The following is a 143,621-nucleotide window of genomic DNA, read 5'->3' on the forward strand; positions in this document are numbered from 1 at the left end:
CTTTATTGTTTCAGTGTTCACAAAGACACTGCAAAAAGCAACACACCACTCTTTAAGCAAAATCCAGTGTCTTCCTTTTAAAAAGACAGTTTGATTCATATCCAATAGACCTAGTATTTGTTTCTAGCAAGTTACAAGGGAAATAAATACTATGGAGAAAGTGAAAATTTTGTAGCCCAAATGTTTATTCACTTTTTACTGCACATGCTGTACAGTTCTTCTCATTCATATATCTCAGAGCAACTCAGAACAGTTACATTAACAGTAAATATTAATATTCCTGTTTTATACCTGAGAAAATGACACAAAGGTGCAACTACTTAGGATCATACACAACAGAGCAGTGGTAAAGCCAGGAAGAAAACTAGGGTCTCTGAGCACCCATCAAGTAAATTGTTATGGGGTATTTGGAGGGTTTGTTTTGATAAACATGTTTCTTTAAAACAACCATTGAATGCAAGTTTTGCATAGCTGGGGGAGGATTCTTCACCCAAAGATGTTGAAGGGTTTTTCTGTCATCTTATGGCATTAGTGATTAATTGTACTGTGTAAAATGAAACAACCTAACAGTTTCTCAACCCTTATTTTTATATGAGATGTAACATGATGAAAATGTATTGGTATTCCTTAATAGTCTGTTAATAACCACAGGGTTAGTCCATACAGTTTATTTTTTGATACAATTTTTTTTTGCTTTTCATCTTGCAGTAGGTTTGCTTTGTAATACAGCAAGGGCTCATTCACATCAGCAAAGCAATGTGGTGCAGCAGTGATAGCACCAAAAAGTTTGCAAAGTATATTCCATGCTGTGAAGTGCAGGCTGCCGGGAAAAAAGTAATCTGACTGTTGGGATTTGGGGTGGGAGCTCTGCTGGGACAGACATCTGTGCTTGAAGTTAAAACAGAATTTTATTTTCTTTTCTAAGTGAGTCTATTGAAATTGACCTTATTTACAGACAGCAGTGATTCTAGCAAAGAATATGCTATCTCAAGATTCAAGGTGGCTGGCCCTGTGGTGGTGTTTCAGAGGAGATGGGGGCACTGAAAATAAGAGATGCTGGAAGGGCTCCTCTCTGTCCACCCACCCCCTGCAGATGTCCCAGAGGCAGCTGCAAGTGGGGCTGAGCCAGTGACGAGTCCAGAGCTGCTGGGTTTGGCACAGCACCAGAATGCACTGAGTCAGACTGAGGAAGCCAGGGCCTTGCTGTCTGGGCACCAGCAAATATCAGCAGGCTTGTGCAGAGGTAGTGCTGGTGCCTCTGTGTCGAGGCATACGGTAGGAGCATCCGTTTGCAGCCTTCTGTCGATGGAGCTGGGAAATGCTCCAGTCTGTCAGGCTGTCAGGCTGGCTGTCTCCTGTCACCCGGTGTGATTTTACAGATAACGCTAGGCATCTCGATGCACAGAACTGCAAAACTGTGCTTTGGCCTAGAATGTCCTAACGTAAGCCTGATGAATTTATGAATACTTGAGTACTCTGTTATTATATTTTGCATATTATGAGTCTGAAAAACACAACACACACTTTTGCCCTAGTGCTATTTGAATTTTCCATTTGGTGTCAAAACTGCATAGAAGAATCTTAACCTTCTCTTTGGCTGGATCTCTGTGTGTAGCAGCACTGGTCAGGGATGGGGGAAAGAGGTACCATTTGATTGCTACTTATGCACCAGTAAAGCTGCTTCTGTAGGTAAAATTATGCACACAGAGCTGCACTTTTCAGACTCCTCACAAGCCATGCTAACCATGATTAGGAACTGTGAATACCTCACAGCTGACTTCCTCACCAAGCTAGACCACTATTTCGCATTGAGTTTGCAGTGTGGTGGCCTCACTTGCTGTGTAACCACATCCAGCCTGCCCACAAATGGCATCCCGCAGGCTGGGGGGAAGTGCAGTGGCTGCAGCCTCGCACTGTGGCATCACGCTGGGCAGTGGGGTGTGCTCTCCTCCCAGGGGCTCAGCTGAGCCTCCCACCCAGGCAGGGCGCTGGGGGAGCCCCTTCCCCAGCACCCCACTCCGTGGCTGAGGCAAGGACCTCGGCAAATGATATCCACTGTATCACATGGGAGAAAAAGGGGGAAACTTTTAAGCTGGAGGGCGGCATCTTCCACAAGGGAGATGTTGAAACAGGTTGTAGCAGAAGAATCTCTCTTGCCAAAACACACCTTATTTAAAGATAATGTGTTCCTAGTGTAGGCCTGGCCTCTGTCTTTGCAGGCATTTCTAACTCTCCCCAGTATTTCAATAAATGTTTAAATTATTGGTTGTTGGAAACATGGAAATGCTAATCATAACCAGTATGAGCACACTGATATTGCACCTTTTCAGATGAATGATTCTGCAGTAACTGGGTACCTATGCTAATGCAGCTCCTCATCCTCAGTAGCACGGGGCTTTTCTGTCTTGCTGCCCCTGCCTTTGTGGTTATTTTGTCAAGCAGAGTAGTGAAGCACATGCCTGAGTTTCATTTCAGTCAGTGGAACTTTGGCACCTGAGAATTCTGTTGAATCACTGTCTAAATGAAAACTGACCACAGCTACTTTGTATTCTGACTCTGAGGTGTGGGGCTATTTATTAAGCAGGTTCATACTATCCCTTGCTTTGTTCTTTTTTGGAGTCTGACTTCCAAGTGTTGCTTATTCTCCCCATTTACAGCAGCTCCTGGGCCATGAGAGTTGTATTTTGAAAGTCTTGGTCCCAAAAACTCTTACCTCCTAGTTCAGTGCTGGCAAATGAGTTTTCAAATGCACTATATTCCCAGAAAATGTCCTCCAGTGTACTGACATATGGGACAGAGAAGGCCCATGCTTGCGGTGCTTGACTCTGCAACTGAACAGCATTCTGATCTTGCTTCTGTGTATTTAATTATAGGAAATTTTAGCTAATATATTCTTGAAAGTACTGTACAGTTGATGATGCTTCAACCCTAATTACTTGATTACTTATTTGCAAAACCTTGTTATTCTCTGTGAAGGATAGTACAGAGTACTATCTATAGTACTGTAGTACTGTAGTATCTATAGTACTGTACTATCTACTATAGAGTACTACTGTCTTAGTACAGAGACATATAATTTGACTACTGTTTGATTAATTTTATTGGAGAATCCATTTATAATTCTGTTTTTCTTTAATCTTTCAGGAGAGAGTGACTAAACTATCACCACGTCCCCAAACAGAAGAAGACTTATCTGCCCTCTTTGAGGCTTCCATGAAACTTTATTAGCTTAAACATTTTGTTCTGGAAAGTGTGGTCTATTCTAACACAGAGGTGGTTTCTCATAGATGTGGGATTGAATTTGTGTACCCAATGGAAGAATTTGGTTACCTTTGAATTCTGTTCCATTGTACACTGCCAAAAGGTCACGTAATTCACCTTTAACTAAATGGTGCTTTGAAGTGAGGACTTGACTGTGGTTTCTTTCATGCTGAATAGTCAGTGGTATTTACTTGCATAAAAGTTGGAGCAGATTTGTTGCATTACTGACGGCTTTTTTTATGCTTTAGAGGGGTCAAAGGTGGAAAAATGTTTTAAGGGATATTTCAAACCATTTTGCAAATTATGCTTCTATTCAAATTATCCATTATTTTATTTTAAAAAGTCATGCTAGTTAAGAAAAAATGAAGGTCATTTTTAATTAGGGAGGGGAAGACCCTTGCAGAAAATGTCAGCTTACTATGTTCTGTTCTGCTTCATCATCTTTTTACCATCTGGCTTTGCTAAGAAGGTTCTCAAACTGGGGCGCATTTTCATTGTTTGGTTAAGAAAAAATCTACACGCTTCATAGCTGTTTGGAAAAGGCTGCTTGAAAATTTTCTTTGGGTTAAAATTCTGACATATATTGTCATAGATTTATCTTTCCTCTTATAATCTCTGTGATTGTCATATATTTATCTTTCCTTTTATGATCTATATGAATCGTTCATCAGAGGAGCAAAACCAGAGTAAAGCATGGTCACATACTCAACAGAAACCATATAACAGTAAGACAGCATCCATCATGGTCATTGTCTCTCTGGAGGCAATATCTCCCTTTTCCTGCTGTGATCTGTGGAAGGAAGCTCTGAACTGTATCTCACTTTGCTGTGAATCAGTTGCTTTGCTGAGCTCCTGCAGGTGCTGTCCCTCAGAGTGCAGCCACCAGCTTAAGGAAGTGGCTGTGTTCTGTGGTTCAATATTAAAAAGTGGTGGTGAAGCATTTGGCTGCACAGTGGCCCCACGGGGAGCACTGGTTAAATGTGGGAATGAACATGCACCTTCAGAGCAGTTAACCAGCTGGTTGACTGTCAACTGAGAAAGGGAAGTGGGGAAGGGAGAAATGAAACTCAAATTTTAATACTATTTTCCTTTTTTTAACAAGTTCATGTGGTTGTGTGTACAGTTCATTTAAATCAGATTCTGTTTCATGTTGGACTCTTTCAGCCTCTGATTCATGCAGCTACCACAGCACAGGACAAATGAGAGAAGAACCCCACAACTTCCTGTGTGCTGGGAAGGGAGCACTCTTCAGTCACCCTGTTAAAGAAGAAGGCTCTATGCTTGCACCTTTGCATTTGTGTATTTGTCTGATCAAACTAGTGCTGTCCTAGAATCTGAGGACAGATGGGTACTGGATATTGATACTGGATCTGTTTCAGTGCTGTTAGAACAGGTGGATGGATACTGGTTGAGGACTGGTTGTTTTCAGCATCAAAACAGGTTTGGTGGCCATAGGACTGCACTGCCACTGTGTCTCAGCCTTTGCTGGGATACACATGTGATTTCCATCTCCCTCTGAATCTTTCTTTCTGCTGAAATTGCCCACAAGTACCTCTGTTATGAAGGCTGATGTTGTGTAAGCAAGGGATTCCCTTTATTGTAATGTGCAAAGCTGTCATGTTTAGGGAAAACAACTTTTTGTCAAAACTTTGTGTCAAGCCCTGTTGTTCAAAGTCAGGCTGGATGAGGCTCTGAGCAGCACAGTCTAGTGAAAGGTGTCCCTGCCCATGTGGCAGGTAGGTTAGAACTAGATGCTCTTTAAGGTACCTTCAGCCCAAACCATTCTGTGGTTCTGTGTAAACTTTCAGCCTGTTGAGACTTTCCACTCCTGTCTTTCTCCAGTGTGTGGTAGCAGTACAGATTCATGAAGAGACAATCTTTTTCTCCAGGAGCCTAATTCATGGCAGTCATCCTGTGTTTGGGGGGAATATACTTTCTGGGGAACTGAGGATCATATGATTCTATCACTGCAGCAGAGTATTTTGATGGGCTAGTTAGGGAGGTAGGATAACTTCTTCCAGCACACATTTTTATCTGCCTTTATGCCAGTGTGGCAGTAATTGGCAGGCTGCATTTTCAACTGTCAGAACCTCACACTTAACTTCCTATACCAGGTAACACACAGCTATTGTTAGTTATTAAAATAAACCTGATACCCCCTTCGAGGCCCATATTTTACAGATGAGACAAAGGGTTTTATGTAATACCTAACCTAACATAAGCAAATGGTGCTGTAAGAAGGGGCATTTCTGTTTTCCACACCCCTTTGGCAGCATCAAGGTCTTCAGCTGGTCTTTTGCTGGTTGTGAAATCTCTCTCACAGATATCAGTTTCCACCACCAATTATTAGTTACCAGTAGAGATTTTCTGAGGAAAAATTAAGGGACCTCAAGTTGCCCCAGAATACTCTCTTTCAAACAGTGATGATGTGACAGGTTGTCACATCCTGGCTCCTGGGCAATGATAGTTGTTTTCACAACTGAATAGTTACATGGGGTTTTTTATGTATTGTCTTACTAAATTACTCTGTGCTGGTGTTTCAGTGGGGAGCTGGGGTAACACTGGAATTGTGAGTGCCCAGCAGTGGTTTGGCATGTGTGTGAAATCTGGGAGGCTTGTTCTTGTGGCTCCTGTTACTGCTCTGTAACTCAAGCCCTCTGTGATGGATCTGTTACTTTAGATGATGCTGAAATGCAAATAACAAAAATAAACTCAAGCTTGTTTGAAAGTGTTTGAGAGCAGCATTTGACTCTGTATTCTCTGAGCTCTGTGCAGGTAAACACAACCCAAAACGTGGCCCATCTGATTACTCACTCAGTCCTTCTACATTGATTAGATTAGCTGTGGGGAGCAAGTATGAGCAAGTGCCTATATAGTGCTGGTGAAGATAGTTTACCAGCAGGTAGCTTTATCTGGAGTACCAAATGGAAAACCCACTCTCCTCGCAATGTAGAGCCTGCAGGATTGCTGATTTGGATTTATAGAAATGAGAGCAGCTGGTACTGTTTGTCCATCCCCTCATTTTCCTTGCCTCTTCCCCTACCAGTGCTGATTTTCTCAGCCATTAATAAGAGAACAAAGCAAAATCTATGTAACTAACATGCCTAAATCTTAAAAAACTCTCACCATCATACTGTGTGAATAAACCTGGAAGAAACTGCAGGCAGGTTAGTGTATATGCTCATTCCTATTGGACTGTCTTGTGCCATGGGTGTGGTCTTCTGTCTTGTGATTGGCTTTCTCTCTCCCTGAGACCTGAAAAAATGGATGAGAAAGAGCAATGGTTAAGGGACACAGCCGAGCTCCGTCTAGGCCCTTTCCATAACCCCTGAGTAAATCTGCTTAAGCATCACTGTGCTCCAGGACACGTGCAGTGTGCCTTGGATTCAACAGCTCCAACCAAATAAATCCATCGCTGCATTAAGCATGTCTGTGTAGAGGGGACAAGGGCAACATGATGCAATGCAGCAGAAGGCCCCGAGGCAGGGTCTCTGTTTTTCCTCAGACCATCACTGCATGCTTCATAAATAAAAATGAACTTAATTTAAATCCAAGCACCAGCTAGTGAATGCAGAAATTGATGCCACCATTTTTTTGATGTCTTCAGCAGCTGTAGTTCATGCAGCATTGTGCAAGCTGCTTGTCTGCTGCACTGTCAGCCCTGAGGAGTGAAAAGAGAGTCTTCCACACCTACCCACCTCTGCTAATCCTGCTTCGAGGTCTGATTTAATCTTTGACATCCTGCCCAGCCACCTGTAAAAGAAAAGTTGCCTCTGGGCAGTGGTGTTGCAAGACTGTCAGTGACCAAATTTGCAGAGGTTTCAGCTGTTTGCACATGCATGTTTTTCAACCTTTCTGTTTGCCTGCAGTGTACATTTGAGAAATCATGCAGGGTCAGTTTGTTATAAAATGTTTAGTGCATAATTTTTAGGTCCATGAGAAAAAGCAGAAGCTTCTACTGTTTGCTCTGAATTTCTCAATGAAAGTGAGACCGAAAAAAAGCCCCACGCCCGGGTTATGGTTAGGAAGGCTACATTTCCCTTAGACGTAACATTTCTGATTGCAGTTTTATGCTTTTCCAGTTCTAGTCTTCCATTAGCCCACTAAAATGCCATTCAGTTTCCTTTTTTTTCCCCATAGTACTGAAATAGCTGCCATGAGTGAGTTGGTTGAAAATGTTGTTCAGACAGATAATAATAGAAAGAGCCATTTGACACAGCTCAATGGACTGTTAATCAGGTTCTTAAGTTAATTGCTTTCCTAGTAATAGGAGAAGGGGATGTACTTTCCCTCTTTGGTTTCTATTGAAAAGTTACATGTACTTCATTTTCAGAGAACTCCAAGTACAACAAATGGCAACAGATATTTTCCGTATTTCTCTGAACATGGGAATTAAAGGGGAAAATTAATGTACACCCATGGGGTGCCTTAGTTAAGTGAAAGCAGAGGAAATGTGACTTATATCCTTTGGAGATAACTCATGTGTTAATTCGTGTCACCCTGTCACACTGGCTGCACACACACCACCAAAGCCAACTGAGCAGCAAAGCAATATTGGTTGTGCCGACACTGTAGTCTGACCTCCCATTAAATGTTTAATTTAAACTAATATTACTTTATCATGAAATACATCTCATAGCCCAAACTGGTTTACTGATGGGGAACTTTTCCTCTGTGTTCCCTGACTTGCAGTGACTTTGACCTACTTCAACAGTACCCTTGTGCTTTCTCTGGGGTACTCTGGGTGTTTGACCATACAGCCTTAAATTAGCAAGTTGACATTGAAATGCTGATTTACACCTGCAGTCAAATGGATAACACATGTTAAAGACTGATTGTCAGCGGCTCCAATACGTTATCGCTTCGTTCTCTGGCATTGTTGCTTGTCTTTATGGGATTTAAGGACAACATTGTGTGGCATTGTTTTTATGGCTATGGACACAGCTGTGGGGGGCTGACACTGTGTATTGTCTTTGTCATTTATCTAAAGGTGACATCACTTTCAAAAAATGACTGTGGAAATTTGGATGTTTAAGTGTTGCTGTATATTTTAAGACAGCATTGGGAATAAAGAAGTTTTTTTGCTGGCGTAAAAAAAGAACAGTTAACATTAAATAACTCGCTCTTCTGACCTTTTCACCTTAAGGAAGATTAATGGTGGTTTAGATCAGAACATCCCCCCTGATCAGGGTCCGAATGCTTCAGGGATTCAGAAAGACAAAGAAAGTCATTTCACCTCTAGGTCACCAGCACAGACCCATGGTGTCTCACTAGTGACCACTAGATGATTGCTCAGTAGATTATGTGCAAGAGTTGGTGATCATAATCCATTTTCCAATGGACAGGTCCCTGCCTCGTGAAAGTTGTCACCATGTGCTTATCCAAGCAGTGAGAAATGGGAATTAACATGAATGGCCTGAATTGCATTTGCCTTGCACAACTAAAATCTCAGAGCCTCTGTAACACATGTTTCAGTGGATCAGTCCCTCTCCAGGAAGGGTTGAAGCTGTGCCAGTGCTGTGCAGCTGACATACTTCCTACCTACTGTACTTGTATTTTATATGGAAGACCTAAAGTTAGGACTCCTCCACTGGTAAAACTGAGCACAGAGCTGGTGGGCAGATTTTGACAGTAAAGTAACTGATTTCTCATGTCAGAAATTATAATGTCATCAACCATAAAGCCCAATTTGGGGCTCTACCCAACAGAGCTGAGCTAAAACTGCAAACGTGCCAAACAAAGGCAGCACAGGGATGGCTGATGGGTGCTAAAGGTCTGAGCGTGTCCTTCAGCAGAGACATTGGCATGCACACAGCAAGCCAGGCACTGGGGAAAACTGGCATGTGTGCAGACATTTGAGTGCAGTTGCTCACAGCTGAGGTGTTGAGAGTATATAACATGGTTGCATGTTACAGAGAGAAAAAATTGGAGTGCTAGGATCTAGGAGTCTACTACTTATGGCTCACCAAGTTGAGAGGATATAGAAAAATCAGAATTCAGGGGGATATCTAAGATGAGAATATGCATTTTTAAAATATTGTAAATACCTGAAGAATGATGAATCTAGACTTAGGTAGTTATTAAGGACAATGTGCCATGTCCATAGCAAGACCCACAAAACCTCTTTCCTCTTCCCTTTTGGGTGTTTTTTTCTCCCAGGGTTAACTCTGTACAGTACTTTCCTAGTGGTGGACAGAGCAACTGATCAGATTACAAGTAGAACTGAACTAATAAAGGCAAATGCTTAACTGTAAAGCCTAACAGGAGAGAGGAAAAGGACAGGTAAAGATCATCAGTTCTGCGAAAATCAGAGATCTCGGAGGCTGCTGCGTGACTTGAAAAGTACTGACCTCTATGTAGCTTATAAGCTTGAAAATCCTCTCCTATGTATTTGCAGCATTAATTCCTCTTGTTATCTGAGGTGATCTACTTTAATCAGATTCCTACAAACAAGTCAAGTACTTACAGCAGAAGATCTTTGACACCCCTATGGGCAGCGTCAGTGGAGAGGACAGAGACTGAACCAGCAGGGAGATCAGATAAATGGCTTCATCTCTGCAAAAACTGTTTCAGGATTATTGGCATCCAAGTTTCCCCCCTGCAGACTCTTACCTGTATGCTCTATGGTCATTTGATGTACTGGTTGCACAAAAGATACCTCAAAATAATCACATTTCAAAGGCACAGCAATTCTGAAGCCTCCTCTGTCGCAGTGCCATCTCCTTGCTACCTTGCTTCTTCACACAGGCCCCATAACTTAGGTCTGGACCAAAAGGGGACTCATAAATTTGATCCTGCTTTTATGCCTTAAGTGCAGCTTTTACTTTCTGTTTTCTAAGTTGCTAGTCCCATGGTCTCTGTGTCCAAATAATTATGGTCCTTGTTTTAAATTTAATCTCATTTTCACACAGAGTTTAAGCCAGAGGAGGCAATGCCATCTGATACCCTCCAAAGACCTTTCATCCCCACAGAGCACATGTGTTGCATGTGGCAAAAGGAGCTTGATGGCTGTGTGAGGACACACTAGAGACATGTAAGGTGACAGTTCAGGTGGCCTTATTATTTCAACTTATCCATTGGAGAAATCCTAAGTATTTTGTGCCTGGTTACCCAAGAGTAGATTTTACTGCATATAGTGTGAGATTCATTATGCAGTTGCAGCAAGAGGGCTACCACAGCCTAAATCCAGGAACCACAGAACAAGCTTTGATTAATGTGCTTGTTTGCCAAAAAATGGTTATGTTTATAGAAGGAGCCAGTAGTCAAAATAATCTTAAAATGTTTTAAAGGAAAAAAATGGCAGTGTAAAAATCCCTATCTAAAAATCATTGTGCTTTATCAGAGGAATAAAGACCTCACTGATCTATTTGCTTGGAAAATTAATAAATTAAGGACAAATGTAATTAAAGATTAGCATCTTAATAAACTATTGTTGTCACAGCCCAGTTTGGACATATCGCTCCTTTGTTGACATTTTTAATACTTTCTGTGGATTACCAGTACACGACCAGTATATGAAAGCTTGTTAAGCCTCCACGTGCTCAACCTGGCCCTAGCTTTAATACTGGCTTAGTGCAATCCCTGCTGTTGGCACAAGCTCTGTGGGACTTGAACCTTGTGGTGCTGGGCATTGTGTTTCTCCCCAGTCATCAGATGGACTTACTCAAGTGTGTTTTACAAGCTTAGGGCAAATTTGTGAATGTCCAATTATCTATATGTAACTTTTTTAAGAGAAGCCAACCAGACTTGTGGGTTTTTTTCTTTTTTTCAGAATCCTGCAATATCTTTCTGTAACTAGTGGGGGGGATGCTTTCAACCTGTGCTCCAGATCTGGCTGGTGTTTGCTTTCCCAATTAGCAGAGAAGCCTGCACACTCAACTTTTCAAACTGTACAGCTCTTGCATCTTTCTCTCTTGGTTCCCTCTTGTGAATTTAAAGTTCAAAATGTTTTTTGAAAGCCTCAATCTTATTCCCATTCAGGAAAAAGTCTGTTGCAGCAGCTTTTAGACAGATGCAAATTTAAATGTTACTTTTGAAAATTCTTCACTAATTCACAGACCTTTAAACTGTGTGGTGCTACTTCAATTTTGCACTGGTGTTGCTGTCTGCTATGAGTGTGAGTTGAAGTTACTGATAGTGTATCTGTGTCTCTATTCCTTTCATTCAGAGAAAAATAACAGATTATGTATGAGAAACTCACTTTATAGTTTGCTTTTTTGGTTGGTTTTCCTTTCCAGTTATTTGCAGTTGCAATTCTGTGGCCCTGAACTGAAACAAAGCAATTTTCCTTCCACAAAAAGTGCTGCTGGCATTGCATCATGCAGAAGTGGTTTAGAGTAGATGCCTGCAGTATGCATGTGCAGTTTTATCCCATCTTATTTTTAAATGGTTATCTGCACATCCCTCTGTTTCACAATCCTATTCCAAAAATACCTGGGGTTTATCCTTATCATATAGCCCAGCTAACAGTAAGAAATAGGCTCAAGTGGCTCAGTAAAGATTAGATTTGCCTCTTATGCAACAAGGTACAAGATCCAGGGAGAAGCCAGTGGCCTGCCTTGGGAAGAGCTCTGTCCTCTGTGGGCCAGGGAATCCCTTAGCAATACATCTTGGATATGATGAGAGTACCAGTTTGCTTCCCACCAACTTCACTGAAAGAATGCTGCCCTGAAAAAGGATTCATTTGTTCACAGAGGCCAGGATAAATAAGGGCTAGAGGTTTCTGACGTTTATCTTAAATCACTCAAAGTTTTAATTACAGTTTTTGTAACCATATTTTTTTTTATTTGATTCCTCTTAAGTTTACCAGCTCTGCTATACTTGGTAAACAGGACAAGCATCTACACTAGTTTCTTCCAAGTATGTCCTAACAGATTCAGGCTTTGGAAAAAACACCCTTGTCAGCTCCCCGGAGGGACATTTCTCCAGTTTATATGATTTTCTGCTATTTTCACAAGGTTTTCTGAGCCTTCTGCTGCAGTTATTTTCTTTCAGCTTCAACAAACATCTCTTCTCTTTCACCTTTCCTTCTTTTCTACCCACATTCTCAAGAATCTAATACCTTCCTCATCCCAGACCTGCAGATAAGTTTAGATGCGTGTTTTGTCAGATACCATATGTCTATTCTCATGTCCTGAGTTCTCCTCATCCTTCCCATCCTGGTTGTCCCCATTCACCTTTGATAACCTTGTTCTGGCACCAGGAAAGGTTTTGATCCTTTGCTATCGACACTGAGAGTGGGTATTTGGTAAGCTGCTATATCACAGCCCACAGGGAGGAACTTGGATCCCACTTGGGAGTCTTTGGTCAAAGATACACCCCAGTGCAAAAACTTCTTTGGGTATTCTCATGGCTGCATGTTAATTAAGTTAATAGCTTATTCCTCACTTTAGCAGAGAGCAAAAAATTTGAGCCTGGTTTCTAGATGTTTTATGTGGTTTGGGGAACAAAAAATAAGATTTTAACATCAAAAACTGTTTGGTTTTCTGCTCCCACCACAGATTGGACTCTTGTTAGGTGAGAAGGGAGCTGGAGGGAGATACCATGTGAGATTGTCTGATGTGGCTCTGCAAGTTCCTAGGTTAGACATTGCGGAAAGTTTCTCCTCCAAGTCTAAAATTACTGCCTACTTTTCTTCATCAGGTAGCATGCAGTCAAGCTTTGTAGTACACTTCCTTGGCAGGTATAATTACACCATTTCGTAGCTAAACCCAACATTGGAGATTTACCCAAAATATCTCCCAGACAATTAGAAAAAAGTGGCCCAATATGGCAGTCCTTCTCTTGAAGCCATGCTAAGATTTTGTGTAAAACTCAGAGCATTCATAGTGCTCAACTACTCTGTGAGATCTGGACAAAATGGAGAAGCAAACTCCCTTTCATCAAGAGGGGAGAATTCATTCCCAGATGAGGATTCCAGATGAGTTACATTATATTTGTCCTCCTGAGCCCTATTTTTCTGTCTGGAAGTGATGTGAGTGCCTTTCATCAGCTCTCTGTACAGTGATTGATCCCCAGAGTGTCCTGTGCCTTGTGGAGATGTGTCCAAAGCCTACCTGCCTTGTAATGCAGTGACTGCCAGCTGGTAACCAGCTCTAGAGTCTCACTTCAGTTTCCACATCCCACCAGCCCTCAAAGGATGAAGCACCCAATACTTGTTCTAATGTTAAGCCTATATATGATTTAAAAATATCCATAGGTCGTACCTAGAATTAGGAAAACAATGACTTAGATCCAAAAGTGCCCCTCTTCTCATAGGACTCTGCATCTCTGAAGGTGAAATAAAGGGTGGGTTAGATTTGTTATAGCTTTTTTTTCCCTAATCGACTATTCAGTGTTGGTCTTCATTATTTTTTTTTTATCCTTTTGAAAGCTTTTAAAGCCTCCTGCATAACCGCCTCTGCCCCATTCAGTGCTGAATGGACGGTGCGCTGATCTTTTTCTCGGTGGGTAATGGATTTGGGTTGATTGCTTGACACAGGGACAATAGGGGGGTAAACAATTGCCTTCGCACCCGTGCAGCTCCCCATCTGTTGAGTGTGTGAGCCTTCAGAGGCAGCCGGGCAGGGACAGATGAATGCACCAGCCCAGCCTGATGTTAATGACATCAGTCATACAAGCAGAACATGTGGCGCAATAAATCAAAAACTAATTGAACTTTTGGTTGATTATATTGCCATCCCACTGCCTGCTTCCAGCACGGCACGGTTTCCTGGGACAATGCCCCCGGCCCAGCAAAGGCTCTGCTGCCCCTGGACAGCAGGAGCCTGCCCTGGGAGGTGACAAGTGACAACAGCTTCTCTTCACTCACTGCTGTCTTGAAACAGTGACACCTTCCACTCGACCAAAATGCTTCCAGGCTCGGGATGTCTATTTGACCAATATTTATTATTTCAAACAAGAAACATTCATCAATATGACAGAGGCAACCCATGTTCACCAGCACTTTCCATCTGGGACTGTTGGTGGCAGACATCTATAGGAGAAGACAGCACTTGTTTTTGTGTTAATTAGACACACACGTGGTAGCAATGAAGGCTATTCATTAGACTGATATAATTTAATATCATTATTCACACTTGAAAGTGCTCCAACTACATCAGTTGCTGGAGCCTGCAAGCCAAAATTTTCTGTCTTGGGTGTCCATGGCAGCATTAAGTCACCAGAAGTTGAGGGGGCTGATATTCATAGAGGTGGAAAAGAACAATTTCTGATGGGAGTATTAATAAATTAAAAGCTTTGGCAAGAAGACCCTTTATTGAAATGCATAAATATGGGATTAGGCCTCAGAGCCATCAAATCAGGAACCCATTTATCAGGAACCATCAAACCCATTTATGACTGAACCACTTTGCCTCCCTTTGCAACCACAGAAATGTAGGGGACATGGAGACTTATGCACATCTACTTGATGTGCCCTTTCTTAGACATCTGCTTTTGAAATTTTACTTTGAAATGCCCAGGATTCCAGTGTTTGTGAAATGAAAAGGTAAAGCACAAAATGCTTTTCTTAATATACCTAGAATCATATCATCATTATATGTAAGGAGACCAGATTTTTATGGCAAATGTGTTAAAGTGCACACTTACTTTTAAAAATCCTTACAGTACTTCTGTAAACATTTGTTTGCCTATAGATTAGACTTTAATTATTAGCTATTTATTGCAGAGGATTCTCCACACTGCTAAAGGAGATGTAAAATAAAATGCTCCTATCTGAGCAGAGGCTTAAGTAACAGCTAAATTAAATCTTTGTGTTAATATTATTCATAGAAAGGCAGATGGGAGCAGAAAATGTTGCAATGAAGAATATGGAATGAGATGAGATCACAGCATCAGTCTGTCCTTTGTAGATCTGGACAATGATCACAGAGCCAGATTGGATTAGTGAAACCTATTTACCAGAAGTTCAGAGCGGTTGCATGAAGCTGAAAGGCAGTCAGTAGGGAGACGTGGAAAATGCACCAGATTTACAGCTGCAGCGATGAAAATTTAGAAGTTTTCACCGTGATTTCATCTAAATGTGAGTACATAAAATCTAACAACTGCTACGGTGTTGTCTTTTAGAGGGATGGGATGTTTAGCAAGGGGGAAATGTTTGAAGTGAGCAGCTCATCCGTTCTGCCGTGCCGTGCTCTGCCTGCAGCCCAGCACTCACTGCTGCTTTCTCAAGCTAATCCGTGCAGGTGCTTCGATATTGTGGCTCTATAAAATCTTTGCTCTGGCAAAATTGGGAGATCTGGAATCGGTGTTGCTATACCTATGAGGTAACTGCTAAAGTGACAGCTTGCAACTGTGTGGTTATTCTGTGTAATAGAAAAGAGAATGAAGTTCTGCGAGCAGTTAGAAGTGGGTGAAGTGCATGAATGTTGAATTTAAGTCTGCTGGCTCAATAAATGGAACATTTCCAAAGCCATGCCCTGGAAATGAATGCATGATTAACATTAATTGCTTCTAATGAAGAGTAAGAACCGGACAAAGCCCAGCCTGCATTTGATTGAACAAATTAGTTTAAACTCAATGGCGGCATATTTCAGCAACAAGAAAGCAGGGGAAAGCAGGGAAAACAAATTGTGGGGCCAGATCAGATCTTTACTTGAAGCTGTGAGCATGAGCTCTCAGCTGCTTAATTTTGGAATATAAGTGGAAATGACAAAGTGAACCATCACTGTAATTGTATTTGTTGCCTGAAAGCCGAGCTGCACATACAAACCTCCTTTTGCAGGCAAATCCACATACATTATCTGCAAGGATTCATTCTTCCTTCTCCAACTCTCTGCAGAAATTCGTGTTTGCAGGGACAGCCTTGCAGCCCCACTGTTTGCACTGCTGCCATTGTATTCCCACACAAGTGGGTCACTTCTGGCTACCTCTGTGATTCACCCTTCTTTCAATGCCTATTCAAGTAATTGCATGTTTGCTGGTGCTGTGACTTCCCTTTCATGCCTTGCCTTTCTTCAGCCCCTGTAAGCCTTTTGCCACTCTCTGGTGGACACCAGGCACTGAGTTGGACTGTGGAGCATATGTACTCTGAAAGTATACAAATTTATTAGTGCTAGGCATAATTATGTGTTGTTCATTGTGCACCAGCCTGGGTAGCAGCTATAAAAGCACAACAGCACTTGCTTCTGGTAGAAATCTCTATAAACTGTACTCCTTACACTCTCTGGTAAAATACCTAAAATATCAGAGACAAGTAGATAATTCCTTGCATCGCTAAACTTTTCTGCACTTGAGTGTTTTCCTAGTGAGCAATTAGTTTAGTCCTCACACAATGAAACTCCAAAAGTAAAGGTGATGGAAGCAGCTTCAAAAACAATTTACAGCATAATCCTAGGTTAAAAAAAAACCAAATCACCATCCTTATGTTTGTCTGGCTTTCATCCCACAGTCACCATGGTTTAAAATATAAAATGTGTCCTGCAGGAGAAGACAGTAAGGATCCCTGAGGATATCACACCGTGCAGAACAGACTGTAATCATACTGACAGCTTAGCACACACTAGGCAGGCAGATAACTTACTTGTGACGAGTTCAGCATGGAAGTGCCCTGTGCTGCAATGAGCTGCTCACAGGAACCCTCCCATGTTCCTGTCCTGTCTCACTACAGGCACAGCACAGGCCAAAATTTTCATTCCAGTGGGGTCCTAATGCTCAGTACTTGTATCCTCACTGGGATGTGGAGGGGTGGCTGTTAGACGTGCATGAGCTGTCTAGGAAGAGTGACTTTGGTCTCAGTGCCAGCTCGCCTTGTACCAGAGCCCTGGAAAGCCCAGTCACTTGTTATTCCTGCCATCTGAGGAGAGGAGTTTGGCTGCAGCAACGAGCAGCCTTGGATGACCTCCAGCAGCTTCCACAGCTCCAAAACTCTGCCAACTGTAATGCATAGCAGCGATAAGCACTCCAACTCCTGGAGTTAAATGTATGCCAAACACGTAAAGGAAAGCTCACCTGGAGAGCAGGAGTCACCCATCATCCTGTAGCAAACCTTCCTGGCTCTTCAAAGCCTTTGAATTACACACAGAGTCTGAATAGGAAACCCCCATTCACGTGCCTTGCCCTCAGGGTCAGCCTTTAGAATTGGAGTTAATTCTCCACATTTGGCAGCTTTCTGCAGGCCTCTTTCTGTCACTGGCTGCTAAATCCTGTAGCTCCTGTAGCCTGAACACAAGGCAGAGGAAGATATAATGAGAGGGAGTGCTGGGAGTATCACAGGGTGTTTCAGGCCAGTTTCAAGTCTAACTCCAACAACAAGAGTTTAAAGAGCCTTCACTTAGTCCAATAAAACCATCACCCAAAATCAATCGCTTCAATCCAGACAAAAATTTGGCTTAGGGACCTGGCATCCTGTGTGTCTGTTGGCTAGTGGTTTTATGTTTTTGGTGTCTTCATGGGTCTAGGAAATAAAATTGAGAAATAGGCTTTAGCCAAAATGTCCCAAGCTAAAGAACCAAATGAGTCATTTTGAGGATTGAAAAAGAAAATATTAGGCTTAGTGCAAATGCTGTGCTTTGGACATCATGCAGTAAAAGTGAAATGAAGTTATGAGGGAGTTTGAGCTTATTGATAAAGTCTGTAACTACATAAAATCATAGGAGTCTCCAAGTTAATGTAGACACTACTCACCTCCTACTGAAATACTGGCAGGTGGGAGGCTGGATCAAAACTGAGAAAGGAGTGTTCCTCTGGGAAGCCTATGGGAGAGGTGCAGAAACTTGGGATATGCTGTTGCCCCATGCTCACGGATGTCTGCATTGTATAGCTAGAGCATGGTCTCTGACATGGCCTCAAAAAGGACTTCCTTTTGGATTGTTTCAGCTGGAATCCTCCTTACACCCTTTCTTCTTCCCCCTCTCCCCACCATGCCCCCAGTGTACTCTTACAGAAGACTTTTAGAGGCACTTGTCCACCTCCATGGGCTCCTGACCATGTTCTTGTTCTTCTTTTCGCAGCATGTAGTCCTGCCCGGAGACGAGCCAAATCTACGCAGCACATCCTAACAAAGAGTGTAAGAAAAAGCTCCTTTTCCACTCCTTTCTTCTCCTTTTTGTTTTTTTTTTTTTTTAATTCTAGTTACCTACGCTTACCTTTGAAAGTGCTGTGGATAAATGGGACACAGATCTTTCAGGGTAAAGAGGTGTATTAGTGTCTGATGAAGGGAGTGGGGTGGGAAACAGAAAGGGGAGTTTCTGTAAAGCTGCAGTTTATTTATAGAAGTGCTTTGAAAAAAAAATACAGTCTTGCCATGCAGAGCTAGTCAAATTGAACATAGTGGCTTATCAACATGGGCCATTTGCGGGAATCATAAACTTAATTCTTATCCATAGAGCCTTCACAATAATTCCAGAGAGACATGCAGGAACGAAAAGTAAACAAATCATATCAATACATATACATGTTAATCAAGTAGCCAGCATCCTAGGGAATTTGGGAGAAAAACAGGAAGCAATGGACTGTAACTTTGACCCTAAAGGATGGCACTGAGAGACCCAAGGAGGATGATTTCCTTGGTCCCAGCAGTGCTTGCCTGCCCTTTCCTCAGCCCCTGTGCAGAGGGCACAGCAGGAGCTTTACCCACTCCCTGCAGGCAAGGTACGCCCCAAATTAGAATTAACAAATTCTAATTAAAATAACTGAACGTTTTTCATGCTCTGAGTAAAAATCTGCAGGTTCAGGTGCTGTCACACATGGGTGTGAGGTTTCTTGTCTTCAGAGACAGTTTTCCCTCCTTAAATCTACTTGACCCATTCACAGCTCCTCCCACAATCCTTTTAGCTGATTTGCAGGAATGGCAGTCTCTTTCTCTCTGCCGTATCAAAGTACTTCTTACAAGTTCGAGATTCTTCTGCCAAAACATTTCTTCTCATCACAGACCTATCTCTTCTCTAGCACTTTGTTGAAGCATTTTGCTCCATGGCCTTTCCTTTTTCCATGCCCTTTCCCACTTCCCAGATCCATGCTCATTTTTAGAGAGCTTTTTCTTTGTATTCCTGATTCCCTGATCTCCCCATCCCCACAGAACTGTAGGTCCTCCTGCTTACCACACTTAATCTGTGAACTGCAAAAAAAAACCTCACCACAGTGACTCCCATCTCCTCTTTTTGTTATTGAAGCAGATCAGAGGATCCCAGTACATCACAGGACACCTGAAGTGGTCCCCAGAAAGAGTCAGTCACATGTCTGTCATTTTTTGGGTAGGAACTATGCATGTATATGTTTTCCCAAATTGTGACAGTCTTGTTGGTTTTGTCCCATAGCTCAGGCTGAGATCTCAAAATTACTCTTCATTTCAAATGAGGAGGAGTCAGACTGCTGGAGTGTTACTTCAAAATAAGCCATTTTGAGATACCCCACTTTTATATATTTAACCTTTGGTATATTTTGTTTTCCATGCAATATAAAAACAGCAGAAAAGTCCAGACTGAAAGTGAACTATTCTGACTTGATGAAACAGAATGCTCAGTTTTTGTTGGGTTTTTTTTTTGACAAAATTTCTCATAGAACTATTCAGCTGAAAATTTTCAGCTGGCTTTCATCAAAATCAAGGGCAATTCTATGTCTGTTATCATGTTCCAAATCTCACTAGATAGTTGTTTCTACTAAATGGAAGCATCTAATATTTAATTTGGATTGGATCAGCTGCTGTGGCAGTACTGTACTCATAAAGGCCTAAGAAAATTAGATAAGAAAGTCCCTATTTTGTTGCTGTATTTTAAGAGGATTGGTTTTTTTCCTTTGGGGCTTTCCTGACCCCAATTAAAGATGTCCTTGGATTGGCTCTTAGTCATGATGAAGGCAGCATCATATTAGCAGTGGAAGCACCGAGCCTGAGGAATGGTCTGCAGCTCCAGCTACAAAAACAAGGATGGCTCTCAAACCAAAGTGAACTCAGTCAACTCTTAGACATTCCCCTTCTTCAGTGGGATGCAGCTGCTTATGGCTCATAAGAAAGCATTGAAATAAATTGTACATACTGGAATAGACGTGCCTGTGAGGAAGCTGTGATTGCCAATTTCTAGACCCACAGAAAAGTCACAGAATGATTATTTATTTTTCACTTTTACATCTGCACCTGCAGTCAGAGTTGTAAAAATGCCTCAGCTAACATAAAATCTTCTGCTCTGGTGATTGCACTGGATGCACAACTTTAATCCTCAGCAAGGACAAAAATAGCAACCAATGTGGACATCTGCCAGACCTTTTTTTTCTGCAGCAGAAATACTCAAGCAGTGTAGCATTAAGTGATTTAACATTCAAATTACTGACTGTGGGAGGTAACTTCCACCACATTCAAGAAGCCATCCCAAAAGCATGATAATGACTGTGGAAGGGTGACAGAAAGGGGGAAGCGCCTCTTTTTTTAGCTGTGTGTTTCACCAATATGTGTATTTGCAGTTCCTATTGCCCTATTAAGAGTTATTTCTGGTGATAGTAATCCTTCCATTCTCTTCCCTTCTTCTAGCCCCAAAAACCCTTGAGTAGAACTGTCTGGACACCAGTACCTGGCTACTTTGCAAGAAAGTAGAAAATACCCCTGTGTATGCTAGAGCTGCCACATTAAAAATTAGCTCAGCATTAGGCCATCAAAAAGAACTTAACTTTACAAATCTGGAATTTTCTCCACTAACAAGCACTTTGTTGTTCAGACTCTAACTTTCAAAGTTTTATCTAAAGCCAGATATTTAATTTCACCTTTTCTGGGTGGTTGTTGGTTGGCAGAAGAACTTTAAGTCCAGGATCAGGATGGTTGGAACAGCCTCTCTGCAACCATCCTGTGTTCTCTGTGCCCCTTCCCTCTTAATACAGCTAATTCCAACAGTGGGTATGCCAGGCCTCAGTGCTCTCATGTGCATGGCAAAGTCCATAAACAGAGAATTTGCTGAGCTCTGATTTCAGAGTCGATGTCCTGCAAACACACTGAACCAGTCAAAGGATTTACAGGTTCTAAAGTAAGTAGGTTTTTAGAGAGCAGTTTGCTAATTCTGCATAGTTTGGCTGACTCTGCCATTTGCACAGATTTAAATTCCCTGGTATGTCTAGAAAAGAAAAGTGACTCCCAGCTGATCCTTCTGCCTTACCCTAGGTACCCTAGAGAAATGTCAGCTCCACTCTAGATCAAAACTGAGCTCCAGCAGGTTTAGTTTCCTGACCTAGATAAGTCTTTACATATTACAGTAATGGGTGAGGTAGCCAAAGTCACAGTGAAATCTTGAATTAGGAGATAAGGAACTCCAAAGTGTGCTACAACCAAATGCTGCAAAGATGTTCACTGAAGATATGTTATAGAGATTGCTCTGTTGTCTCCAGCTGTAATGGAAAATGGCACTGTAACTTATTTATACAGATTCTGCTGCTTGAAGGCATTTTGGCATTACAAACATCACGTGTAACAAGGAATCTCAAAACCACAGACAATGTGCCTGAATAATCCTTGCTATTAATCAAGACAAAAATCCTGCTTCTTTTCCCCAAACCATATTTCATCCTGTGCAACACGTAGGTAGAATGTTAAGTTTCAAGTCCATGGTGGCTTACACTGATCGAATAAGCCACTTTCAGGATTAGAGGTGCAGCCAGCATCCTACTTACCAAAAATGCTCTTTCCATGACAATGCAAAGTAAGTGACCTCATGTGTCTCAGTAGCAGAGGGTTGATTTCATTTTCAATCACACACCAGCAAAGACTGGGTGTGACCAAGAGCATTGGGCATTTTTCCAGAGATGCTGGGAAAAGCTGAGCTTTGTGGCATTCCTTGAAAGCTGGAAGAGCTCAGTTCACTTGAGGCAGACTCCAAGGACTGTCATTAGAGACCCCTGCCAGCCACAGTCTCATCATATTAGTGCTGAAGACAGGTGTCTCCCCTGGTGTCCCTGTGGTGAAGGGGGTGATGCCCTGATAAGCAGCTTGCAAGGTTTGTGTGGTCAGGGTATGTGTGGACACAGGAGCCTGCAAGGAGCTGCTGCACAGGGATGCACAGGGCAGCTGGGAGGGAGCCAATGCCAACAGCTTCAGCAGCAACAGGAGGCCTCTCACAACCAGCATCACCCTCATTTCTGAAACATCAGAGCAATGCTGAAGCTCAGCTCTGTTGGCAGCTCCAGGTTTGTGATCAGTGGAGCTGGGAAGCAGCTGCAGCCTCCTTCAGCATGTGCTTGTCTTCAACGACATCAGTTGTCCCTTTAACTGTAACTTAACACTGGGCATGACCTTAAGTAGCTTACAGCACACAGACTGTGTTAGGCTGTGTGTTGAAATCCACAGAAATAGGAGAAAACCCACATTCAGACTTGGATTAGGCTTTGGTTGCCTTATATGCCTTTTCCAGGAGAATTTTTGCCTGTAGTTGGGCAGTTTTTACTCCTCATCCTACTAGTCAGTAGGATTTAAGTCCTGTGGCCTTCTCCAGACTCCTGAGGGTACACTGAGACAAAAGAGTTAAAAGTGGGCAGGTTGGGATTTTTCTTCTTTCCTGTTTTGGTAAACATGGGTTTGCATGTGTTTTTATGTCTGTGTAAAAAATCACATACACAGAATATTGCACATTAATGGAAAACTGAATTAAAGCTTAATTAGAGGAAATGGACAATTTGGCATGAGGGGACCTGCTTGAATTTCATCCTGAGTGTGTGTTAGAAGGCAGAGCAATAGATAGAATTAAGGATTTCTCTATGTCAGTAGTGGGCTGGTCAGTTGTTGGTCTCAGTCTTGAGACAAAATAACTATATTTATATCTAAAACATGGAGACAGCAGCTACCAGTCATCAGTTAGAGGTAATGAACTGCTTTTCTCATGATCTTCCAACGTAAGTAAGTCTAATAGGAAGCAGCCTGAAGAGTTGCCATGTGTCTTGTTTCCTTGCTGGTTTGGATCTTTACCCTGTTTAAGTGGTTCTCTGTGTGACAGCAGCAAGTCTTTAGGGAAGAATAAAAAAAACCAACAAAGTATGACACACTCTTTCCCTGCTGTTGGAACTTTGATCTTCTTGAGAAAACTCTTTCCAGATCATCCTGGATAACAGTCCTGATGAATCCACTTCCTGGAGGTGCATCCCTGTTTTTTCAAATTCACATTAGCTCTGGCCTCCTCAGCTGCCTGTGAGTGCCATGGCTTAGGCACAACTGATTAGAAAAGAACTTGATTTTGTTCACATTTGTTTTCAGGGACTGTTGGAGATACAAGGGGAGCTGATGCTCAAAGTTGCAGCTGTCAGTGAGTTTTATTTATGTGAGATAATGTTTGTGAAAATTAATCTCTAGGAGCACAATTCCTCAGTGCCTCATATTCTCCGTAGTCATTTACCAGGTACAAAATGTAAGTAAGTCCAAAAGACAGGAGAGACCATGAGGAAACTGCATTTGCAATGCACATTGCATAAGTTTGACTGACTGCCCAAGATGTGATGCAATAAGAGGTTAAATCTGAGCTGTCTCAGAGGTGTATCCTATTCAGTAGAACTTGGAAAGGAGCATGTTTCAGTCTCCTGAGGAGAATACAGAAAGGTACAACTAAGTAGCTGGGTCCCAGAAAGACCCGGCAGGATTTCCCCATAGTTCTATACACCTCACACACAGAAGCTGGACCCAAACAAAATCCCACAAACCTCACAGTCCCTTCCTAACAAAACCCCCTTTGGATGGCAGTAAAACAGTGGAAAGAACAAGCAGCCTTTCAGCTCCCCCACGACCTCAGCAGCCCACCTAACGCCCAGGGCTGGGTGTAACGGGATGGTTTTCCTCTCCCCTGCAGGTCGTGGCCATTTCGGACCGCCGGCCCCACCAGGGCGACCTGCTGCAGGTGCTGTACGAGGCGAGGGGCGAGGAGGATGCGCGGGGCGTGGGCTGCCTGCAGGGTGGGCAGCGAGGAGCCTGCCCTGCCAAGGGCTCTGCCCAGCACGGTGAGTCCAGGGAAAGGGCTTCGTTCCTCCGTGGCTTTGGAACATTTTTAGACATGGCAGTCTTGCAGTTTGCAGCGAAGCGGGCACTTTGTTATGTACCTGGAGGAGAATTCCATGCTTAAAATATCCAGTGGAATTAATGAGATAATGACCGTGGCATTGCTCAATTTATTCAGAGTCATAAACTCACTTTATTCAGAGTCATAAACACACCCTGACAACATTTTAGAGATGATAAACTGTAAATTACTGAGTTTGCCGTAGTCATCTTATTATATAAGATCCCTCTTCAGCTGCTTAGAATTAGACAGAACATAATCATTTGGGATGAAATTTCAAATTCTGGATGTCAGCCACAGACCTGATTTTTTTTCCAACCAAAACTTGTTCAGCATATTTGTGAGAAACCGTGGAGGAAAAATAGAGCTTGCCAATATAAAACCAAGGAGATGAGTAAACATAAACAGAATGGTCATTCAGCTCCTTCAACATTGGTGTATTGTGTTTGGAAGATTGAAACTGGAATGGGGCTGTGCAGTTTAACATGGGATGGCCTTTTAATCAAAAACACATCTTTTGCTCTCCTTTGAAAAATCACCCAGATGTAGTCAAGTCATATGACTTTAAAGAAATCCCACCTGGCAGGCTTTTTCAAAAGAAATTAGACATTTAGGTGTTAAAAGGTGCTAAATCTCTAAAGCAGGTCCATGAAGGTGGATGTTCCTCACATTGCTGGTCTGCAACCACACTGCACATAAGCCATCCCATTAGGAATACAGACCAGACAAGAGCAGGGTCTAGGAAACTGGGAAGGAAGAAACTGAGCCTGGGACCATAAGGAATGATCTCAAATCAGGACCAGAGCCAAGATGTGGCTGAACAAAGAACTGGAGCTTCAGGACTGGAGTGGGGAGAGCAGGAGTGGCTGGGACTGGCTGCAGGGTAAAGGGTGGCAGAGAGCCAGGGAGGGAGAAAGGAGGGACTGCTGGTCTCTGCTGCTAGGGGAGATGAGAGGTAAAGGATGACAGATAGGTGCAAACAAGAGAAGAGCTGTAGGAATCTAAAAAGAAGAGTAGAAAAGGGGGGAACAGGTCTCATAGGGGGAGAAAGGGAAGTGAGTAGGCAGAACTTAGAAAGTAAGTTTAAATTGGAACAAAAAACAAACAAACAAAAGAACACAGATGAGGCCATCAACATGTTTATTGCTGGCATCAGAAATACTGCGCAAATAGCAAAGCAGAAGGACAATCCGTTCCAGCATGTGAGAAGGCACTTCTGGAAATGGAATTCACACCACATGCAGCCACCACTGTCCTGAGGGGAGCAACTACAAACCTGAAGCCATGAGGACTTTCTTTCACTTAGATATTTTGCTAAAAGCTTGCAAGAACATTTTCTATATCTAATAAGAAGAGGGATGTGTTGAAGGGAAGAATCAGACAATGCAAGAGAAAACAAAACCAAATCAAACAAAAAAAAATGGGCATTGGCTGAAACACTGATGCCTGGATCCACTTGCTGAATACTGTTAGTACCTAATATGCAAGATGAGAGGAGGTAATTGCATTAACTTTGACGTGAGGGATACAGTAAGGTACCTAATGGAATTACTGGAGGGGGGTGGAAAGGGAAGTGAGAAGCAAGAAGCTGGTTAAGATATTTGTCATAGACAACTATTGCCCCCAGAAGGAGAAGACAGTTCTGATTCCTAAGTCAGGCTGGAGACAGCACTATAAGCAGCACCCTGGCTATTTCCATATTTGCTGTCATTATTTGTATTCCACTGGTCACAGAGGGAGAGAGGTCCACATTCCCACAGCCAAATAGGAGGATTTGGCTTCATGAAAAAATCTGGCATCCCTCACCCATTGTTTTGCTTGGCACAGTGAGCAGGAATGTCAGTGACCATTTATCCATGGATAAGTTATCAGATGAGCAATTACTTGAAAGTAAAGGGTAACCTTCAGAGTTGAGGACAGCAGAGAGAGATGTCACTCAGCCACAGGCAGAAAGGTGGAAATCCTTCCTTGTGACAGGGTAGACATAGCACACATCTCTGCCCAGGTTGAAATAACTTTCCAGGGAAATCCAGAAAGGAGAGGATGATCTCCTAGGCAGGACAAACATGCAGTAGGGGCTGAGGAGCAGCATTTGGGCTCTTTGCCTGTGAGTGTTTACAGAGGGGAAAGGGCTCCCACTTAGCTTGGTCTGCTAAGGGCAGTTCATCATCTCATTGGAAAAGCCCAGGAGCAAGCAATCGAGAGACTTTCCAGAATGACTTAAGCAATTCCACAATCACTTATTTTGACATCACAATAGATGATCATAGTGAAGGAAACTCTATGCTTTGGCTATAATCAAGTCTGGTGGGACTATAAGCTGTATCTGGGCTCTGTCCATATCTGGGTTTTACTGCATGAAAGGAGATTTTTGATACAAGTTATGCCAATGAGATAATTGCAGATAATATCATATTTCTTATGCTTTGCAGTGGGAATTACTGAACGAGAGTCATCCAATTCCTATAATCATCTGTTGGATAGAAAATCTTTGGTAAGCAGATAGAGCAAGACCAACTAACAATGCATCTTAAAACCTTGTACCTGTCAGCATATCGCACGGTAACAGCATGTCATCCTGTTCTGGATGCTCAGCCACCTACAAGAGCTGGGAGGAATCAGCTTCTTGTCTCTCAGGGAATTTCATAAATTGGGAAAAAATAATTTTGCCAGTGGAAAAAGCATCAAATAATTTGTATTCTCCAGAATGCCAACCTGACATGATAATCTCAAGAATCAGAAACCTCAATAAAGAATTGATGGGAAAATCATCATACAAACCCCCAAAATGTGTGCTCTAATGGACAGAAAAAATGTTCTGGTTAAAATTACTCACCTTTACTAAAATGTTCTCCCTCCCTTCCTGGTCTTACAATCCTCCCCCTTCACATTTTCAAATCTACACTTAATAAAAACTAATTTTTCAATGAGAAAAAATTATTTTGAATAGTTTCTGGCCAACACCAGACCACACTACAAAACTCTATGACTTCAAAGGCTCTTTTGGATGGCTGCAGCATACTTGCTATGTATGTATACTAGCTGGGCTACACTTAAGGAAAATGACAGTACAGAACTTAAGGATGGTTAAAACTAATGTTATTCAGTGTAATGAAACTAATTGAACCTACCAGTAATTAACACAGCAAAATTTCAAAGGATGCTTGCCAAGGTGATTTCAAACATCTCTAAGTCTTAAGATACTTGAAAAACACACTTAAATGTATCCAGTCTCAGATTACTGCTCGGAGAAATAGCCCTAGAAAGCTTAAGACCAGTTATGGTAGAGACAATAATACAAACAATTTTTTCAGGATTGCCAGTAAAATTAATAAGTGTGCTTATTGCCTGAAATAATGAGATCACCTCACAATTTTTGAGATTTTTTTCTATTTCTGGGCAGCTCACAATTTAGCTTACTGACTTGGAAGACATGCTATTCTCAGTGACTTGTTTATGGGAAAATGTGACTCAGTTCTGGCAGGCAACTTACAGTCAAATAAGACGAGGAGGAAGTGGATGATTAGGCACTTGTGGGGCCATGGCAGAAAAGGAGCCTAACCAGGGCCCCCCACACCACAGAGCAGCACCCAACAAAACAGGGAAACAGTTCTGAATGCTCAAGGAACTGTGATGGCTGAGACATCTGCTTCCCAGGCAGCTGTAGAGGTGGAGAGCTGCAAAAGGCAGGCTGCTCAGTCTGCAAAAAACCTCACTGCCTCGGGAAGCTAAACATAAAAACTAGGGAATAAAAAGTTCTTCAAGCCTCCCTTCTTAGATGGGAGGTGTAACTCTCTCATACAAGTCTTGTGCTGAGCTCAGTGAGAACATTCACGTGAGCAGCTGGTAATTGTGTGGGTGAGAGTTGGGCAGGCAAATCCTTAACCTGCTTTCTCTTGTTAAGAGATTTACAGTATTTATTGGTTTTCTTGAAACAGCCTCTTTCCTCAGATGAACCGGTGTCCCTGCTCACCAGTGGCATTTCCTAATGATGTGCTTTATCCTCCCTCAGATTCCTCCATCTCCAGTTGCCCACATCACAGTGAAAGCTGTGGCTGTCACAGGCTCGCCCACGCGTGACCGCACTTCTACGGAAGAGTAAGTCCTTTCCCACCCACCAGCCATGCCTCTTGTTTTCCAAATGCAGGGAGAGATTGGTAAAGGAGATGCTGATTTTATTATCAGCCATGGCTATTTATACAGCTACCTCAGTGCCCATTACAGCTCTACTTTAGAATTAGAAAAAAATCATATTAATTCAAAATATAAGTATTTTCCCCCTAAGTCTATAATATTTGCCCTAAAATGTAATTAGAAAATGTAATTAATTTTTTTAAATTATGTATTTAAATCTAATTAAAGAACAGCTTGACCATAGTACAAATGTACTCATCAGCAGGCAGTTAACCCAGACATGGATCCAGGTGGGATTTGAGATGCCACCATTGTCACCTGAGGGACAGTACCTAGTTCATTGTCACAGTGTCCTCACACTCGGTACACAGAGGTGTAAGTTCCCCTCAGCCAGTGGAGCTCACCACTCCTGAGCACAGCCACATGGTCCCTGGGACTTTGGTGGAAGGGCCCAGCTCTCTCCTTGGGCAATCCACCTGCTCCTTGCTAGAGAGGATGCACTTAGAGTGGCCCCACTTGTAGCCCATCCCCTTGTGTGAGTGTCCCCTCTGATAGCAAGGGAAAAAGGAGCCCAAGCTGAGCAGTGGCAGCAGCAGCATCCAGATCCCCAGAGCTCATTCCAGACCTGCCAGCCCCTGGGATGGGCCAGGCATGGACACATCTTTTCAGCCAGGCAGCTCTTGGCTCTGAGTGGCTGGTGGCTGTGAGCAGGGAAGAAGGGCCAGGGAGAAGCACTCTGTACACATCTGTGCTTTATTTGTTAGCCATAGGCAGCGCTGGAGGAAGACAGCAGAGTATGACCTGGCCCTGCCACCAGGAGCAGAAGCTTCCCTGCCACTGACAGGAGGCAACCTGTGCGGGACACCCAGCCTCCTGAGGAAGATGTGGATGAAGCACAAGAAGAAGTCAGAGTACCTGGGGGCTACAAACAGTGCCTTTGAGGCAGACTGATAAGGCTCAGCATCACTTGGAAAGGCAGAAGGTCCTTTAGCAGGACAAGGTGCTTTAGGATCAATGAGGGAACAGACACAGCACTGCTCATCCAGGAAAACTATATCCTTTTTGTTACTTGATGCCATTGCCTCAGAAGAGAGAGAGAAAGGCTAACTAAGGTAAAAATGGTGAACATGATGCAACTCAATGGCCTTTCCTTGTTGCATTACACTGAAGTCCCAGCTATCCCACTAGATTTACATCTTGACTTAATGATGCTGAGAATACTGCCGACCCATTCACCATTTTCTATGTCCTGTCCAAACAAACTCGGACTTGCAACAAGAAAAGCCTACCAAGAAGTTTGTGTATTCCTGCAAGGCAACAGATTGATTACAGAGTGCCATTAAATTCCAGGGACCTACTTGTTGCACACTTCTGCTTGTTGTCCTTCCCCCCTCAAATAATGAGGTAAAAACCACATCCTGTGATATGCTTGGCTGAATTACACATGCTAAACCTCTTTTTTCCTTCAGTTTTGATGTTTTGAGGCAGGAGTATAAGAGGCAAAAATTCTGAAACAATGGGGGAGAACTGAACAAGTTTACAAACATATGTACCAAACTTTGCTATGTGATAAGTGATTAGTGTTTTAAGGGGTCCTGTCAGATCAAACTATGAGCAACTGGATAACCTCAAGAGATACTTTCTGCCATAGAACCTGCTTATAAGTGAAGTGGTAGTCAGCAATTTACCCTCTAGCCATGTGGTAGAGGATATAACATTAAGTGCACAAAATACTAGGAAGAAGGAAAATATGTCAATGGTGCAGCTAGGTGACTAAGTATAAGATATTTGCATGTAAGAGACCATGAATGGATTTAATGGAATTTGCTTTTAATTTTTTTTTCCAATTTAGAAATTGCTGGTCAGGTCCCCTTCAGTTTTCCTCTCAAAAAAGAACAAAACAGTTTTACAAAAAAAGTTCTTGCCACTGTTACGGACAATATTATAGTCATGAGCAGTACTTGTCTTCTGTGAGTGCTCTCCCAGTTATTATAGACACTGATTTCCCTAAATAGAGAATTTTTTATTTAAAGTTGGAGGAGGCGTATCTCCTGTTGTTCATAGTAATGATGACCTCTAATCTAACTGCCAGTGCACCAAAGCGTAAATTTAACAAAAAGGCCTTACTCTGTGACAGCAGCAGAGGGAAGGAGCTCCCATCTAAAACTTGTTTGCCTGCAGCCAGTGCAGTGAAATGCGCTGAGATGCCATCACAGACAGTGCCATGGTAGTGAGGGACAGCTGGCCCTGGCCAGGGGTCACCAGCTCAGGAGTGCCAAGGTACCACCTGGCTGGGAAGGAGAGGCAGCCAGGTCTTCTGGCTTTGGGCTGAGAGGGGTGGAGCAGCACACAGGAAATGCTTGCAGCTTGACAGCCTAGCAACCAAAGTTCATGGGGTGGGAAAACAAATGGAGCAGACATAGCTTTCCAGAGCATATGTCCCTGATGGCTCCAAGGAGGGCAGCAGGGAAAACGTATCTAGTGCTGGACATGATGGACATGATGGAAATGGTAGGTACTTTAGAAGGTACTATGGCTTTTAATACTGCTAGAGCCAAGTCAGTCCAGAGTCTGCCAAGGAGAGAGAGATACTACACCTTCATGAAATACCTCTCTCAGCCCTCCTGTTCAGCTGTCCATCACTGCTTCAGTCACAGGCTCCTCCTTCAGAGGTGCTCAACTAGTCAGAGGACAATTTCGCACCTGGAAATCTCTCCCCTCATTACCAAAAGCTTCTCTGGCCTAGCAGCCTGACACAGGGATGATCTGCTCTCCTGCTATTATTTCTCACTCCTGGGAAAGAAGGAGAACACAATTTGAAGGCTGCACACCTGAACAACACCAGAGCAGGCTTCTCACAGGGATCCACACCACCTTTAAATTAGAGCCTGGCACACTGACCCTGTGCAATAGTCTGAGCCTCCTGACCCTGCCAACAGCATGTTCTCTGTGACTGAACCAAGCTGGAGCCATGGCCAAGAGCTTCCTGAAACACCTTTCACAAATATCACCAGCCACACTTCAGCCCCCTCCTCAGCCCATAGAAATCCTGCCAGGAACCCACATATGTGTTTTTACACGTACAGGTAAACCTGGTAAATTCAGTGGGACTACTCCCTTGCATAGCAATACATACATTCAAGGAATAGGGAGAACAGCAGTCACTGGTTCCCTTTCTTGGTCTCATTTCCTAAACAAAGCAAAAATAAGGATGATGGACAGACAGTGGGAAAAGTCCATTTGCTGAATTAGGTGTAATTAAGAGAGTGAGCATTTGTGGTACCTGCCCTTGTAGCTAACATGGCCCATAAAGCACCAAAACATAGTCCAGGGCAGCAAAAGTTTTGTCTGTTGAGAAAGTTGCATTGTAGTAGTAGTATTTAATTTGTAAATTAATAGCTCTAAACAGTATGAGGATGGAGGTGGAGATGATTAATATTTCTTCTTAATAATTGCTGTATCTTGACATGTGTATTTATGTTTTTCTTATTTATTTAATTTATAATTTGGATCTATGAGAAAAGGAGATATTTACAAGAAACATATTTAATTTCCTTGTATTCCAGGAACTGATGTGGAGATTTTTTTATTGTAGTAGATATTTATTTTATTGTTTAAAAAGTATGTTCTATTCTTAAAAAAAAAAAAAAACCAACTCAGCAAAATAAACAAGTAGCATGTGGTAACATACAGCGACTTAAGAGCTTTTGGGAAGCATTTAGTGGAAAGTAAAGGAGGGTGTATGGTACTGAAAAATGTTAACACCTGGTAGCAAAGAACACGATCTTTGTTCTCCACAGCCTGAAAGTGTGTTTGTGAGCAGCTCCAGTACTGTACAGGTGGTAGAACCATTGTTTGTCATCAGATATGCAGAGAAAAGCGCTGGCACCACCAGCAGTTAGACATCAGATACACCTTTACACACCTGACCTCAAGCACATTCCAGACACGGCATTTCCGTCACCTCCTTCCATCAAATTAGAGTGCCAACACAGAGACTCCTCAAAGGTAGTTAAGGCTCTGGTAGAGAATAAAACCAATTGCTCCCAGTCTTTATCCCACAAGTTGACAACAAAGTCACTGAACTTGCCTCAAACACAGCGCTGTCTTTGGAGGCGCCCTGCTGAGCCATGGCCCAGCCTGAGGTGGATGGCACAGGGCCATGGGAGCCCAGCCTAGGGGAGTTGACTCAGGACTGCAAGTGGAAAGACTTCAGGACACAAGGAAAGAAGACATGTGGTGTTGGCATGGTCCACCAACCCAGACTTCAAAGCTCTCCATTAGAGGATGATTTGTTCCCTGCCTGCAGTACTCCCCACACTCACACAGCTCCAGCGAAATGCTTCTGGCCCTTCCATTACAGATACCATCTGTGTTCAGTATGAGCAGCCAGAGAATGTCCTTTCGCTGAGTGTCCACACCACAGGACCTGGCACAGATTTTTTTTCCAGGACTTGGCTTCTGCTGGGAAATCCTCTGTGAATATCCACTCTTTAGCCATGCATTAAAAATACCAGCATGAGTATGGAAGAGGATGTGGACATGCAATATATTTTCCAGGTGAAACTGTACAGAAAGCTATGTGGGGTTGACTCCAGCACACTGTCAGAAAAATGTGAAATAGGGATTACAAAAATAAATTAACTGTACCATTTTTCCACCAAAGACAGAGGTTGTTAGCTGTGCAGCCAAAAGCATCACCTCTGGCACTACCAGACACAAGCCTGTTGCCATAATTTATAACATCTGTGAGAAGATGCATTTTTCAGACATGTTTCATGTTAATTTGTAATTTGGTGTTCCCTAGAACTAGAGACTGACTAGGGCACTGACCTGACAGAAAGAGACTGCATGATGATAGTCTGTCCCACTTACAGTCATTTATAGTTCATTTCCCCCCCAAAAAGGGTTTCTAATTTCTCTTCACCGTTTCAAAACCATCTTTGTGATAGAGCTACTCACTAAAATATGCATCATTACTTTGCATACCACTTTATTTACATAAACTGTAGTGAATTTAGGCTAGGATAATACATAAAATAATTCCTACTGATGCATGAAAAAACCCTTCAGATATGCCATGCCTGCCTTTCTTCCCCTTTTGCTCTCACTTTACATGTCCTGTAGCAGGCAGGGTTGCTGGAAGAGTCAATCACAGACACATCACTGTTTGAGTGAATACCACGCACTTTATACAGAAAATATTTAAACTCAAACATTGACATCAGTGGAATAATTTTACATCTGTAAGTTACCCAGTCAGAAAAGCTGCAATATCGGAACTTGCACACACAAAATTGAAACAAGTCAGGTTTCTCAGATGAGACCCCTGCTTAGAATCTCTACAATGTAAAATAGACACAATTATCTGTGTGAGGTTTTTTAAATCTCAGCATTAACTCCATAGATGATTCACGAGTGAGCAGCTCAACCCTAAACCTTCAAGGTGAGTAATGATGTTATTCTGGGTAGTCCCAACCTCCTCCTTATGATTACCTCCCATGAGTATATTATCAATGCACTGGTAAACTTTCACCCCCTCTTATACTGTTATCTTTTCTAATTCTTTTGCCAGAGCATGGTGGGCTGAGGTGAGTGAATGCTTGTACCCCTGAGGAAGCCCAGTAGAGGAATACTGTTGCCCCACCCCACATAAAGACAAACTGATCTCAATCCCTTGCTGCAATGGCATCATAAAAAACATGTCTTTAATACCAACTGTGGCCATGACCCTGTGTGCCTGTTCCTGGCTGGTGGCTGTGAGCTCAGCAATGTTTGGTACAGCTGCAGTTAAGGGGTCTATGTCAGCACTGAGGCAGTGATAGTCTATGGTTAATCTCCACTTGCCTTTTGTTTTCGCACTGGTCATACCAGAGAACTGAAAGCTGAGTGAGTGGGGATAATAATTTCCCATTTTTCCGAGTCCTCTAGAACTGGGGAAATTCCCTCCCAGGTCCCCAAGGGCAGTGGAGAGGGTTTGACACTTACTAGTTTTGAACGGGGAAGATGTGGGACCATGTGCAACAGTCTAATTTGGTGGTTGGTGGTTCCAAAGGACCACTGCCACCCCAGATTGTCATGTCAAGTCCTCCCCTTCAAAACATCCGGTCCCACTAAGCTTTAGGGAAGTCCCCTGTTGCCACGGTAACAGTTATGCTAGCTGCTTCTCCCAGTAACATTAGACTAAGTGCAGTGGTGTTCACTGGTCGTGACAGCCCAGCGTGTTCATTACGAGCAAGGGCTGTTTGGATGGGATATCTTGCTTAGCCAGGGCTGATATCTGAGCCCCAGCATCCACTAAAAATGTTAGTAATTGGTTTTTGGGGCCAGCAGCTACCATCAGTAGAGATCTCTATGTCCATCATCAGTGAGCTGTTCCAACAGTAATTGAGCCTCATCTCACCTGTGCACCTAAAGGGAGCAAAGCTTTTATTTTCCCTGTTTTGGCGTGTTTAGCAGACTTTCTTCCCTGCCTAGGTCAATAAAGGGGTGGCTCTCAGGCTCATATTACACTTCTCTGCATTTGGATTCTCGGACATTTTGTCCAGCCATTCTAATACCACCTCTTCTAATTTGCCCCTGGGGAGGCCATCCATTAGTTTTTCAAGATTCCCTTCCGCCAAGCTTGTGGCCAAATCGCCTGTCTCGTGAGTGGGCACTCCTGCCAAGCCTGATAGGTACAAGGAGGAATCCTGTGTGAAATCCTTGGAATAAATCAGGTGGTCCAGATCAGAAAGATGTAGGAGCAGCAATGTTAAGGCCCTGCTGGGATCACCTTGGCATGCTTTTTCCAGCCCCAGTGTTCCTGGAGATGTAGGCTCTTTGACTCTCTCAACGCTAACCCTAAACTATGTGGTATTCAAAACTCTTTTGAAGTGTCAGAACTCTTATTTAGATATATGGCCACATAGATCAGTATGATAAAAACTGAAGTGTTTAGAAGGAAAAAAAGGAGTTGAATATTTTATTCAGTTTGATGAAGGCCCAGAAGTTGAGTTGAGTTGAGTTCAAAGGGGGACAGTTTGGGATGAAATGGAAGCACATGTGAATGGTATGCCTCTTCTTAGCCATCAGGTTGGGAGAGACATCATATTTAACAGCCTTTAATTAATAAGGCCTGTGGAACAGTACAGGGCCTCAGAGCTGGCCCAAAGGTGGCAGACCAGTGCAGACTCTTGCTGGCAGCCCCCAGTCCCAGCCAGGTGTCTCACCACATCAGACCTCCTGTCCTGCAGAATCACCTGCCTAGCATTTGACTCTGCTTTATTTTAGACTGATATTTTCCTACTGAGCCATCATGTTTTGCATAGCAGTGAAACAGCAAGAGGTAGAACACAATCTATTTGTCTGATGCTCCCTTTTTGGGGAAGGATGGGCTTCACTGGACCATAAAGCAGAAGAGACATGCAAAGGCCCCTGCAGCATGCGGAGTTCTTCACTCCTGTGTCTGACGAGGCACTTTTGGGTGAAGTGAGCCCGGGGCACACCAGGAGCTGACACTGTGAAACCAGACACTGTGCCTGTGATGTGCCATTGCAAGTGAAGGTGGGGCTCAGGAAACAACAGTCTGCTCATCAAAGCTGTTGCCCAAGTAACAAAGACCACTGTACACATAGCAAAAACTTTGGAAATTACTGCCCACTCTGGCAGTGAAGACCTTTAAGACCATCTAGTTCCAAGCCCCTGTCAGGGTCAAGGACACCTTCCACTAGACCAGGTTGCTCAAAACCAGCATGATTTTGAACACTTGCGGGGATGGGGCATCCACAGCCTCTCAGGGCACCCTGTTGAATGCCTCACTACCCCCACAGGGAAGAATTTCTTCCTAATATCTAATCTAAACCTACCCTATTTCACTTCAAAGCCATTCCCCATTGTCCTATCTCCACATGTCCTTGTTGAAAGTCCTTCTCCAGCTCTCCTGGAGCTCACTTTAGCTACTGAAATGCTGCTCTAAGGTCTCCCAGGAGCCTTTGCTTCTCCAGGCTGAGCAGCCCCAACTCTCTCAGTCTCCATAGGAGAGGTGCTCCAGCCCTCTGAGCATCTTTATCAAGATGGACTCTTGATGAAGAGTCCATCTTGATGAAGATCTGGACTTGGTCCAGCACATTCAAATCTTTATGTTGCAGGGCCCCAGAACTGGACAAAATAGTCCAGATGTGATTTCACATTACTTATCTATAATAAACACTCATAAATTGTGTTCATCAACATTCAGACTCTTACCATGTCTATTTGTTTAATCTCAACTGTAATATATAAAAATTCAAGCTTGGCAAATAATTTTTTTTCAAGTAATTTACTTTAGAAACACCAAGTTATTTAGCTGACAACAATGTACTGGAATTGGGTCATCCCATTAGCTGAAGAGACACAAATATTCTAGGGTGGTAAAAAAAGGATAAGAAATAAGCCTCAAATAAATTACTTCCACGGACAAACCCTTTGACATGGAAATTCCCAGCGGCTGACACGCTTGCTCCTGTGCCTCAGTGCACCAGCCACATGCAGCAAAGGTTTGTGCAAAGCTGTTGTGCAGCAGGCAAGGCTGGGAATGGAGGTTGCTATCACCCAGCCTGGGGTTTGGCAAGGGGACCTGTATTTCGTGACTGTTGCACCCAGTTCAGCTGACACCTGACCAATGCACTCTGGCTGTGTGGCTGTTGTGGAGCCAGGCACAAGGCCCTCACCAGACACAGGGTGCCCATGTGGAAAGCAGAGATGTTCAGTGACTGTGCAGTGCCTCAGGTAATGCCCCTCCTTCCCTGACCTTCACCACCTAAAGAAATGAGACAGTGTGACAGAGGAGTTGTCACAACTGTGCAAAACAGCTACAGTCTGGTTGTCACCACCCCAGCACCTGTTTTGCCCATGTCAGTCCTCCCTGTGGGTAAGGAGGTGGAAACAGCCATGCAGTCCCTTTCCAGAGACCCCATGGAGCAGAAGGACTCAGCCCATTCTGCCTTCCTCTGTGGCATCACCCCTCAGAGAAACCCTTCAGAGATGTGGAAGGGTGCTGGATGCTCTTCCCAGAGGGTGGGAAAGCCCTGACCTTCTTTTCTGGGTATCCTCTAATGGAGAATAAAGAAAGGCAACCACCGAGGTGTGCAGAGGTAAATGCTGCTTTACCCAGACACAGGTTCCATTTTCACCTCTCTCCCTCTGTCACCAGCTAACCTGGCTGGCACCATCATCTTCTGACTCATAGGTGCTTGCATTTCGCTCAGGAGAGTGATGGTATTAACAAGCTTGCAAATTGCTGTTCTGCAAGACATTTAGAGGCTCAGTAAAAGCAGACTTCAACAAAATAAAAATCTACTCCAGCTAATCCAAGTGCCTAAAAATAGGGTAGAAAAACTGCTGTGATATACCATGTATTTATAAAGTCACAGAATTGCATCGCAGCCACTTAGCTGAAAACTTCAACAACGACTTAATAGAAGCCAGGGAGAAGTAAGGTTCAAAACTCAGGCAGAACAGGCATACAGTTAACACTCAGCTCCTGATGGCCCATGGGCTGCTCAGTTTTCAGTAGTTCAACTAGCATCATGCCAGACTGCTGCTGGGTATGAAGTCACAGCAAGGCATCCAGAGAAGGGGACAAGTCTGACTACTAACCCAGCAAATGAAGGTCACCACTATAAAGTAAAGCCATTGAGGTGTCTGAAGATCTTTCTTCCCTCCAAGATCTATGTTCCGCCTGCTTTGCAGCTGTCATATTGCTTAAGTAAATCAATAGCCAATAGCTTCATTCATGTTCAGTAAAGAGCCAAAAAGACTTTTTGTTCTGGCATTATGCACAGAAGAAAAACAGTGGTCCATAAGCATTATGCTACAATATGATCACTTTTATCCTGCCATCACACACTTTGCAAAAAAAAAAAAAAAAAAACCACAAAAAACCACAAAAAAACCCCCAAACTCTGCCTGAAAATATTCTGTCCACAGCCATTAGACATAAAAACTCACATCTCCCAAATTGCCTCTCAGAGTTTAATTTAAAAATAAAATAAAATTTTAAAAAGTTAAATGGAAAAAATAAAAATAAAGCCTAAGGGGGAAAAACGTTACCAGGGTACAATGGTGAGTGCTTTGGTCCAGCCAGAACCTGAACTTTAGAGGTGTGTGCATGTAGATTCAGCTCCAAACTTCATGATATCTAAGATCAGCACTCAATAGACACACAGAGGTGCTGGCACTCAAGATGGTCCTGCTCACTTAGCTCTACAGATTTTAACTAAATTAGCATTATCTTTTTCTCCCATTCTGTTGTATTCAGACCTTGCACAAACATGGTGATTTTTTTCAACATTTTTTAATTATTTGGACTTTTGACTGTTTAAGCAGAGCTGCCTCCAAACACCTTTGCAGAATGTGCCTTTGCTATAAATGCAAGCAGTCTATCAATAGAGGTGAAAGGACATAGAAGGATGAGGTAGACAAGGACTGTTGTTCACAGCCAGATCCAGTGCTTGTCAACCTGCAGAACTGAGCTGCTAAGGAGCAGGGAGGTAGTCTGAAACTGGAGTGTTCACACTGCCCTTGTCACAAAGCCTGGCACCAAACCATGGGAAGATGAACAGGATTAGAGTCTGCAGGTGCTTCTCCTCTGAAATTGCTCTTGCAACCACTAATTCTCTTCTTGGCAATATTTTTCTTCTCACCTGCTTGTTTAAAGCTGGAGAGGAGAGAAACATGCATGCTTATTCCTATCTTGCCCCAGGGCAAGGAACAAAATTGTAACTCATGCAGGGCCTGGCTGGGTTATAAACACAGTCCCTGATGACTCCTGGACAAACCTTTACCCGTAGGAAACATTACAGAGCCAGAGAATATGCTGAGTTGGAAGGGCCCCACAAGGATCATCAAGTCCAACTTCCAACCCTGCACAGGACCATCCATAAAATTGCTGACAGTGTGTGTTACAAGCTGAACTGAGACTCTGAACCTAAAAGCTCTAATGAACATGATTTCCAGAGGATTCAAATTCTGCAGCTATTTACAGACACATAGTTGAGGGTCATTCACTATATGCACGAGCTGGGAGCACCTCATGTGCAGAGAAATTCCCCCTGCCATGTGTTTATACCCATGTTTGCTCCTGAGCTGCTGCGGAGGGAGGGAGTGAGATGCCACACGTTTTCACCAAGTTCCTCAGGAGCTCAGCAGGGAGAGAGGCATCCGCTGCCAGCCAGCCCTGGCTCTCCCCTCTGGGGCCAGGACCAGTGGAGCCCCTGCGCCTACTTGGACTTTTGCCGCCTCCACCACCCCCTGAAAAGGGCGACCTCGGGTGACCCAGGCCATGTTTGCCATTTTCCCCCAGCAAGACAGACAAAAGCAATGGAAGATGTAATATGTTTTGCACATTTGCCCAATGCAATTAGCAACAGGCTCTTAGCCGAGGGGCTGCATTGTCACACTCAGCTGGAGCCAGCTAAGCTGATTTGTCCGTGTTCGCAAAACTCCCCTTTCACAGCCCAGTGACTATGGTCAAAGGACAAACCGATGAGGTCCCATGTTGGCCCCAGCTGCCAAAAGGTCCAGCCCCTCCACCTGGCCCTACAGGGAGGTGGGAGGTTTCTCTCTCTCACTGTTGGACAACCAGGTCCATGCTGCATGATCTTCCAGGCTACTTCATTCTCCTGCTCTGCGCTGGAAGTCTTCTGCCCCAGCCTGGCTGGCCAAGTGGCTGAAACACCCGTGCCAGCACTGAGGGCCAGTATTTGCAAACTACACGATGTACAAACACAAGCATAACCATCACTTACTGTTGGCCCAAGGCAAAATGCTTGTATTCCAGAGTGCTCACCCCAAGGCACAAAAGGAGTATCAGCTCAGCAAATACAGGATGCTCCATACCCAGTCACTGAAAGGTTGCTAAAGGAGATGCTGCATTAACAATACCAAAATTTAAAAAAAAAAAACAAAAAGAGAGAAAAAAAAAAGGGGGGTGGGGTGGGGGAAAGAAAAGAAAAAGCTCTCCTCTTCCCGCCAAAAATTATGCAGCAGCAGGTCCACAGAGTGTCTGCCAGATGACCCGCTTGTCACACTCATAATTGCTTCCCATCTGGTGTCTGGAGCACACAAAGCCTGGCCGTTTGCCAGCGCAGGACGACGCACAAACTGGCCTACTTCTGGTGACACGGGCCCTCCAGACACCGCTGATCCCCCGTTTCCGTATGGCTGAGGAGAACGTGGCATTCATTTGTAAATTGCCGGCGGCTGATTTATCCGGCTATTCGGCCCCGCTCAGGCGCTTCCCCTTCGCCGCGCCGCGCAGCCCCAGCCCCGGCGCTGGGCGAGTCCTCTCGGACACCGAGCTGGAGTTGCCACAAACACACGCTTGCCAGCACGAGAAGCAGGCGAACAAGGACGCTGTCCGCCCGCACGCCACTCAGCTTTGAGACGAGCACAAGCCAAGTCATCCCTACGTGTACATAGAAGAACATCCTCAACTGCTCTGATGTACGAAGCTGATCGCTTTTCCAAACTCTGCCTTTCCATCTAACGTGTCTGCATAGCTCGTGTCGTTCAGACATTTCCTACAAACACTTCTGTGATACTTTGTATCACTGCTTATGAGCAGTCTTTCGATAAGCACTTTTCTCTGAGTTTTCTTTGTCTGCTTTATGGGTATGTCCTAGTGATAATTTTTTAATTATTTTTTATTTAATGCCTATTGGTGTAAGAACTTGACACCCCTCAGAAAGCTGAGCAAATATTTCTCAACCGACGGGACAGGCTATTTCGAAGCAGAGTGCACAACACTCTAAGGGATGCACTGAAGCTCTGTTGGTTGTGCAACCACCGATCACTTTTAAAAAGGGTAACTGTGACCAAGTAACTGGCCAACAGTGGGCAAGGAAGTAAATGCTGAGTAAGCAGAATTCTCCCTCCCCAAAAGAGAGAAACATCCCTTCCCCTCAGACTACACAGGACAATCACACGTATCCATCACTGCCAGCCATTACACAACCCATTCCCAGCTTGCTTGCACTAAGGCGATTAATATCCATACTCTCTGTGATCAGAGGGTGCGATGACACAGGAAATCAGAGGTCAGGGAAATAATCCAGAGGACTCTAAATTAGAACCTAAAATTTCTGTAAAATGTAGTAGCAGGTAGACAGAACTCCCATTGCAACAGCAACTGCATCACTGGGGCGATACAGCCAATAGTGGGCACTGCCAGAGGACTCCTTTCAGTTCTGTACCTCACAAAAAACATGCACAGTAATGAAACACAAGAGAAAATGAAATTAAAAAAAAAAAACAACCACACCACCAACACAAGCTGAAACTGAAGAATGCCACATTGCACATATCTTACTCCAGATGCAAACAGAAGCTGCACTACTGCGGTTTCTTCATTAAGGTGATATAGTGGGTATGAGCATTTGGATTTTTTCTTTATACAAAAATGTAAGATTGTGTATAAATGTCCAAAGCTTACCTGTTCTTCCAACACATCATGCTAGCAGAACTACAAGGATCCCATTGTTCCCTTCAGCTGCAGGGCAAGAATCCAACCCACTTGAGGGATAAGCTGGCTGTCTCCAGGGGAAGCCACACAGACCAGTATGCTGCAGCTTCAAGAGGGACCAATCTTTTGGCACTGCTGGCACAGAAACAGTAATCCACAGCTTCCTCATGAAAGTAAGCATTTAAGCCTGTAAAGCTTGAGCTTATCCAATGTCAAGGAAACTTATAAAAAAATTAAACGAGGTCTAGCATTAGAAGACATCAGTACATTTTCTGCCTAGGCACTGAACTTTTATCAGAGTATTTGTCACAAAACCAAGTGCAAGATCAATTTCACTTTCAAATTTTTTGTTGTTGGCATTGTGTGTCTTGGTCACAGGTACGGTGCAACCTTGGTCCATTAATATTCAGTGTTAAAACCCTTATTTCACAAAGGTTGATTCATTCATGGCATTGGATCAGTTTTGGTTTGGGGCAAACCTAGTAGAGTTATTCTCATGTAAAATCTGAGTAACAGCCATAGGAACTGGGATTATTCTCACCAAACAATTCCTTAAAGACCATTTCTTCCAAGTAAAAGTCAGGCCCGTAAGAAAAGCTCCAAGAGTTTTCACATAACAAAACTTAGGATTGTAGTACCTGCCAAACCTGCCTGACTAGCTGTCCATCTGCTCTACTTTGTTTCACTGAGGAAAGTCAACACAGAAAAATGAACTTGCTGCATCATTAGGCTGCACTTTCCTCTACCTACACTTCATCCCCCCCTTTCAGACATCAGCAGCGAGCCACGACATGAACAAATGCTCTGCCAGTCCACCTCACTTGTCCCAAGCAATGGAAAACTTCACACATGCAAACAAACATGAGCAGGTCTGCAGGTTACTCATACAGTGGTCTGGCTATGACAGTCAAATTCCCAGCAAAGCCCCTGTAACAGTCAGAGTTTGCTTCCACAGCTTTAAGTTAGATGATACTAATTACCACAACCTATTTCTGAAGAACTGGTTTGTGTTAGTCCCTCTCATACTTCTCCTTCAACTGTTTCCTTCCCCAGTTTGAAACTGCGGAAGGAAATAGAAATTTTGTATTGAATGCCCATGTTTTTATCAGAATAAGAGTTTAACACTAACTCAGATTAATACATGTTAGTGAGAACTACTGGGCAGGAAGGGAGGGGAATAAAATCACACTGCACATCTTACACTTGCATTTATCTCCCAAGACTCAGGCACACATATTAAAATACTTCTACCCTACAAATAAAAGGAATGTAACAAAAGCTTTAGAGTAACAGCATTCATTCCTCAAATTGTATTCTGTGTTTTAAAAAATTGTGTTACAGCTTTGAGAGACAAATATAAACTGATAATCAGATACAAGCAGGCTTACATGCAGGTTGGATTGAAGTAGGTACTGCCAAGGGGCTCCACTGTGCAGTGTAACCCACTGATTCCCATGTCTGCTGTCTCTGCCCAGTCCAGAAAACACAGGTCTCTTGCAGTTCCACAGGCACACATACATACACACATAAAGTGTTTTAACAAGCACTGAGTGTTACAGTTTTCAAACAAAAGACACTAACAGTAACCTGGTACATAGATTCTTTATTTCTGACATTAACACGGTCTGTATTGTGAGATTCTCTTACATAAAAGAAAAGTTTGTAGTACAACAAAAACTAAGATAAACAAGGCATTTGTTGTACATTATGTCAAACCTTAGAACAAAAATATGGTGTAATATGTATTTAGGTTTCATGCAAGTTTGGCTGCTGCATGTACAATTTACCTATAAACTGAAAGAAATGCAAATGCACACAACATTAAAAAAGTAATAAGATGCCTGACATATGAAAGATTAAAACCTTCCTGCTAAAGCAACAAAGTAGGAGTTAACTAAACGATCCAACCAATACCAACACAAATTATTACTACTTACCATAAATCTATGCTTAAACTTGGTATAGGTAGTTTTGATGATACCATTTCTACTTCAATATACCATCTGCATTCTAGATAGTCATTCTGTCTTAATGTCTGATTTCATTTTTTGTGAATTAAATGCTGTCTCCAGCACTATATCTTGCTGTTAAATCCATTCTGGTAATGCACACCTAAATCTAGGACTGCCAAGAATTCCAATTGACTCCTCTAAATTTTCCCAGGTGAGGAGTAATCCTGGCATGATGGGCATTTTCTGATCCCTTGCTTATAATAGGGTTCCCGCCCCCCTTACAATTTTGATGTGAATTAAAAACTGCTAAAAATGTTTGTGCCTACTACTATTAGAGCCAATATCAAAAAGCTCGTAAAAACAAGGATTGTATAAGCTGAGATGCTTTAAAAAAGTTTAAGAACCCATTACCTTCCTTGTGCCACTCATCACATGTTAAAATGTTAAAATTCTCCATTAATTAATTCTTCTCTACCATCTTTGATATTAAAGTGTTAGGAACACTTTCCACACCCTGCATAGTACTGGTTGACCTCATAAAGTTAACTAGAGAACCTGACATCATGTAATTTTACATACAGTGCATATGATGCTCGCTCTTTCCATCTCTCATAGCAGCAAGCCGATTCTGCCACGATCTGTAGCAGCACACCCGGGAGTGGAGAGGAAGAGTGTTTGAATTATAAATAACTAAAACTACAGTGTTCAATTCTATTTACCTGTCAGTATCTGTTGAGAGCACTCCATTATAATTTGCTCGAAATTAACTACATAAAAATCTCTACAACAAAAGCAAACCAAAACATTCCTTCAAAACCAAAAATAAAGACATAAAATAAGTGCAAATACCTAAAATAGGCAACTAAAGCAAGTGTTGTGACCTGTATACCTTTAAATAAGGACAAAGGTTTTTCATAAATAAAAGAACGTTCTCTTTGCTCTTCAAACATTTAGTCAGTATAAATGGTCAAAGTTAAGTGCAGATACAATTGTTTTGAGATCCAAGGTGCCAAGTTTCTTTAAAAAAAATAGAATAAAATATATATATTGAAAATGCATTAGTTTTTAGTTCCTATGCAGGACAAAGTACTCCTCAGTCTCATATAAGACCCCACCATTTCTTTCTAAATATATTTAAACAAGGTACAGGAACAGCTGCTGTATGATACAGGAATACCTTGTAATTATGTTGTAGACCAACATGATTTTAGGGCTATAGTGCAATCCTTATGTAGATGTAACATACAGTATAGATTCTTACACTTCACCACTGTAATTCCTCTGCTATTTCATATATTTTAAACTTGTCCTTTTTTTTTTCATCTTAGCTGTTTTAACAGGAAACAACATTGGCCTCTAGACAACCTGCATACATATAAATATCTACATTTAAGCTTTGAAATGGAAATAAATTATAAAAACAGACTCCTTTCCAATTTACAAAATTCTCCTTGTTCCTACATACTGTACAATACATTCAACAATCATCTCATTTTGAGATTTATGAAGAAAATACTGATGCTTTACACTAAACTTAATTCACCCCCCTCTGCCTACTTCTAGTACCATTTGCAAATAAATATATTTAACACTGTAGTTAATTTCATTGTTTTGCAGCATACCAAAAAAATTAGTAGTGCAACTTCCTATCCTTCCTTTGTACTCCTTTCCATTGTGTTTCTTTATATACTAGAAAAATGCTACATAAGCAAAAGCACATTCAGTCACGTATGTTGCTCGTTTGGAAACCAGTAACAACCTATAAATCTACTCTATATTGAAAATGCTCTAACAGATAAAAAAAGCGATGCAAGTCAAAAGAATAAATATGAAAAATAGACCTAAAAACTGTATGTTGTCAGTACTGCAATGTATTTTACCCTTCTTTGTATTTTAGGGTGTTACTCTCTTAATATTTTAAAAAATTCATTGCAGAACTGTTGGCAGTATCCCTTCGTAAAGTATGCAAGAGTTTCATGTCTGTTCTTTGTCAGTCAAAAGAAGAAAGGAAGCTTTAAGGTAGCTTTAAGGTTTCCCTTGGCAGACTCTCTCAAAGTAAAGACTTAATTCCCAAGAATGGCAAGGCAATGGCCTCCAACATTGTTTCAGTTTCAATGGAAAGAGATGGTTGTCAGCTGCAGTGACCATCACAGTATCAGAGACCTTGAATTGCTGTTGGTAGCTGTGTATGTGCTCAGATACCTTCTTGCTTGCTCAGTCATGATAAGCTGGTCTTCTGTTTTTCCATAAACAACAGCTTCCCAGTCACGATTGGGCTGCATAAAATAAAATTCTGTTAAAAAGCTTCTTTTAACAAACTAAAATACTTAAGTAATTCTCATACAACATTTCATAATAATAATAAATTATCAAAGCCTAGTAATAGTATATTTTACTGAGAAAAATCCAGTTCTACAGTACAATACCTAAAACCTGTGACAGAGCTCCCCCTCCACTCCTTAATCCAGCTCCCCAGCAGTACATCTAGGTTATGCTTCAAGTTCTAACACACACAATGAAAAAGACTCTTCAATAGAGACTAACTAGTTCAACAATTAACACATAAAAGGGAAGCTAATTAGGTCAGCTTCCCTTTGAGTATCTTCCTCTTTAAAGGTACGAAGTTCAGCGAGGAGAAAAACACATCACTGACAGCTGTCTGGAGACACCAAGTAAGGCAAAATGATTTGGCAGCCGAAAATATTGTGAAGAACTTTACTGAACCAAGCGGTAGCTGTGGAAGAATGGCCAGACTTTTTTGGAATATATTAGCAATGGCAAAGGAATTGGGAATAAAAATGATGAATAGAAGAATAATTAAGCTACTTGTCCTGCTTCCTCCATGAAGCAAAGCCTACACCTTCACATGATGTTCGGAATCTCGAGCTGATTTGTTTCAGCTCCAAATTGGACCTGACACTGGATGATTGTAACACGATGAAGAATGCATGATCTTCTCCCTCCCACATCGAGCTAGAAACTGATCCAAAGGATCAGTTCTGCACATAGATTCACAAAGAAAATTAGCTGTTTGAGATTCTCTGTAAATTTAGCAGAACTTGATTCATGGAAGGGACTTGGGGTTAGAGAGGTCACAAAAATGAGAGGGAATTCCTCTGGGAAAAGAGAAAAAAGAAAAGATGGTTCAATGAAAATATTTGTGAGTATACTATGACTAAGCTCCCATTTTAAGTATTCTAAAGAGCATACTTCTGGGGCCAGATAGATACATTCCCCTTTGCTGCAATTCACAGCAAAAATAATTTTCTTATTTCTTTAAATTTTAGAATCACAATTAAAAATGAATTTTCTTCTTCCTTCTCATAAGAAAAGAACAGAAAGTAGTACTGTTGCCTCTGTACTTAAAAACAGCATTGTTAAAGCAATTAAGCAGAACATGGAAGATCAGGCTCCAGGTGTCCTGTCTTTTATTATTATTTTTTCATTAATACAGAGCTGTAGATATTCTGAGATGACAAAAAATCTTTATACATTAACTCCCTACGGGACAAACTGGAATTGGTACGAAGTCAGGTCAAAGAATCTCTTCTTAAAGCTGGTGGTCAGGACATACACGGAGGGAAAACTAGGTTCCATGGTTTTACCAGTATTGAAAATACATGGATGCACAAGAACAGGCCCATTACAAGAACAATTACCAAACAGAACCTGTGGATGAACTCTGCTTAATGAATCCCACTGGCCTTATTATGAAGTAAGTACCAGACAAATTTCAGAAACTAGAAAGTGCTGTAGAAGTTTAGTTTGCACCAGGTCAAGTTTTCTAACTCCTAGTTTTGGGCATCCAGACTTGTTCTGCAGGTCTACCCTACCCTGTTTTTTCTCCCCCACATCTAAATTTTAGTGAAAAATCAGGTTGTTTCACTGAAACAGTGTGAAACATCAGGGTTGTATTTAAAGAACTTAGCTACGAATAAATACTTTCTGGACAAATGACCAACTTACAAGGAATACGGATCATGGAAACACTGACTGAAACTGGATCACTGATTTCAACAATTCTAGACATTAGTGCAAGACAGAAACAAAACACAAAAATTCTTTTTTAACCCACTAACAGAACTAACAGAATTCTTTGCATCCAGACCTGAAGAGCTTTCTCCATTTTGACATTTTTTGTAGCACATGCATTCAGTTTCTTCTTAATTACTGCATTTGCTTTGTTTGCTGGATTTGTATCCTGTTTTTCTGATGTCAGGTTACATCTGTTGTCCTGTATTTCCAACAATGGTGTCATTAATAAAGATGTGGTATATGCATTTTTTGACTATTGACAAAAAAGAGGGTAGGGAACAGGAATAATAATTAGTATTTAATATAAAAAGACTTCAACTGCTGTGTTCAGAGAAGCCAAAATGTAAACAAAGCAAATACTATCAGAAAGACCCTAGGAAAGAATCTGAAAAGAAAATGTAATGAACAGTAGCCTGGTCCATACTGGGATCCATAGTCAACACTAAGTATAGTACAACAAGCAGCTGCTAGCATGGTTTAGGTATTACTGAGTAGGTAAGTTCTTTACTCCAAAGCCACGCTACTCTGATAACATTCTGCTAAGAACAAGATTTGATAAAGTGGTAACTACAGAACAGTTTTAAAGAAAAAAGCTTGTAATTTGCTTCTAGCACAACCCTTGTGAAAGTAAGGACAAGGAGACTGGAGTAAAAAAGTGAGATCACATAAGTTTCAGGGGGAGGAACTGCTTTAAGAGCTGAAATAAGCACTGGATGGATCATTCCAGAAGAGTTTTATATGTTGATAATGTTTAGAAATAAAAAGAAATTAATCCAGCTTCAGTATGCAAAAGTGGAAGACAGATATATGACAATTTTAAAGACCAAAAATTAAATGACAGTAACAGTGGCATACGTACTTGCTTGCTTACAAGAACACCCCATTAAACTGCATTAAACCACCTTTAAGTATTTATTTTACCTCAGACCTTATTCCCAAATCATGATCACATGGCTGCACAGTTTCTACTCAAGGACTGGTATATTTTTCACTTTTCAATAAGATACTACCACTATCTCTCTTGCTAAGAGTGAATGCTCCTGTTGCACCAGGATTCCTCATGAAAATGATGGAAAAATCAACTTTTCCCCAGTCCCCAGCCTGTAATAGACCACAACATCATGGTGTATCTCAATAACCTCAACATCAGTGATACAAAATATACCGTATCATAGCCAAACATTATTAAGAGAACACCATGCATTTTGGTTATGATTGGAATGGCTGCAGCACTGCTGCACCTCCCAAAAGATGTTTTTGGGGAAGCTGGCAATTCCCACTAGACGGCAGAGCACCCAACACCCAGCAGGCAGATACCAAGGCTTGGCACAGAGTCTAAGAGGCACTTTAGAAGGAAATTTAGAAAATCGGCAAGAAAGGAGTATGACTTAAGCACCTTATGCAGTCTTTTTAAGGACCTTGGCTCCTTCATCCTGAATATAGCCTTAAACCTAATCAAGAATCACAGACATTTACTCTTAAAGAATTTAACATATACAGACATTAAGAACCACATTAGAACACAAACACAGAAAACATAAAGTTTTCCTACACGACTAAAGAACAATCTATTCAATCACTCAACTGACAAAACATTGAGCTTCTTTTTAAAGCAAAGAGGGACCAAAATAGCCCCATATCTGATTTCTTCCTGTCTTGGTTGCTGAGGCAGAAGTATTCAAATTCCTTTAGGCAGAGGAAGCACACAAATTTCATCTTTTACATGCTTGATATTTTTTAAAGTATTCCCCTACTATGTGAAGCAGGAAAAACATGCTGCCTGTTAAGCAATTAAGTATTTTCAGAACACATCTGCCAAACTGTCAAGTGTGCAAAGCACAGGAGCAAATGTCATCCTCCTGGTATAGTGCAGAGAGCTTCAGCATGCTGTGTATGCTAAAGTTTATAGGTAACCAGCATGGAAACAGCAATAGCTGCAATAGCAAACCTGCAAAGCATTCACATTACTTTACCAATCCTACTCTGAAGGCCTGAAAGGAAAAATTCATGCATGAATTCAAGCCCAATGTTCACCTATTTCCTAAGTACTTAAAATAATATTTCAAACTGAAGATATTTTTCACTTTCTAGATACATGAATCTAGCTTGAATCAAAAAATTTATTTTAGTTGACAGAACAAAAGATATATAGTTCCATATTATTATTGCTGCCAGCAATGCTCTTCAGTTAGTTTAGTTTAATTCTTACCTGTACATCTAAACTATTATCTTCTGTCAAGCGCTGGGCACCAAGCTCTTCTTTTTCCTGTGAATCTAGGACCAGTGATTTTCTCACTTTTTTAGAAAAGTTGTGCTGAAATAAACATTTTGCAGAGAAAAAATGTAAAATATTCTTTAAAAGCAGTTATTTCTTGTTTGAAATTACTATTGTCATATTACCTCCTGCTTGCAGTTTTTATACAAAGTGTCATCTTCCTCCTTGGGAAATATATCTGTTCCAGTTTCCTCTTTCAAAACTTCCCTAATGTCTTCCTCCGAGAAGGCAAGTGGTTGTGACTAAAAGTTAATTAAAATTGAAGAGGAAAATACAGGAAGTCTATTAGTTCCAGTTCTTACCACATTCTACTTTCAGCTAATGCAGGCCAGAAAAGAGAACTTGCAAGATGTAGCAACAAAAGGATTTAAGCTACTGCAGTTGAAAACCACAGGGCTACATTTTAAGGCTATGAAGATTTCTGTAAGTTCATTTTACTCCACATTATTTCTAGCCAGATAAAACATATACATGCACACAGTGCCTCAAAAATGCAAGGTAGCATTGAAGAAGACAGACTACTCCTTTGCACTTATTAGTAATGGCTATCCACTGGTAAAAGGGATAAAAATAATTTATATATACTAAATACCTACTTAAACACATATGTATATATATGTGCATTAAAACATACTAGAAAACTGTACTAGAAATGTATGAATGTTGTTGTGAAAAGAATTTATACCAATTTGAACACAAATATTTGAATAAGACATTGATAGTCCTAAGTACAGCACAGAATTTCACAGAACCCATACAGATGGCTCCTTTGTGTACCAACAGGAGAAGAATTCCCTTAAGCCCTCAAAATTTGATTTTGAACAGGAGGTTAATAGTGGACAGAAACAGGAATGCCAAACCACTCCATTTGCATAGTGAGGGACTGTGAATCTATAGGGTAACACAGATGGTGCCAAGCCCTGTGGCAAAATCTGAGCTACCTTCTGTGTTTGCAGAAAAGAAGTAGTCAATATATATTGGCTGGAATTTTTTCAGAACTTGAAAAGCATATGTCTACTGAATTCCAAAAGTTATTATGCATTAACATACCTTAGCTAGGCTAGGAAGAGAACGAAAACTGAATGCATTTGGAACAAACTAACAAAAAAGGGCAACATTTTCCGTCATCAACAAAAACAAAACCAAAAAAAAAATCTGTGACAGCCAGAAGAATCAGAGGATCATGAACTGCTATACTATACTAAAATTTTGGGATTTAGGATGAAGACAACTGCAAACATTGCTTAAGATTATCACACAGTGGTAAACATCTAGTTTCAGTCCTAGTGCTCTAGAAGAACCAAAACCAGAGAACAACTCAGCTCTAACATAGTTCAGAGGATTCAAAGATAATGCAGTTTCTCAAGGGAAACATGAAAGTTGTTTAAAATAATAAGGTCAGTCATACTCATCTTCAGCAGCTTGCTCTTACTAGATTACCCAGCTGGAGAACCTACATCCATTCATTCTCTAACTTACAATTTTTCCTTTGTAAAAACAAAACCCTAAAGTATTAAAATCTCAGGCAATTGTGTAATTACTGGCTTGTAAGAGAAACAGTGTTAGAAAGGCTAGGCAAATTTAAAACAACTCACAAATATGAAACTGATGCATTTCAGATTACTGTGGATCAAATTATTATAAGGACCAAATTACTATTCAAGAAGACAGTGCCTCCATACTACCCTGAAGGATACAAGTCTCACAACCAAATCTGAAGCGTTTTTGCTTCACATTCTAGTTGTCCTCTAGGATAAGAAAATGCTTTCTAAGATCACACTGAGGCTTACAGTACCTCAAAACCAAGGGGGCATTTAGACTTCAACAAAGAAGAAAAGAAACAGTATCATCACATACCATAAGTCTGAGGGGACCATACTTTTTTTCCTGAGCAGCCAAAGCATTTTTAAAAGGAGTTGGTGTCCTTGGTGTTGAACCCAAAAGAGATCTTCTCATTGTGGGAGTCCTAAAACTATTCAAGCATAGAAAAGCGTTCATACTTGTACTTTAATATTTTATCATTAGTAATGTACTAAAATTAAGAACATTTTAAAATACCTTCATTTACACAACAGATATCACCACCATGAATCTGCAAGTACTGAGATCACCATAGTATTACCCCACATGTATTAAACATTAAACATTGGGTGGTGTTACTAAATTAATGCAATAAACCTACCCCACATTTTCCTTTTGATCTTGTGGTGTCATTTCCTTGTGTAGAGGAGTTGTAATAAGAACTTTCTGCCCACAGATTGGAGTCGATGTAAAAGAAGGATTTTCAAAGTTAAATTGTTCATTTCCAGAGCAAGTGTTGAAAAACTAAGCACAAGAGAGGGAAAAAAAAGGCAACCTTACAGGACAAAGTTTCACCATTGTGCTGAACAGCAAAAAACCCCAAAATTATACACATGCATCTGAAAGACTTTTACAGACAAACCCCAATACTCTATTCTTGACTTGGACTGATTGCTGAAACCTTGATTTACTGCCTAAAATCCCTACTACTTGAGTCACAGAGACAAAAGGTCTCTATCAACAATTATTTGCATAAGGAAGTGCGAGCTGAGACACAGTTTGTCACAGCTGCTGCCCTCCCCATCAGTATTCAAAACAGAGGTTATTTAATGATTTATTTTTAAGATATTTACCTTTACACAGATGTTTTAAGAAGTTTTTTGACATATTTATTTAGGCTACAGTGCACTACTAGGGAAGAAACTATTTTAAATTTATAACCTACCCACAATAGTCGTCATGTTTAGTCATATTTCAAAATACACTCACCTGTGATGGAGAAAATGGTAGTGTTTTCACTGGTGTCCGCTTTAGTGCAACATTGACGGCATCATTACACAAGCCATCGTTCAGATCAGTAACCGGGGATTGCCCAACGCGCAACCTCTTTTTCTTTCTCAGGATAGCAGGTGGATTGCTGAACTTAGTTAAGTTTGAGGTTGTTGAAAAGACTGTTTCCTCATCACCACTGATGCTACCGTGATTTTTGCCATCAAGCATAACGCTGACATTATACTGGCACTCTGCAGCCCCTTCGCTGTGTTGAAGCCGCATTAGTTTTACTGGAGCTGGCTTGACAGGAGATACAACAGCCTCTGAAAGCTCAAAACAGGTATCACTCCACGCTACCGGATCCTATGAGACAAGATGCAAAACACTAGCAGGCTTATCCAAGATTACTTCACAATCTATCAGCTCTCCAGCTCCACAAGCCATATACTGAATTACGCTCCCTGTTTTTCATATAAAACACAATTCTTTTAAAACAGGCAATAACAACACTTGCTAAGTCTGAAATTATAGACAAATACAAAATAAGGTAATTTTAAGAGTATTTCACACATATTGTCTAAGTTGACATTCCTAATTAAATTTTTTAGAAGGAATACAGACTTACAATTTCCATAAGATCTAGTGTCTCTGCAAATTCTGGAATGGTTTGTAGAGGTGTTAACATTCTATTTGCTTCCACACCCAAATACTTAGGTGGTGAATTCTGCTGAACAGGTGTGATGCGGGTCTCATCCATGCTGTAGAAATCACTTGTTTGTTCCTCAAGGCTACTCAGTGCATTAGGCATACAGTCCTCCATGATAAAATTTCCAGACCAACAGGACAAGCTTCCAGCTTGCTAAAAAGTTATGAAAAAACATGTTAATCGACTTAGAGGTTGAAAAGAGTCAATTATGTGACTGCAGGGCAGGAAAAAGAAGTGGAAATACTAAGCATAACTAATAATTTTGGCATTTTTAAATACTAATTATCTGTTTCAATAAATGCAGTTAATTTTCTCTTTACATTAACATACTCAGCATTCTCAAATTCTCATATTTTTGTCTTACCTCTCATTCATATCTTATACAGACTCATAACTTAAGTAATAATGGGCTGTATTGGAAGCCATTTCTGACGCAAGTTTCTTGCATACCTGAAGACCAGTATATTATGAAGCCATCTTCAATACAGAACACAGGTAGACTTTAAGATTAGGAAATGTTTCTAGAGTGTAAAATACTGCTTGTGTTATCTGGGGTTTTTTTAATGCAGGCTTTGCATTAATAGTTTAGTGAACTTCTATAAGGTTACCCCATTTCAGTAGATTGCTTAGGACCCAAGAAACAAAGTTTAATTTTGATTGGAAATCTTGAAGCAAACCAGATTCTACTAGATAAGTAGAACATTGTACTGTTTCAAAAGAATGCCAGGAATAGCTCCACCACATAAAACATGAAGTTCACCTATAATCTAAAATAGTAATCAATATGGTTGGGTTACTTGGGTGTCTGATATGCACAGCCTTCTGAGGAAATCAGTCATCTGCAAGTTACCCTACTTCTACAGATTTAGGGAAATTCCACACACAAATTGCATACAGTACATATTTATTTACTATTTGTCATGTCCAAATGTGGATATTAAGTAGTGCAAACACTCAGACTGAAGTTTGAGGAAAATATAATCTACAGGGCATTTCAAAATCAAATGGGGCAAAGCACAGGTATTTTTCACCTTTCTCTATTGAGCAGATGATCAACATTGCTGATCTATAAAACTGAATCGCAGTGACATCAAATGTGTTACCTCTTGAAGAGGATTAAAATACTGGGTCTTAGGTACTGCCAAATTGCTGGTCATACTTGTGCTGCCTTCACAGTTTAGAAAACTGCACTAAAAAGAAGTTGTCTCAGTTCTAATATATAGATTTTTGCTTTACAATGCAACAGCCATAGGTTTGATTTTAGAGGGTCAGGTGAAAAAAGCACCACACTAAACCAAAGAACCATTACTCAATTGCTGAGGATTAACCTCAGTAATGCACGTTCATATATTTAGAGAAATTTACAGTCCTTACAGAAGACATTTGTTTTCTTCTGATTTCATTCTCTGCTGACATAAGTAGCAACTCAAGTTCCTTTATTTTCTTTTCTTTATCAGGATCATCATCAATAAATGGCTGCTGAAAAATTTAAGAAAGAAGCCATTACTATTTTCCACTTCCACCACCCCTTCTATATTGTAACACAGCTGTATTTTTAACAGGAATCCACACACAGAGGGAATAGAACTCTTCAAGCTGTATCATATTTTGTAATACAGAAGTCACTTGGAAGCAAAACAACTCCAATTACCAGGAAATTGATCTCATGTTAAAGTGGTGTGTAAGGTGGTATTTTAACTGGATTCTAATATGGCCTGTAAGTGATCAGTGTGCTGTAAGACCTTCTGAACTAAAGTCACTACATGGTATCTTTAATAGAACCAACACTGTTGGCACACTGGTTTATGCATTTGTGTCTTCACACGCTTTCTAAAATTTTGTGTTATTTATCCTCACTAAGTGCACAACAAAGTGTTTCGAAGCAGCTTTTGCTGACACACTATCTATACAAGCAATGCCACCACTACTATCAGAAAAGAAAATTAACTCATTGGTTTCGATTGGTTTGTTTGTTCTTAAGCTCTTTAACACTTCCCATTATTGCTATAAATATAGGTGAGGATATATGCTATCCCCAGTTTAGAGGGTACTTCAAGGAGCAGAAAGTATCTTATACTTTTGTGTCGGGGGCAATCCAGAGCATCAAAAGCTATATGAGGCTTTGTTGTGACTTGTACTCTTACACCGAAACAGGGAACAAAATGCAACATGAAACAGATGACCTGCACAGGGAAACTTCAGGTTAGGTAGAGAATTCTATGGAAATGCTCTAACACAAACAAAACATGTATTATTCCCTGTGTCAAAATACTTTTTTTACTAATTCCAAATTCACAAAAATTCTTCCAAGTAGTCATATTAGAAACAAAGATGTATATTCATTCTGCACCACATGAGGAATTTCAGATATATTCCAAGCGAGCCCAAAGAAGTAAAAGGCAATAATATATCAAATTTTATTTGTTTTAAAGTTTCTTAATTCTTCAGCATTTAGAATGCTGCAAAAGAACATCTTCAACTGATTGATGTTTATCAGTGAGAAGGAAATAAAACCTAATGAGAACAAAAAAAGCACAGCCAGAAGTGGAAGTCACAGTAAGTTATTTGCTAGGGTAAGCTATTTTGGACAGGGTTATACTTATTATATATTTGTAAATAGTAAAGTCTTGTCTTTAGATCTCTCGTAAGATAGGTAATACTAATATAGGTCACGATTTAACCTCAAGCTTTAACAAGCTGCCTATATTTTAAGCTTTATTTCTATCAGAAATAAGCACAAACATCGTGTTTATGGGCTATATCAACACAGCTTTTTTTTTCCCACCTAGAACTACCAACTACACTAGCAAGCCTACTTATAGAGGAACTTCTACAAATTTAGGTGAATGATAAAGTCTAAAAGGCGTTTTGAAGATACACATCTTTTAACTCTTGATTTTACTATATGATATGCAATAAATTCTCTTTAATTTACAAAGGCTGTTAACAGTTTACCTGAACTATGTTGGAAGAAGATGGAGCATGTTCTAGACAGCTGCCTTCTGGTGAGGCATACTGATATGCTGGAATCTAAAAAGACATAAGACATTTTACAAACCTCAACAAAAGGAGACTATAAAATTATCTCGTTTATTTTACATAAACTATTTATGTTTTACAAAGCCTAAGTTGCCATAAAAATCACAAAAATACTCAACAGTCTTCAAGCTTTCAGATTTATTTCTCGTTTGAAACCAAATCTCTTATTTGAAACTGGAAAATATTTATTATTCTAAATTTTGAACTTACATGTGCCTGAACAGGTACATAAAATTGATTCTGAGTGTGCAAGTGTTCCATAGTCAGACAGGGTTGGGGCTGAAGTTCAGCAGAACTAGTGCTTTCAGACTTTATAACACTTTGCAAATATCCTTCCTGTTCCACCTTTCTTCGCATTGTTGAATTCCAGTGATTTTTAATTGAATTGTCAGTCCTAAAATGAAAGTATAAAACAGTGACTGGTATCTGTATCTCAAAATTTAATATATGGTACAATTTACAGGGCTTCTAGAGTACGTTCATCTGAAGTCACAAATCCAGAAGTCTCCAGCATCTTAGACTGAAAGTTCTATTATCAGTGGGGGTTTGGCATAATTATTAGAAAGCTACTCTTTTAAAAACTTCCTTCTACTAAACTTAAGTCTGCAGGAAATTAAGGGCAGAAAAAGAGAAGGCCTTGGTTCTGACTGTAATCATGAGGGAGAACCTGTTTTCTTAGATACTTGGAATAACATAGTGAACACATGGTTATTTACCCCTCTGCTATGAATTTGTAGTAAAAGTAGCTAAGACAATCACCCCACTGTCCCACAGCATAATAAAGGCACTCTGGCTGGTGTTTGCCACTGGAAGACATCTCTTCTAAAGCTGACAGCCTGCAACTCCCCCTCTACATTTTATGTGCAGCTTTATGGAAGAACACCCTACTACCTCTTCATCCGCTTGATCATGGATGGGGAAAAACAGGAATGGCATTTTGACAAACAGGCTGAAATCACTTTTAGGCAAGAGTAGACTCTAACTGTATTACAGTCTAAAATACTAGCATTATTATTCCTAGCCTTTGGTAGAGAAACAAAAATTGGTTAAAGCCCCATTCTTCACTTAAAGTCACCTCCAAGAAGTATTCCCCTTTTTCATTCCACTAGTGTTGGACTCTACAAGCATTCTAGGTCTATCATCTTTAGCAATCTTTAGCTAAGAGTCTCTGATTTATTGACAACAAACAAGTTAGTAAATTAGGAATTCCTCTGTCAAACTCATCTTCCCTCTCTGAAATTCTATTTATATGCAACCCATTCTCTTCTCATTCCTCCAAAGGATTTACTGTGAGCCGTGGATTGTGCACTTAAAGCACAAAATTTTTAAGCACACATCTCTCAATATGCCCAGATAACAAATGCTGACATTCCTTAGGCACTGCTAGACAGTCACCTCCTGAACAGACAAACTGAATTCAGAAAGGGACAGCTTAACACTGAATTTCAATTAACAGTACAAGGTAAAATAATGATTTCACTAAACTTTTCACACACTAAAATTTTGTTTCCCACAACCATAAAAATTGGCAAACTTGAAAGAAATATAAGAAGAACAATGCATACAATTATTTATTAACTTAGAGACTTCATGATAACCAACTAATTTTGCAATGCATGACTCCTAAGCCTGCACATTTGAAGGTTACTAAGATTTTCTGTTGCAAGTGTCCAGTTCAACAAGTGCTACAAAAAAAAGAATCTGATCTTAAACCAGGAAAGTCACCCTCAAATGCAAGTTAATGAAGGCACTTTGATATCAAATAATTTTTCTACTACTACATGAAGTTAATTCTCTTCAGCTCTATTACAGAGGGGTTTTAAGTGATTAGGAGAATTTTGAAGATACGTCCAGAGCATTAGAGGTGTCTTTATGGGGTTTATGGCTTTTTAAGAATACATAACAAGTGCAAAAGATTTTTAGCATCTATCAAGATAAACAGATTGTGATGTAAGTTTCAAAAGAGGCTCTCTAACTGACAAGTTATGATTTGAAAGGGTACTGTGATGACCACTTCTCGTATTCAAACATTTAACACAAATAGAGTTGAAAAGCACCTTCCAGGAAGAAGTTTTGCTATTTCAGCCCATCGGTTTCCCAAACGCTTGTGAGCTTCATAGATTATTCTGTCCTCTTCTTCTGTCCACGAAGACTTTTTTACCTCAGGATTGAGATGGTTATGCCATCTTTCTCTGCATTGCTTGCCTATTCTTCCTTTCAGGTGTTTTGCAATTAGAGACCAGCGCTTTGGACCATACTTCTGAACTAATTCGATAACCTGGAATACAGATGAAAGCACATAATTTCAAAACCTAACTTACCGAATCAAAGGCTGAGAACACTGATAAACTCACATTTTAGAAAAGCATTATAATAGTCAACTGATATTAGGCCTAAGGAGGCAGACAATGACTTGGGGGGTTAAAAATTATTTTTCAAGAAATCAAAAAATTACTAACTCCAAATTATCTGTTTAGAATGTAAGTGCATACTGATGAAAACATTCATTTGGAAGTTCCCTTTCTGTCACCCACTGTATAAGCTGACATTAGGACAGGCCAAAAAGAAACTGGTAAAGATGTTTCGTTTGACCTTTTTCAACAATATACATACAAGGAAAAACCCACACCTCTAAACCTAGAAATGGAATGGAGGTTGGGAGTTTTTACACATTAAATGCTTTTTCCTAAAAGATTAATGAGAACTGTAAAAAAATAATTAGGAAGACCATATTCATAAATTGACAAATAGTATTTTAAAGCATCTTACAAAAGTTTTAAACAGTAGGAACAAGAAACAAATTCCAAATATCATGTGAAAGCTATATTTGCACCTTCCTACAAGGCAGTCCAAATTTTGCAGGCAAAAGGCTGCAGTACAGATTAATAACAGTGGGGTAAAAGAGGAGTCTAAAACATTGATAGCTTCTTTATAGAAAGACATGGTTTCATAAAATATTCTGTGTTGGAAGGATCACAGTATTCTGTGTACCCAGAAGGATCATTTGAGTCCAATGGCCCATACACAAATCAAACTCACAACCTTGGCATTATTAGCACCATGCTCTAATTAACTGAGCTGATCTCAGGGTTGTAACAGTAGATTATGAAATAATTTCCCTTATTCCCAATCCTGTCAAGTCTGTAAACAACAGGTATAAACAAGACCTTTGATCTTTAGTGCTACCAAGAAACCCCCCCCTGCTTGATAAGCCAGAGTAATTCAGCCAGCAATCTCACTAATGGGAAATGAAACACTTGAGCAGACCAGACATTCCATCCACTTAAGAGAGAATTTTTTTCTTCTCATACATCATACTGTAATATAAGTATCCATGCCACAAGATGCATCAGACACCAACTATATGGGAATGAAACTTAAGAAGAAGAACACATTCTAAGCAGTCATATGCCAATTTTATTAAAGAGCAGAGTATCAATTAGATTTTATTACCCTCTGATCTTCTTCTTTAGTCCAGGGACCTTTAATCAATTCTGGGTTTAGTACCTTCTGCCATCGATGCTGGCACTGAAAATCTGAACGATTCTGAAACAGTTTTAGAAGACCAGTGTAGCTGTTAAACTCTCAAATACATAAAGCTGTAAGTACTTTCTAGCATGAATTATTAGATTATTTCAAATTAAAATTCTTATTTAGAACTTTGTTCTAAGTATAATAGTTAAATTCTCCCTTACTACTTCTTATTCCAGTTGCTTACAAAAACTCTTCTCCAGAAAAAAGACACCTTGCATGAAGCTCTAATCTAATTACTTCAACATACTAAGTTGATAATCAAATTCAGAACTTACTAACCTACTCTTCTTTAAAGAAAAATTTTTTTTTCCTCATTACTCCACACTTTCTCTGAACTTTGTGGCTGATATACTTTTGACATTATCTATAACTCAAATAAGGAGAGAATCTTTTTAAGGAAATAGTTTTTCTTTCAAATAAAAGAAAACACATTTCCTAAGTCCCAGATGAATGTATTCTCAGCTCTTTACTGGAGTGTTAAGGAAAACAAATTTATATCAAATTTAGTTAACACATACTAATTAAACATCATGGCTTTTGCTGGTCAGGACAGATGGTGCTTTTCTGTAGCTTCACTGAGGATCTTTTGAAATATTTTCCCCAGTTATGAAAGAGAACTTTCACTTGGCCTCCTATAAACTGTCTATATGAAGAGGTTGGTCCAATCCTTAGAAATACGCAGGTAAGAGCCTGCCCTAGGATAACATACTTTTTTAACACCAGGACATGATTATTTATTTGCTTCAGTGCAAGCTGTGGGATAGCAAATACCAGTTTTGCAAGGTTTTGCTGGGTTTGCCTACCAAGTAAAGGTGTTGCCATACTAAGATCAAGTTAACAAAGCAGCAGTCTGCAAGACCAGAAAAAACACCCAGAACACTAACACTTGAAATTACATTGTTCTTGGTATCTTCAAGCTAATCACAAATAGTAATTGTATGATTAAAAGCACACTACAGTTTGTTACAAAACATCATCATTTCCTGTTGAAAACAAGCTGTAAAAGACAGACTCAATACAGGATAGCTGTTTGCATTTTGATGAAAGAAAATAATTTTGAATTGTGGCCTTTTAGTGCTTTTATCTTCCAGACATTTCTGAAATAATAATATAATTTGGAGAGAAGAGCAAAGCAAATGATAGAATCAAACAATATAATTGTTTCAGTCTGCCTTAACCACAAAAAAACCTGAAAGTGATTACAACCTACATTCCCTCTCTTGAGGGTCACCTTGAAGCCATCTTCACTTTTGTGGGGCAGAATGGAGGGAAGGTTTACCTATGTCCAGTCCAGTAACAAAATGAGGGTTTGAAAACACAGCAATTTGAGGGCCTTTACAATTCAGGATACACTTGTTTTACCTGGCAAAAGACCGTCAGTAACAAGGTATGTGCAAATTATGCCAGTCTCTATTATTTGGCTGTTGCAATGGGTTTCCTAAAGAGGCTGTGGAGTCTCCATCCATTGTGCTATTCAAACCCAAAAGGACACCATCCTGGGCAGCCTGCTCCAGCAGATGAGCCAGATGACCTGGAGAAGTTCCTTCCAACATCAATGATTCTGCAGTAGGCAATCTGATCATGCACGTTTCCCATGCTAACTGGGGAATATTTTTTTAACCTCACTTGGGCACAGCTGAACAACAGCTTTTTAGTCTCCAGAAGCATTTGTTTTCAGCTGGAGAACTTTTTACTAAACTGTTAGATCTGTTAAATGCAACTCCATACTACACCTGCATACAAGTATCGCCAAACATTTTCGAACAGCTTAATCTAAAAGCTGTTTGATATTATCACACTCTCTGCCATTCACTCATTTCACTGATTTTTATAAGAGAATAATATAGATGTAAGGAATATGGATTTCCTTATGCACTATGTAAATTTAGAAGCTTTGAGTTTATTCCCTGATATCTATATTTTGCCACTTGGAAAAAAAGTCAGAAGCATCACAGTAGCACAAAAATATGATGAAAACAATTCAAAGTTATAGCTGTTCAGCATTTAGAAATTAAAGTATTTTTTTACCTTACAATGGAATTTCATACAACCATATCATCCCACACAATACTGTAAGAACCTCAAAGGTAGGAGGCGGTCTAATTTTTTGATTTCTAATATTTCAATATTCAATACCACTTCTAGGAAGTGATTTCAGCCTTAGATTCTACTATGTTTTTCCAACAGGCATTTTATAACATCTGTTCAGAAGAGAAACAAACATCATCAATTCTACTTGTAGGTACTTTCTACTAGTGCCTCAGGGAGCTAGTCATCACTTTAAAAAATACCCAAACCAAACCCAAACAAACAAAAAGAACCCAAGAAACACACAGAAATAAATAAAACATGTGTGGCCCCTTGCCTATGGTGTTTAAGAAATTCACCCTGCTCCTTTCAAGCAATCTTTCAGATGCAACCCACTCTCCTCACTGCTTCAGAAGCAACCTGTGAACTGTGGATATAGCCACCCCAAGTAATGGAACCAATAAGATACAGGAATATATTCCATAATGAAAACAAATAGCAAAGAAGGCATCAACTACTTTTGATCATTTCAGACTACTGCTGAAGACTAAGCCAATAAGGTTTTTCAAGGTCTGAGCTAGACCTGAAGTCTGTTTTAGAAGCATCCTCTAAAACAGTTTTTATTGTTATGTGCTTCTGATTCTATTTCCCCTCATTTCCAAATTAGACATTATGACCAAAATAAACACTAAGAGAACTTAACTGAAACAGAAATTCAACTTACTTGTAGATGACTAGCAATGAAAGCCCAATCATCTGTACCATTTTGTTCCACCAGCTTCTTTAGCCTTTCATCCTGTTAAGACATAACCTCAGCCAGTAAATGTTACATGCTATCCAAATACAATACTAAATAATAACATATTTCATGAGCTAACAAGATCAGGTAGGGATCAGACTAAAGCAAAAAAAAGTATTACCTCTTCACGGGTCCATTTCACCTTGCTACATATCTTCTTCAAACCTTTTTGCTGTGGTACTTCATAGTCATGATCCATATACTGAAAGTCATCATCTTCCTCACTGCAAAATACAACAGGAGAGTGATGAAGATCAAAATAGAGTTTAAAGTACCCTGAATTACATTTTTTCCTAACTAGTTTTAACTTTTTTCCAATCTGTATACATTGTTCTAAAATGACATATGGGATTTGCACGATCACAAGGTCTGCCTTCAGCAGCTCACCATGTCAAAGTACAGAACTGATTTTAATTTCAAGGCCACACACTGGACAGATAATTCATTCCAAGTCAAGACTTCAAATTGAAGTAAAAACTACTTTTTAATATTCATGTTTTTGTAACACATTTTTTAATCTTTATTTTACATGAAGGAGCTTATAGAATGGTTTCTTAGGCTGCAAAATACATTCGTGATCCACCTCCGTAACTGAAACAAACGAGTGTCAAATAAGCAAATGGCAACTTGAGATTTTAAGTGGGCTGCTGACCTGACTAAAAGCGCTGCCTCAGTGTTACAGGAATTAGATACAAATCTTTGAAGACAGATAAGTTCCAGCAGAAATGACTTGGGCATCAATGCTGAGCCTCAAAGTAGAGCCAGAGGGGCAGGGAGCCAGGCACCTCTGCGACTCCACGGAGATGACGCTCCATCTACTGGAGAAATGCGGAACTCCACGGCCTGGCTAAACAAAGCCTTCCAAACAGGCGGCACAGGCAAGTGTTTCATGGAATCATCACTTAAGCTTCTGTGTCAGTGACTCACGGTAGCATAAATTCAAACACATGTGGAAACCTAGGTCTAACAAGAGCTGCAGTGTCCCTCCAATACTTACACCAAAGGCACAAAGAAGGGACTCCCATCCAAATACACCACCTAAATTAAAAGTAGTTTCACACTGCAATTTTAATTTTTCTCCATTCTATTATTGGTACAAAGGAGAATAAAAATATAAATTCACATTTGAAACAAAACATTAGTTCTGCTCATCCTTGACAATTTACTTCAATTTTTCAACCAAAAGTATAAAAAAGTCTTCCCCAGTAATAAAATTAACCTGTGCTAATGTCCTAAGAACAGATTAGATGGGAGATCTCACCATTATTTTCCAGAACACACAGCACAGTATGCTGATTAACCATTTACACATTATTTGTTATTTCCAATTAAGTCTGGTCCTGTTAGTCAAAAAGATCATACTTTATTCAAAAGCACTACCACAGGATAGTAAGTGCCCAACTCTTGCAGACTTGCTTCTACACCCTACAACACATCTGTATTTGCCCTACTCAGCTTCATGATGCAGCAGTAAATTGTAAATGTATTAAAACTCTAAGTTGCTGAAAGACAAGGCAGTAAACTTGTGGAAAGGTAAACAGCAAATTCTTCACCACACTTACAAAAAAAATGAGCTGCAAACAAAATGACTGTAACAAGTTTGCATTAACTGGCTTAAGACTTACAATAAGAGAACTTAAACTCAGAAGTAACTAAGTTTTTTCTTCTTCCTACCACCTCCTATTTTTTTTTTTTGTCCACAGGTATTTGACAAACTTCAAAGATATATCTAAGGATTGTAATACCAAAACATGCTTCTCATAATACCACTTCATACCAAGCAAGCCATACAGTTCACTTTTAACTAAAATTTGGCCTTCTTGTCCAGCCCTTTGTCAACACAACCTCCTCACCCACTGCACAGCAAACTAGTTTACAAGCAGTTTCCAGTTCCGTGAAAAGTCACAGGGATTCAAAAGAAGAGAAGGGGCTCCACGTACACGGCAGTGACGCCGATGAGAGTGCCAGACAACGCGGGGGCCCCGCGGGCAGCTGCGGTTCAGAGCCCTGCCCTGGAAATTCTCCGGCCGCACACGCGTCCCACAGCCAAACCGGCACAGCCCACCGTGCCTCCGTGCGCCAAGCAGGCGCTAACCTCTCCTGCACCTCGAGTCCGCCTCAACAACCTCCTAGTCCTGAGTCCTGTTTAGAATAGTGCTACAATAGACTAGAAATCAAATACAGATGAAGGGTTGGGACTACTACGTTAAGTTTTTAATTCAAAGGACAAGATTTTCAAACAGGTGGGGTTGTTATAGTTCATTTGACAATTCTTTTGCAGTTATGAAACTGTGCTAAAATACTGCACCGAAGTGGAAGGCAGACACCAAATAAAACATCTGGAACAATAAAGTACATTTTATGTGAGATCTGTGCTAGCTGTCCTTGCAATTCTGAGTTGAGAACCATTAAAGGAAAAAAATCAAGCTTGCAAATGCAACAATCAACACCAGTTTAACATTAAATCAATTTAAGATTAAACACCATTTGGTGAAAAACAATTATACTTTCTCCTTACTCTACATCTAGATTAAAAATCTTGAAGCCACTTTTATGTCAACTCATAGCTTCAATAATTTAGTTGTGGAGATAGCATCATCAGACACTGACACAGCATCCGCCTCGGGCTACCGATCTCTAACCAAACCTTCCTCTGCTATCCACAACCCGTTGTATTTTCAATTATGAAATCAAAGCACTCCACAGCCATGAGACAATACAAGCTAAAGCTCGACAAAATGAAACTACTGCTTGTAATACCACAGGTGAAAGTCCCTTAAACTACAAAATGCTAATTAGCAGTGAGAACAAACATTCTGTCTCCACGCTATTCTTGCAGACAGCCAAGCACACAGAGCTTCAGCAGCCAGCCTCTGCAAGCAAAGCCCCTTTGTGGCTTACACAACTAGAACACCAAAGCATTGCTTTCTTGCTTTAGTTGCAATTTTTCCAGAAAAATACTCTCCTATAAATTTTTTCCACATCAGAGGAAAATGCAGAAGCAGTTTTAAAATGTGTAACTTTGAAACCATCCCAAATTCCTGAAAAGTATGTATTCACAATAAATCCCAGATGCCATAGGTAAATCACCGAGTATAATTTCCTTTCTCAATCCTAGTCCTTCTCTTACATTTCTTTATCACTTTCCAGAAACTGATTTAAGACAAGAATAACCATAGCGACAAAACATTTCTCCAAGACCCACCTTCTGAATACAAAGCAAAGACACACCCATTTTCATATCAATATAACAAAAGATGTATGAAAGCCATCTAGGGCAGCTGCTGGAGCTCTTGAGCAAAACATGTCTCAGGAGTATTTCAGGCTAGATTGTGACATCTTCAATCAAAGAATGTGTCAGATGAGAGAAAGTAGGTACACTGAAGGTACTGGAAGAATCAACAGGCCCAAACCTTAAATCAAGGCTGTGCCAAAGCCATTCGGGAGGTGAAAAGGCAAAAGTATTATTCCACTAGAAGGAAAACAACCAGCACGGGAAGCTGCTGCGGAGACGACGTAGTTACTGACAGGCTCAGTTGCCCAGGTAAGCTATAAAAAAGACGACCTGAGCGAAACCACAGAAGTGAGAGCAGCTGCCAGGAGAAAGGCGGGATTTCTACGCGAGAGGTGGTGCCCAGAAGTCCGAGAGAAGAGATACCTGCGAGGCTGTCGGAGGGGGCAGGGAGGTGGGCAGTGACAGCCGAGGCCGGGGCGGTGGAAGGAGGCCAAGAGCAGCGGTGAGGGGCGGGGCGGCACCTGGCCGGGATCCCGGGGCCCGGGGGGGCACGTGGGCTAGGGGCGGCGGCGCGGAAGGCAGCACTGCCCGAGAGGGGATGGGGGGCAGAAAGCGCAGAGCGCCCCGGTCCCGCACTCACCTGCGCCGTCTCTCCGCCATCCTCGGCGCGCACCATAGGGGGGGCCGCCACGGCCGCGGGGCGCAGCACGGAGCCCCCAGCCGCCCGGGCTCCCTCTCTCACGGCAGGGCAGGGAACGTAGCGGGGCACCGGCGGCTCAGAAAGGCTCTAGCCGGGCAGGGATCCTCCCAGGGCCCGCTGTTCCCCGCGGTGCCCGCAGCGCCCCGGCGGCCGCCCTCAGCCCCGGCCCGGCCCCGGCGCTTCAGGCATGGCTCGGCCTGGCCGCTGCCCGCAAGGACGGGGCGCGCAGCGGCCCCTTTCGCGCCCCTACTGTGTCTCGCTCTCCGATGCTGTCAGAGCTGCCGCGGGCTCCGGCGGTGCCCGCCGCCCTCCGTCCCTCCGTGCCCGGGCCGCTCTGCTCCGCTGCCCTGCCCTGTGCCCGCCCGGCCCCCGCCGCGCACCGGCCGCCACCGCCGCTCGGGCTCAGCCGCCGGCGCTCGCGGCGCGCTCTGCCGGTGCCGCCCGAATCTCGCGCGCAGCCTTCCCCCCGCGAGCCGCCGTTTGAATCTGCGCAGGCGGACTGACGCCCCATTGGCCGCCGCCGGCCGCACGCGGCTCCGCGCGCCGGGCGGGAGGGGGCGGGGCCTCGCGCCGGCGGGCGGGCGATGTGACAGGCCGCGGGGGAGCGGGGCGGCTCCGCAACGCCCCGCCGCGAGCGCCCGCGAGCCGCTCCCGCGCCGGCGGCAACGGCGGAGGCTCCCGACGGCAAAAGAATGAAAACGTAACGGTGAGGCCTCCCTCGCGCGGCAAAACCGAGCGTCTCCTTCGAGCCGGAATCGAACCAGCGACCTAAGGATTCCCGCGGGCCGCGCCTCTACAGTCCTCCGCTCTACCAGCTGAGCTATCGAAGGGAGCTGCTTGTTGGCCGAGATTTGCGGTATATAGCCTTTCTTCCCGCCGCCACTAGTGATGTGCGTCGTAACTAGAGTTGGAATTCCCTCCCTGGGAACGGCTGGAGTGTAGAGACGCGCTCTGGACAGAGACATGGAACTGCGAGCGGCCCAAAGGTCCAGCGGCGGCTCCCGCCCCCTCGGCGCTGCTGCCGGCGGCTCTGGCAGCGCTGGGGGCGCGGCGCTCTCGGCCCCTAACGCTCCCGCGCCGGGGCGATCTGTCCCGGGGTACGAGGGCAGCGCTTCCCGCTTCCCTCCCGTGCCGAAAAATCCATGCCCTGTAGTCGCACGTGTGCTTGAGGAGCGGGAAGCCTGGGTCTCTTCCATCATCCAGCCAGCGCTCTTATGGGGCGCCTGCTCCAACCACTGCCCGGGTCTGTTGGGAAGAGGCCACCCCCAAACAGAATCAGGTTGGAAAAGACCTCTCAGATCATCGGGTCCCACCAATGACCGAACACCACCGTCACCTACCTCGTGGCACTGAGTGCCACGTCGAGTCCTTCCTTGAATACCTCCAAGGGCAGTGATTCCACCACCTCTCTGGGCTGCCCATTCCAATGTTAAATCACACTTTCCGTGAAGAAATTCCTCCTATTGTCTAACCTAAACCTCCCCTGACACAGCTTAAGACTATGTCCCCTCGTCCGGTCAGTAGTTGCCTGGTAGAAGCTGAACCCCGCCTGGCTACAGCTTCCCCTCTGTTAAAAACATGCCATCGCATCCTCATGTGGCTGTGCTGATGGACACGTGGACTCCACGGAGCTCCTAGGAGAACAAGGTGTAAAGACAGGTGTTGGCAGCTCTACAGTCAAAAAAACCCAGACGGGTAGGGACAGAATTTAAAGGTGCTCAGCCATGGTGCTCACTTGACACTGGGGTGCTCACATCCATCATAAGGACCAAACCCTGACTTTTTATTAATTGCAATGTGATTTTTACTTTAGTGGGCAAAACAAATCACTAAAACAGCAGATGGTTTCTTATTCCAAATACTTTTTTTTCCAATGGTTTACTTAGGGAAATTTGCTAACCACCACCACTACAGAGGCAATGACCTCCTGAAGCTATCACCATCATGAAATACGAGCTACATTCCAGCAGAACCTCTGTGTATTCTAGGTATTTCCTTACACAAGTCTTTAGCTGGAACCATAGAACCCTTTGGGCTGGAAAGGACCTTAAAGATCATCTAGTTCCAGCCTCCGTGCCATGGGCAGGGACACCTTCCACTAGACCAGGCTGCTCAAAACCCCATGCAACCTGGCCTGGAACATTTTCAGGGATGGGGCATACACAACTTCTCCGGGCAGCCTTTTCCAGTGCCTCACCACCCTTAGTAAAGAGTGATCAAGCATGTTTTCCTAATATCTAATTTAAACCTACTGTCTTTTAGTTTGAGTCCATTCCCCCTTGTCCTGTCACTCCATGAGATGCTCCATTATGCTTTAAACTGTATTTAAAGAAAGATGCTCCACTCCCTTAATCATCTTTGCAGCCCTCCACTGGACCTGCTGCGGAAGCTCCATGTCTGTCATGTCCTGAATAGCCCAGAACCGCACACAGCACTCCGGATGTGGCCTCACCAGGGGTCACTACAGGCGCAGGATCATCTCCCTCGACCTGCTGGCAATGCTCTTCCTAATGCACCCCAGCGTACCGCTGGCCTTGGGCAGCGGGGCACACCGCTGGCTCACGGGCAGTCTGTTGTGCACCAGGATGGAGCTCACAGAGGTTACCTGACCCAACACAGCCCGGTGTGGATCGGTACATCCCCACAGCACCGCGGATGCTCCCGGGGCCGGCGGGAGCAGCGCCGGGCTCACAGCGCCCCCTGCGCGGGAACGCGGGAACTGCAGGCGGCGGCACAACCCTCACGGCACGGGAGGGCAAAACCCCACCAGAAACCCACCAAAAACCCACCAGAAACCCACCAGAAACCCAACCTCACCCGCACCACAAACCTACTCTTACAAGGGCGAAGTCGTAACACTGCATCCTTCATGAAGAAAAAATATTCCTTGAAGTTTTTATTTGTAGTCTTTGCTAATAGGTGTTCAGCACCAGCCTACATTCCCTGGGATGCACTTTTAGGACCCAGAGATGACAACGCAGCAGGTTTCCCCACATCAAAGCTCTGACAGGAATCTTTGAACTACAAAAACTCTAATGAAAAAATAATAAAAAAACACCCTGAGACAGGATTTGTGTCGTCAGCCTCATACAGTATGAAATGGCATCTTTTAGCACTCATTTATATTTAATTCAAAGTGAATGGAGCCTGAAATAAAAATATTGTTGTCTGAATAGGTACCTTCCTGTATATTCCCACAGAAACACGTGTGTTCCTAATTTGCAGGAAATAGATCCTGAAAGCATTAGCCAAAATAAATTGCTAAATTAGTAAGTACTGATGATCCTGCTGTTAGAAAGAATAATAGCCTAAAGATGCAGATTGTTATGACATACAGTAAACATTCTCCTTGGAGTACACCAGCACACACCTCCGTTTTTTCTCCTTTTTTTAATCCTGTTACTGTCCTGTGTGACAAGGTCTAGTGTTTGGAATTTCTTTTGCTCCTACATGATATAAAATTAAAAAAAAAAAAGTATGGAGATGCATCCCACTCTATCTCAGCTTCTAGTAACTTCACAAAAGCAAGCCAGAGGTCTGCTTCTCTTTTCAGAGACTTTATAAGAGAGAAGACACAAACAGACACTGTGTCTGCAGTGGGACATGGACTGTCCCTTCCCATCCCATCAGAGCTGTCATGGCCCACAAGCCACCCAGCTCAATAGACTTCTGATAGGACACTGACCAGCCAGCAATATCTAAGTCCCCTTGTACAAGAACTGCTTTCTGCCTTTGTTTGTCCTTCCCAAGCCTCCCTTGTGACAAAGGAGAGCTCAATTCCAGCCTAGACCCAAAGAACTTGACCAGGTGCAAAGGCATTGCTGCAGGTTCAGGGTGTCAGGATGAGGCAAATGCCACCATCACTCCCAGCTCATCTACCTTGAGTCACAGTGGATTTACTTCCAGTGGCATTTTTGCCACTTTCCCATTCTTAGGACTGTTTAGTTGTGTCTCCTGACAAATCAAAACCAAACAATATTGAAATCAGCTGTTGGGATTTGGATCTTGCTTGGGTTTTGTGGCATTGCCCCAGTGCTAACAGCAGTGGGCAACACACTTCCAAAGACAGGACATTTGCTCTTACCCAGATGATTCAATGGGCAAAGTGCCCTGGAAGAGAGAGAGTGATGATCCTGTCATTTGTTCCATTATTTATTCCTTTTTGTTTAGTTTCCTGCTGATCTGCAGGGGAAAAACTTTCTATTAGGCATTCATTATGACCCTAGCGAACAGCAGATTGCTCCTGCTGGGAAACAGGTTGCTTTTCGTGCAACACTGATGCTTCAAAAAATTTCACCGAGCTTCAGTGCTATGAAGGTAGCACTTTATAAGGCTGTATGTTAAGTCCTTATGTGTATTGTTTGGCTCATTTTTTACTGCTCTAATTCGGTGAGAGTTCCATCTATTCCCTGACAAAGCCTTTAATGAATAAAAAATACCAGTCATGATCACACTGCCTTATTGTCACAAGGTTGACACAAGGTTTAGAAAAACTCTGAAGTCACATGCAGAAGTTTGTAATTCTTTGCTGCTATGCATCAGAATCTCATTGTGACTTCAGGCAGCCAATTCAACATTTCTCTGGACAATAAAGCCATACATAGATGTTCCCTGGGAGGCACAGGGCTTAACATCACTGAATTGAAGTTATGAATAATCAGTCTGTCCTAAATGTTCTCCCTGTAGGTTGTTTGGAAACCTCGAATGAGAGGAACCCAGCATCTTTGTGAAGATGATTCTCAGCACAAATAATCAACAAGGCACACAATGGACTTCTTGGTATGATAGAAGAGTCTAGCAAAATCCCTACAAAGTAAACTCAAGAATCCATTTTTTTATTGTAGAAAACAACTGACTTATTTCCTCAGCAAAGAGTTTCCCAATAGATTGCTGCCCGTCTCACAGAACTAAGATCTATAAAGTAAAAGAAACACTTGATGATTGCTAAAATAAAGAAAGTGCTCAGTGTAGGTGAGCTTATAGGGTTTTTACCAGGTACTTCCCTTTTAGTAGTCTTCAATATTTGATCACCAGTTGCTCCAATGACTGCAATCTTCAGAGCTCAGCACTGGCTGAACACCAAATGTCAATCAAACCATATGCATCCATCAAGTCTTCAGGGCAGCTGTTGGATTTGGCCTCCATTCAATGTCACAGCACCACTCATTCAGTGCCCACGGTGTTCTTGCTTGCATCATCCTGGTGGGGGCTGAGCTTCCTCCCCATGTTTGGAGAAATTCCCAATGAAGAGCACAAGGATATGCACCAGATACTCTTAAATTAAAATAGTTCTTCATATGACAGCCCCTTATTATCTGCATCTGTTCTATGTCTCAGTACCCAAGATTCCAGCTTGTCATCCGTACTCTAGTCATGTCACAGTTCAGGGAAGCCACACTTCAGAGCAATTTCAACTTGCTGTGTGCCTTCAGAGTCATACTTAGTCTTATTTTTTTTTTCCAACTGCTTGGTATCAAAGATTCTGAAGGGCAATATTCTAGTCATGGCTGATCTGATTTTGATGGAATTCTCTCTAAATGCTTCTCATAACACTTTTCTAAGATGTTAACTCTTACAGGATCAACTATTTCACCCAGAAGAGTTAGCAAGTTCTGGGCACTTTGACTCAACCTTTTTATATAGACTTTTGGAGGGTAGAAGAAGTGCTGCTACTTTCACCTAATTCAATTAGCCTGTGTTCAGAAAAAGAAGAACTGTATGTACTTTGAGATTTCATTAATTTTACCGTACTGTATTGACATTATTCATGCTAGAGTAGGGAGGGTGGAAACATAAGGCTTAAAGACTACCATATCATACAAATACCAAAACAATCAAGTGCATCTGGATGGGCTCAGAATTTATACTAGTGAATTAACCTCCCTGACTATCATGCACACAAAACATCTTGCATGCTTCCAAAGCAGCCTATATCAGCTTATCAAGGAGTCTGTACAACTACTGAAAGAAATCTGAGGTGGCCTTGAGATCAAGCCTTAGACTGAAAAAACAACCCCAGTTCCCAGGCTCAGAAGATCAATAAAGCAGCTCCAGGGATATAGCCCTGCCAGAAACCAACACTAGAATTCCTCTTGCACAGAATGCAAGGAAATGGTGTCAGTGCACAGCTCAGATGGATGCTGTCACTTGGAAATCAAGCTCTAAACCTCACCTCATCTGCTGTGCAAAGTACAGTGGCAGCAACACTGATTGACAGTATTTCTTTGAAGAGACAAATTTCATTTGGCAATTATATCACCTATGGTTTCAATGGCACAAGCATTAATTTGTGTGAAGCATTATACAGGCAAACATTACTTTTTAGGGCCTAAAAGTGGAACAGCCTTGAATCAATGAAAGAGGGGAAAAATATTGCTAAGTTTACACTCAGAAATTACCAATCATCTTGCTATCAACTGTCCAATAACTAATATTGATACCACTGGAAGATTAGTTTTACAATATTAATCTCAGTTAACAACCTTTCTAATTTCTCAAATGCCTTGTTTATTTTGGAAATTATGGAGGAATAATTTTACTAGTTCTGGTCAGGTATGCAAATTTTTTTAAAAAAGCATTTCACCAACATATTTTCAACTTTGGAGACCAAAGGGGACATTTGCAAGTCACCTGTTAATCAGGTACTAGCATTACCCCATGGTTTTAGAATTATATCCTAGTTAAGTTATCACTAGAAATGCAAGAGAAGCTAACTTCATTCTTGGATTTTGTCATCCCCAGGAGCAAACAAGTACTCTTAAAGAATGGGACTAAAGCAGTCAGAGCCAGACTGAGCCAAGCTGACAGTCTGGCAGCAGTAGGTGTCCCAGCAGCAGCCTGAGCTAGAGTCAGACAAGCCTAGATTCAGCCCAAGTTCAATAGCAGCCTGGTGATAGATGAAAAGCACTGGCTTGACTTTCTACCCCAAAAATCAAAACTACTTTATAAAAAGAGGAGTTTTGATCCCCAGATTTCTAAACTAGCAACAAGGCTCCCAACACTGATTACGAAAATAGGAATCCCACAGACAAATCTGCCAGTATCACAACCAGCACTCCCAGAGGTACTGGCCTCTGCTGCTTACACAAATGTAGTTTACCTCTTTATCCAAGGCAGTGTTGCTCCCATGCCCTGCAGAATTCCAGCAGGAGGGGAGAAGAGAGATCAGAGGGTGTTTACAGAAACAAAAGACTGCATACTTCCATCCTGGCTCCACTTTGCCAGGCAGAACAGGTGTCCATGTAAGCTCCTCAGTTACTGCAAATGTATTTTCTAAGTTTGTGGAAAAATGCAAGTTTATGAGAGTTTACAATGTAGAACCTCAGTTAGGGTTGGAAAGAAACAAAACATTAAATTTAAAAAAAAAATAAAATATTATTTCCACAGTGGCAATAGATACCTGGGAATTTATAGATACCTGAGAGTTCAAAGTTTCCAGACTCAGGAGGGAATGGGTTAGCTCAGCTGACCTCAAACACAGAGAAGAAAACAAACCAATAAGATAGGTTGATGAATGTGGCAGGGTAAAGAAGTAGTTACAGTTAGGAGAAACAGAGGGAGCAAAGAAATAAATACTGGCATTTAGTTTCTTCCATTGTACCATACCTTGACTTTTTTATTTTGAAAGCAAAAATAAGCAAGTACTCTTGATCTTTATTTCCTGCATCCCTCTTTGCTGTCTGCAGAAATAATTGTTATTTCCAGCATCTGTCTTAGGAAGCCAGGAAGGTCCTTATTCTAGGATAGACATCATGAAGAAAGAAGTAGTATTCTTGTATGTGCAACGTCCAGATGTAGGATTTGGTATGTACTGAGCAACAGTGTATGCCTGAGCAGATTTGAGCATACAAATAGTTAGAAACAGGAGTTATTTAATTCCCCATGTGTTTAAGTTAGGCCCTTACCCTTTCCATGTGTTTTGCCTTTTCTCTCACTGCCACAAAACCTACACCATCATGGGGCAATGTGTGGTGAGGTCTCACCCCTTCTCTCCCATTGGGTTGAAATGTAGGCATTTGGCAGCTTCTGCTCCTAGGAGAAAAGAAAGGTGGGTCTTAGGGAAGTCTCTGGATTTGGAGTGAGCCACTGCAGCTTCTAAAGTTCCACTCTGGAGATGGAACAACATAAAATATGGTTGCCCTACAGAATGACAAGGTGAATTTTTAGAAACATTGATATTTCCTTATGTATCTTCTCTGTCCTGAATATGCAGTTAAGTCCTCCCCTCTCCCAGGAATCTCCCTTAGCTCCTTTCTGTGCTATATAAGGTAGCCATGCTTGTAATAAGGTTTTCATATCCATCAGTCTAATTTCTGTGAAATTTAATCATTTGTTGCCTCTTACTGACTGTAAGAGCAGCAGTATAAACAGAGGACAATAAACTTACAAAAACATCCATGGAAAAAAGGACACAGAATTAAAGCTCAAATGACAGATGAAAAGCAAACAGGAACGCCAGCTCAGCATCAGAAGAGACCTCTTGAGGATTTGCAGAGGTGGCACAAATGCATGTAGGAAAGGAGAATTTGGGATCAGGATTTAGCATCTGGCAAATATTGCTCTACATTTACACAACAACATGACAATCTGAAAGAAACTTAATTTTAAAGAAATCTTACATGCTGACTTGACAAGGTAGCCTATAAAATCAAGTTTTCTTACTCTCAAAGAAGTTGCTTGAAGTATGCTTTTAAGGGTTTGTAAGAAGTGACTGTGCATTTCATGCAGCCAGACTCGACAGATTGTTGGCTAATAAGAACCACAGCATCATTTAAACCATCTTATGATTTCTGGTAACTTCCTTCCATCTGCCATCTTTCTTTTAATTTTTCACTTAGTGAATACAAGTTTCCAAACAGCAGACCCAGTCCAGACCTACAGAATCACTTTAGAAGTGAAATTAGATTTGCTACCAGCAAGACAAGCCACTAGAAGTCTTATTTCCAGTAGAAAACAAAATTAGGCAGTCTTTTAAAAATAGAGATGGATAAAGTCCAAATACAAGTCTATGCAGCTATCTCATAATCAATGTTTTTCAGTAAAAGAATAGAGAATAAGTCTTTTCTGAAACCTCTTAAAGTGCCTGCAAATAACTGCACCAGAGGTCATGCTTACACTGAAACCTAATGCCTGTGACTGTGTAAATAGATATTCAGAATAACCCAGTGTACATCAATTTAAGTAATTCAAATCCAAAAAATTCATTTCAAACCAGTTGTAGCAACGAGGTTTCTGCAATGTCAGCCTGGCCATCAAATCTACTATGAATCCAAACACCTACTTTTCTAAACCTGTTTCTGAGTAATAAATACTCAAAACATCACAAACCAGAAAAAACCAACATATATCAAAGTCTCCACATTAAGCAAAACAGTATAATTTCAATTAACTTTTGCAGGTTCACTCTCACCCTGGCCCTAGGAATAACATTGTATTTTGAGGAGTCTCATGGTAACAGGAAGCTGGGGTTTTACAGTGATGTTACAACACATTTGCTGTAGACACACGTAAGAAAAAATGAGACAAACTAAACAAACAACAAATAACAATCCAAACCAAACAACTCCAATCCAAAATAAAAATTTAGACAGGTATTAGGCTGTACAATTAATTGCAGAAGTAAAACGAAAACCTTTTGAAAGCAGACTTAACTTTGTTGCTTCATACATTCAATACTGGTTTTGGCTCAGATTATAAACACTGCATTAATAAAGATGAGCAAATTTCTAGTTTAGCATTAAGCATTTAAGCTTTTGAGATACAAATCTTCTGACGGATAATTTTCAATTCTTCATGGTATGACATGCAATCAAAATTAACTCTGTGTATTTACACCCATTATTTAAAAGAATGCTTTAATGCTAGCACACTTGGAATTAAAGCCTTTCAGTAAATACAGGAAGAAGTAACACAGGATTTTTGCTGATGGGTTTTATGGCTTCTTTCTAGGCTCGAAGTTTTGATTAAAGCCAATTTGTGAAACAAAGTACCACATGTAGCTGGTGGGAAAAGCACAGAGATAATTTAAATAGTTGTCAATATGTTCATATTTGAGTATTGCCAAATTTTCAAAAGCCTAGTTCTTCCAAATTATACTATTCATACTTGAGTATTCCATGCATGCATTAAAATTTTGCTTTGAAACACATTTTGACCAATGTTTTGAATCACAGATTGCAAGGTATCTTAAATGCTGACTTGGTCAGCATTTTTCTACATCTTCTTGGTGGTAACTTTGGAAAAAAGATTCAGGTCTTGAAGTTTGGTCTCAAATATATGAAATATATATGGTTTAGAAATCTCTTAAATTCAAAGGTCCTATGCATTTAATGAAATATTTAGAACAGATATGAGGTCAAAAAATCCAACTTTTTTTTCAAAGAAGTTACTTTTAAACAGAACCATTACTAAAGGAAAATGGATTACATCAGATTTTACTTTTCTAAGAGTTGTATCAGTTTTTCAACTTCTGTACTAGTATTCGTGTATGCAAGTGTAATGCAATTTATATGCAAAATGCATAAATTAATATACTTCCAACTGACTCATTTTGGAGGCAAATCAGCATTAAATAAACAAGCTAATGTATGAAAGACTAAATAAAAGTTGCACCTTATAAAACCAAAGCAGATGTTTTAACTTATAGTTTTAATATAGCAATCAAAGAAAATTCCAAATACTGTACAGTGAAGTGTAGTATAGTACACTATATACTGTTATAATACACTATTGTTACATTACAGATAAAAAAATCAAATATAATTAGTACAGCAATCACAAATAAAACAAACCAAACCTTGCTGGATAACAGCCAGTACTGTGAAGATGGTATAGTTTCTATGCTAATTTATTTTTAATTCAACATGTAAAGCACTTACTTTTTAAAAAGATTTTTTTCTAAATATATACACTATTTTAATTCCTATTTATACATTTTAAATAGCATTCCCTCCTAAAAGTGCACTCTTTCATTTCTTGGCAATAATCCTCATCAAATGTAAAATAATTCTGAAAATACCACTCTTGTTTCAACCTTTTATTGCTCAACCACAGGCATAAGGGCTCAGAGGGAATCCTGCATTCTAAAGATCTTAAGCAACTTCTTCATGAAGCTAAACTGATATCCACAAGCAAAACAAAGAAACCACTCTCCGTTGTGGCTTTTCTTAACAAAAGGATCAACTTCATATTCATATTATTATTATTTTACAAAAGCATGTAGATTCTGATATTTAAAAATAGGAGCCAAACAAATGTAGAGATAACAGTGGCATCTTCTTAAATCATTCATTTTCCATACAATTTAGATCAAGCATCACTCTCCCAGCTGTAAACATATATTTTGTTACCTGGCATTTTCAGTGCATTGAAAAACTAGCAAGCAACTCTGCTAACCCTGTGACAGTGACAACACATTCTACTTTATGAAAGATTGTAAATGAAGTATTTTGCCCTTGAAGGGTTGTTAGCAAATAGCCCTGTGGCACTGTGCCTCTGTGACACAGCTAGAGTACTCTGTCAGAGGCAATGTCTAGCTCGTATTTTGCAGCCAGCACAAGACTAGTAAACTACATGGGATCACAAAGCCAACAATGCACACAGCTGTTTTGTAACTACAACAGGGAAGACATCCCAAATACATTTCTTTGATATCGTTTGAAAATCTGCTATTTATTTTCCCTCACTGAAATGCAAACAATTCAGAGAGAAACAGCACTATCAAACAGTCAACCTTACTGAACAGCCACCCATTTGAAGCAGTAAAAGTCTTGCATGTCCCTGGAAAACTGATCTGCTCTCCCGAGATTTCCCATATACTCATCAGGAATCTAGTTCATTCCCATTTTTATTTTTGTACTAGGCCTGTATTTTTAGTAATCATCTTTTCTTTGGGTTATACGCACTAAGCCATAGTAAAGTTTAGGATTTTCTAATTATGGGTCTTCTTTGCCATGAGACACAGTGTAGAAGATGGTTGGCCTTCATTAAAGAAAGTAACCAAGGTGGGTGCTCAAAACCACAGCCTCTTTCCACAGGCAATTTGGTAGCCAGAATTTGGGTTGATTGCTTTTACTTTTTGAGAAAAGGACACCCTTCTTGACATTTGAGAAGTCCTACTGACATGTCTTCTCACCCACAATGAGCTGAAGTCTTCCCTGCCCTTTTACCCCACCAGCATTTTCCTGACTCTAACAGGGAATTCTAACAAGCACACTGGTGCTCCTTAGACAGGCACACAGACTTGTCTCAACTTATATTTGCACCCACTGCCAGCAACCAAATGAAACATCTGTTCCAACTTACACTTCAGTGTTCTTTATTTCACTTCTCCTGCACAGTCACACATCTCACTGGCACACAGATGAAGTTTAGCTTCACTTGAGAGTATCAAAAGCTATCTAACTTTCTCAAAACCACTGATACTAAATGCATGAGAAAGCTACATGAAATAAGAACACTGCAAAGAAATATGCACAATCCTGCTTTCCAGAATTCACACCAGCGGATCTTGTGATTGACACCATTTTACCAGTCCTTTGAGACCATCTTCTTTTAGGAACTGGAGGGTTCTGATCTACACGACTTGAGTGGGCCTGAAATGACACTAATGGTGAGTCAAACAGAGCAATTATCTGTTTCTATTTCTATTTAGATAAGAAGGAAAATGTCAAATTACTGCTGAAATGGGAAGTGTGTCAAAACTAAACCCAGCCTTCCTCTTTACACAGTAAAAGGCATACGAACTTCTGCAGTCTTTACCAGAAAGGCATGAAAGAAGTAAGCATTCTTCCTTCAAATAAGAATGATGTGCAATAAATATTTCCATTTATTTCAAACTTAAAATTCTCTTATATACACTGCTCACTCATTATTTTTCCAGCCAAGGAAGACTTTTTTCCCTAAAGAAAAGGTTAAAACTATCAAAACAATGTTTACCTGGTCTAAAATGCAAGAGATCCAGGAGATTCTGCCCCCTCAGCCCCTCCCGATTTAAACTTTCCCAGGAACATGCCACTGCTATACTTTTCTAACACTGTGACAAAGAACAAGCCTCTACTCAACATTTTCTATATAGATGTAGCCTTCAGCCAGCTAGACTGATTCATGGGAGACTAAATGTTTTCAGAAGTCATGGCAGTCTTCCAGCTGCTGCATGTGCATCCTGTTTCTCATTGAATAAGCCCTGCCAGTTAATCAGTGCATCAGCAAGGTCAGTTCTGGCAAGCCAATTACTTCATACATTCCAAGTTTCCAAATTGCTAACTTACTGGGTAGCAATTTGAGATCTTAGCATTTTTCATTTATTTGTGAAAATGTGGAATTTATATTTTACCTCTAAGTAGTGTATGAAATCATAAAATATTTGCACCATCTACATAAAAACTTAACCAACAGAGGCATTTTAATTTACTTTGACAAAAGAATAGGGCTATTCTTTAAGTGACTTGCTTCATTTCAGTTCTACATACAAAAATAAATCCTTCCTCATGGAACATTTTATCATACTAATGCTTAGAACTGTTTAAGTGATTAGAAATGTAAAAAGTGAGGAGACTTTTCTGAATACAAACATATACAACACAAACCACATTTGTGAACTGGTAAAAACCTACATGTGCACAAACACAGACTTCAGTATTTAAATGCTCTTAATTCCCTTGAAGCTGTATTAACATCTTTTCATCCATTCAATGTTATTTTACCATGAGAAGAAGCAACAATAGTGCATTTAAATGACTATGAAGATAGGAAGCAAAGTGCAGTATCAGAAACACATTCCATCCTTAGGGAGCAAGCTCAATGGCTGCTTCTTAAAATCTAGCACTACAGGTCTGATGAACACACTACTGAAGTGGATACCAGCTCTATTATCACTGATGCAGAGAAATCTGCATCACAAACTGAAGTGAGGCTGAGAGAGGTGGGTAGTCTTTATAGACACTGAAACAGCATGTATTCCTTGTTCCCACAGAGTAAACAGTGAGCTTCTAAAAGCTCAATTATCACCAAACACTCTAGGATAATGGGTGTTAGAGAGTAATTTCCTTCCAATAAATTGTTAATTTCCTCTTAAGAGGACAGCTGTTATTTCATTTTTGCCATTTCTAACCAATGCTAGCAATCAAAGTCTTCTAAAAGAAATGGATTTGCCATTGAACATTTGTTCTTACTTGCAATTGCCAACTTCTCTCCCATAATTGTCTCAAAAGTTTCACAACCACCTGACCAGTTTGGTATTTGGGAGGAAATAAAGACATGCTACTAACAGAGCACCAAAATGGTTGTGTTGGCTCAGACAGCCATGCATAACCACACCACATTCAATGTAACTTCATCATATAGGGTAAGTGGCCTTTTTTCCTAACTTGTTTAAACTGAAAATAGGAGAACTTAGACTTTTTAGTTTACTAAAGTTAAACTTATTCCAAGATTTCTGAGAGGAGGATGTGAATGAAAAAGTTATTAAATTGGAGAAATACCAGCACAATGTAATTAAAAGTACTCTATATGCTGCATTATCAAATTGAGCGGAAGTTTAGTTTCAGTTGCTTTTACAAATTTATGTCTAATTTATGTTTACAGTGTATTTTTAATTGGAATTAAGTACCTGGGACAGAATTAACTTTGCCATATTTCTAGTTTTGCCTGTTCTAGCTCTTCCAGTAACCTTAAGCTAGCATGGTAAGAACCTTGCATGGGCTTAAATTTTAAGACTTTTAAGAAATTAAAAATTACAAAGAATTTTCAAGAACCCACATGTACAGCAGATATTCATCTCAGTGCATTTCCTAATAACTAATTTACAGGTAACAGAGCCAGCCTGGGCAGCAGTATGGTAATATTGAAAGCTATTGCCAATCACACGCTTATCATGCACTGAATAAGATGATATAATCTTTGACATACATACAAGATTTAATAACTAATCACTTTGTGTGGCCCAGCCAATAAACATTACATGTGAACAGTAATTTCTTCTACCCTTATTAGATTTTAACCTATCAAGAGTGATCCATTGGCTCAGTTGCATTAGTGATTCCTGCATCTTGACTATCCATCTCCTCAAGCTCCTCAACAGAATTTCCCTTTTGTGCTTTAGACCTTGCAGGGAATGTTGTTCCCACAGAATTCACCATGTTACCATCAGTTGATTCAGTATTCAAGTGTTCAGTACCACCTGGTGCAGAAAATGACTCAGGTAAGGCAGCCTGAAAGCCCCCAGTTTTAGCAGTTGAACTCACTGCCTCTACTTTTCTTTGAGATACATCACCTGATGCTGACTGCTCTGTATTCTGATCCCGCAAATGTCTATCCATTGAAGCCTGAATAGAAGAGACCATTTCCTGCAACTTTTTTCTCTGTGCCTCAATCAAAGTGGGGTCAAGCTGCCTGCTGTCTCTCATTGTCACAACTCCCGGAGCAATTCGAATAAGCTCACTGTTACCAGAAGCAGCTGTGAATACAGAAGGCTCAATTTTAGCAGAAGGACTGAAGTCCGTTTCTGTGCTATGCTTTCTTAAAAGTGGTGTTTCCCTGGCTCTTTGATCATGTTGTTGACTACTAGATGCAGTTCCTAGGGAATGACCCTTTCCTTGAAATGCAGTTATGTTATGTAGTTGTTCAGATTTCTTTTTCACTACTCCACCACTACCCAGTTTCAGCATTCCGTGTGAAGGACTTGCTTCCCTGCTTCTTGAAGCAGCTTCTGCTCGCACTTGACTTAATGCCTCTTTAACCAGCTCTTCAACATCAGGACCGATCGGGAAGTGCCCAGCAGCATCCACACACAGCTCTAATCTGTCTTCTGCTGCATTGTACACAAAGTTTTTACCAGGCAGATGTGGAAAAGTGCAGTGCTTGCCATCAGCCAAACCTATAAAGATAAGAGAAGTTATTGAAAATGGTAACATATTTTAAGGCATGCTCTGAACACACAATAATAGTAGCTACTGTATTTAAATTTACTGAATCAAGTATGTAAAATCAAACACACTGAAAGTTACTACTGTGGAAGAAAAAAAATGGGCTTTAATGCCATACGACAGCAACCACAGTATGCTGCAAAGATGCTGCTGCCTTCTGTGATTACTCTGATGAAGAGACAATACTGTACTACTATGAGATAAAATAACCACCTTGGTATGACTTGCAGTTCTATGCTTGCAGTAACGTAATACAAGCCAAACACCATCCCTACCACCACCCCACAGCCCCCAAAACCACACAAAACCAAACCAGCAAAAATCAAAACCAGAAAACTGACAAAGAGCACATTTCAAAATTCTATCTGGAGAAACACTATTTAAGGCCACTTTCATAGTAGTTAGAACTGTAGTAGAATTTCAGGTTGCGTAACTGCTGCTAAGCCTGAGGAATTTCAAATTTGCTATTTTGTCTTCTTCTCAGAGAGAGGAAGTGTTGCTAGATAAACAGAAGTATTTCAAGCTCACTATATTTAGTAGTCCTGGAGATTGTAACTATTAACCTTTACAAAACAAACATAAGGCATAATATTTTTGATCTGCTGTTTGTTTCATTGTCCCACTTACTATTTGACCAATCTGTTAAAACTGAGAGTTCACTAGATAATTTTAAGTTCTGAAGCTTCTGTGTGTCAAAAATGGACAACGTTCATTTTTTACAGTTTATCATCATAAAACACAAAATAACTCTTTCAACTCTGTCCCATGCAGGCTGTGGTAAAAGCAGTAAGGTATCACTTCAATGATGGTGGTTTTCTGTGAGCTAAAAGCTATCTGCAGATGAAAACTTGGCTGCAACCATTCTCTTCACTTTAGTTCCATCAGCTACGCATGGAGAGCTACAGTGAAAACAACACTGTTTAAAAGGTGCCAGGAATAGGTAAATTATTGGGATTTTTCCTCATATTCTCAAAACTCTTGAAGAAAACCACCAGAAATTGTTCAGAAGGGAAGAAACACAACAAGCAATTTCTGTGTTATCAAATACAATGCTTTCAAAACTAGTATTCTGGGCATCAATGAAAGAGGTTTTTCAATTATTTGATAGATTATTAAACTGTTTTCATACTAATGAACCAACTAACCAATCACACTCATTCTCCACAGCTTCTGATTCACACATGCACAGCTGCAGAGAACCTACAAATAAAATTTTATTCTGAGAGCTTCAGACATGCAGCTCCTTTCTCTACATACCATGACAGGCAATAACCAAACAGGCAAAACACAGGACAAAATTTAACCTCAAACACCTACCTGTCTAACTGAGCCTGAAGAACATATTTTAAGTACATAATTTAGCAGCTCAACTTTCATTTCCAAAAGAGGGAACTGTATGAATTCCCATGATTGAACAAAACTGCCTCTGAAACTGCAATCCCAAAATCTCAAAGTAAGATCTCAAACAAGATCTGTTAAATCAAACTTCAATTGATTAACAGTACCTACACTTCACAGAAAGCTTTGTTACAAAGGTCCAGTAAGGTAGCTACATTATTACATCACCTAAAAGATTACAAATAGGTAAAGAGCTTCTCAAAGTGGAAAGATGAGTCAGATAGTCGCACACTGGAATTATAAAACTGTGTTAATGCTGAAATAGTAATTGCATCTACCAAGACAGTCAGTATTTGAAATTACTGCACTTCTTTGTATGCAGGTGTTTTACACTATCATCTCCCACAGCCTATTTCTTACACATTTAGTTAGGAAAAATGGCATAGACATTTTCTGTGAATTGGGTTAAAAGTCCTTGGATTTATTTCAGATTTTCAAGTTTGGCTAGCCATTAATTGCACAAAAATGCCCTTTCCATCAGGCACTGTTTAAGCTGATTCACTTGCCATAAACAATATTCCAGTCCTTACTGTACAAGCATAGTAAAAGAAGGAAAACTAAAAGGAAATAGATCTGCTATAAGACATTTGCATGCAAATTCTATTATCCAGGCTAATAATTCAGTGAGAGGTAGTGGGCATTGAGTATTCTATGCATTTTAATAAATTCCCAGAAATAAGTAAGATAAAGTTAAGATTGATAAAACTGCCTAAGAAAAATCAAACAGCAAGAAAGCAGCAAAGGAATGATTATAATAGATGAAACCACAAGAGCTAAACTAAAAATGCAAAGATTTCATGAAGAAAATAAACTTTGAGAGAAAATAACTCATTAGTACTTTCTTCTCTAAAGAAACACTTGCTATTCTTTGTAGCCAGTACTTGTAAAGCCACCTAAAAATCAAATATACTCTACTTGCTTGGTTATTCTCCACAGAGCCCAAGATGTGACATTCAGCAATGCAGGAAGAGTATGGATAGCTTTGCTTTTGAACAACAATCTTAGGAATATGAAAAACAAATTTAACCAATCATTTAAATTTATAACATGCAGTACCCCGTATAAAATATCTACTAAGAAGCACAGTAGAAAGATAAACTCCTTATCCAGTAAGTGTTTTAAAGTATAACAGGAATAGGTCCTATGATTTTCTTCTTGTTTGATCTTTACAGCAGAAACAAATTAAGAAAACAAAAAATCAGTTGACTTTTTTTGGTCATATTCTCATTTTAAAAAAAGAGAAAAATGAGTTGTTTGTACAATTCAGGAAGTGGAAATTTCAGAAAATAAGGTTTAAGTTCAATGAAGTAGGTTTAGGAGATTCCCTAGCCTTAGTCTGTCTGAGGGAGCATTAGAAGTTCTCCAATATTGTAACAATGAAAATTTACCACAGTCATAGAATAAAAAAAATATATTTACGCTTACAAGTGATTCAATACCAATTCACAGGATTTGAAAATGGAGGAAAGAAGGAATAAAAACAAAACCAAAAAAATACCTGTTGTTTTCTTCATTATGCTGTAGAATACTCCGCCCTGCTGAAACAACTGAGGAAGCCCCTTTGCGTAAGACCAAACATCTTCTCCTGTAAAAATCAAACAAGATCATTAAAATTCAACAGTTGTATTTTCATATTATAGACAATGGCTGAAAATGTAGCTCCTTAAATCAAAAGCTGAGTCCTCACTGTCTTCTATGTAATTAAGAATTTGAATTTTTATTGCAAATGCAGAGAACAGGAGCCCAGGACATTGAGAGACTTTCAGAAAAACATACCACTGTCTGCAGTCCAATATCCTATATGCTCTAGCACAAAGGTTCCCAAATTTGATTTGCTCCAAGGTGCAGCTCCTGGTTCTTTGCCAGGCCCTAAACATGAGTCTCCGTTCCCTTCCTACCTCTGCTTTCAACATTAAACTAGGAAATTATTAACACGCTTCCAGAATTCAAGCACATATCCTTCCTCATTAAAACTTGAATTCTATATCCTTAAACCTTCTCAAAAATCAGAGCTCAATTTCACAGTTGCCACACAGCAGACTTAATACTGCAGCTGAGACACAAACAGGCAGCTGTGTAGAAGCTGTGTTTGTACCTTGCTTTTCTTGAGAGTTAGAAACAAAATACTAACCATGAGGCCCTGGCAGTCCTGTATAACTGGCATTTTTCAACAGTGCCAAAAATGGCATTGAAATGTGACAACTTTAAATGCCATGGAGAGAAAAAAAAAATCAACCTAGACTACACCAGGAAAAAATATAAAGAACAGGAAAATTAGGTTACAATGATGGAATATCAGTGACCTAACAGCAGCTGTTCAATCAGTTCAGCTCTGCATTTTGCCTCTACCCTTTTCCTTTTTTGCTAACCACTTACCTGCTTCAGAGAAGTGACATGCGCTGTAGCTGTCTAAGCAGTGCAAACAGAAAGTACTGATAAATTCTATTCTCCTGATGCAGACATAACTACTGTGCATACACATTTTCAGAAAAAAAATCGCGTTTGCCACTTTCCATCAAATATTCAGAGAGCTCATCGAGATATTTTAGACAGAAATTGCGCCCTTCTGTAGGGATTGAAATCTCAATAACCACATCTCTCAAATTTCTGTTAAGATTGGAGAATGTAGATCTTCAACTGTAGTTAACTGGGTGTACTAACTACTTGGCTAGAGATAGCTGGAATGTGTGAGGCTGTAAAATATTACCCACCAGTATGTCTTTGCTTCCTGCTATAAGGAAAATAAAAGACCTATTTTAATAGCTTCCACATACTGAATATATGCATCTACATTTCTCCTTGCATTTCTTTACTGCATATCCCACAAGGTAACTGTGACTACTCTCCTATCCCACCCAGGCACAGGAGGCACAGGATTCCATACTCCCCAGCTTGTCAGTTCCCCCACAATTGTCACTCACCTCTCCAGGCATTACTCAAGTCCCCATTTACCACATTCTGTCTTTAGACATTTTAAAGACAGGAGACCTATATAATCTGATTAATTTTGAAAGTATTCCCTCACACCATGTATGCTCAGGCTCATTGCATTCATTTGCACATCAAGTTCACAAATTTGGCCCTCACTTCCAAGAAGAACATCCAAGTAATAAACCAACTACTTTTCTTACTTATTTTCCATGATCTACTGAAGGAGGTCTTCTGTCACTGCTACCTGTATCCTTATTCTCATTTAGAACTTGAAATGCACATCCCTATACACAACGGCTCCAGAGCATCACTGCTGTGCCCCTTGCAAGTGGTTTCTGGATGGTTTAAACACTGCCCACGGGAATCAAAATAACCACTGCACTGAGAAGTAACAGAATACAGCTGTCAATCCACCGAAGCCTGAAAAGGCCACAGACATCAGGACTCCATACTAAGGAGTCCTTTACTGCTGCATTGAGCAATCTGTTATTATTTGAAGGGTTCCCTTTCATTCCACAAGACAGCCACTAGACTTTTAGAAGAAGCCCAGTTTTAGACATTACTGACATTTTCCAAGGAATGATTCCCTATTTGCTGTGGGCATCATTTTTCAAGCCTTGCACAAGAGAAGCATCACTGTTTGCATAGCCTTTTATGCAACACTAACAAGGACTACATGCAGGAAAGCATGGAGAGCAGGGCTCACAATACAAAGGCATCAGCCACTGAAAGAAATACAAACTAATGACACTGTTTTGATAGAGATCTCCCACTGGAAGACCAAAAAACCCCACAGCTACAACTGGACTTTCCCAGATCAGAGGAACCAGTATGTGTGACTCAACTAAACTATGTTTGAGGTTTGCACATTTCTGCTATTCAGTTTTACCACTTGTTTTGGGTTTGTTTGCCATGGCAGCAAGATGTTTATAGGTCACAAATTAATTTGGATGATCATTTAGTTAGATTAAAAACTCCCTCAAGACACTATATTTATCAAAGGGATTATGTTCTCTGCACTGTTCCTACACCAGTACACACTTCCTCAGACTACATCCCAACCCCAGAACATTAAGGTATGGTAAGAAATCAAGACTGTCCTACCCACAAACACGCCTTGTTCGCTGGTGTAAGTTTGCCTGCACCTGCTGTAAGCCCAAGACTGTCACTTCATACAGCAGGGAGAACACACAGAAGTGCAAATCAAATAAAAAACTCATTGATAAACATACATTATAGGAAACTACAGCTGGCTTAAAAGCAAGCTGTTTAATTCCAAGATAATCCTGGTATCAAATAATACATTTAATTTAAACCTGGCTATTTTGACTCCTTGTGTATGAATGAATTCATCAATGAAAAACAAACCAATCAAAATAGATTCATATTTGGCTTGCATGTATTCAGAGTCTCCTTGCATGGGTGTAATTAAATCTGTTTTAAAATATAATGGTTTTAATATGTTAATGTAAAATTCCAATTCCTTTAGCAATTTCCCTATAGAATACTGTATTTTGAGCTAAACAAAAAAAAAAAAAAGAAGAGAAAGCTTTACAAAAAATCATGCATAATATGTTAAGTGGTCCAGAAATTGCACTATCTAATTTCCCAGGGCTTGTTTTTAAATTATATACGGAAAAATTAAAGAACATCATCTAAAAGTCTAAGTAACTGAGTCCAGAAAATAAAAATTCTAGTAGCTGAAATATGAAAGAAATATTTCAGCCTACAGGAGACTCTGTATGAAAGAAAATCTTTTAAGCACACAGAATGAGTAATTATGGATGTTTGAAGACACTTCCACTATGGGTATTGGGGAAAAGTGTCTGGCCCAGTGAGCTATCTCAACAGCATCTCCCCTCTACATATTCTAATCTGGCTGTATTACAAGAATATTTTTAGCAGAACAAAGTTACAAAGCTGGTTCTCAGACTTTTGCAGCAGTTTTTAGCAGTACAGAAACGTCATTGAGAAAAACTAAGGCTTGTTGTCCCAAAAGGCTGAATATGCCACCTTGAGGAACTGCCACTCTTAAGAAAATGCAAAGACTTAGGAAGTTTGTTAATCCATTGAAAAATCAAAATTGTGAAGAGTCTAGTAACCAGATCTTTTCCACAGGTATTTTTAAATGAAAATGAAGACCCAATGAGAAAAGTGATGATATAATAATAGTATCTTATTCAGTAGCTACATAGGGGTTCATAACTGGTTGGTTTATCAGTTGCTGCCGCTTTTACTTCTATTAGTAATGCACAATGGATGCAGCCAGAGAAGGGTGAGGTAAATTCTATTCTAACCTGTGCTCTTAAAGAAGAATCTAACAGCAAAGTGACAAAAAGTGTAGTGACAAAACAGTAGTGACAGCAAAGACAAAAAGTGATTCTTGCATACAAGATCAGCTCACAGTTTACAGATAAGCACCTTTAAATAATGACAGACCTTAATGCTGAAGTAACCAAGATACTTTTAAAGCATGCTGAAGTTTTTTTGAAGCCAATTAACTGTACTTTCAGCAGTATTTCCTGCAGACAGGAAAGCACTCTTTAAAGCTTCATCTCAAAATTAAGACCACTTTTAAACCTAACCTTTTCCTGCACGTTGGAACTGGGGTGTAAATGTCAGTGTGATGAGGTGAGTAGTGATTCAGCACACTATCTTGCAAGAGACACAGCAGTAAACAATCATGCTTGGAAAAGAATCAAAGTTCTGCTTGATGAACTTTTGACATACCACTCTGTAATTACGTAATTGTTTCGTTTCTGAAACATCACATGCTTTAGCCACACCAAATCCCTCCAGCAAAAGAGAAGGCTCCCACAAAAAAAACCAAACCTGTAAACATGACTATTCAACTGGTTCATAGAGCTGAATGTATGATAATTACAGTTCTACTTCCTGCCAGAAAGCAGCAAGAACTGTGAAACCTGATGAACAAAATACACAAGTGGGGTTCCAAGTCTCCTGAGTTCAAACAGGAAAATTAAAAAACACGAGCACCGGAGAAAAGTCCTTTTGTCTTCAATTATTAACAGTTAGATTTACATGACTGATAATTTATAAGTATAGCTTAGCAACTCTATGTCCAACCTTTGGAATTCAGATTCATGTTTAGATTCTTTTAGTTTCTCCTCTGCTTATATTCCGAAATAATACTTTTCTCAGCTCTTTAAAAAGACCAGATCTTCACTGAAATTTAGCAGATTACCTAAAGAGAAAATGTCAAATCGATTTGCTTAAACCAAGACGACTCCCTGTGAGGCCAAATGCCAGGATGTTGTCCTACTACAAAGGTGAAAATTTGGTCCTCAAACTTCCAATGAACAGACACTCAGCATCCCCTTCTCACATCTGCTCTGAATTTATTTCCTGAAACCTGACAGAGATGTAGGAAAAAAGAGAGTGTGCCACTTTCCACGTACATTTCAGATGTGTGCCCCATGAGAGGCAGGAAAACCAAAAGGAGACAGGACAGCAGAGGCAATGCAACCACTTCTTAACAGCAATTTTTAAAAGAAGACTTCATAGCAAAGAAAGAACAAGTATCTCATATACCCCATATATGCATTTTTAAAGGTCACTCAGAGCATACTAAATGTTCTAATAAAGGAATAAACCCGATTAACCATTATTTAAGAAAAAATAAAATGTGTGGGTAACTACAGCTTGCAAAATGTTATCTTCTACTTAAAAACACAATTTTGAAGAACATGAAGTCAGCCTTACCCATAAGTGTTGCCAGAAGACAGAGTGAATACATCTCCTTATCAACTTGCTCTTGCAAATCCTTCGATGAGATCTTACTGGTCACAGCAACATCTTCGTGCTTCACAGCATGGGCCGAGTGCACTGAGGCAGCCTGCCTGCCTTCCTCCTTGCTCTTCAGGATTTCTATGGCAATCCTGTCACCGTGCTGCAAAGGAACAGGCTCGTTTTCCATGCCTTCTTTGGGAGGCAGAAGCTCTTTTGGAGGAAAGCCGTAGCGAATACATTGCAAATATGGGGGAATATTAAATTCTCTTGCTATGCCCTCCTGTAGTTCCAAGAAGGTGGTAGTGCACTTCAAGGTAAGCATTGACTGCCTCCCATCATTGGTGGTTATTCGGATTTTCTTATCTTTTGCAGATGTTGGAGAATACGGGGTTTTGGTTGGTGTAGCAGGTGCAGAGGAGGGCCCCTCACGAACAGCCCCAGGAGAAGCAGTCCTGGGCTGCCCTTTATGCTCTTGTTTCAATTTTTCACTTTTACGTTTCTGCATTACAGAAGCCTGGTCCGCAATGTTCTGCTGAATAGTTCTTTCAGCTTTGCTCATGTTCAACTCCTCCTTGTGCAAAGTTTTAGTCTTCTGTCCAGTCAAAATGATTTTGGTTGGAAGTTGTGACTCTGACTCTTGTCCTTGCTGTACATCATCAGCTCTTTGGGCATGAGCACCATCAATATTTACAGGGGTATAATCATCAGGGTTCTTTTTGGCAGTTTGGTGCAGTATTGTGTTGACAACTTTCTGAACAAGAATCTCACTACCAAATTCACCGGGAAAGTGCTTGGTAACAAGTTTCATGGCGACATCATACACATTGCTGTTCAAAGAGGTGTCACTTTCATACTGGAACCAGTAAACAGTCTCTCTCACCACTCTTCCACCCCACTCTAGAGTTATAGGAAAAGCTTCAGGCAGATTGTCATATTCTTTACCTTCCCAGTAGTGCTTGAATCCACAGCCACATTTGCCACCTGTAGACCTAGTATTAGTTCTGTCTCCATCAATATACAAAACAGACCCATCTTCTCTGACACGACGCATTAAGTTACCATGACACCAGTTACAAACAGTCAAATTACTCAGGCCATAGTCTGGTACCAGCACATCCTTCACAGGGTTGTAAGAACACACCAAACTGTTCAGGGGAAAACTGTAATTTTTGTCAGGTCTTAGCTGGCCATGGGTACTTTTTGCCAGGTTATACAGCTTCCCCCCAGGAGCCAGCCACTCTGGGGGAACGTGATGCTCTGAAAGAGCCCCACAGATGAGGCACCTGTGAAGGCGGTTGTCCATCACTGCTTTTTTGGCAGCTGCAGTGACCTCTTCGGGCTGGACCCCTATTACACCAGTCCTTCTGTAGAAATACTGATGCACATCAGCTACAAGACTGGGGTGGATACCGTGTTTGCTCATGAAAACCTCCTCCATCGCAGCAACAAGCCTCATCAAGTACTTATCCTGCAAACTTCTGTCCCCTCCAATAATGCAACCACCATCCTCCTCTAACATGATGTATTTTTTGATGAGGTCTTGAGGAACTCCCCAGGCTTTAGGAAGTAGCTTCCTAGGCAGCTTAGGTAAAGCAGCACCTTTTATTCCAACCAGAGGAATATAATGGTTACGTCCTGAGCTACTCCATGCAATGCAGATTGGCTTGTTCAACATGCCATCTTTTCCCATGCATTTTTCCAGAGGTATCAGACCAGGGAGGAACGTTGCTGAATAATCTCCAGAGCTTCGCATTCCACTCAAGGAGTCTAACAGGATGATAGGCCGGTGAAGCACATTGGCCAGACCAAAGATGTGAATATTCCTAAGGCCCATTGGCACACCTTCTGGAGGAACAAACAAAGGGTCACATTCATTGATAATGTCCTCCCACTCTGCAGCATCAATAAAGTCGTGGAAAAGTGCCTTGTAGTGGCTTAGATTTTCTTCAAAATGCTTCTTTAGATTCTCTCGGAGAGCATGCCAGAACAGTTCCCTACCAACAAGTGCTCGTGAGACTGCGTGGACAAGGCAGTGACCATCTCCATCCACGTGGACAGGAATGAGGCACTCCTGACTGTTGTTGGCCTTCTTGATGTCCTCCAGGGTGTCGTGCAGGTAGATGAGGCTGCCAGAGCGGTCCTTCCCGTAACCCATGGTTTCGACGTGCTCTGGCTCGATGAGGAAGGCGCGGTCGCCCAGGAGGGAGCAGTCAAAGATGTCTCCCTGGTTCATCTCCGTGAGGAGCTTGGCTTTGCCAGTCTGCTTATCCATCCCGTAGCGGGCCAGGATGGGGGCCAGGAGCTTGCAGTGATAGTTGGAGAGGCCATTGACTTTGACGAGCTCTGTATTCCTACGGGGCGGGCCGGCGCCGCTGACGCCCAGCAGCGCATTCCGCAGCAGGTTGTGCAGCACCAGGTCGGGGTCCGTCACCTCCTCCACGGCCAGCAGCTGCCGCTGCTCGTGGCGCCGCCCGCAGTCCGTGCACTCGATGCTGCCGCTGCCCTGCGGCCCGTGCGCCGGGAAGAACAGCCGCGCCTGGCATTTGGGGTCGGGGCAGGTGCCCGAGAAGATGCGCCGGTCTCGCTTCTTGGAGGCGGACGGAGGCGGCGGCTGCGGCTGCTGCTGAGGGGACGGCGGCGGCGGCTGCTGGGGCTGGGACATCGCTCCGCTCCGTCCGGGCTTCACCCGCACCCGCTCCTCCGCCGCCCTCACAGGGGCATTCCCTGCGCGCCGGACAACGACCACCGCCTCTCAGACGCCGCCGGTGCCGGTGCCGCCCGTGCGGTACCGAGCGCCACCCGCCGCCCCCCGCCCGACGCGGAAGCCGCCGCTGTTCTCACCGCCCCTCGGCCGCCTCAGTGCCCGCAGCGCCGCGGCCTCGCGCACTTCCACGCCGGCGGCGCACGCGCGATGCCGCAGGGGCAGATGGGAGTGGTAGTTCCGCCTGCCGCTGAGGCTCAGCGAGAGGAAGGGAGCCGGTTGTGCAGCGGAGACTACAGTGACCGTGATGCCATGCAGGGGAGAGGGGGAGGGCGGGGGAGGGCCGAGCGCCTGCGGGGTTACTGGGAAGTGTAGTCCGCGGACGGGTGGGCCGACAGGGACGCACAGGGCGCTCGGAGGCGCTTGTTGCGCTTCCTGCGGGAGTGCTGGGGGTAGCAGTAGGGTCTGAGGTGACACCCCACATATGTATTGCTGGTCTGTCCCGCTCAGGGGTTGGTCTGAGGTGACATCCCATGTGTACATTCCTCTCTCTGTGCCCCTCGGGTGCTGGTTTGAGGTGACACTAAGTATATCCCTCCTCTGCCACCCCCGGGGCGGTCTGAGGTGACACTCCAAGCGTGTATTTCTCCTCTGCCCCCTCGCCCCCCGCCCGCTCACGCCCCGCAGGAGCACCCGGGCGAGGCTCCTTCCCGTGTCACCTGTCCCCCTGGACAGGCTCCGGGGCTGGGAGGCTGCTCAGCTCCAACAGGTTGCTGCTGGCAAGGGGCTGACAGAAAGGGACAGAGCGGAGGCCGGCCCCAGCCTTCCCCTCAGCAGTGCCGCCAAAGGCGGGTCTGGGTGCCTGGAGGTGCCCCCGAGAGCTTCCTGGGCACGGAGGTTTCCAAAAGCACGGCAGCAGTGTGTCCTGCCAGGCAGCGTTCCCTGCAGGCGGGGCACACGGGCTCTGACCCCAACCCCTGCCCCGACAGCACCGCAGCCAGGCCCGGGCGGCGGCTGGGCTGTGCCTGCCCCTTAAGCTCGTCGGGGTTTCTGGAGCTCAACACACCCGCCTCGCGGTTTCGATTCCCGAGGAGCCGCGGCCGGGAGGTGAGCTATCTGAGCGGAGGTGTTCCCCGGCTGCCGGCTGCTGATAGCGACAAAGCAAGGCGCAAGGAGACGCGAGAGCAAGCTGTTAACACGAGTGCTCCCTGCAGCTGGTGCTACGTCAGGAGATAATGAGGGAACGGAGCTGGCGCTTACGTTATCTCCAGTGGCCGTCTGAAATTACACTTTTGCCAAAATGAAATGGAATAATGCTCACAACTTCCAACCTAATTACACTGGGCTGGCAGCGTATTCATGTGGAAAGCTCAAGAAGGGATACTGTCAGCACACGGGGGAGTTAAGCTCTCTGAAAGCTATTCAGATAGAGATTTATCCTTAAATTAAGGAAAACACTAAGTGAATTTTGGAGGACAAGGTGGCACCTCACAGGGTAATACCAAGTACCAGTGACTACCCCTATGGACACAAGGGCAAAAAAAGTTACCACTTCCTCCCTCCTCCTTCATCCTTGTTCTACCAAACAAACACCTGGAATTTACATCCCTCAAGGCCTCACCTATTCTATAGTCACTCAAATGATCTAAAATTAGAATAAAAATCAGAGATTGTATCATAGAGATAGCATTGTGCTTGTACTTTCCAATACAAAGAGCACATTTCATTTTCATTAATCCATGAAAAGTAATTTATGCATCTGACATTTAAATTATAAAGATTCAGATGATTAATACATACAGAAAAAAAAAATCTATTTCTGTGCTTTATCACAGGCTTAAGGAAAAAAATGGCTCCGGGCCTGGCCCTGTGACAGACTGAGCACTGCCACCTTCCAGTGACAGCAGCTGAGCTGTGCATGCTCATTCCCTTTCGGTTTCAGTAATTTGTCAAGCACAGAAAATGTGTGTGTGTGTGTGTGTGTGTGTGTGTAAAAGTATGCATTCCACAGCATAATCTTTTAACTTTCCAAATACATGGCAGGTTTGAAGAGGAAAAGGTGAAAATTATGAGAGATTTTCATTCTTGCCTGCTACTTTTTTATGTGTACGACAATAAGGTAGGAGAATCACCAGCTCCATAATCCTGCCAATGTGCCTTGTACTTGGGGATAAATCAGCACTCTGTGCCCATTCATTCCTTAGTCTCCCCTTCATAAGTAGCGGGAACACAGTAAAAATGCAAATAGGGAAGCCTCTGTCCTCTGTGAAACTGTGTGGCAGCCACTGAGAATGGGCACCATTCAGGGCATCAGCCGGTGACAATCCTGTGCTAACCCGGCCTGCATTTTGAAGAAATGTCAAAGAATTTTTCTGTAACATTGCTGGCCTCTGGAGCAATCCAATTTTTCACATTTGGGAAATAAACACTTCTGTTATTGTTTAATAGAACTTTGTAGTCAATAATAGGGAGCACCCTGGTGAAATAATTCACTTGTACTGTCAAAGCTGATGGAACTTTTGATGTTTTGTTTATTTCTCTAGCCAGATGTTTTTATCAAAGCACTCTAACTGTAAAGTCAAAACCATTTCTCCTTTCTATTCCTTATATTAATTTCACTGATAAATTATATTCAATAGAGGAATCTATCTTTTATGGTGCTTGACCCTAATTAACATGGATTTTTTGATGAATGACATTTGTAAGTTTTCTAGCTATATGCAGACTTATGATCATGATTGATTGCCCAAGCAATTTCCACAACAATAAACTTTCATTACAGAATCTTTGATAAAAATCACAATTCTCTGGCAAGCTAATAATTTATGCAAATTAAATGCATCTTTATTTACAAGCTTTATACACTGCATCTGGCAAACAGGATAAGGAAGTTCTGTGTTGTATCACTGAATACAGATTATACAAGTAACTAAAACTTTAAGCAGTCTTAAAGGAAAATTCAGGAAATAGTGTCTGCCTTGTTAGCAAGTACCCTGCAGAGTGTAGCAATGAGTCCTACCAGAGATCATGGCAAGAGCCATGCTATTTTCACAGACAAACAACATCACAGTCAAGAAAGTAGGATTGAAGATCATGCTGACTACAAAGTTAAATCTATTTGTAATGGGTCAGAAGAGTGATTAATTGTCAGCAACAGGACATACCTGAACCCATGCCACTTTGTTGATGAGAACCAAGCACTGAGTCAAAATACCAGGCATTCATTTCAGGTCCAGGATGAGAGATGTAAAAATTTCAGTTTAATCTTCACCCAGTGCTATTCCCCGACTTCTTTGTCATCTACCCTCAGGAAATGGGTCATTCCCAGGTCAAAGCAATTATTTTTCAGAGGCACTTGTTTCTTTGGAAGAGCAATAACAGAATTTTCCAGCTAAACAGAAACAAAAGGCTCGTGCAGCGTGCCAAAGAACAGATCATGATAAACTAGTAGATGATATATGTTCTCAAGAAGGGAAAGTTATTATCAGCCTTCAACTACACCTTGCCATGATTTTCAGAAAGGATAGCTAAAATCTGGTGTTTTCTTCATTGACAGCCTTGCAGAGTTGATCCTGCCAAGCCTGCAAGACTCGCAGTTTAGCCTGAACTGGCCCTGAAAACTCTACATTTACACTCAAGAAAAGAGGAGAGAGAAAACAAAAGTGTGAGCTAGTGGGAAGATGGCAATCTCATCACACCCCACAGTGAACGCGACATTTTTCTATTTTGATGTGACACCCACATCTAAAAAGCATGTGTGGACCCACAACTGGATAGTACTTATGATATCATCAGTACTGTTAGTAGTATCAGCTACAAGGAGTCCACTGCACAGAGCAGCTTCAAGTGCTGTGTGGGTTCTTCTTGCTCCTGTTAAGTCAATTTGGCACTTACTTCCAGACTGCTATTGAACTACATATCTTGTTTTGCCCATCACTTAAGCAGACATTGTGAAAAGCCCAAGCACTAACCACCATGCTAACTGCAGTATTCCAGAGGAGTGTTGGTCACAGGCCTCCTCATCTCCTGGTCCTTGGAGGCAGCGTACAGCCCAGCAGTGTTCTGGAAGGACAGGAATGACCACTGAGCAACTTCAGCTTTCATGAACCTTTGGGTTAATTAATAGTTAGTCAATGGCAATTAGAAAACAGCACCTGGACTGGTAACTCTTGTCCTGCATACATCCAACTGAATAACTTCCATATCCCTCTTCTACTGCCTTCCAATGATCTCCAGAATTAAAAAATGTTTTCATTCAGTGCTTTCACAGAGGCAGAGCTTGAAGTGCTGCCATTGCACCAGGTTCAGCAATTCACACCACTAATAGATGCTCTCTTTTAACACTGATGTCATTCCTACAGGAGACCAAATTTGGGCTGCTCAAAATGTGTTAGCAAAACATGAATGCATTAGGAAAACAACATGAAAAGTGAACTACTGGGCAGAGGTTCCAGTACTAATTACTACCATCCAAATAACCTGCTCAAAGGCTTTGCTGCAGCAAAATCAATGCTCCCAATGGTTATTCAGGTACAGCCTTGTCCAGTAAGAGCAACTATACAGCTGACTCTCATGCCGGGTCAATCTCAGCATCCAAGACAAGCTGCTCAGCACTGGTTTGGGTGTGTTTACCTATGCTTTCCTTTTATTTCTTGGCTCAAAATCTGGTTCTGAGGCCCTATCTTGAAACATTTCAAATTGATTTCACGTGCAAACTCCTCTGCAAAGTTAAGGCCCCACTTTTTTCACGCTGAATATCTCTTTGCAACCTGATGTCAGCACAACTGGCAAACAAAATTGATTCATCAGGACTGTCAGTGTTCAGGAACTGTCAATAGAAAATCAATCTTTAGGGCAATAGATTGTTATACAAAAGGACAATGTAAGTGTTATTAGCTTAGATGTGTAACCTGATTATATGGAAGCCTCAGTGGCAATTACTGTGAATGTTTATCTGCTTTCCATAGTGCTCTGTCAGATAAAAATTGAACAAATGGCACAATCCCATTACACTAAAAGATAAATGCCTCAAAATGAAATAGGTTGAGCAACTAACACTCTCACTGCCCTATTGATTTGTATGTTCACAGTGTATGCAGTCACTGATCTCATCAGCTGTTAAAGGTGTACTTAAATCTGTATGAAAATCACATGTATTTAAGTGTCCCAATTAACTGTCTGGTCATAAGTGAAATTCTCTTTGCAAATACCCAGTTTAAAGGATGAACAGCATTTCCAGTACAGATGAATTGCCAAGTGAAGGATATAAATGGGGGACAAAAACATCAAATGCTTCTTACAGAGAGCACATAGCAGTGATGCCTGCCTTGTGATTATGCTTAAAATTTTGAATCATTTCACAGGTTGAGACCCTGTGTTTTTCAGAGCTGAAGACAGATGATAGAAACTGGTACACAAATACAAAATGGTGGGAGTGGATCAACAGGCTGAAAAAAAGAAAAACAAACAAAGCCATTCTATCCTTAGATTTTCTCCTGAGGGTTTTTAAACTAGATGTTATAACACGTCAAATTTAAACTAGATGAACCCTTCCAACTAGTTTGCTGCCCTGTCCTTTGGCAACTGAACTGAACATAATACTCTACCATCCAACATGCTCAAACTGCATTACCACCAGTAGCCAGATGTTGTACTAGTTTCTAGCTTTTTGACAGCTCAGAAAAGTTCTTGGTTCTTCATACACCTATAAAGGTCTAAACTACAGCTCTTGTGTTCACGAATTCATTGTAGTTCACTAACAACCTTCCAGTAAGTGGGATCTTACTTGTCCTGGATGTGATTTCTAGGTATTGAAGTGAGTGAAAAGGAGCTTTGCAAAACCAAAGAAACAGGTGCTTCTACTGGGCAGGAATTTCTTTGAAGAACAGATTTTTCTTGCTTCTGATGTCAAACCACCCACAGTAACAGTGAAGATGTACCAACTATTAAAAAAATATTTTAAAAGTAAAATATTTTTTTGTCTTGGAGAGGTATTTTCCCATTATAAACTCATTTGCTTTTATAATAGAAAATGCATGAAGTGACTTTCAATTAACTCTTGTCCTTCACTAATTTTACCAGAAAAAAACTCTAAAGACCAAAACCAACCAAAACCAACCAAAAAACCCACTAAATTGCTCCTGGCGCCTTTGCTATTTCTGGTCTATATAATTTATTTCCATAAAACAACGGATGGTATTTACCTCTTTACATACAATGCTGGTAGTCCCAATGCAAAGCTACTCAAGAAGAATCCCGTGGGAGGGACGGTGCCTTCCCCGCGTTGCTCTGCTGCGTTCAGCTCTGGCAGTAGATGTCAGCAGAAGCTCACCAAGGGAACTTTCCCATCATCCCGGGAAGTGCCGCGCTTCACGAGTGATACATTAATGCCGTGAGGCACCACTGTGTCACTCTACTGCCTTTTATGTGACTAACCAAATAAAGAAAAACAGAGGGTCCAGCTGCTGAACCTCCTACATGTTTGTACACCACACAAAATAAGTAGGACGAGCTTTGCTTACGCACTGATATTTCATTTGCATAGCAAGCACTGGTAGGGTGGTTCACAAGACAGATGCTGGTCTTGAAGAACATTTTGTGCTGGAGAATGACAGGACACCGTGATTTTCACACTGAGAATATGACAGCCTGTTCTGAGGTCCGGAACTCATCAGGTGATCTGATAAAGTAACTGCAAAGATCCTCCTTATGGTATGACTTTACTATAGAGCACTGCATAAGGATGATCCAGGGGATAAAATTTTTAAAATGAGGTTTTCAAATAAAATCATACTAAGGTCAAGGTCACTACTCAAATTAAGAGCTAGCTGCAGGTGGAGCAGGAGAAGGCTCACTCACAGGTAGAAAGTTGGAGAGACATTCTGTCGATTCAGAATATGTCAGGCATCCTATAGGGAAGGCTTTCTGGATTTGAATCTGAGCAAATCTAGATGAGTAAAGTAAAGTAACAAACAAGTTGCACAACTTGATGAAATAACAAGAGAGCGAAAGAAAGACAGCTTTATACAGCATCTTTGGAACTCCCCACATTTCTAGATAATATTGCATGTGAAGGAAGTAAAAAAAAAAATAAATCAGAAAAAATCTGAGATTATATGTACCCAAACCATCTCAATCCAAGGAATAGTAAAGTGTAGAAAAATCACTCTGGTTAAACAACGACCTAGACCCCAAAACTCCAAAAACACCATGGCAAAAAACCCCACTAAATCAAATTACCAAACAGAAAGTGGCAGGGGCGGGGGAGGGGAGGGGGGGGCGCCGGAATCCAATGATGCCAAAGCAGAAAGTAAGATGTAATTAAGAGGATATAAGAAGAACACTGCAAGTGCGTTATTTCTGTGAGGAGTGGTTGGCAATGCCAGCCCAATATGGTCACCTATTTTCTCTCAGTGAGGGCAGAGCACATACCGGAAAAGAAGTGATAGCTGTCTGATCTTGGCATTCATGAGTTTTGGTATCCTCTGACATTACACTTGACAATCAAGCTGGCAGAAAATGTACTGATCTGATACTGCTGTGCTAGATAGAAAAGCCATGATTATAGCAAACTTACGTAACCACAGCATATGCAGAGCAGCTGGTCACTACCAAACTGTAAAAGCATATCAAAATGAGGTTATGCAGACATCTGTCTTCAGTCTGTTCATTAATTACATGCAAGATTATACTTATTAAACTTGTGGGAAACACTGAGCTGGAAAGAGTTGCAAGCACTTTGGGGGAGAAACGTATAGTTCAAAATTCTCTTGACAAGCTAGTGAAATAAATAGGATTAGAAATCAGCATATATAATATTTTATTCTCACTTGTAATCACAAGATAAAGGAGTACATTTATTGGAAACATTTTTCAGAAAGGATCAGGGCATACAGTGAATCACAAACTGATTGTGAGTCAGCCACGTCATATTGTTATGAAAAAGCAAAGCCTTTTAAAGGATTCAGAGAATGAGTATCACAGGGATACAAAAGGCTCAACATGGCAACATGCAGCAAGCACAGTGTGTGTTAGTACCTCATTTCAAGCAACATGAGAACCAACAGGGAAAAGTCTATGCTAAATGAACAAAAAATTAATCATGATCTAGGAAAAAAAGGTTGAGAAAAAGAATGGATGTCCTCATATAAGCATGCAAGAGCTAGGTAACACACAAACTGGAAGGAAGGTAACACACAAACTGGAAGGAAGAGTCAAGATCTAAGTAAAGAATCATGATAGAGAAATACAGAAGATGAGAAAAATATGCTCTACTGACAGCAGATCAAAGGACCATTGGAAAGAACACCTAGGACATTCACTGGGCCCTTCCTGCTGGAGCTCTGCAGGAGCTGATTACGAAATGGATGCTTTTAGAATAAAGTTACAGCACACTGAAGATCCCAGGGTTTAGTAACTGTTGGTTGTTTGTGTGTTGTTTTTTGTGTGGGTTGTGTTTGGTGGGTGGGTTTGTTTTTGTGTGGGTGGGTGGGGTGTGTTGGTTTTTTTGTGGTGTTGGGGGGGGGGTGTTTGGTTTGGTTGGTGTGGTGTGTTTGGGTTGGGGGGTTGGTTTGTGGGTTTGGTGTTTGGTTGTACAGATATCTTTTACTCACTTGCACAGTTCAGCTGTCCTTTCATTGTATGCCCACTAAATTTCACTATGCTTATGTCTGTATGCAAGCTTATAAAAGGGGAAAAAAACCAAAAAGAGTTACTCCAGGTCTTACCCATTTTGCCCTACAGTAGAGATATCATCTGTTTCCTTAGTCTGGTTGCATTTGTACTGCATTACAGGGCAGAAAAGTTCATAGAACAGAAGACAGTAAAGATAAGAAAGCAGAACAATAACTGAAGGAAAACAAAAATTTTATTTAATTTTTAGGTTGCACTCTCACTATCAGCAGAGCTGAAGAGTGCCTGTTAATGACAAGTGAGCATTAAGTAACAACACTTCCAGCTGACACGTACCTAAAAGAATTTACACATATAAACTTTAGTAACCCCTCCATTTAGAAATGGATTACAGCTTCCTTACAGTCTTGTAATCTTGCCGACTCAAAAGGCTCATTCTCTTATTTGAAATATTTTAGTCCCTAACTCCTGTTAGGGAGTTAGATAAGAACACCTCCATGAATTTGTGGTAGGTTTTGAGATTTTATATCTGTGAAAGCTGTTGACTCATTGTTGCTACTTCCTGATAACTCATGGGAAACATATGAGGCAGGGGTTTTCTTGTTCCCCAAAATGAAAGCCGCAGCTAGGATGGAAAGGAAAAAGGAGAAGAAACAAAAACCCACTTCATTAAATAAATCTGTTCTCTATGTGGGGTATTTTCTTATACTGAAACTTTGGTAAGCCAATTCAATTTCATCTTCTTGGAAACTTACATTGTTATATCACATAGTGCTTTTTTTCCCCACTATACCATGAAATTTTAATCCCAATTCCCTTTTATACAACCATGTCAAGAAGCAAAAGTAGATTTAATGTTTCACTTAGGGTCTCTAACTCACCATCTGCTTAATTATTACAGTTTGCATTGAGTAAGATGACTACATGTCCTCTCATGTTTTCTTTGCTTTATTCTTTGGATTTCCATCTGAAGTTATCTTGATAAAACAATTATGTGCCATCCTTGTAACACATGCCATATTGCCCTTTCTTCTTGTATCTTTTTGTAGAGAAATAGCTTCTGATTCTTGGCTGGATGTTAGAGAACTGTTATTTAATAGATTTAAAATAAAGAGTTTCAAATGTAAAAACAATTTTAAATTTAAAAATAAGTTTTAAAGAAGCTTATTACAGATTTGAAGAACATACTGTCTTCCATTATTTTAGTTGATTGTGCTTGCAGAGGTTGACTGTTAGATGCTGTAACCAATGTCACTGATGTTTCATATGATATAGTTCACAGCAGCAGGGATCCTGAATGCAAAAAATGGGCTCTGCTTTGTATGCAGGCTTGTGGTGTGAATGGAATGAGTCTTACAGTGCATCCAGTAACAAAAGCTGAAGGGCAGTGAACCTTCTGGTCTAATTAACATTGAACTTTACAGAGAACACACTAAAGCATTAAAAAGCAGCACAATATGTCACAACAGTTGAATAAGAAGATATGATTAACAAATAACAAATTTTGGTTTTTGGAAGAAGGGAAAGAAAATAAAGCATGATTACTAGCTACCTAGACAGAAGATATGATTCTTAATTGCTTACCTCTCACCATTCCAGGGAAAGAACTGTACCCACTTGAAAGCTGCTCCTAGTTAGGGGTAAAGCAACAGTGCTTACATGTCCTGGAATATCATCTTCACAACTTCACAACATCTTCCACCAGTATTCATCATGTCTCAGTATCAAACAGCAAATGACCATTATTTGATAACAACTAAGACTAGGAAACATCTCTGTTTACACTTATCTGAATATCTGCCCATGAGCTCCAATTCTGCAAAAATCTGATCTAGATTTACTCATGACAAATACAAACTAAAGTATGAAATTCAAAGCATCCAACACTGTAGGAAATATAACCCACATAAAATGTTGGCTACGAGAAGAGTGACCTCTACTCCTCTGTACTTGTTGTGATTTGGGTGTTGATGTGAAAGCCTAGTGGCAATGCTTTGGAGAAGATTATTTTTCCTTGAAGGCACAATGAGACGTAGGCATCCCCAGATGTGATTTGGTAACTAAGTTCCTGGAATTCAAGAAAGCATTTCAGTTTCTTTTTATTTAACATTTGTGTTATATTTTCATCTTAATTGCTGTGGTCCATATTTCAAACATTTAATGAAATGTGTGTTATACCACCTTACTGGAGGAAAGCATGTTTAATACTTACACTTTGTAAATCTCTATGTTAATTAGAAATATGAATTGTTAGCTAGCCTCCTGAAGATGAACTTTATCATTCCTTCAGGAACTTGCTCCAAAAAGATGGGAATTTACATGCCTGAAGATAGGAACCTCTTCATGAACATGGATTCAGTGGCAGATGAATCCATGTCACAACAAGCCTTTCTCATGATACGTAATCATTGATTTATTTCCTGGTTAGTATGTGGTTGTGGGGGATCTAACTAGCCTGAGCGTGTACTGTCAGGTCGGCTGAACAGACAAGCCTAGGTAAAAGATCACCTTGTCTAACTTTCCGCTCTGTACTTCAAAACTTTTTAAACCTCCTTTATTCCACTTGTCCTGAGTCTGCTTCTTTCATCCCTACTTCAGCTCATAGCCTATAGTGCGAGAGAGCTTGCTACAAGTCTTCATCAGCTAACGACCATTTGTCTTTGCAATTTCCCCTCTAAAGTTCAGCCTGTGCTATTACGTGGCTTCTTCTTGTGGGAGGAGGCAGAAGTATGATGTGTGAAGGCAGAGTTGCTATGGGGAAAGAAGTGCAAAGGGAAGAAAGGCGGAGACATGCAAATAGGTGAAGCAATAAAGAATAAAAGAAAGTATAGCAAGAAGACATGGTGACCTCGCAAAAGATGTTTCTCGCCTTTGTCTGGTTTCTCATAGTAAGGTGAGAATGCACATCTCCACAACTACTGAGTTACTGCTCAAAGGGTTTGCTCTGACCTCAGTCTGTGCACCAGACTGTTGATATTGACAGGAGTTTGGTTATGCTTTAAAATCAGTGTCATCATCATCTGGTTTTTCTGTTTTCTTCTGTGTTGCTGGTGCTTTTAGGTGTGCTGTTCAGACATTCACCTGCGTGTAGTTAAACAAATCAACCTGGAAGGTCGTCTGGAAGGATATGCATAAGAGAAGAAAACAAACAATGGAGCAGACATTAGGGGACAAATGAGGCACATCTGTTAGCTTCGTTTGCTCAGCAGCAGTCCCGAGACTGACCTTTTAAAGATTTTCTAAGTTTAGTGCTTCCTAGTGTGGAGGACATAGTGTCCTTGCAGTGGAATACCAGAACAAGAGGAAAACATGCCATTCTTACAGGAAAACTAAGATGGAAGAAAAGGCTGGCTGTAGTGGCAAGTCATTTTTCCTTTGTTCCTTTTTTTTCTTTTTTTTAAGAGGCTTTTACCGTAGGTGAACTCTGCTTATATTGAAGTGGAAGTGGTTAAGATTCACTTTGATATTAAGGTTTTCTGCTGTGACTGTACAGGCATGCAATAGCCTGACTAGCAACAGAAGAGTCTCTGGTGCAGAGAAATAAACTTGGAAAGAGTGTGACTTTCCAGTTGCTCAAGAACTCCCCCACCACCATGGCAAAATCATGGTGGGACCAGGGTTGCATCTGCACATTGTGGTCTAGACCGGAAACTTTTCCCCAGGCTGTCAACATGGCAACCCATCACCTGCAAGAGGACCATGTCTTTCTCAAGCTGCCTAGTTTGTGTCAAACTGTATGTGAAGCAAAAAAAAACCCTGATTATATCAAGTCAAAGAAGGATTTGTAGTGTGTTTACACACACATGCACACAATAAGGACTAGAAGAGGCTTCCAGTGCTTCAGACCCCTCAACTGATAAAATATGCTGTTTACAGCTGACCTTTTGTGTTCCTTTGTACATCTCTGTATTCTTTTAAGTGGCAGGAAAACTCTTTCTAGACTTGCTTGTTATTGTTATTTAACTGAGGTGTATTTCTATTAAGATGGATGCTTCTCACCATTTTTAATTTCTGATAAGGAATAAACAGTACAAGTATACCTGGTTAGAGATTTGCAAGTAAGACTTCTGTAGGCACTTTATCCAGTGTTTAAGAGGGTCAAGTATGTTCTGATGATCTATCAGGTTATAAGTTACTTCAGGGTTGAACAGATCTTTCCTTCTTAGGGAGGGGAAAGAACTTTTTTTGTTGTTTTTAGTTTTGTCCTGATATGGGAGAATATATTTCAAGACTTGTTCCTCATTTGGGTTCTTTGGGCAAGAAGGGAAGGGAGGGAATGGTTACATCTATTATTCAGTCTTGTCTCTATTGATTTAATCCAAAGCAAAAATAGGGTTCTAATACTGACAGATTAATTCCTGAAAATCTAGGCCTAACAGGAAATGTTTAGTTATGTTAATCAAATCCTTTCTTCCAAGTAATAATATAGCAAGAATCACCCATCACTTTTTAGCATTACTTCTGCATAACAGGGTTGTTGAATGGGTCAAACTGCATAACCTTTTTGGCTGGAGATTTTTTGGCTGGAGATTTGCCTTTTGGAAGTTGTCCTGAAAATAGTTTTCTGTGTGACTGTATTCTAAATAATTACACATGCAAGATGGATCAAGGACACCCACGTATACCTAATGTTAAATGTATGCAAGCCTCATGAGAAACATAAGGTTACGATGATCACAGAAACACAGAATCATAGAATAGTTCAGGTTGGAAGGGACCTCTGAAGGCCATCTAGCCCAACCTGCCTGCAATGAGCAGGGGCATCTTCAGCTCAATCAGAGTGCACAAAGCCCCATCCAACTGCCCTTGGATGTTTCCAGGGATGGGGAATCTACCACTCATAGGCAGCCTGTTCCAGTGTTTCACCACTCTCATTGTAAAATTTCTCTTCCTTGTATCTAATCTCTGTTAGTTTAAGCCATTATTGTCCATCACTCTATGCCCTTGTAAGAAGTCCCTCTCCAGCTCTCTTACAGGCCCCCTTTAGGTACCGGAAGGTACTATAAGGTCTCCCTGGAGCCTTCTCTTCTCCTAGCTGAACAGCCTCAACTCTCTCAGCCTGTCTTCATAGGAGAGGTGCTTCAGACCTCTGAGCACCTCTCATGGACCACCTTCATGGACCTCCTTTGTCAGGACAAACACTTGTTCCAACAGGTCCGTGTCTTTCCTGTGTTGGGGACCCCAGAGCTGGATGCAGCACTCCGGGTGGGATCTCATCACAGCAAAGAAGGGGGCTGAATCTCCTCACTCGACCTGCTGGCCACACTGCTTTTAATGCAGCCCAGGATACAGTCAGCTTTCTAAACCACAAGCACATATGGCTGGGTCACATCCAGCTTTTCATCCACCCCAAGTCCTTCTCCACAAGTCTGCTCTCCATCCATTCATCCCCCAACTTGTATTGATACTGGGGGCTGCCCCAGCACAGGTGTAGTGTCTTGCACTTGGTCTTGTTTGGAAAACTCACGAGGTTTCCATGGACCCCCTTCTGGAGTTTGTCCAGGTCCCTCTGGATGGCATCCTGTCCTTCAGGCCTGTCAACAGCACCACTTGGCTTGATGTCATCTGCAAATTTGCTGAGAGTGCACTTGATCACTTGTCTATGTCATCGATGAAGACACTGAAGAGCGTTGGTCCCAGTATGGACTCCTGAGGAACATCACTTGTCCCTGATCTCCACCTGGACATTGAGCCATTGACCACTACCCTTTGGATGCAATCATCCAACCAATTTCTCATACCATAGAAGTCTACACATGAAATTTGTATCTCCAATTTAGAGGGAAGGATGTTGTGGGGACTATACCAAGGGCCTTGGACAGAAGTCCAGACAAATGACATTTGTAGGCCTTCCTTTGTCCAGTGCTGTAGTCACACCACTGTACATTGTCACTACTTTGGTCACGCAGAACTTGCCTTTGTTGGCTGTCCTGAATCACCTCCCTGTCCTCCATTTGACATAGCCTAACTTCTAGGAGGATCTGTTCCATGATCTTCCCAGGCAAAGAAATGAGGTTGACGGGTCAGTGGTTCCCATGATGTTTAAATGTACTTCAACTTTCTATTTCAAATTATATAAATAATCTGGCAATTTTCTGAGTCCATATTTTGAACCATCAACAGTTTTAAAGAAGCCATCAGAAAAAGAAATGTTTGGCACAACAGCAATTGTTGTAGCAGTTTGAGTGTACAAGTGAGTGGTGTTAGACTAAAGAAAAGATGAAGACCAGACGTGAATTTTAGGTGCAGTCAAGTGACTGGGCATAATTATGGGTTAAGACAGTATTCCCACTAAAAATATGTTAGTAAAATCCCTGAATGAAGAGAGTAAGAAAGTTTGCATGAAAACATACCATCTTGGCAAGAACTGCTTATTCCTACCTTTCCTTGAAGATGTGGCTTTTAGCTGTACTTTTTCATCTCACTCCTTTGCTTAACTGAAATCAGCTGGAAAGGAAGGAACCATCCAAACTGTATTGAAGGGACATTGTAATTTAGGGATCATTCTTTCAAGATGTACTATGACAACAGATTAACTATACCAGACCATCAGATTGAGCTCTTTGTCTGGGATTCACTTTTGCCCATGCTATAGTCTCTGTTTTCTTTCCAGCTTCTCAGGATGCAAGAGCTATTTTTCTCAGGAGTCTCTTCCTTTCCTCTTTTTATGACTCAGAAATTTCACCTGAGCCCTGATTGGGCTTGGAACATCATCCTTCATCTCACATCCACTCTCCAAGGCCTTCCTGGAAATTCTCTGTTTTGTGAAGCCCCCAAGCTGGTACCATCTCCTAACATGTGCCACGGTGGGACCTCAGTTGGCCATACACTAAACCACGAGTGATAGCCAGAAATGTTTTGAGGCAGGATTGCACAAACGAAGGGTGAAGTGAGTTTTGCTGTGCTGCATGCTGCGGTAGTTTGTGGAGCATAAAGTGTGCCAGGAAGCATAGAAAAGCAGCCAAAAGAGAGATAACAAATGTTGCTTGAGACAAACTGATAACTATTTTTACCACATCCTGCTGTGAGAAGCACGGAAGGTGATTATTAAAGAAAAGGCAAAATAATGCCTAGAGAACAGAGTGGGGAGAATAGTTCTGTACCCTAACTGGTGTTTCCGATGTCTCTCTCCCCCATCCAGCCTGACTGATCTACTTTTTCGGCCCCGATGGATAAAATACTGGCATAGAAAACCACCGTCGCTGTCTGTGCCAGGGTGTGAGAGCTCTGCAGCAGACGGAGCGGCTCGGCCCCGGGCAGGCTCGCTGTGTGTCCCGATGGAGCACAGTCCCTGCCAGCGGCCTGGCAGCACGGCCAGCTCTCGGAACCCTCTCCCGAAGCGCAGCCTGCGCGCCCGCTGGGCGCTGCATGTGGGGAGCACGGCGTCGCCCCGGATTATCCGCCGCTTTAGCGGCAGGATCGCGGTAATCCGTCCCCGGCTTGCACAAGCCGCGTTAACCGGCAGCCGCAGGCTCTGCGCTCCCTCGGCAGCTGCAGCCGCGGGGCCCCGGGCGGGAGCGGGAGCGGGAGCGGGCCCGGCTGCGAGTCCCCGCCTGACCCCGCGGCTGCCGCCGCCCGGGGGGCGCTGGTCGGGGCGGGCCGGCGGCGGCGGGGGCGGCACCGACAGCGACAACGACAGCGGCCCCGCCTGTGCCGGCGGGGAGCGGCGGTGGCCCGTGGCCGTCCCGGGGTGGGCGCAGCCCCGTGAGGGGAGCCCGTCATCCCGCGGCCGCGGCGGGAGGAGCGCGGCTGACGCGGCAGGGAGGAGGAAGCGGCAGCCCGAGCGGGCGGACGGACGGACGGACGGACGGGCGGGCGGACTGACGGACGGGCGAAAGTACATGCCCCGCTCGCCCCGGCCGGGCGGAGGGACGGAGCGTCGGAGGGAGGCAGGTACGTGGAGTTCGGCCGTCCCTGGGTCCGCGCCCCCTCCCACGGGCGTGGTAAAGAGGGGCCGTCCGGAGCCGCGGAGGTTCAGCGGCCGCGGGGACACGGGACTCACTCGGGGACACGGGACTCGGGGACGTTTCGCTTCCCTTTTGTTGCAGCCCGAAAACGCCTGCGTACTTTGCCTACAGCCGCAGTTCCCGGTGCTCGGTGCGGCCCTCGCCAGGCTCCTGCGGAGGGCCCGGGGCGCTCAGTGTTCCCGCAGGAAAGCGCTGCTCCGCGTGGGCGTGCGGCTCCGGCGGCAGGCATCCCCTCACGGACTGGGGGCAAAGTGCTCGCAGGCGAATAAACAAACAAACATGGAGAAACTTCTGCTCCCCCCACCCCCCCGCCCACGCCGCTATAATTTTAGATACTATATTTACAAAGAAGTTGTAAAGTCATTTAGTGTTTCACATTCTCCTCTCCTTTCTTTTTTTTCCAATTCCCACTCTTCTCCAGCAGTGTTACTGGCTCCTGCTAGTGCTCTTGCCCTAGTGTTTTTAAGCATGGATGTGTAGTTTTACATACTGTGCTTTATTTTGCATGGCTGGCTCGGGGTGGATGAGTTTGATTTCTGGGTTGCAGCTACAGACACCACCAAACTCCATTTCAGTTCCACTACTTAATTCTATAAAGACAGTAAAGCTGTGCTGGAAGCAGACATTTAAGAGGTGAAGAATGGCTTGGCGTTTACATTTAGAGCAGGTGAAAGAGCCCTTTTCCAGAGAGTCTTTTCCCCCTGCCCCAGCAGGATGAGGAGACCCTGGTTCACTTTGCTTTGTGCTTTGCAGAGGAGAAGCAGTGAACACAGTTTGAGTCTGCAGTCCCTCTTTCTGGTGGTCTCTGTGCGAGAGAGGCAAGGGCTGGAATTGCCTCTTTACCTGTTTAAGCACCTTCAGCGTGAGAGAAGGTTGGAGGCAGGGAGAGAATTAAAATAATGCTTCCAACTCCTGTGCAGAAAGACTTGCAAAGTGTTGGTGCTTCCTGCACGGATCTTTTACAGGAAGGTGAAATTCTGACGCAGACTTGAAGGATTTGAATTAAGGAGAGAACTGGTCGAGCTTGAAAGAGTATCCCATAACATTCACCTGCATGACTTTGTATTGCTGGATGTCTGCCTCAGTGCTTTTGTGAGCATTGGTCAGATCTCCTTGGCTTCCCCTTGCTGGGACTTACATGCTCTTGCAAAGCTTTTTCTTTAATCGGAATTCTGCCAGGCTCTTTCCCTTAATTTTTGAGATTGTATGAAGAGCAGAAGTATGCACTAGTTGGCAGCAAAACCCAGTTAGTGATCTCTGTATTTCTCTCCATTAGGTGCTACAGCCTCTTTTTACATGCTCTAAGCATTGAAATAGCATTGACATTTATGCCGGACACTCAAAATGGATGTTGACAGCCCTTGCATTTAATTTCTTCCATGCTAATCTAATAAATTCAGTATCTATTGTAATCTTAAAAGAGGATTAAACATTTCCTGAGGGAAAGTTACGTGGACTGGTGAATACATGCGATGCATCCAGAGTACTGCAGGACTTGTAATTTATTGGTTATGTTATTCTGAGGGGATCTTCATCCTGATAATGAACAACCCATAGGAATTGTTGCTTTTTATTATCATCACTATGTGCATTCTCATTCTCTAAGGACAGGTGTCTTTCTAAGAAGACTGACAAAGCTGGTTGTTCAAGTCTCATTAAACGGAAGTCTTCAAAGAACCTGTGGGGGGACATTAGTTGGATGGTACCTAGTCCACTCTGCTTATAAAATAATGTATTGCAGGGAGCTAATAGTTCAAGTTTTAAGATGTGAGCACTTTAAAATCATTACGCTGTTCATTTTTTGACTTGTTTAAAGTCAATCCACAAGTAGGTGGATAATTTGACTGTAATGGCATGTGTTTAAAATAGTGATTGGTGGGTTTTAATATGCAGAATTGCTTCAGCCTAGCTAGCTGGAATAGCTACAAGCCTCCAAAGCTGACTTGACCCAGCAACAAGATATTTCAATAGGGTATACTGAGGGCCAAAAATAAAGTATATTAAATAAAATGTCCCAGGTATTAGCAAATAAAAATAGATGCAAAGCATCTCTTGTGTCTCTTGGGATCTAGGGTTTATGATGGAAATCATCTGTCAATCTAAAATGCCATGCATGCTAATTGCAGGTTCATGTTAATCATCACTGTGTAAGAGGGTATGTCAAATCTTATTTTCCATCCCATCCATACAGGATAAGCTTCTAATAAGCTGTGATCCTTCAGCCACATCCACACATGAGTTCTCTCCTGGGTTATCCTTGCTGTATCCCAGATGATTTTCCAGATGGTTTCGGTTTTATAATCTGCATGCAAGTAACTAGCACTTTTTTGTCCCATGACTACAAGCCATTTTATACACAAATGCTCTGCATTTATGCATAGAAATAGAGCTCATATTACACATATTTGCAGTTCTAAATTATTTTTTTGTTTTGGCTGTCTAACTTGTCATTTCGAAGAATGTTATTTTAAAGGAATGGGCACTTCTCAAAAGGAAAGTCACTATTGGCTGGTTTTGTGACTTCATATTTGGACATCCCTAAGTCACTGAAGACTTACTCTGCTATGATTTTTTTTTCTATAGACCAAGGAACTAGAAACTACCATAAGTACTGTATGTATTTATAGAGACTGAACTGTAGTAAAGCAATATGTTGTTTTTATTTGAAGTTAGCTGTATGAGTGTTTGTATTGAAGCATTCATTTTGTTCTAGTTTAAGTAGTATCCATATGCTAAAGTGTCCTACAAAGCAAACACACTTTCCAAAGCAGAACTGAAGGGCTTCAGCATACTGTAAGAACATTTTAAAATATGTTAATCAGGTTCCTGCTCGCATTCCTAATTCTCAAACAGAATTTATTCCCCCAAGTCTTCCAAACCACCTAACACTGTGTCTGCCTGACTTTGAAAGTGTCTTAAACATATTGGATCTCCCTCTTTGAGCAGAAAGTTCTTAAGCGCCTTATCTAGAGCTGCTGTAGTTGAGCATCAAAGCCCTTAGGAGATGAAGAAAGTAGGACACCTGGCAAGCGCATTGTAAACACACGCGCTGATGTGATCAGTTGTGTCTCGAAATGCAGTTGTGTGTTTCCTTTTGAGAACGCTGCCGGAAGAGGAGCCAGTGCTCACCTGTCCCACAGAGCTGCTGGTGGCGGGATTTGTCTAAACAGTAGACTGTGTTCTGGTAGTTGAAACTTGGCCTCCTGGTCCCTGTGCCCAAGGGGTTCAAACCCACATCTTCTCTCACCTCTGCAGCTGTGGAATAGGCTGAAGGAAGTAAGCAGAAGGGTGCACTTCACTCCTTGTGTTCAGCCTGGGCTGTCTCATGGAAGATACAGCAGGTTGCCTGAGGCTGACATGAGGGAACACCAGAACCTTGAGTCTGTCACAGCAGTTTGTGTACCACTGCTGTGGAATCTCGTGGTTGTTTGCTGATGATGAGACTTATCACAGGTGAGCATTTCTGTGACATCCTCTGTGTTTCAAGAGAGGATCAACACTTGGCTAATTTCTCTCGGAGCGAACTGGGCCCAGGGGAAGAACAGGCTCAGAGATCTGGAGTGGGTGGTGACAGCTGTTTGTAGTCCCAGTTTAGAAGTTCAAGCCTGCAAGCTGAAGTGGGGAAAATGTCCAGTGTTTTCCTTCCAGAAAGCCCCATTTCCAGTGCAGGAATGTCCATCCTGGGCCACCACTCTTGCACGGTGTATCTGCATGGCGATAGGTGTCACCCTGCCAGTTTTGTATTCTTCAGGATTTTAGCTGGTCTTTTATGTGTTCCATGCCACAGATTTGTGTGTTTGTGTCCTGACCTGTAACTCCATTCCCTTGCCCAGTTCTGTGTTAGCATTCTTTCTTCCTACTCCTCAGCAAAGGAAGAAGTAAGGTTGTATCTTCGTGTGACCTTTTCACTGCAGTTGAATGCTCACTCAGACACCCTGTGAGCATCATCTGAGGAGGGGAAGGAACTTCCTTATTCCCTCATGTTTGCAATGCTTTGCTTTGCAATTACAGTCTTTCTGTGGTTTAGGGCAGGAAAGCACCTGGGGGTTGGGGGAGTGTGGGTAAGCAAGATTGATGTCTAAATTTATTTCACAGCTCCTTTATTCAACGAGATGTCACATCCTACTTCTTGGCAGTCTTGTTTGAAACTGTGAGGGCAACCAGCAAGCTGCTAGTGCTGAGTGCTTTGCCAAATACTATTGCAAAATACTGCTAGGGCAGAAGTTGCGTAGCTTTACAGACTTACGTTTCTCGTGGAGTAAACCGAAGGGGTACCAACATCTGAACCTTTGCCTCTGCTGAGAAGCCAGACCAACATGTTTCCATCGCCTCATGAGGCAGCAGCATGTTGGTTTGCTGCTGCTGTCTCTTCCAGCCCCTGGGACTAGTTGTCCTTCAATGGTACTTCTCCATATCTTGCTCACTGTTGTGAAATAACCGGGGAAACAGAGCTATTTAAAATATCTTTACTGTATTGTTAATTGCAAAATATTTTGGAACAGACATTAGACCAAGGAAAGCTTTGCCTCTGATCCCAGACTCAATGTTGCTAATGCAGCAGGTGCATCCGAATAGATTTGCTGTGTCCCATGGAGTTACACCTCATGTTTGGGTGTTTGTCGAAGATCCATGCAACTGAAGTCAATCCCAGCTATTTGTCAATACAATATAGGATGTAGAATCTGGTGTCTAAGTATGTGCAAGCTGTGTGCCAATTATTGAGACTTTGTAACTTTGCTGTAAAAACAAGGCACAAATTGGAAACATGTCGCTGTTGAGCTAGCAGAGAAAGAAGATCCAGGTTCAAAGTGTGGCATCAAGAAGAAGATTTTATTATTTAATTCCAACTTATATAGACTTTTTAAAGGTCACCCAGATTGGTCAGTTCGAAGCCTCCCCCTAGGGCCTGATTGGCCAGGCCTGAACTGTCCATATTTTGAGAAACTGTTTCAACAAACATCCAAACTTTATCTTTGTTTATAAAACACAGGAAGAAGAGAGAAAGAATTCTCACAGGAAAGGTCTGTGCTAGCCACAGAAACACAGTTCTATTTTTCAAGAACTATCTTAATAATTATTTCAGGGCTTTGCATTATTAATCTGTGCTCAAATTGCTATTTTAATGAGAAAATGTAAGGGCACTTGTAAAGTATATTGTTCCCATGGTGTTGTATATAATATTGCATTACAGTGACGTTTCTGGATTCAACTAGAAGGCTAAGCTGAAGGGGTAAGTGCTGCTCAGGGCTAAACATCTTAAATCTTACTGTTACTCTGGTTAGAAGAACATCTGAAGGTGGTGAGTTAACTCAGGGTTAACCCTGAGTTCAGACAGGACTGTGCAGGGCTTTGTTTGCCTGGGTTTCGAAAACCTCCAAAGACAGAGGCTCCACAGACCCCCTGGGCAACCTGTCCTAGTGGTCAGTTATCCTTGTGGGGATTTCCCTTCCCATGCTATGCAGTGCAAGGCACCACAGAGTCTCTCTTGGTGACCTTCTCAAGGACATGGGGAGGCTGCTGTTAGGTGCCCCTCAAGCCTTCTCTTCTCAAGGCTCCAGCTCATCTAGAGAATGTGCTACAGCCCATGACTGTCTGTGTTCTGGCTTCTTCCATACCCTGTGTAGTTCCTACTTCAGTTGAGGGATGTTGGATGCATGTGTTTGGATGCAAATGTACTTGGTCTGCAGGACTCTGAACTACTGTGTGTTTACATTACAACAATTTAGGTTTAGACTTTTTCAAAATTTTTTTCTCAATCTTAGTGTTAGGTATTTATGAACTAGGATCACTATCAAGCCCTAAAATATGTTTCATACTAAGTTTAGTAAATAAGTAAGGACTGAGCATTCAGAAAATGAATGCTTTTACTCAGCCATGCTGGAATTTCCAGTTTACAGTATGTGTTTTGCTTTAGTGCTGGGAAGAGCATAGAAGAGGGACAGGAGGTAATTAAAGAAAGAAAAATCTCCAGTATTCCCTTTGGATGGGACATAACCATGCCTTGCCAAAGCAAGATGCATTAAGCCTACAAGTTTGGAATGCTGCTAAAAACTACAAAACAGAGAAAACTTAGGACAATTCAGAAATAAAAGGTAACTGGCAAAAGTGCCCAGATAGTCAAATGCCTCGAAGATAAGTGCATTGAAGAACTAGGAAACTTCTACTTCCTTGCTGCATTAGTAGTGGTGCACCTTGAATATATTCAAGGGGGGGGGGGGAAGAAAAAAGCTATGTTTTCATAGAAGGTAAATTTAAAAAAGCATGTACATTAAGGAGTATGTAGAAGGAGTATATAGCAATGTTTTATGAGAGGTAAGAAGTGAAACAGAAGGGGGTTATTTCAAGTCAGAGTGGATGCTGATACTCTAGAATCCAATTATCCAATTTGCCTCCTGATTTTTTTTTTCAAATACTAGGCCCTCCTGTTTCATTTAAGCAATAAAAGTAATGCTGTTAATCTCATCTCCCAGTACTTACAGTAAATATCTTGTAAATAACTAACATATTTTCATCAATTGCTCTTTAAAAGGGGTCACGGATTTTTCAGACTAGTGTGGAAATGGTTAAGCAGCATTTTAATATCTAAATTTCACCCTCGCAAATCACCCTTTGGTAAGAGAATATCTGTTGTCTTCGGAATCATTGACTAACAACTCTTTCCTGCCATCCTTCCGTTTTCAGAGCCCTGATAAAAAACAGATGGGGTTTCTCTGTCAGGGAACCCCAAAACTTTCCCTTAGTTGTGTCCCTTGAAAATAATGTGACACTTGCAGCAGTGACAGAAAAACAGACAATGACTGTGCTCTGGTGAATGTGGCCAGTATGCTACGAAATTTTCAACTATCTTGGTGTAAAGTGTTTGTATCAAGAATGAACTGTGCTGTTTGCAATGAGGTTTTACATCTTGTGTATGTGCCCACACACATTATATGTAACTCTGAAGGCATATGCCAGATAGATTGGTTTAACTTCACTTTTCTTCAGAATTTTTTGGAGGTTGGCTGCCTCTTTGGTGCTCTTTTCATGTTAACTAATAGGTTACGTGGTGGATGAATAGGATTCTTTATAGAATTATCTAAAACCAGGCACTGATTTATTTGAAAACAAAGGGTTTCTTTAGAGCTAAATTTAAGCTGGCATTGCCATGAATCCTAGAATTATTCTACATTTAAATGAGAGAACAGTGATGCACTTGTACTTGGGCTTTGAACAGCATAGAGCTGTTGACCAGAGACTCGGAGGCTGCTGAGCAAATCTGTTTAGGTTCCTTTGCCGAAGCTTCCAAGACTACTTTTCTCTCCTTACAGATCATGAGGAGCAAAACTAAAAAGATACTATAAGTTGCACTGACCAATTTGTTTGGAGGTGGGCAAGTTGTTTGCTGGTGTGTGATCAAAAAATGTATAAAAACCTGCATTGTAGCAATCTGAACACATATTTTTTCTGTGTTTTGCTTTGGGGTGTGTGGGGTCTAGAGCACAGCAGCTAAACAATACCTCACTTGTTTATAAAAAACCTTGGGAAGAAGGGGTGAGAGAGAAGAAAATATTTACAGTAGTTTTCTACCCAATTAAAATCAGAAGGCAGACTAAAAGGGAGAGAGTTCATCTATGGTCCAAGCCAATTAAAAGTAAATTTTGCTGCTTGGATGTTAATTTACACATCCAAAGCAATGTAAATTTATACTAGAAGCTTGACTTAACCTCACCAGTTCAGATGAACTTCAAATTTATGATTCATTCAGTTTTGGTCATAGCATCTGGGTGTTTAAGCACATTTTATGTGAATTGACATTAGAAATTCATAAACCGCCTTAAAATGTTAAATCTGTGGAATACTTCACCGGAATGTGTAAATAATGCCTGTCTTGTAAACACAGCTCTGCAACACGAGCTGGCTCGGATCCTCAGTTAAGATATTCTTATGTTTTATGCCCTCAGCCAGTTTAATTATCTGGGAATAAAATCAGATTTCTGTAGTTTCTGCTATGTATTAAAAGGTATCTTGAATTTCTGTGCTTTAATTTAATTTTAAAATGCTTTAATTGTATTTTTGATATTAGTTTGTGGGGTTTTTACCCATATAGTGTGTGTTTATTTATAAATAATTGAAATAGAGATAGAAGGAGGAATCTCATAACACAGGGTTTTACTCAGAAATTAAACTGCAAACTTGTCAATGTGTGCAAAAATCGGTTTACTGTTTTACACAGGAGCATCACTTGAAGTGACCTGAAAGAAATTTTATCATCAACCACCCAGTCAAATCCTGGATAATTATTCAGGGAACCATGTTGGATGTGTGATGTGCACAGAGTAAGAAACAAAACAGTTTTTGACAAGGAATCTGAAGAGGCTGAATACTTCAGAATTTACAGAGCATAAGGAACAGAGGACAGTCTTGCAGCTCAGAATCTAAACGGGCACACAGAGACGTGCACAATTTACACTTCTTTAGGAAAAGAAAGTTCATGAAATGAAAATGTGTTGGTATTAGGAACTGGCTAGGAGAAACTGGAACATTCTTTGTCTTGGTTACTGCTCTATAACTCAGCAGCTGGAAAAGACTGATGACTTGGGTGCTTGGCCCTTTGTTTTGGTTTTGCTGTTTTAATTTATGAGTCAGAAAGTTCCTGGACATAGGTCCTCATTTAAAGAAAAGAAAGAAAGAAAAATAAGACAGATTATTAGCAATGTTATTTTAGAGCAAATGCAGTTACTAAGTTAAAATATTGTGATAGTTGTTCCAGTGTATTTACAGATCTACCAAAGATGTCCATATGTCACATCAGATGTCAGTTAAAATGGTCAATATGTTGTCTCAAATCAGTCAGTGTCTGGTGTCTAGACACTGAACACTGTCACTCCTGTCAGGGTTCTTGCTGCAAAGCATTTAGATCATTCTAACAGTGGAGGAAATCAGTGTTGCTCTGATCTGCTGCAGCTGGTGTGTCCTGCTTTGGTCTCTGCCACATGGATGCCATGGTTGGTCCCTGAATTACTCTGGTTTGACTTAAAATGAGTCTCTGCTACAGTATTAGTTCTGATCAGGAGAATGCTTTTGGAGTACATCCCTTGTGGTTCAGTTTTCTGGGGGATCCAGAGGAACATGAGCTGGATTCCTGTCAGATGAAGTAAGACTGGAAGTTGTTCTTCAGGAGTGCTTTTAGCACCTACTGAACCAGGGGCGAGTGTCCTGCCCACAGGAGCAGGCTAAAGCTGGGTTGAAGCAAAACATACAAATCCTGCCCTGCCAACATGGGTCATGTGGATGCTGCATCTTCAGCATCAACTGTTGTCCTCTCTGTGGATATGCTTTCCTTGCACTGCACTACTTGCTAAGGTAGACATTGAAACAAAAACTGCAGCAAGTGTAGATCCAAGCACCTGGAGCCTGTCTTTTCTCTTGACTTCAGGTGCAGCCTCGTAAGTCATTCTTCACGCTCTGTTTCTAAACAACATTTCCTTCCCCTCACTTCTGCTTTGCCACCATTGCTTTCCTCAACCATTGCTCCCAGCCATAAGGTCCCAGTCTCAAGTTGTCTCTGCCCGAAAAGTGCAATCTGTCTTTTATGAAGAAGTGTTTGCTTCAGCTGTTTTTAAAGCTCTTTCCTGGTGAAATCTCTTCCTTTGCTTCACTACCCTTCCAATATTTTTTTCATGTTTTTGTCTCCCCTCCTCCAGTGTTTAGCCTGAATCTTTTCTGTGCTCCTTTTAAGCTCATTAGGACTTGTCATGAAGAGACAATTCCCTTCTCTTTAAAGTAGTCTCTCAAGGTAACAGCCATCCCTCAGGTGGGTTCCCCCCACCCCACACTAGCTTGTCCATCCCACTTCCCCATAAGTCACATTTTCAGACCAGTTTTCATCCTCGTTTCTGTGCCCTAGACCCGCTCAGGTAGGCCCACATCTTTCCTAGGTATTCAGACATAAACAGAGTAGAGCAGGATTTTTTTGAGTTCAGCAGATTATGTTCAGGCTTTCCACTCCCAACGCTTTCCATTCCCAACACTTTTATTTTATATCTCATAGCAATGTTCGCCTTTCTTAGAACAGCATGACATTTGTGTCTTGTGACCTGCTGTAGTCTGAGGCCTTGTTTCCCCATCCTGTATTCCCATACTAGATGTTTCCTGCCTGTGGGCAGTATCTTGTACATAACCTGCTACAGTTCACTCCATCCTTCCAGATCACTACTCTGTCCTGATGATGATATATTTAACCTTTGTTTCTCACATCCAGAATTAATACTTACTCTTCCTGCATCTGTACCCTGGTTGTTAAAATATCTAGAGGCAGTTTCAAAGCTTTTCTAAACGGAAGATGTGACATCTGTGATTTCTCTCCTACCTATCTGGAAGGCCGTCAGAGGAAGTTAGCAATGTGATTTAACAAATCTCTTTTGGCTGTTACTTAGGATTATCTTCCAGGTGCTGCTAATTGATCTGTTCTGGATTGTTTTCCCTAGGAATCTGAAGTTAAACTGACTCACCGAGTCTTCAATATTCTTACCTGTTGTTTTTTGTTGTGTTGGTTTGTTTACTTGGGTTTTCTTCCATTGTGCATACATGCACGTGCTTCCATTCACATTCTCTGTCTCTCTCCCTTTCCTCCTGAAATCTTACCTGTCATTCCTATTATTTATGCCAATCAATGCCATTTGACCCTCTTGGTGAAGACTGATGTCCTAAACATGGTAGTCTTCTGGATGTCATCTCTCATCAGCTTTTCTCTGTGTTGACTAGGGCCAGAAGGTTTTTCTTGCTCTTAAGCTATAAACATATTGGTAATAAGGATTTATTTTTGTTGCTAGTCTTATTTTTTCATTATAATTCTATCTTAACCATGCTGATTCTCATAACTATGTACTTCTGCAGATGTTATACTTATGGCTAGCAATTTGACCATGTTTTCATATTCTGTGTCAGTCTTGACAAATAAATCTTGTGCTACTTCTGCTGTTTATTTTCACAGGGCACAAGCAGAGATTATTATCTTGTATTATTTTGTAGAAGCATTGCTGCTTTTTTCTTGTCTCCCCTTTTAGTGTCTCTTGTGTTTACATTCTCTTTGCTACATTCTTGGGCTCCCCCACCTCCCATTTCATGAGGTTTAGTCAACTTTTCTTCTGAACTGGTTGCTTTCCATTTGTCTAGAATCAAATCTAAAGGATCTGCTGCCTTTTTTAAATTTAAAAAAAATCTGAGTTTTAAATAAAAGGAGTTTTAGTCTAAGCTAAACTAAAGTGCTGTCAATTCACAGGCCTTTGGTCCTTTTGCCGTGTGACTGTTGAGATACCATGTGCTAGTAGATTCCCAGTTCAGGCTCTTCTCTTTTACCTCTAAGTTTCTAGCTGTTTGATGTGTAGATTTGAGATATCAAACAAATAACTCTGCTGCTGGTAGGTGGTTTTTAATGGCTTTGTTGTTGTTTAAACTGATTAGCCCTGTCAGTGCAATGGCTTGTTCTTGCAAGGCTTCAGATTCTGCCGACTGTGATTGTCCTTGTTTGTCATTGTGCATAGTGACAATGGATCTACCATAGTGGGAAACATCAGTTTAAAATGTGAGGAGAGTGTGTCCTTTCAGATGTACAGAATAACTGAATGGATTGGATTGGAAGGGGCCTTGAAGATCATCTAGTTTCCATTTCTGGTCTGTAACCTCAGTCCATTCATGGGATGATCCAGATTTTGTTTCATGAGTTGTTGATCCTGTACAAAGGTCAGATGCTGGATCCAGACTCTTCCAACCACGGATTTATTTCCACAGCTCATTACAGCAATGAAAGTAGAACATTTTAACAGAACCACTCCAGCAGAACAAACACAGCTGTTTGACGTGGGTGACCTCCGCAGTTAACTGAAATGCCTCTCCTGGCTGTTTTGAAAGGGGAATGCTGCACTGCATTCCACTCCTGAAAGAGAGCTGAACCTTTGCATATTCACCTGTGGTGACACCAGTGATGCTAAAGGCTTACCATTGACTTGCTTCACATCCGGGGTGAGTGAAAAAGGCACCCACTCTGCTATGAGAAGCCCACAAGTGCAGCAGTTCCTCTGAATTAATGCTGTGACATGTGCTGCCACACTTTGAAAAGGATCTGGTTAAAATATAAGACAAATTCCACAATTTATGTGTTCAGAAGATCATGACAATTATTCTCTGAAGTAATTTTTTGTCCAATTTACTTTCACAGTAAATTTGTCCCCTCCCCCCATATATGTGTGGGGCTTTTTGTTGGGTGGTTTCTTTCCTTAAAAAAGAAAATTTCAAAACTATTACTATTTTTTTAGTTACAAAGCAAAGGAGTGTCAGTTCTGCATGTTTTCCTCTCTATTCTTCCAGACACTACAGGAAGTCATGGTCTCTCCTCTCAACTTTCCTGGACACCCAATAAAACAAAACTTAATATAGTCCCGTGTAAATTAAATAAGTAATCCCAACACCTTGTTTCCATACTTTCACAATTCTAGCGTACTTTGGCTCTACCTGTCCACCATGGTAGGCATATTAATGCTTTCAAAATTTCTTTTATGTGAAACATCCAAACTGTCTTTTTCTTTAGTGTTTGTTTGATGTTTCATTTGTTTGCTTTTTGTCTCATTCAACCACTGGTCCTTTTGTTAGCTGATAGAAGTTCTACTACCTCTCCTTTATCCCATAAATTGCTCTGGCTTGTGTGACTTGAGACATCCTTCCCATAAACCAGATTTGAAAATGTGATACTAGTTTAAATGTATAGTTCATGCTATGGAGCTGGGAACCAAGTACCATGCAGCCCCTTGCTCTCTCCACCTTCCCGGGTGGGATGGGAGGGGAGAACTGGAGAAGGGTAAAACCCATAGGCTGAGGTAAGAACAGTTTAAGAATTGAAGTAAAGTAAAATATAATAATATTATAATAATAATAATAATAATAATAATAATAATAGTAGTAGTAGTTGTAATGAAGAAAAGAAAAAGAGAGGAAAAAATCCAAAAGAAAGAAGTGATGGCAATACAACTGCTCACCATCTACTGATGCCCAGGCCAGCCCTGAGCAGTGATTGGTGGCTCCTGGCCAACTCCCCCAGTTTATATGCAGAGTATGATGTTCTGAGGTGTGGAATATCCCTTTGGCCAGTTTGGGTCAGCTGTCCCAGCTGTGATCCCTGCCAGCTTCTTGTGCACCTGCTCAGTGGCGAGGATGGGAACCTGAAAAGCCCTTGACTTAGGGTAAACATTGCTTAGCAACCACTAAAACAGCAATGCATTATCAACGCTATTCTCATACTGCATCCAAAACACAGCACTGTATCAACTAATAGGAAGAAAATGTACTCTATCCCAGCTGAAACCAGGACTGTTCACAATGCATGCAATAAAGTGTATATGAAAACTTCATTGAGCAATTATGCCTATAGGAACGCTGGAAATAGGAGTCAGCAGTACAAACATCCAACTTCTTACTGTGCCTTTAAAAGAATCCTGATTACTTCTGCATTTCTCTTCTCAAAATTAGTCATTATTCCTGTAAGAGTGAGAAATAAACAGTGGTTATATTTTCTGACTTCAGACTCGCTTCCAAATCAATCAGTGGAGGTAGATGGGCTAAGGATGAAAATATCCACAATTACCCCAACTTTATTTTAACAGTGGTGGTGGTGAGGACTCCTTGGCTGGACATTGCCTGCCACCCCAGGCTCCCTAGGGGAGGTGACCACAGCAGCAGTGCAGTTGTCCCTGTGGTTCTGGTGTGGCAACAACTGCTTTCAGGTAGGCATAAATTGGTGACAAACAAATAAAAAAAAAGAGCAGCGTAGGCCTGGGAGAACCACAGTTACGTAAAGGTGAACAATGAAACATTATTTCTCAAGTGGGTATTTTGAAGGGCTGTTACCGAAACACTTTTTATATAAATGAAAGGTACATTTGAATCGGAAGCAATTTGGTGTAGCAAACTGCTAGTGACTCATCCCAGACCTGAGGGGAAACAGAGCTAGTGTGACACGGAGAGATTATTGAGTACTTGCATGGGATGTACTTCAGACAATCCAAGAGTGAGAGATATTAGTACCCTCCTCGAACACCACTTCTATTAGCATCTGCTACAATGGTGCCTATTCCAGTTAGGAGATCCTCATTACTACTGCAGTTGCATCCAAATAGAGGTTGATTATTGCTAGCTTCTTGAATGCTATACAGATTCCACACAGATCCCATATTTCAGTATCAATGCAGTAACAACATACTTATCAAGAGCTTCAGTTTGGGAGATGTACATCTTGAGTTCTCATGGTTTTACAAAATCCTTATATTCTTTCTAGAACAAAATTTTATTCAAAGATTTATAAAAACATTTAATGAACCAGGTTGACACAAAGATTGCCATGCAATTAGAAAACTCTTGACATTTTGCTCTTTTGTGTTCTTGTGCAAGCTTAAAATTGTGCTGTCATCTACAAAAACTATTTGAATTTGTGCAGCATTGCTGGAGAAAACTGTAGCTGGAATAAGACTTACTCTTGATAGATCCAAGAGTAGGTTGGATTGTGTGCAGGAACATTTTCTCATGAAACATTTTAGTAACTTGAACAATGACTTCAAGAAAATACTATGTATTTTAAATAATCTGGTTCTTATTGTCCCTTTTAAAATGCCTGTATATACATCTAAATGTGCATTGACAAAGCTAAATGTCAATAGATGCAATTTCATGATAATTCCTCCTACCTAGTATCATGTTCTGTGCTGTAGCCTACAGTATCTTTCCTTGTTCTGTGTGATCCATGGCCCCTCCCCCAACACCACAATACCTAGCCAAAAGTTGCTGACCTGAAATATTAAATACTGCCATGTTCCGTTTTAAAACTGCATAGTGGAACAGTGGTTAGTTAGTGTTGAGAGTTACTTGAGTTAGTATCAAGATTAGAGTGATTTATTTAATTGTTGCTTATGCTTCTTGTTGTATTGGTTTTACCTGGTGTAAGAGGACTGTATACATCTTTATTATTATTTTATGTAAAATATTGCTGATGTATCTTTATGTAAATTTTTGCTGAAACTCACTTAATAGTTCAGACCCACATGTACCCTTCAAACACTGACCCATAGTTTCCAGGACTGAAAATGAGAGTATTTGTTCTTGGAGAAAAAAATCAGACTCTGTAGCAGGTAGATGAATATACATCATCTTTGTGGGTCAGGAGTAGGGTTGGAAATATGACAAACCTGGGAAATGACTAGATAAACAAGTAAGCAAAATAAGGTCAGCAAATAATAAACTCTTAAAACATTTTTCTTAAGTCTGTGTCTTTTTTGGATCATAGCATACGTCTTCTTGTAGAAGATGTATGCTTTGGTAGATTGTTATTTTTTCATCATTGCTACCTTTTTTCTGCTCTGAGTTGGTGCATAACAGTGCTTTGGTGGAATGCATTTGTCTTTTGCCATAAACAGTTTGTTGGAAGTATTATTAGAATAGCAAAAACAAATCTGGTCTATTCTGTAGATCCTAGGCTGCCTTTAAAATGCTTTTATTTTGGAAAAAGCCTGTGAGCCTTCTGTGAGGGGACATACACACCCAAACCAAAGCCCTTGTTCAGTTTCTTTTGAATAGAATACCAGTAAATAGCTTGAAAATGCAAACATGGTCCTTGTGTTCTTGCTCATCTCTACAATTTGAGGAAGAACTCTTGACATTCTGGGTAGACCCCACCTACGTAACATTGTGTGCCAGAGAACTTGTTTACCAAAGCATGTTTGTTCACCCCAGCCTGTATTTGCAATTCTAGTAGAACGTGCTGTAGCTGGGATTCAGAAGGCTGAAATAAGAAACATCCATACAGAATTACCACTTAGAGAGATTTTTTTCTTTTATACTTAGCTTTGGTATACCTTCCTGCACAAACTGCTCAGATCTCCTGGAAACTCAGAGACTTGACCTATTTTATAGAACTGTATTTATAAATGGAATTCCAAAGAGTCTTTGTTGAGAGTGAAATGCAGGTCATACAGTGCTGTCAGTTGGGAGGTTTTTTAGCAATTTATACTTTATGGGCTGTATTTGATAACTTCAGCTTCACAGTGTTTACCAGTTTAGTAATTTATCACTGTGTTTTATGCATGTCTGCTGAAACTATTCCCAGAACATGTCAGCATGTACTGATAAGCTGTATATGTGACATGTCAAGCACATGTGTTGCTATATGCCTATAAAGCAGCTGGTTATCTTTGTCCTCCTGTTACATATGTATTCCCTTTTGTTGTGTATGTATTCACCCTTGTAGGACTTGGTGGTAAGTCAGGTCCAATGTACTTCTTTTTCCTCGTATTCTTGGATCCATGTAAATCTTTTGTGCTTCCTTGTGAGCAAGTGGAGGTGGCTTGAGGCAGTATCCACACTGTGGGTCTCTGAAATAACTGATAACTGAGGTAAGCTTGGCTATCAGGAGTTCAGCATGCATACTGTTCTTCTGGTAGCTGAACTAGTTGGTGGAGGTTTCACTTGGGTACTTGCTCCAGACTGCACACTTGCAGTGAGTGAGGGCATGGGCACGACAAAAAGAGATACAGGCCATGTGCCCTCTGATAGTGGTGCTTCTCCTAAGGACACAGCTATGGTTGGATGATGTCTCCTGGTGGAATCCTGCCAGCTATTGGAGTGATAAGTGAACAGGATGTAAACAGCAGTGTTTGGGTCAGACAGTTCATGCGCACTGAATTCACCATTCACTTTAAATGCCTTGCATGCTAAGTAAGTTTTAGAAATTAATCTTGAAAAAAAGTGAAACTAACCTGGAAAAAAGCACTCCAGAGATGGTAACAATAATACAATTTGGTATGTGAATGAGGGAAATAAAGAACTGGAGGAGGATGAAGTCAGGAAAACAGAGATGCATGCATTGAAATTGCAGATACAGTATTTCACTGTCTGATACTGCTTTTTTACTTTGAAATTTCATCGTTCATTTATGCTATTGGCAGAATACTTGTTTGTGTACTAGTGTTCCTTTTTAGTATATGCATCAGTTGATTTAAACCAGTTTTCTTCTTAGCTTCTGTGAAGAATTTCTTTGATGTGGTGCTGCTGCCATTTTTCTGGTTCATGTTATACACACTCTGTGATGTTCCTGAAATTATGCAGTTTATTATGGTTTTTCTAGTTTTCCATCATTTTGATTTGTGGTGTTTGCTATGCTAAGGGAAAGTCTATGTAGCGTTGTTGCAGATCGTGGTTTTGATATTCATTAACCTCTGTGCTCCAGGACATTCTTCTTGTAATACATGGATCATCATCTTTGTGTCTGGAGTGCTGCAAAACCAGCAGTTCACTATAAATGTCACTATGAATGAAGCTTCCTTTTACTTGCCAAGTTCTTACGCTTTGTCAAGAGATAATACTGAATCTTTCAGCCGTACTTGTTTAGGTGGCTTGTGGTAGTTTCTGGTGGGTTGGTTAGTTTGCTTGGGAGAAGGGGTTGAAGTATATGTTTGCAATGAATCAGTCTTTTAAGTATTCATTTCATTCCTTCAAATTGAAAGACTGTCATCTCAAGGCATTCTGCAGCTGATCTAGTGAACAAAAAGAAAGTAGGGGGAAAAACCATTTCCTCTGCACAGCTCATGTAAAACTGAACCATTACTCAGACTCCTCTAATAAGCAGAGGCATGCAAGTATGAAAATGAGTTAAATGAAATCCATTAATATGCATACATTCATTAAGTGTTACAAAACCAGCTTTGTTAAAGAACAGTTACCTGGTGATGCTGTTGCTTGCACCTGCATTGTGGGCTTTAAATCTTGCCCAGCTGGCATTTCTTTCCCAGTTTTAACTCTCAGGCTTTCAGCTAGTTCACGTTCCCACCGAGTGTCTTCTCTTACTTGATTTTGTCCGTGGTCGCCTGTGTTTTCTGGTTTTCTCATGAGTCCAGGGAGTCCAACAGGACACTCTTCTCCAGTACGCAGTTCTCGGGTGTCACGCTTTGCCATGCTGAATGCCTGGTCCCAAGTGGCCCATGCCTGAGCCTCTTCTAAGCCCTGCTCCTAAGCAGACAGTGGAGTATGAATAATAGCCTACTTAGCCTTCAGACAGGAGGCTGGAAAGCAGTGTAATTCATAGAGCAGCATGGGTGCACCTCTGTCTTCATACATTTATGGTGTCTTTGTGGCAGCAAAGTGAGTCGCTGATGTTAGATGATATTTGCCCAGAGTTGCTGTGCCTGTGTCATTGTGAGGCCCATCCATGGCAGCAGCCTGAGGCTTTTCCAAGGGCTGATGTCCTGACTGTTCAATGCTGTGTAGGTGGGTGCAACCTGCTGGGAGTTGGGCTCTTCCATTAAAACAGTTGGCACATGTGAAGTTAACTACAGTGGCCATGAGGTGTTTCCTGAATTAAGTGTAAGTTCAGGGCTTGATGGGCTAAAGGCTGACAATAATTATTTAGAAGATCACTTCATATCCATTACCGTATCACTTTTGCAGGGTTTTAAACAGACATGCATTTGGTTTAACCAGATCTGCTGGCTGGCAAGATACTGTCACAGAAGAAGTTTTAATTCCAAACACCATCTCATCTTAGTGTCCAAGCCTGATAACTATTAACAGTCCGCTCTGAGGCAAGAAGATTGTGTTTTCCTTGGTGTGAGGAGTAGGATAGATAGCTTGGTGTTAACAGAGATAGGCTAAGATACTCCTTTGAAGATGCAGGAACTGACATGGAAAGCTGTGGTGTTGGTGTTTGAAGCTGATAGTGAAGTAATGTTTTTATTACTCAATGACCCCTGGTGTTCTAGAAGTAACTAAAATTTTTGAACTACACTTGTCATGTGGTTTGGGCTCTGCTTTTTGTGTGAAAATTTAAATGTATACAAAAGTTTCACAGTAGATTAATGTAGAACAGTGTTCACTAGCAAAGCTCCTGGCTGCATTTAAACTAGTCATCTGTATTTATGTTTGTCTTTGTCTTACAATGTTTTTTTATGCTCTATTTTTGTCTGTATAGTTCGCTTGATGTTATAAAATGAGACTTTTGATCTTTGGTCAGGGGGAAGGTTTTCATACGAATTTAAGGACATTTTCAGTAAAACCAGAACTGAATAGTTCATATTGTTGCTACCTGCTCATCCCGGGCTCGGAGAAACACGTTAAAGGTACTCTGCATTTCTGTGACCTCTTGCATTTGCAATGGTTTGAGATGGGTCCTTCATTTCTCTTCCCTTTTATTGTTGATTCCACCCCCACCATTCAATCACTAATATTCCTTGAGCAAAGACTTAAAATAGTTGGGATGACAGCACAGTACATGGATTTGTAACATTCCTTAGACGCAAAGTGCTGCAAAGCAGTGGAAATGAGATTCTCTGTGTGTATTACTGCCCAGAAAAAAGAAATGGGGAATGCAAGGGAGTTCCTGGGGACAAAAATGTCAGATTGAATGCTGACCTTTAACTTCACTAAAAGGCAAGTTGAGTTCCGTGCATTTCTGTGTGTGCTATGCACTTAACCACCAGGTATCCGCCTTGACATTAGAGTATTAGCCTTTAAAAGCTCATCAAGCAAATCTGTAAATTACAATTTATTTAAATTTTAGGACGTTAGCAGTGTTTTGCATAGTATGATGCATTAGACAGATGAACATGCTGTGGAATTCATTCAGGCAAATTACAATTTAAGGGTATGTACCATGTTGCTGATCTCTAATTACTTACTCCAGAATAGGGAGAGGAACTGCATAAAATTAACTGCTCGACAGTCCAGTCTTTAGAGAGAGATTTTCAGTGTGAGGAAGGGCAAATAGCCACTCTTCAGTCAAAGGTTTAGGGCTTAGACTGTGAGGACAGGGAGACAGAGTTAAATTATCTCTAAGCCAGGGTAATCTTCTCACCTTTCCTGGCTTGAGGCTGTACTGTAAATCAGTCCAATAGCTCCATGCAACAGATCTGCAGACAAGTGAATAATTAACTGAAAACTATCAACCAGACAGAAGCAAAACACTGCCAAACAACTGCAAAGTAAAATAGCTCTTGAATACAGATTACCTGACTAAATTATTTGCCAATGAGTTATTCTGACTGAAGTTCAGAAGCATTCTGGTCTGGGGCTCACCATGAGAAATCCTAACAAAGCTTCTTGAAAACCTCCCCATGAATGCAGAGGCAAATACCTTTCCAGATTCAAAGAAGCAGGAGAAGGCTGTTGCTACAATGCTGAGTCTCAATATCTAGCAGTGCCTATCCAAAACCACAAAACTCCAAAATCAGGAAAGGGCAGGTTAGGATGGGAAAATTCCTCATTTCTTCCTGTGTGGACTCTACTGAAATGGAAGCTTGTGATCCAGTTGACTTGTAGCTTGTGTGTACACAGTTACAACACACTAATCCAAACACTGACGTATTTTAAAAACTGCCAAACTGCTTCTCTGATTTGTTTTTGGAGAGTGCTTGGATGACTGTCAGTGCCTGACACATGAGTGTAGTATTATGCAGGAGTACTTCTGCAGCAGGACTGCTCAGAAACAGGATCTCCCGAATTGCTCCTTGCCTGACAAGTATCTGATACTTGCCAATACCTGTGGCTGTTGAAATGAGCATCGAAATCATGTCTTGTCAGGCCCAAATACAAGTCTTGTGAAGACAGGCCTGTAGAACATCCGGGTTCTCCATAATCAATAGAAGAGCTCCTGATGACAACTTGTGGGATTTTGGGGACACCCAGGTGTTACATTCATAATACAGTGGAGTGGGCAGCAGTATTTTCACACTTGCTCATTCTTTACATGGCCGTTGAAATCCCAACAAATATTTCAGGTATTTATAGGGAGAAAGCTAAAATGGCATAGCCTTTTACCTCATCCTGTGTTACCATTTGCATTAGATATTCCCTGCCTCTTAAGCATCTGAATGTTTGAAAGCATAGCAGATCCTCAGTAAACGTGACACCCATTTAACTTAATGGGTGTGGTGGTCTTTTCTGATAAACAGAATCCATGCTAACTCCTGTCTCTCCCACACTTTTAGATCTTGTTAACAAAATAAAGGGAGGAGTGATACTGTCATTAAAGGAGCTTTTTTCCCCCCTTGAATGTATACTTTTGTAATTGTTTTATGGCCTCAATTTGCTCAGGAAAAACTTACCAAGTTATACATAATTTTAGGAGGTCCAGTTGAATTTTAACAGGGATATTGAAACTTATCCCTGAAATACCAGAGGGTGCAGAAATAGTTCCCTAAATAGTGCTAAGTATTATACAAACCTATCTCATTTTCCCTGTGTTATTCCTCCTGCCCATACAGAAGGAGAGCTGTCATTACGGTGGCTGGTTGGTTTAATGACGGCCTTGCCGGTGAATTGTGGGCACCCCTGGACACACTGAAGAGTTAAACGGAAGCCCCTCATGTGCGCAGGGGTGTTTTTAGGTTATTTTTACCAGAGCGCTGCTGTTTTTCCAGAGTTTCTGTGGGGAGCCGCCCAGCAGAATCAGGAGCATCCCCCTAGGGGCTGGGGAGGGGAGAGGGGACTGAAACCTTGGGATTAGGGGAAGTGGAAACTTGCCCTTAAAAAAATATTTTTAAAAGCTTTGTTTTTTAGTGTAGATATATACATATCTATATAGGGCGGGAGGGGGAGAGGATCTCGCCTGCCGGCCTCGTCCTACAGCCCGGGGCAAGACGGGGTCTGGGCTCCGCGCAGCGTTGCGCGGGCGGGCGGGCAGCCTGGCGCCGCGGGCGGGGAGGGGCGGGAGGCAGGCAGGGAGAGAGGGAGGGAAGAAGAGAAGGAGGGAGGGAGAGAAGGAGGGAGGGAAGGAGGGCGGCCGCAGCCTCCGCAGCCTCCGCGCCCAGGCGGAGTCGCCTTTGCCTTTGCCTTTCCCTTTCCCTCTCCCGGGCCGCCGAGCCCCGGGCGCGTTATCCGGCGGGGGCGGGAGATGGCCGCGCGGGGCAGCGGCGGCGGGCGCTGCGCCGGGAACGGGAGGAACGCCTTAACTTCCTAGAAGTCGGGGAGCCGAGAAAGAGCTGTCGGGGTGAAGGCGAGAGATTGGGTTTCATCCTCGAGGTCCTCGCGGTGCGGTGAAGCCGGTGGCTGCGCGGGTGGGGAGGACGAGGAAGAGCACGAGGAGGAGCAGGAGGAGGTAGGTGCGGGTCCGCGGTACCCGGGGAGGGAACCGGAGCGGCCTCTGCGCTGTCGGTCTCGTCCTTCCCCGAGTGGTTCGCAGCCAGGGCGTGCTGGTGTTTCGGGAGAGCAGCACTGAAGTGTGCTCCTGGGAAACTGAAGCGTCTTAGGCAACGCTGCCTTGTCGGGATTCAGGTACCCTTGAGGAATTTATTTTGCGGAGGTTAATTAAAAAGCTGTTGTAAAGTATTACGGCTAAAGCTGTTTTGACAGGTTTTTTTTTGTTTTTTGTTTTTTGTTTTTTTTGCTTAGTGTTTATGTGAGTTTTCGGCCTCTAGCAGCTCGTAAAGGTGTAAGTGTGCTGCTTCTAAATGTGCAGTAGTTTTGCAGGATGGAATGTGCCTTTCTTATTCCCCTGTAAACTTAGGATACGCTGTCGTGCCCGTACTGCATTTCATCACAACACCGCAGTGTCACCTGAATGCCCTTACGGTTCTTCCTGTGCTGAAGATTTCTCTGAATATCGCTTGCTGCGATATCCTTGTAGCTAAGGTTTTTTTGTAAATCCTTTCGGACATTTCAAGTGCTTTTATAGACACACGCACAGAACGAGACTATATTTTTAAGGGTTGATGTTACTCTATTTAGGATTCTTCTAACGCTATCGTTGTTTCAGTGTCTAAATAAAGTTTTTTTGTGGTTTTTTTGGTCTTCACCTGCACATCAATCTCTTCAGTGACTGTAATATGAACTAATGGTAAAAACAGAAGCAGCGTATGGAAGAGTGTTTTCCTGAAGGCTTTAAGATACTTTAGATTTCAGGAAAAATTGTTACTAGCTTCTGGAAAGCATTTTGGAAAGTTCACTGTTATTAAGGTAGTCTCTATGCATGGCATTTCTTATAACTTAAAGCTAGAAAACGGACCTGTTTCTTAAAAGATACTTTGAGATCCTCGTTTAGATCAGAAATGCAGCACAATTTACTTGCCCACGTCAGTGAGAAGTACTGCTTGTTTTAACAACATTGGCAAAGCTGAAGAAGTAGGCACTAGTGGTTACATGATAATGTAACATAATAATAATAACAACATAATGTGTTAAAATTGCTTTCCAGCTTCAAATTCCCACCTGTGATGTAAATTACAGCCTCACCACATCTGATGTTGTTGCACTGAATTCTGTTTTATGTACATAAGCAACTAATCTGTGAATCCTTATGGAATTGAACGTTCTCATTCTCTGTGCAGCACAGAAATATGTGAGAGGTCAGTGTATGCTCTTACCCGCGGGAGTCCCTGAAGAATGGACAGAGAATACTTGCTGTGGTTGCACCAATGTAACATGATGAATCAACTGGTGGTGAACTGGGCATGCAGTTTGTATGTTGCTAAAGGGTCGTTCTCTTGCTTGCCTTTTACATTACAGTGTTCAAGTTGTTGCCTTTTCATTATCCAACAGCTTTATGGTTCTAGGCAGCCATCAATTCTGTAAAGTACAGACTTCAAAAGTGTGATTTCTGGATTGTGGCCGGTAGCTTGGATTTACATATTTCATTATGTTATTATCCAGCTGTATTCTGTTATATGGATTTTACCCTTTTGACAGTTACAGTACATAAAATCCAGGAACTGTCTCCATGTTCAATGCATTAGCAATAACATCAGTCTTAAACAGATAGGAACTCTGTGTTTATGTAGTGCAACAGAGGGAGAGCAGTTGGTGACTTCTGTTGAAGGTCATGCAAGAACATGTCCAGTATATCTGGAATTGAAACGTGATTAATTTGTTTAATTTTCATCCAGAGGAGTAGAATGAGGTTGGATTATTTGCTTGGTGTTTACTGAAGTCTGACTGCCCTCTTATGTAGAACTGACTATGTTGCAGGTGGCTGCTGTCAGCTGTCTGTAAGACCTCTTCAAAGTAGCTTACAGTGCTGTTGCTACAACTCTTGAGCTGTGCTATCCTTAGGCCTCTACATTTAAAATTTAATTGGACCTGTTGTGTAGGCAGGCTGAGAAAGCACACCAAGAAATGTGCAAGTAGCAAGTGTAATACAAACTGGATTTTTTTTAATATACTCTGTTGTTTGTGTAAGTCATACCATCTGAGGCACATAGTGATACTTCTGGATACCATGGACACAGGCTGAAGTTGAAATTACTATGGAGCCATATTCAGGATTAAAAGACAGCTGCCTCTTATTGGTGGTATTTGTTTTTAAGACCCGTTTTATGACTCAGGGTTTGCTTACCACAGCAGAGAACCTGTGTTCTGTCATGTAATAAATATGAGTGCAAATAGCTCTAGTCCAAGCCATAAATCTTGTTATATGCCAGTTAAGAGTAATTTACTGGAGCTGCTTTTGGGAGGTGGGGCAGAAGGGATGTTCTTGGGTGCAGTACAGTCGTGGGAAGGTAATGCTTGCCTGACTTCACCAAAGTAAATTTGATAGAGACAAAAAGAGGGTAATTACTTATTTCATTCCATTGGTTGAGTTTTTACTTTACCTGCAGTCCTTTTCACTGAGCAGAAAGATTCAGTTGAATTGGACTTTGCCCACGTTGCTGCAGAGGAGTGGTGCTACTAGAGATTTTTAAAACTGCTAGGTAGTGGGTGGATGTGTAAACAGGGAGCAGGCTTTTTTCTTTACGCCAATGGCTGAATTCTCAACTCTCTCAAATTGTAGCTGGAAGGGAGTGTGGAGATAATACAGGGATTGACTAGAGAATTTTGGTTGGTGCTCCCTTTTTTAATTCAGGTGAAGTCTTGCTGGAGAACTACCCTAGTGTCTGGTGTTACTGTATTAAAAATTGTATGTAAAGTGATATTTAAAAGGATGTCTTCTGTGAATGAAACCTGTTTTCTCCAGAACTTTGTTATTGAGCAGCTTCTGGAAACCTCCTCTCTCTTTAGAGGTTAGCAACCTGTGTTTTGCTTTTGACTTTTTCTGAAGCATTTGATGTCACGTACGGTCAGTCCCTGGATCTCCTCATCCTGTATTTCTGTTGCACTGGATTCTGAATATCTTGTCTCCCATTTCCTGTGTGTCAGCTGCCTGTCTGGTAACAAGAATGGGACACTATTTCTTCGTAGAGAGGTTGAGAAAAAGTTGGTTTGCTGGGTTTTTTCCAAGATTGTGTAAGATCCAGTGGTATGTTGAGCCATTATCAGTGTATTTGTGGAGAAGACTGAGGAAATGATGAAAAGTGTGCCAAAGTTGATACTTTCTCTAAAGTTAGAGGAAATAGGGTAGTGTTTATAGCAAATAATAGGACTGCCTCTTGTGCCTTGCTTTCTATTTCTTTGTGTTCAGGTTCCTTCTGTAACTGGAATCACAGGTGAGATTTTCAGCAGCTGGTTTTATTGATGATTCAGTCCCAAAGTCCTTCAAGGGAGATGAGTAGTGTATAGGGAAATGCCTGTTCTGTTCCGGTGGATATGGTGATTCCTCCCAAGTGTGCTTGCAGGGAGAGATTTTTGGGTTTTTTGTCTGTTCTTGTCTCTGCTTCCCTTGTGTTACTCAAAGAGTGTGATTTGCCTTAGAGGCATTTAAGGCAATTTGCCAGCAGGTGGAGAGACAGCAGGAGAGTATACAGCTACCTGATCTAGCCTTAGACATTCTGGGCAGAGGTTGAAGCATAAGCACCCAGAAAAAGGGTCTTTTGATTATATAGTGATACCATCTTTAGGCCATTACCATTTTAAAAAGAATAGAAAATGTTTCAGTGCAGAATAAAATAGTCTGATTAAATTTCAGAAACCTTTTCTAATACAGTTTGCTTATGCAGAAGAGAGTAAAAGGAGGATGCCACATACTGCTAAACTATGTCATATTTGCCTGTTGCATGGAGCTGTTAGGAGGCTGCACAGAAGATTTTCTGTCAGGCATTCATTTGTGAGTGTAGTAGATTTGTGAATGCTCTCATGGTGTCAGAGTTATGCTACTGCCATGCTCTTGCTTCACCAGAGGCAAGGGTCAGCCTGAAAATTGATGTTGTTGTGGCTTCCTGCAGGAAACAGTGAAAATATTGCTGGCTTTTTGACAGCCCCTATGGAGAGAATGGACAGTGTAGCTGTTGGTAGGTTTGAAACTGTGCAAGAAGGACCAGTGACTTCTGTTCTACTCTAACTTTCTCTGTGCCTTCTGTTCCAGGCCTGCATACTGTAGCGGCTTAAGTTTTAGCTGTTTCTGGACAACATTGGTCTCAGCATTAACCTGTCTTGCAGGTTATCTACATTATCTACATATTTCATTGATGCCCAAGTTTGATTCGAGGGGACTTACTTTGCTGCGTGGTTTTCTGAAGTTCCCTTCCCTTTTGGTCTGTTACCAAATTTGAGCCCAGGGGCTGCTTGTTGTTACTTACAGGAAACGCTGTAACCAGAAGTAGACTTCCCTGCTGACAGAGTCTGTTAAATTCTCTCGTATCTGGCATCCTTCAAAATGCTGTAATTTCCACCTTTGAAGCTGTGGATAAAAATTTGTACTATTTTCTCTCCATTATTACTTCATGTAGTTATCACAGCATTAGTGGTTTTATCTGCTACTTAAGATACAGCTGTGTTCCTAACTACAGCATGGTAAAGATAAAGGCAAGTCTGTCCCTATTTCTGTAGTCAGACCTACAGTTCAGATGTAAGAAGCTCTCAAGAGCTGATATGCTCGAGGCAGATAGAAATTGAAAGAAAGCTCTGATCCGCTGAAGCTTAGTGGCAAAGTGAAAATGCAGTTCTTCCAAGTTTGTCAGTTCAGCTTAGTGTTGGTGACCCAGGCATGGCTCAGAGGAGATGCCTCAGGGAAAGAAAATAATCACAGCCAGTGATCTTCCAGGCAGCTTAAAGAAAGAAATGTGAACATTACAGTTTTGGCTTCTCAGATGATTTATTCTTCTTCTCCCCAGTAAGAGGAATAAACTCTTCCTGAATTAATCTGGTTGACACTTCCTCCTTTTGTTTTTCAGAGATCTTTCAACTTCAGATCTGAAATAAAGCTCAGTCTTCCACGACTGCAGCTTTTAATCCATATGGCTCCTGTACTGGCATTTAAAACTCTGACACTAAAAATAAGAAACTGAAGGGATGAGAGAAATACAGCCTGTATTGTGAAAATGAGTGCAGGCATGTTGGGAAGCTTTGTAATGAATGTTGGTTGACAAGAGGAGAAGGACAGTGAGTGATACCAATCAGGGAACACCTAATCCATTTTAAAGCTTTACTTGTTTTTCTGTGATGAGCAGGAAGACAGATAAAACACAGGGACTTAATGCTCAGTTCCTGACACTGGACCTGAAGTGGCTAACGATTGACACCAGTGCTTAGTAAAGTCTAAGCTTAGTGAAACACTTACTGGAAGTAGTGCCCATTGACTGTTTTAGTGGACCTCTTGTGATGGAGAAGAGCTTAGTCAACCTTTACATCTAAATTTTGGTATGTGGCAATGGGAGAAGAACACTCTTAATCTCATGCTTTATAAAATTGTGGAAGGTGTGCCTTGTAATAAAGCTTTTAACATTAGCTTTCCAAAGGAAAAGAGAAACCAATTTGAAACTCGTTGTATGTGTAACTGGCTGGATGAACTGTGTTCTAGTCAAATAAAGGTGGGGGAGAAGCTTAACCCTGCTCAACACTGTAATTACATAATTGGTGGAGCAGGGAACAATCAAATTAAGGTAAATGCAGTTGTAGCTAAAAATAATTTTCTGTATGTGGTGCAGTATGGATAGTCTATCACTTAGCTGTGATTACAGGGGTCTTAAACGTTCCTTTTTGTTAAAGTCATGAGATAGATCTTTGAAAATTAACTAAATTTTAAATGGCAACGGGAGAAATAACATGAGGTTTGATGATCTTGCTTTTGAGAGCAAGAAAAATAGTCAGTTGACTGACTGAGGCCAGTTGGGTATCAAGAACAAGTCTTTTCACTGAATTCCAGGAGCTTTGGCCTTTGGGCCAACATAAATATGGGTGTCTCTCTAATAGCAGGATTGCATTAGATTAGTTTGTGCGTTTTGGAAATTTATAATACAAAATACAGAGTTCACTTTTATACTTCCCTGTTTTAAGAAAATAGGGAGTTAACGTTGAGCTGGGCGCTCCTTTTTCCTCTAGTTATTTGGAAGAGAAGTAAGCTCCCCCTTCTTTCTAAAACACTTCTCTCACGTTTATAAGTTGATCAGACACATCTTGGTCTAAAAGCTGTGTTGCATTCAGTGTAGAGCACTTCAGGTGGCTGTGCTGCACAGGCCCAGAAGGTTGTACCTATGCAGCATTAATTTCGTCTGCTCCTAGACACTGAAGTTCCTTTTGTTAACAGTGGGATGCAGTAAACAGTATGCTTGTGGTCAGGGCAGGTGTGGAGAATACTGTCACTCCATGAGTACAGGAAGAGGCGTCTGGTTAATACTAAGCTTTCTGCCTTTTTGATGGCATTAGTCTGAGTCTCTTGAGTTGTGCCCTTCTCCCGTTCTGCAAGAAAACTGAAGTGTTTCACTGAAGGCAAAGTGTGACCTTACACCCTGTGTTCTGCTGAACACAAAGTATGCCTGGTATGGGGAAAGAGGGGCAGAAAAGTAAATATTCAGACAGACACATGATGCTGCCTGTGTCCCTCTCTAAAATTCACATGAAAAATTAGTTTTTCTCATGTCATCTTTAATCTCTGATGTGACATTTAAATGCACTCAGCATGTTCTGACAAATCTGAAGTGCCCTCTGATACAGACTCTTGCAGTTGAAAACCTTTAGTATTGAAATAGGTCGTTCTGAATGTACAAGTTGGTGGCACTTCTCAGATGTCTGATACCAGGTTATCACCTTCACTTATTTCTTCCTGCCCTTTGTTCCTTCAAAGTACTGTCTGTAATGGGCCCAAATCTGTTTCCAGTATGTCTACACAACTCAGTGATTTTTGCATGCACTTCTGTCCTTGGAGAATATGAGTGATTTCAGTAAAACAACAAAGGACTACAAGCATGAAAGTTTACAAAATAGGCATGATTACGGCTTTATATGTGAATATTGAAGTGCATTTCCTGCCAGGAAAAGTTCTTGTCACACAGGTTTTTAGCACTGGGAGTTAAGAGTTCTTGTACTTAATTTTCCTTCTATGTTCACTTTAGGATTACATGATGGAATTCACATTTTCTCAAGAAGAACTGTGTGTCTTGGATCAGTACCGTTGATGATACCTCCTGACTGCAACACCCGAAGCAGGGTCCTGTAACGAATTTGTCTCAAGAAATACACAATGGATCTCAAAGAGAGCTGCCCAAGCGTTAGCATTCCTAGCTCTGATGAACACAGAGAGAAGAAAAAGAGATTTACTGTAAGTATGTAAGAGAGTAAGTACTGTGGGCAAATGCATAGGCTATTGGTGCCTAGCAGTGCTGCTTTCTTTTCTTCTGCTGCTAAGCTTCATATGATTTTCAATAGGTTTATGGAAATCAGTTTCCTTGCTCTTGTGAGTACTGGCCGTAGTCCAGTGTGAAAAGTTGTGAATATTTTTATGTTTACCTGTGTTGCTTTCTGCAAAAAGAGCTTGCTTTTACAAATTTCTGCCTTTTTTTACCCTGAAATAGCTGCATTTGCTTGTATAAAATATCTAAATATCCAAACACAGGATAGAGAAAACATTTTGGTACCATTTTTGGCATTCTGCATGATTTGTCATGAAGACATTTATTTTGTAAAGGCGTAAAGTATGGATTTGGTTCTCTGTGGGTTTTTTGTTTGTTTGTTTTCATGGCCATTCTTTCACAGACATCCTATTATGCTATCGTATTTTTTTTTGTTTAAAATGAAAAAGATATAAACTATCCAATTCTTTCAAAACTTTTTTTCTGTCTTCCTTCCTGTTTCTGATTCTAATGCTTATGAGTTTTTTCCTATCCTGTTCCCATTTCCACTCCTTGTCATTCCTCTCCCTCTTCCTTTGCCAGTTTGACTTTCTGGTTGTGAAGTCTTCCTATTGTGTGGGAAATTCTTTGCATTGTATACTGAAAAATAAAGTCGTGTGGTATGGATTTTTGTTTTGCTTCTATATAACCCTAAACGACACGATCAAAATACTTCCTTTAAAAAGCTCAAACTGTTTCATTGCTCTTGTGCAACTTCCTCTAAGATTTTTTTTTCACTGAGTGAATTAGTCACTCTACAGATGAGGAATGCAAACACCCTTATGTGGCTGTCTGAAGAACACAACAAAACAAAGGTTTACTATGAGTTACATTGTCTCCCTTTCCTTTTCCCCTGCCTTACTCGGAGAAGAGCAGTGCTGTTTGATTCTACAAGTGTGTCAAGATGTAATTGAGGAAGGAGTGTGCTGGTAAAGGGAATAACAAAAAGAGAACTTTACTAATTCTTTAAGATTCTGCATGCGTGTGAGGCTCAGGTGAGCAGGAAAACCTTCATGAAAGTCTAAACTTGAGCAAAACAGGTTGGTTTTGTTGCCTCAGTGTTGGCAGTTCTGCTGTTAAAATATGCCAGTGGTGCACTGAGCATGTACTAATGTTGTGGTTTCTAGGTCATTTTACCTAAAGGTCAGTGAGACAACCTGAGCAGTGTAAAGGCAATTTCTTTGGGTGTGCCCTTCAGAAAGCTGTATGAGCAAGAGTAGGAAACATCAGAAATGGGGGGCTGAAGGAGGAGGGGGGAAGGAATCCAGCCCAGCTTACACAGTGCAGAGGTACATTTTGTCTTGCTGGCTTCTGCTCTCTGTGTCAGGAAGTACTTAGCAGCTTGACAAGAAGTGCTTTTCACAACCAAGCTTTTGAATGTTATCGCATATATTTTAAGATTTGATAACAGAAGTGAGGGTCATACTAAACTTCATGGTAGAAGCTGTGAATTCCAGCATGTGTCAGTGCTTTTACTGTGTCCCCTCTTCTGTAGCTGTGTGTAATGACAAAATCCCATCAGTGCTTTGACAGGGAGTGAGAAAGGCGTGCGGGGGGGAAACAGTTCTTACCAAGCTTGTCGTAGGTCTGTCTCTTTTTGATAGCCACACTAGTACCATTTTTATAAAGAGCAGTAAGAACCTTGGGGTGAAAAGAAAGGTCAGAGTGATAAAGGCTAGGAAAGATTTCAGGTGACTGTATAGTCTTCACCTTACTGTTGCTTACAGTAGGGATCACTGCTGCTTCAGAGATGCTTCTAGAATCTTACTGGTCTGAATAGAAGCTATGAATTTCAGCTCAAACCTTTCAGTGGCTCACTTAATGCTGGCATGGAAACAAGACAAGTATGTGCAACTTAGATTTTGCTAGCTCTACTTTTCCCCCTCACACTTATTCTGATAAAGCATTTTTAAAAACAATCATGTCTCTGAGCAGTCGTCATTCTGATAATTAAATGGGCTTTTCAGTTTTGTCTTTGGAAGTGAAATTTTTATTCCTCCTGTGCATTGCATGACCTTTTATTGAATACTTGATTTGGTTTTGTTAAATACTGCGTACTTTTGATATATTTACTACCTTTTTTTTTTCCAAATAATTACATGTTTGTATTTTCTGGGTGTTCTGGCACCCAGAAAATTTGCTTTCCACTTAATTCATGGCAACCAGCCTCTGTAAATCCACACTAGTTCACTGTCCTGCATTTTACTGAAGATTCAGCATTTACTTTCTGGATAAAAAGAGTAAAGTATTTCCTTGTTTTGGACCATATCTAGCCTATATTAATTTCTATTCTGTCCTTGCTGCATATTAGGTCATTCTTTTGTCTGTTTCTAGAAATAGCTTTGTTTTGGGTTTCTCACTTTTATCCCTATGCTGTTTGATGTCTGAGGCTTAATTTTCTCTTCTGACCTGTTCTCATCTCCCTTCACACCTCAATCGTATACAGGCTTATTAAAAAATCTCTTTCAAGGGTGCTGTCTGTCTGATTAAAGCTGAAAACTTTGTCTCAGACCTGTGATGTATAATATTAATCCCCAACCCTGTGGAAATTGGAGTTGGTTTTTTTTTTATTTGTTGACAATAAATAGTTTCCTTACTTTCTCAATGATTGCTTTCTCAAAATTGGAAAACAGCTTACCTTTTTATTTTTCTTTGTTTAATAAAAGTCAAGTGTTTAATCCAGGAGCATGAGCTACCCCAACAGAGTTGAAGACTTTTAATTTCAGTGACTTATTTTGTGAAGAAATCTTACTGAAGCCCGAAATAGCTGGATCTTGTCCTGTATGTATGTGGGAAGATAGTTTATGGTGATGTTTTAGGGATTCTGTTGCTTCCTTTTAATTTTTCTCAGAGTTTTGTGGGTTTTACCCACATATTATGAGTTGTGGATGCATCATATATCTATATTTAAGGAGTTTTCTAAGACCAAATTTGAATTGGAGATAATTAGACTTTAAAAGGTTATTATCTAAGTATGTCTAGATTCCTCCTGCCCACTATTCTAGAAATAAGCATTGGACATCTCTCTAATAATTTTATAGATTATATTAGCTGTGAGTGGTAATACAGCCCAGATACGTAATGGTTTTAGGTTTTTCCAGATTCTTTGTGGATATTGCATGCGTTCTTACCGCTCAGTGCTTCCATAACTGTTGAACTTGCAGCTTTTCCTTTGTTGGGGTGTGCAAGAGCTTTGGTGGTGGTGTGAACTGGATGACCTCATACAGGTTTTTAATGCTCTCTTGTGTAAAAAATGTTGATTGTGTCATTGTTCTACAGCTACTCTGAGAACAAAACTGTTTTAATTTTGCAGTTGCCAAGGAGGTGGATATCATCTCCTATCCTAAGTTATGCTTGCCTGTGCACTCTGCAGTCTGTGCTTTCTGCCCAGCTACCTGGGCCCTCTGCTCAAGTGTGCTGGCAGAGGTGCAGTCACGGGGAGTGGAGGTGTTTTGGGTTTGAACACTGTTTGCAGGACTTGATTGCTGTGTAAGATACTGAGTTCAGGAGGACAGTGCATAAGTTTTTGCAGCTGAGGCTTTCCCTATTTACAGTCTAGGGAGGCTGTAGAAGTTTTGTGGGTAGGTTTTATGCTAACACTTGTTTAGCAGTATGAGGGAAAGTGGGTTTTCTTAGAAGGTCTCATCAGCATTCTGCTGCATGCTTCCATCCAGCTTCCTGTGTTCCCCAGGGCCTGGGACTGAGAACAGCTTATGTGAGCAGTTAAACACAGCATGACTGCAGCCCTCAGGCTGAGGAACTGATGGTGGTGGCTGCCACTTCCCCTGCAGGAGTTAAGAGCAAGAGCCAAGGTGCTGGTGTAGGGCAGAAGGGAGTCCAGGTTTCTGCATTGGGAATTAGCAGCACTCTGCACTCATTTTCTTGCTGCCCATCCTCTTCCCTGAAGGAATA

At 41.4% G+C, this 143,621-nt stretch overlaps 6 protein-coding genes and 1 non-coding gene across 14 annotated transcripts in view; 4 read left to right on the plus strand and 3 right to left on the minus strand.

Annotated features, from left to right (window-relative positions):
- Positions 1-5,989, plus strand: part of ADHFE1 (alcohol dehydrogenase iron containing 1) — a 20,173-nt gene extending 14,184 nt beyond the window's left edge. For both annotated transcript variants that reach the window (XM_085052946.1, XM_085052947.1), the window contains one exon: positions 3,145-5,989. In XM_085052946.1, coding sequence (XP_084909072.1) covers positions 3,145-3,228 — 84 coding nt within the window. In that variant the 3' untranslated portion in view covers positions 3,229-5,989. The remainder of the gene's footprint in view (positions 1-3,144) is intronic.
- A 9,092-nt stretch (positions 5,990-15,081) lies between these two features.
- On the plus strand, positions 15,082-31,971 carry VXN (vexin). Its single transcript, XM_085052949.1, has 6 exons — positions 15,082-15,283; positions 18,213-18,268; positions 24,009-24,156; positions 26,648-26,709; positions 28,228-28,313; positions 29,114-31,971. The coding sequence occupies exons 1-6, from the start codon at positions 15,220-15,222 to the stop codon at positions 29,298-29,300; spliced, it is 603 nt and encodes a 200-aa protein (XP_084909075.1). The 5' UTR covers positions 15,082-15,219; the 3' UTR covers positions 29,301-31,971.
- An 11,444-nt stretch (positions 31,972-43,415) lies between these two features.
- Positions 43,416-67,292, minus strand: MYBL1 (MYB proto-oncogene like 1). Of its 4 annotated transcripts, none has more exons than XM_085052954.1 (16): positions 66,869-67,292; positions 63,115-63,217; positions 62,919-62,990; positions 60,086-60,178; positions 58,690-58,910; positions 56,843-57,026; positions 56,549-56,623; positions 54,968-55,069; positions 53,513-53,746; positions 52,885-53,250; positions 52,277-52,419; positions 51,952-52,066; positions 50,220-50,336; positions 50,029-50,133; positions 47,893-48,072; positions 43,416-46,060 (listed from the first exon to the last, which is right to left on the minus strand). In XM_085052954.1, exons 1-16 carry the CDS (start codon positions 66,886-66,888, stop codon positions 45,932-45,934), a joined length of 2,259 nt encoding a protein of 752 aa, XP_084909080.1. In that variant the 5' UTR covers positions 66,889-67,292; the 3' UTR covers positions 43,416-45,931. The 4 variants fall into 4 exon arrangements, with proteins under 4 accessions (XP_084909080.1, XP_084909081.1, XP_084909079.1 ...); XM_085052955.1 differs by having other exon boundaries at positions 47,893-48,018; positions 54,968-55,072; XM_085052953.1 differs by having other exon boundaries at positions 54,968-55,072; positions 66,869-67,291.
- Positions 67,293-67,668: 376 nt separating this feature from the next.
- TRNAY-GUA (transfer RNA tyrosine (anticodon GUA)) lies at positions 67,669-67,758 on the minus strand. The gene is given in 2 exon segments: positions 67,669-67,704; positions 67,722-67,758. It is a non-coding gene; the product is annotated as a tRNA-Tyr (tRNA).
- A 2,036-nt stretch (positions 67,759-69,794) lies between these two features.
- Positions 69,795-93,807, minus strand: VCPIP1 (valosin containing protein interacting protein 1). Of its 3 annotated transcripts, XR_014850137.1 has the most exons (5): positions 90,904-93,807; positions 85,748-85,834; positions 82,200-82,802; positions 74,833-74,959; positions 69,795-74,665 (listed from the first exon to the last, which is right to left on the minus strand). XR_014850137.1 is itself a non-coding variant. In XM_085052952.1 (4 exons), the coding sequence occupies exons 1-4, from the start codon at positions 93,590-93,592 to the stop codon at positions 74,907-74,909; spliced, it is 3,432 nt and encodes a 1,143-aa protein (XP_084909078.1). In that variant the 5' UTR covers positions 93,593-93,807; the 3' UTR covers positions 69,795-74,906. The 3 variants fall into 3 exon arrangements, 2 of the variants coding, with proteins under 2 accessions (XP_084909078.1, XP_084909076.1); XM_085052952.1 differs by having other exon boundaries at positions 69,795-74,959; XM_085052950.1 differs by lacking the exons at positions 69,795-74,665; positions 74,833-74,959 and having other exon boundaries at positions 77,557-82,802; positions 90,904-93,806.
- A 15,536-nt stretch (positions 93,808-109,343) lies between these two features.
- LOC146442090 (uncharacterized) lies at positions 109,344-135,711 on the plus strand. The gene is made up of 2 exons (XM_085052959.1): positions 109,344-110,155; positions 135,629-135,711. The coding sequence occupies exons 1-2, from the start codon at positions 109,540-109,542 to the stop codon at positions 135,655-135,657; spliced, it is 645 nt and encodes a 214-aa protein (XP_084909085.1). The 5' UTR covers positions 109,344-109,539; the 3' UTR covers positions 135,658-135,711.
- The window catches only part of SGK3 (serum/glucocorticoid regulated kinase family member 3), a 33,408-nt gene continuing 21,835 nt past the window's right edge, over positions 132,049-143,621 (plus strand). The window contains exons 1-2 of one of the 2 annotated variants that reach the window (XM_085052957.1): positions 132,049-132,334; positions 139,434-139,639. In XM_085052957.1, the coding sequence (XP_084909083.1) occupies positions 139,562-139,639 (78 nt within the window). In that variant the 5' untranslated portion in view covers positions 132,049-132,334; positions 139,434-139,561. Of the gene's footprint in view, positions 132,335-132,414; positions 132,511-139,433; positions 139,640-143,621 lie in introns of those variants that run through there. The other variant, XM_085052958.1, reaches the window with a different exon arrangement.

The sequence above is a fragment of the Lichenostomus cassidix genome, chromosome 2 (genome assembly GCF_008360975.1).
Source record: "Lichenostomus cassidix isolate B80296 chromosome 2, HeHo_3.0, whole genome shotgun sequence".
Taxonomy (NCBI): domain Eukaryota; kingdom Metazoa; phylum Chordata; class Aves; order Passeriformes; family Meliphagidae; genus Lichenostomus; species Lichenostomus cassidix.

Coding starts and splice junctions, on each gene's coding strand:
- VXN (XM_085052949.1), top strand. CDS start 15,220: ATGCACCAGATTTACAGCTGCAGCGATGAAAATTTAGAAGTTTTCACC. Junction 15,284..18,212: donor CACCGTGATTTCATCTAAAT/GTGAGTACATAA, acceptor TTCTTTTCGCAG/CATGTAGTCCTGCCCGGAGA. Junction 26,710..28,227: donor TGTTGGATAGAAAATCTTTG/GTAAGCAGATAG, acceptor ATCCTCCCTCAG/ATTCCTCCATCTCCAGTTGC.
- MYBL1 (XM_085052953.1), bottom strand. CDS start 66,888: ATGGCGGAGAGACGGCGCAG. Junction 58,911..60,085: donor CTAAAGAAGAAGATCAGAGG/GTAATAAAATCT, acceptor TCTGTATTCCAG/GTTATCGAATTAGTTCAGAA. Junction 52,067..52,276: donor GATCAAAAGGAAAATGTGGG/GTAGGTTTATTG, acceptor ATGCTTGAATAG/TTTTAGGACTCCCACAATGA.
- VCPIP1 (XM_085052950.1), bottom strand. CDS start 93,592: ATGTCCCAGCCCCAGCAGCCGCCGCCGCCGTCCCCTCAGCAGCAGCCG. Junction 85,835..90,903: donor TCTTCTGGCAACACTTATGG/GTAAGGCTGACT, acceptor TGATTTTTACAG/GAGAAGATGTTTGGTCTTAC. Junction 82,803..85,747: donor CATAATGAAGAAAACAACAG/GTATTTTTTTGG, acceptor TTATCTTTATAG/GTTTGGCTGATGGCAAGCAC.
- LOC146442090 (XM_085052959.1), top strand. CDS start 109,540: ATGGAGCACAGTCCCTGCCAGCGGCCTGGCAGCACGGCCAGCTCTCGG. Junction 110,156..135,628: donor GGAGCGTCGGAGGGAGGCAG/GTACGTGGAGTT, acceptor CTTTGTGTTCAG/GTTCCTTCTGTAACTGGAAT.